This window comes from Dromiciops gliroides, chromosome 4, assembly GCF_019393635.1.
Source record: "Dromiciops gliroides isolate mDroGli1 chromosome 4, mDroGli1.pri, whole genome shotgun sequence".
NCBI classification, from domain to species: Eukaryota; Metazoa; Chordata; class Mammalia; order Microbiotheria; family Microbiotheriidae; genus Dromiciops; species Dromiciops gliroides.
This window is the reverse complement of record NC_057864.1, coordinates 215,433,113-215,576,622: the sequence shown is the minus strand read 5'-3', so window position 1 is coordinate 215,576,622 and position 143,510 is coordinate 215,433,113. Positions and strand designations below refer to the sequence as shown.

The following is a 143,510-nucleotide window of genomic DNA, read 5'->3' as shown; positions in this document are numbered from 1 at the left end:
ATTCTATTCATTTGTCTATCTAATTTTGAAACATTGCAAGATGGTTTTGATTTCATAATACAATGTTAATTCTAGGAGTATTGTGCTCCCATGTTCTGAGTTGTTTGTTTTTGTTATTTTTTTTTCTCAACTGATTATTTGATCAAACTCTTTAAAGCATTTCCCTGGCAAATTGTTTGCCATGGCAAGTGTAAATTGATTCTAGAAGTATTATTTTTGATAAGCACATTCCAAAAAAAAAAAAAAAGGGGGGGAACATTTGTAAAAGTTTTCTTTTTTTTTCAAAAAAAGTTTTCTTTGAGATTCTGTTGTGCTTTAACTTGTATTTAAATATGTTCTGATTTTTCACAAAAGTAATTGTATACTAAGTAAAAAAAGGGGTATTATTTGAAATTGTTGCATAATTATATATTGTGTTCTGAGTCAAGATGTATTCACATTTTTTGCAATCATTTATTATCCTCAATTTTTAAATCCATATGAGACTTGGATTATGGGAACTTATCATTTAAGACACTAATTACCTTTATTCTGAGTTATCAGATGCCAGTTGGCCAAGATGCCATCCAATCACAAGAGGAATACATGCAAGAGCAGACACTGAATTGTCACATGAGGGGAGACATGCATGAAGTCAAGGTATGGCCGAGGGAACGGCTTTTGACAAATGTTGAGGTTGGATTCTCTTGGTTTAATATTTTATTTTATTTTTCCCCACAATATTGTACAGATGGCTGGAAGTATTCATCCCACCCATCTCGCTCCTACACCTGGCTTCTATGCTCCCTCCTATATGCCTGATGCCATGGACATCTCAATCCCATGCATCTGATTAAGTCTGACTCAGTTTCCTCCAATATGTTCGGTGGCATGGACATATATTCCATCCACCTATTTTAGACCTGGCATACTGTATGGGCAGTACATATTGCTCAAGTGTGGGAATGCTCATATCCCATCATTTCTCTGTTCTTTTATGGTAACCCCCATAATTATCTCAGGTGTCATGATAAATACAGTGTTGAATTTGGCCTTGACACCTGTTACCAATTATATTAGATTTTTTAATTTCTCATAGTGGCATGAGGATAATTAGGCAGATGATGCAAAAAGTGATGAAACAAAGATAAAAATTATTTTTAATAATTAATATCGTAGCAATTGTCTTCTCAATTACCCTCCATAAGGGGGGGACTATAGTAATATTATAATTTTAAAGAATGGTTCAATTTTTGTTTTATTATATGTTTCATGTGTAACAACTAAGATTCTGAATTCCCTTAGACATGTTTTTGAGAACTTTCATTGTTTGATTTGATTATTGACAAAGCTATTTTAAAGTTGTGTTAAGCTCAATTTTGTAGGAAATTTTCCTGGCTGATTACCAGCATCCACACATCAACCCCTGAAAAGACTTCCATTCCACGACTACACCTAGAGGACATCTGAGAAAAGACTTTCAGAGACTTTAAATGAACAGTTTTGATTTGTTGTTTTTGTTGTTTTTTTCTCTTTCTGTTATAATATACACCATCTGTAACATGTATTCTCTGCAGAGGCCCTCCCTTTGCAAGACTAATGTCAAAGCGTCGGTTCATGAGGACAAAAAAAAAATCGCCCCTCTGGACAAAACTTTCCTTTCTTCCTTTTCTATATTGTTGTTCACATATTATTAGTTAGCAATAGTTATTATATTCTTTTTACTGTTCCGTCAAGGAAACATTTTGTTTCTTGAGGAACAACAGGGGGGACTGTAACGATTGGAATAACGCCACCTGCTGGATACTAACTGTAGAAGAGTTCTGCCCATGAAGCGAAGGTCTTTGAGGGCAAGACCAGGAGTCTTGTCTTTGGTATCAGGAAGTGACGCGGACTAGTGGGAGGAGGAAGGAAGAGACTGGCGCTCAGTCTCGCTCTCTTTCCTGAGGACGCTGGCGGAGAAGGGAGCTAGAAATGTGCTCTCCCTTTAATAGATAGGAATCTAGACCTTTCTCTCTCTCTTTACCAAATTCTTATTCTCCTTAATAAATGCTTAAAGTCTAACTCTTGCTAAAGCTTATAATTTATTGGCGACCACTCATTAGATATTTTAGACAGACTAGCTAGAATTTTAGCCCTTAACAATGGGAAGGTTGGGGATCGATCAGTAAATGAATTTGGCAGTTTCCCAGAGTCTATACAGCTCCTCCTCCTCCTTCTGTTCACCTCTGGACCCAATCTGTCCATCGATATTCTCTGTCCCAGATTTGTATACTAATGGACAAATTCTATAGAGCATCCATGCAAATGCATGTTGAAATTTTGGCAACAGACATTCTTTATCCACTTTGTCTTTCCTGTGAAGATGAAGGACAATCTCTTTTGAGAGATTATAGATATCTTCCAGGAGGATCTGCATTGTTCTGGAAGTTGATGTTATTAGCACAATGACATCAACAAACAGGATCATCTGGAGGACCTCACCAATCCCTCCTCAACCTGATTTTTTCTCCATCTGAAAAAGCATTACTGGGTTTGGCTAGAGCTGAGTTCAAATCCAGCCTCACTGAACTTGGATTCACAGCTTTGGGGAAACTCGTACTTCTTAAAGGCATAAAGGCATCTAGATGACATGGACCTGGATTCAAAAAGACCTAAGTTCGGGGCAGCTAGGTGGTGCAGTGGATAGAGCACTGGCCCTGGATTCAGAAGGATCTGAGTTCAAATACAGCCTCAGACACTTGACACTTGCTAGCTGTGTGACCCTGGGCAAGTCACTTAACCCTCATTGCCCCGCAAAAAAAAAAAAGACCTAAGTTCAAATTTGACTTCAGAAACTTATCAAGAGTGTGACCCCAGGCCAAGTCAATTAAACACTATCTGCCTCAGTTTCCTCAATTATAAAATGAGGACAACAATACCACCTCCTTCCCAGGGTTGCTGTGAGGATCAAATGAGATAAGATTTGTAAGGTACTTAGCATAGTGTGTGGCATACAGTAGGTGCTTAATAAATAGTAGAAAGAAAACTAAAATTAGAAGGTGTTTTGGGGTCACATGACCTTGGACAAATCTGAGCTGTACTTTACATCTGTAAAATGAAGATTAAAGCTATTTGCGTTATATGCTTAATAGGTTGGTGGTGAGAAAAGGCCTTTGTAAATTAAAAAGCACTTGGGTAAATTTCAGTTATTCCTATTATTATTATTATTATTATTATTATTATTATTATTATTATTATTTACCTTCACAACATCCTTGTGAAATAGCCAGGTTAATTTTATCATTGCCCTCTTAATAAATGGGTAACCGAAGAAGGAAAAAAAGAAGGAAAGGGAGAAAAATGATCTTTTCCCCTCCTGTTTTAACATCTGTTTATGTTCACAATGAAAATCAGAGCTGCTTTATTCCAGCAAATAAATACCTCTTCAGACAACTACTAAATGCCAAAATTTATTTAGAACCAACTGTATACAAAGGCCTCTGTTTGGCACTTGCTCAAAGCTATCACAAGTCCCTTTCATGAATAGTTACAGTCTAGTTTAAGAAGAGGGAAGGGAATAGGCATTTATTAAGTACTAAGTATGTGCCAGACACTCTGCTAAACACTTTATTATTATTATCTCATTTAGTCATTGTAATAACCCTGGGAGGCAGGTGCTCTTATGATCTCCATTTTACAGCTGAGGAAACTAAGGCAGTCAGAGGCTAAGTGATGTACCCAAGGTCATTCAACTATGATGTGTCTGAGGTTACAGTAGAACTTGGGTTTTCCTGACTCCAGGACTGATGCTCTATCCACTGCACCACCTAGCTGGTTATTTTAGGATATAACATAAGGTAATATTGTATGAAATGACATGACATGATGATATCATATGATATATGGTGCTGTGTGATATTACTCTATATTATACTAAATTTATATCATAATATTGTTTTATGTTTTATTGTGATGTACTATTCCATATTATGCCAACATCATATCATATATTATGTTATATGTAAGAGATTATAATATAGAATAATATCATATAGTATCTATAATTCTATGGGAGCACAAAATAAACAAATTGGAGTGGGTTTAATCAAGGAGAGTATCCCAGAAGGCAAGGTTTGCGAAGAGTTTCATAAGGCATGATAGATATGGATTGGTGAAAAGATGACAAAGCATCACAGATGTTGTGGGGTTAGAGGCAGGGAACAATGGAACAGACAGGTGCAATATGGTGGAACGTTGAACTGACAAGGAGGAAGAAAAAAAGCTCTCAATTATGGTTTAAATAAATAAATTATAAACTTTGCAGGTTGTGGACCCAGCCCCCAACATGCCTATCACTAATGCCTGTTCATCAGCATTTGGGAAGTTGTCCCTCCTCCAACATTGTTGTTCTTGTTCAGTCATTTCCATTGTGTCTGACTCTTCATGACCCCATTTGGGGTTTTCTTGGCAAAAATACTATAGTGGTTTTCCATTTCCTTCCCTGGCTCATTTTTCAGATGAGGAACTGAAGCAAACAGGGTTAAGTGACTTGTCCAAGGTCACACAGCTAGTAAGTGTCTGAAGCCAGATTTGAACTCAGGAAGATGCGTTTTCCTGATTCCAGGCCCAGCGCCTTATCCACTACACCACCTAACTGCCCCCTCCTCCTAGGCACATCACACTATCACTTAGCTCATATTGATAGATATTTAGAACATGTCATCAGAAACATGGATGGAAAGAAAACCTGGGATGTTTCCCAACATTTTCTTCTATAACTTTGGGCCGAAAAAAATTAAGTGCCTCTCCTCTCACTTATTTAATGCAGTCTTATTTTTGTATTCCTCACTGCGTATGGGTAGGCTAAGCTGAGTCATTTGATTGAATTTGAGTTCCAGAATTTAGGCAAGGGGAGAAGCAGCACGGTTATGATGTCAAACTGAGTGGAAGGGGCAGGACAGAGGGCTAAAGTACAGAGGATTTCTGGTAGTCATTAGAACCCAAATAAATGGGATGCAGAAGCTTTCCTGATGATGGAAAAATCCCTTTTCTGAGGCTTTCATTCTTGCAATTTGAGGTTCACTGAGTTCCCATAGAGGAAGAAATATGAAGGATATATGTTGTAAGAATGGGAACCAGTAAATCAATCAAATTACCCCCACCTAAAGTAAGGGATAAAAAATGCTGTGCCCTGGTACCTTAACTAGATGGAAACACAAGTCCATTGAATCAATCCAAAGGCATCCCAACTGAGTGAGAAAAGACCTTACTGGTGGTGGCAATGTTGTTGGTTTTCACTTGATTCAGTCTTGACTGACTCTTCATGACACTGATTGACACATTTTGGGTCATGGCCCAGGCAAGACCTAGAAGGACCGTGGCATAGTCCAGCTAGCTTTGATGACCATTTGTTGCAGTGGTTAGTGGGAATGACTACGGAGGGGCAGATGACCTTCAGAATCTTTGACCCCAGTGATGTGGTTAGAAATACTGCTGAAGTATCAGAAGCTACAGGTGAGCCCAAGCAACCTTGCGAAGAATGTCTTGCTACATGCAGCACTTGGCTTCTGTCCTCAAAGAGTTTACAATCCAGCAAGGGAGACAGAACTGAATGTATATGAACAAACAAGTGGACAAAGTGTGCTCCACAATAATTCCTCCCAGGAAGATCTCTCTCACATTCTTTCATTCCTTTCCATTCCCAACATTAACACCGTTGCTCAATGCAACACCAGTATTCTGTGATCAACTTGGGAGACCCTGTCTCAGCATGTCTATTCCTAGGACCTTTAGCAATTTTGCTTCTGGCTCAACTCGTTGATCTCATGTATTCATTATATAAGATCCCTCTGCTCCTTTGACTTCCATACTGGATTGCCTTTTTTTTTTCTTTTAACAAATGAATATTTATTTCAAAAACATAGCAAGCACAAAAGTACAAATATTTCTCCCTAATTCTTGGAAATCACCTCTACCACTTCATTTTGGGGTTGGGGTTGAAGAATGGATTCAGACAATGTAGTTTGTATATATCTTTGGTCCAACTGAGTTCACTTCCAAATAAGGCATTGATAATTGGATGAATGAATTTCCCATGGCAGGTACTTATGGACTGGGTCCTGCAGGTAATACTTCTCACTCTTTGGGGCATCAGTGCTACACTGACTGTAAAACCTGTCCTGGGCTCCACTCCTGGACCTCCATCTCTGATCTCCTTCTCTCAAAACAAAGTAACAACTACAGAGGCAAAGAACTGTTATGTGGGGGAAATGGGGTACAGGGTTGGGGTTCTTAGGAATTCCTCTTCAAAGAATTACACCCTCTTGCACACAAAAGCAGTTAGAATAAGATAGTTTATTTCGGGGCCAAGGAAGGGAAGGGAAGGGAAGGGAAGGGAAGGGAAGGGAAGGGAAACCAAGAGAAATCCTTGGACTTCTCTTGGGGAGAAAGGCATAGAGTGTGGCTCTGAGATACCAATCTCCTGGAGCAGGAGACGGGCAGGTACTTTTATAGAGGACTGATGGGAGGGAGGGGTGACCATTTGACTGTGGAAAGTTCCTTTAGTGAGGAAGGACCATCCCCCACTGGTGGTGGCTAGAGGAATTGGGTGAGGGGTGGCTATGGATCTCTCAAGCCAATTCTCTCTTCAGGACACAAAGGCCGCAGCCACACCTAAAGTTATCTCCCCAGGGGTAAGAGAGATCAGAATGAAAGGTGGAGGTCCGGAAGCTAGCTCAATCCAATCTGGTTCTGCTCATCTCTCTAGGGATATTTGTCCTCTGTTTTAGTTTCTCAAGGAGAAGATTCCTCGATGTGCCCCAGAGAACTTCTGGGGTGCTCTGGGCCCACAACAGAACTAAGGTCCATAGTCAGTGGCCACATGTCAGTGGTTGGGAAGACCTTTAAGGTCTCTCTCCTTCCAGTGGTACTGACTCCCTTCTGTCAGGATGGAAGACATCAAACGGAGATGATTGTCTTCTATGGATTTTGATTACTTAGGTACTTAAGACTATGGGAATAAAATCTGAAAATAAATAATTCTTAGGTACAGTACATTATCTAATATCCAATTGAAGCAAAACTTTGGGAATAGGAAATTGGGACACAAACTTTCCTTAAAATACTCTACCAGAACCTCTCTTACCTCATTTGAGAATCATATCCACCCCTAACATTTCACAGTTCCTTGCTACTTCAAGGCCCTATGGATTTATTACTGTTTGTTAAGAAAAAAATTACAAGTTTATTTTATAGTCTAGTGGGAAGACCAAACCCATATGATCAGACAGGTGTGAACACACATCTGGGCAAAGAGAGGTAAGGGCCATCTGGGTCCAGTGGCAAGATATATATCAGGACAACTGGAGATGGCCCTGGATGTTTGAAAAAACTGGGGTTAAGCAATTTGCCCAGGGTCACACAACCAGTAAGTATCTGAGGTGAGATTTGAACTCAAGTTCTCCTGACTCCCAGGCCAATGCTTTATCCATTGTGCCACTTATCTAACCTAATGCCCTTGACTGAGGTGAGCTGTATTGTCCTGTTGTCCTCAGTCTATACTATTCCTTAAGGACCACTGCAAGTCTGATCTCTTAAGCAAAGTCTTTTGTGAACACCCTAACCCATGAGGGCTCTCTCTCTGCCCTCCAACCACCGTTCAACTGATGTGGGTTTATTAACTGAGTCTTTCTTGCACAGGGATATGTCTCTTGACTCTTAGCAAAGCTGAAGGTCCTAAGAGCCCCAAAACAGGGAATATAAAATATAAAGGTATTCCACACCTCAGCAAGTCAACTAACTGCATATGCAAAGGTCAGCAGAGACAATTAATTTCCCTCTAGGGCAAAAATTGTCATTGTGCCCAATTACTCATCTGTATAAGATAAAAATCCGGGAAGTGTAACAGGCTGATCTTCATTAATAATGGTAATCACAATACTAATAGGTAACATTTATATAGGCCTTACTATGTGTCAGGCACTGTGCTAAGCACAGGGATAATTACAATTATCCCTTTCACATTCCACCTACCAATTCCCACTACCAATCTGGAAAATTTGTGCAAAATTTTTTTTAGTCCTCCTTTTGTACCAGAGAAGAAGCCTGAGTTTTTTCTTTTTCTTTTATGGGGTGTTTAAAATTCATTATTGTAAAATTTGGGTTGATATTATATAATACTATACATATATTTTATGCATTTCTGAGTTCCTATTTTTTGAGTCATCCAATGACCTTTGTTGTCTGCAACTTCCACAAAATTCCCCCAAATTCCCATTTAATTTCTTATGCCGACTCATGATATATCTTTCTTTCTTTGTTTTTTTTGGTGAGGCAATGAGGGTTAAGTGACTTGCCCAGGGTCACACAGCTAGTAAGTGTCAAGTGTCTGAGATTGGATTTGCACTCAGGTTCTCCTGACTCCAGGGCTGGTGCTTTATCCACTGCACCACCTAGCTACACCCCACCCCCAACCCATGATATATCAAAATTGTGATGGGAAAAGTCATGATGTGGAAGGGATAACTGTATTAATTTATTTGGTCCTCACAACAACCATGGGAGGTAAGTGCTATTTTTAGCCCCATTTTGCAGTTGAGAAAACAGAGGCAAACAAGTCAAAGGACACCATCAGTCTCCAGAGTGGGAGAATGTGCTCTGAACCAGTAAGAATTGTCCATCCAGAGAGGGTCAACCTCTCCCACCTCCTGCCTGAACATAATACATCTTAGGGGCCCTGAGAGAATTTTATAAGGGAAGGTTTCTGCTGAACCTATGCTAAGGGTTCTTCTTACCCTTGCTGAAAGAGCTCAGTAGCACTTCAGCTGAAGAGAGTGCAGACCCTGGGGAATCCATGTAGAAGAGCCCAGTGGTTTAGCAATCTGCCTGGTCCAGCTTAGCAGTAGCTATGCCCAGCAGCCAAGTTCCCTGCTCAATCCAGCCCAGCTCAGGGAGAAATGTGGAGGCATATTAAAAACTCCTTTTAGTTTCTCTAAAAAGAGGAAGAAATATTGCTTTTCTCTAAAAAGTCCTTTCCAAAATCATTGGAAAAAACTATTGAAAGGTGGGTGATAGGGGCAGCTAGGTGGCTCAGTGGACAGAGCACTGGCCCTGGAGTCAGGAGTACCTGAGTTCAAATCCAGCTTCAGACACTTAACACTTTCTAGCTGTGTGACCCTGGGCAAGTCACTTAGCCCCAATTGCCTCACTTAAAAAAAAAAAAAGGTGGGTGATAGATGAAGGACAAAAAGGCAAAAGACTTAAGCAAATAGATTATGGATAGTACCTAACCTTTTTTAGCAAAGGTTCTCTTCTAGAATGAAGGAGGAAAACAACAATACATGATTACACCACCACCTGGAGTTCACTGGGACCACTCCTCTCCACAGAGAAAAAACATTGATGTCTAACATGAAGGAGGTCCCTTTGTTTACTCCCAGGATGAGAGGAGAAATCAAAGAGGCAATAATATTGTTACTCAATTATTCTTGAATATTAATCTAATATGTATTTTAACATCTCTTTTCTCTGTTCAAGATTCCTATAAATGTTATCTGAAATCATGGGGCAAAGAACCACATCAGAGGTTGGGGGGGGGGGAGTTGGGGGCGGGGGGAACTCTGCCATTTTGGATATCTCTCTCTCTAGAAATGGGTTAGGTATAAATTAATAAAAATTATTTCTGATAGACTCTAGGCTAAAAATGCAGATTACAGTAATAATATTAATATTTTTTTCTTTGATAGGATCTAGCTCTGAAGCCAAGTGACCTAGTTCACTCAGCCTTGCCACAGATTAACCAGTCCAGCTGAGACACCTATGGTCTGTGAGGAGCTTGCCCAGCTGAACAATTGAGTACTTTAGCCATCACACACTGTGCCCCATAAGGAATTTCACAAGGCCTTGCTATTGCAGTATTTGTAATTTACATTGTTCACTTGTGTTCCCTACCCCTACGCTTTACTATTATTGTATTGTAAGTTTGTGGCTACTCTTTCTCCATGAACTCTGTGTATATTTGTGGGAGAATGTGTCCTAGAATGGTGGGGTGGAGGGGGGAATGTCTTATAATTATTGTTCTTGCTTTGACATTTGAGTAAATGTCTTTTCTAAGAACTAATGAAATCTATTGGCTGATTGTTAAGGGCAAACAACACATTTCTAGGGGCTTGTGAGCTACACAATTAGGGGAGTAGCCACACACAGAATTGCTTCCTATAGCAGTTATCTCTTTGCCCAGTGCTAGGGTGAATTGGGAGAGTAAGCCCAGGTAAGGTGCTACATTGTAGATGTTTGTCCAGGATCTTTGGATGCTCTCTGCTTTTAGCAGGACCAGTGCTGTGCTGAAGCCAGCTTGTATTGTTGGGTTTTTTTTTTCTTTCGGGGCAATGAAGATTAAGTGACTTGTCGGGGATCACACAGCTAGTATCAAGTGTCTGAAGCCGAGTTTGAACTCAGGTCCTCCTGAATCCAGGTCCTGTGCTTTATCCACTGCGCCACCTAGCAGCCCTTGTATTAACTTTCAAGAACCAATAGTTAAATCTTCAGTATAAATTTTTATACTTTAGAAATCAGCAAAGGCTACAAACCAGGGCTTGATTTATTGTTTTATTGATTGTCTAGACTCAAGAAAATGATGGAGAAAATGATAATAATGCAAATTAAACTTAAAAGTGTATTGTGGGTACATTTTTTTCCCTGTTGTTAAACATTTACCAGCACATCTTTGGATAGGACACCACAGGAGATATTTTTTACCCAGAACTTTCCATTTTGGATGCTTTTACTAGAGAAAAATGAGCATTTTTCTCTTTTGCTCTGGATTGCAGTTGGGTGATCTATTTTCTGATGTATTTCCTTTATAAATCAGACCAGTTCCTCTGAGATGATTCCTGCTTGATTATATGATTAAGTATTGGTATTTGTTGTATTAATGCATGCATTATAAGTATGGAAGCTGATAGGAGCAATATGGTTGTTCTAACCCTTGATTACTGATGCCTCACAACATAGCCCAGAGCCACATAGAAAATTTCTTGTGAAAAGGTTTAAGGGCAAGGACTTCAATAAGAACTGAGAGAATTTTGCAAGATATTATTGAAATGGGGCAGCTAGGTGGTGCAGTTGGTAAAACACTGCCCCTGGATTCAGGAGGACCTGATTTCAAATCTGGTTTCAGACACTTGACATTTACTAGCTGTGTGACCCTAGGCAAGTCACTTAACCCTCATTGCCCCACAAAAAAAGAAAAGAAAAGAAAAGAAAAAGAAAAAAGATATTGAAACTTTGGGAGAAGAGAAGCATTCAGTTAGTAATATGAGGTGAATGATAAAATACTATTTTCTTTAAATTACCTGAGGATGGGAGTCTCTGGTAGGATAGGAGTTCAGAAAATACTTGGAAACAGACTACCAGGCACAAAGGAGGAAAGGATAATGTATAGGATTAAGACTGTTAATCTGGAGACATAATGTCAGGACTGACCTGGAAAGGAAAACCTGCTACCAGGCTGGGAACAGCTTCAGATGCAGGTAAACCTCCACACTGAACAGTGTATGATGTCTCATCATATTGTCAGAGGCAGCTAGGTGGTGTAGTGTACAGAACACTGGACTTGGAGTCAGGAAGACCTGAGTTCAAATCCTTACTTAGACTCTTACTAGGTAGGGGACCCTAGACAAGTCATTTCATTCCTCTGTGCCTCAGTTTCTTCATCTGTAATAATAGCACTTACCTTATAGAATTATTATGAAGATAAATTTTGATAAAACCTTGAAACACTATAGAAATGTTGGAGTTATTATTGGAACCTCAGGCATACCTTAGGACTTTTCTCAGGAAAGGACCCATGTCACTTTGGGGGAGAAACATGGACCATAGGGTTCTGGAATGTGATTGAATGTATCTATGGCAGGGGCATCACCTATGTCTTGCAACTGGACTTTAATGACTTTGGAGGAGAGAGTGAGACTGATGACTTTGCCCAGCTCTGCCTCACTTAAATGCAATTCACTTTCAAGCTGACGTCACCCTCCCGATGTCATTGGTCCTCTTTAAGAATAAAAGATAAAAACCATGCAAATGTATCTACCATAGAAACAACAACAATAAAAAGGTAAACTGCTAAATAGTCTTAAAGACACAGTTTGAATCATACAAGGGAATTGTACGGAGCCAAAAGACCTCAGTCTTGGAAGTCTCATGGGAAAGTATGCTTGCAAAAACTAGAAAACCAATATGGTGGTGGTAGGACACCATGAAAAGCATATGCTATGTTCATTTAGTCTTCTACTCAGAGAAAAGGGGAACAGACTTTCTGACTCAACTAATAGAGAAACAATAAAATCTAAGAAATCAATTGAGGTAAGGTTGGAGCAAATATGCTAGAGAATGGTATATCCTTGAGAGCTAGAGGCATTCCTAAATGTTCTTAAGGATGAACAAAAATGGCCCAATTTTGATCAGCTACTTAAGAAAATTAATTAATTTACATGATTTCCACACTCAAAAGAGTGAACCAACTTGGGGAAAATTCAACTGAGTCTAATTCTAGGACATTTTCCTTCATATGGGCCACAAACAAAAACAAAAACAAACAAGCAAGAAGACGCCTCAGCTTGCCCAGATTTAAAGGCAAGAGCCTCCAAAAAACACATCTAATCCATAATTGTTGGGACTGCTTTGTAAAGGGTGTTGTGTTAGGCTCATTGGGGAGACAAATAAATTGGTCTTCCCATTCTCAAAGAGACCACAGCCTTAGTAAGAGCTAAGAAATACAAATATAGGTATTTTTATTTTAACAGCTTTTTTGTTTTGTTTTGTTTTTGCAGGGCAATGAGGGTTAAGTGATTTGCCCAAGGTCATACAGCTAGTAAGTGTCAAGTGTCTGAGGCCAGATTTGAACTCAGGTCCTGCTGAATCCAGGGCCGGTGCTTTATCCACTGTGCCACCTAGCTGCCCTTTAACAGCTTTTTTTTTTTTTTTTTTTAGTGAGGCAATTGGGGTTAAGTGACTTGCCCAGGTTCACGCAGCTAGTAAGTGTTACGTGTCTGAGGCCGGATTTGAACCCAGGTACTCCTGACTCCAGGGCCAGTGCTCTATCCACTGCACCACCTAGATGCCCCATAATATTTTTGTTTGTTTTTTGTTTTGGGAGGCAATTGGGGTTAAGTGATTTGCCCAGGGTCAGAGCTAGTATTAAGTGTCTGAGGACAGATTTGAACTCAGGTCCTCCTGACTCCAGGGCCAGTGCTCTATCCACTGTGCCACCTAGCTGCCCCCCTTTAACAGCTTTTAAAGAAGGATACATTTTACTTTCATACACAGATACTTTCCAACAAGCATGCAAGTAAAATCCCTCTACAAAGTAAATTGTCTGAAAACAGTTCAGCAAATAAGCATGATTATGCCTGATATCACATGGCTTTCCACCTTTGTTATTTACCTATTGATAATAAGAATAATAATTGCTAACATTTATAGAGTAATTTAACAGGAAGACAGCATTCTTTAACCTTAATAGCTTGACACCAACATTGATCCTTCACATATATACAATATTTGGGAATTTAAGTGCCATTGGGATGGTATTAAATACCGTAGCCTTGTGTTGTTGGTGTTGTTAGTTAATTTTTCTTGTGCTTATTATGTCTTGCCTACCTACCTTATCCCTCTTTGTATGCAACCCTCACCAACTGTATTCAGCACCTAGAACAGTTCATACACTCAATAAGTCTCTTGACTGATGAATGTCATTGCTATTTTCAAGAAACTAATTGGTTAATTCTAAACACTCTCTCTGGCTTTGAGGGCCCTCCATGATTTGGCCCCATCCTTTCATGAAAGACAATGTAGTGAAGTAGAAGAAGCAAATGGAGTAAAAAAAAAAATCAAATTTTTTTTTTAATTCAACTTTATTTTCAGTTACATATTCTCTTCTTCCCCCAATTCCCTCCCACTTATGATGTCATAGGCAGGGAGCTACCAGTTCTAGAGGAGACTTAACAATTTTTAGTGTTAAATATTTCAAATATGGAGATTAAGGCAGTTGGAGTGAGAATAACAGGCAGAGAAAAATCCATCTAAAAAAAAAAAAAGCTAAATCCAGAAAAACAGATGATTTTTTTTTCAACAGCCACTCTTAGGTTTGTATTCACGGGTTAATTGAACATTGTGTTCTCTTGCTTCTGGGTCTTGCTTGTCAAGTTTGTTACATTGATTTACTCTGCCTAGAACTCATTTTAAGAAAGATTGATTAAAAGGATTAGACTTTTCGACTAGATTGCTGCTTAAGTGAGAGGCGGTTTTATCTACGGCAAGAAGGAAAAGTCTACCTATCCAAGAGGTTTGCTTTAAGGGCAAATTAAGTGGCCTAGTGGAAAGAGCATTGGATCTGAAGTCAGAGGACCTGGATTCAAATATGGGAGCATTACTTGCTACTTGCATGGCCCAAACACAGGCACCTCTGTTTCTATATCTATAAAATGTTAAGAGAAATAAGAAAAAGGGGCAGCTAGGTGGTGCAGTGGATAAAGCATTAGCCCTGAATTCAGGAGGACCTGAGTTCAAATCTGGCCTCAGACACTTGACACACTTACTAGCTGTGGGACCCTGGGCAAGTCACTTAACCCCAATTGCCTCATTAAAAAAAAAAAAAGGAAAAAAAGAGAAATAAGAAATACTAAGGAGGGGCAGCTAGGTGGCGCAGTGGATAGAGCACTGACCCTGGAGTCAGGAGTACCTGAGTTCAAATCCGGCCTCAGACACTTAACACTTACTAGCTGCGTGACCCTGGGCAAGTCACTTAACCCAAATTGCCTCACTAAAACAAAAAAACAAAAACAAAAACAAAGAAATACTAAGGAATAAAATTTTAGTGATGTGGACCCAAATGATTATGATGAGGGTGAAGAAAGAAAACTATGATGTGGAGATAAAGAGAATGTATTGTCCAACTTAGATTTAAAAAAAAAAAGACTTGGAGAAGATGAGAGCAAGGGCAAATAATGGAAGATCAATGCAAAAAGATGGCATTTTCCTCTCAGAATAATGTCAGAAGTGCTGGTGCTTAAAATGAGCTGTATCTAGTAATGAATGCTAAGCATAACTTTTAAAAATGATTCTTTTAGCTGTGTTGGAAGCAAGAAGAAAATCAAAGAAAGGATAAGACTATGCTCAGGGCAGATGGGATGATTATAATGGAAGATAGAGAGAAAGCAGAACTACTCTTTGGGGGGGGGGCGCAATGAGGGTTAAATGACTTGCCCAGGGTCACACAGCTAGTAAGTGTCAAGTGTCTGAGGTAGATTTGAACTCAGGTCCTCCTGACTCCAGAGCTGGTGCTTTATCTACTTACTGCACCACCTAGCTGCGCCACCCCGCCTCCCCAAACTACTCTTAATGGTTTCTGTTTTCTCTCTCCAGGATAGATCTTAGTCTTCAAGAAGACCAAGAAAGATAGCAAAAGTAGTTAGCAGGGAATTGAAATTTAACCTCTCTGGGCCTCATTTTCTTAATCCGTAAAATGAGAGAGTTGGACTAGATAGCCCCTAAAATCTCTTCCAACTCTAAATCTATAATCTATGTAAATGCTAGCTATTATTAGAATCTAATTATATGATCAAGACAATAATCCAAGGCAATTCCAAAGAACCCATGATGGAAAATGCGATCTACTTCCAGAGAGAGAACTGATGAATTTTGAATAGAGATTGAAGCATATGTTTTAAACTTTATTTTTATTGTTTTATTTTGTTTGTATTTTCTTTTGCAACATGGGGAATACAGATGTCTGTTTTGCATGACCTCACATGGAGAATCATAATCAAATTGCTTGCTTTCTCAAGGAGGGGGAATGACAGTAGGGAGGGAAAAAAATTGGAATTCAAAATTTTTAAAAATTATTCTTAAAAAAATTTACATGTAATTGGGAAACATTTAGAGAAATAAATAAAAATATTTCTTGAAAAATTAATTGTAAAAAATATGTAGTAATACATCTTATTTTGCACAATCCTATTCAATTTATTTCAATAATCACTTTTCAAGCACTTATGACAGTTGCTGCCCTCAAGTGCCTTATTTTTTTTGTTTTTGTTTTTTATTTGCAGGGCAATGAGGATTAAGTGACTTGCTCAGGGTCACAAAGCTAGTAAGTGTCAAGTGTCTGATTTGAACTCAGTTCCTCCTGAATCTAGGGCTGGTGATTTATCTACTGCACCACCTAGCTGCCCCCCCCCTCCCCCGCAGTGGTTTATATTCTAGTGGGGCTACAGAATATGTGTACTCAGCTAAGAAAATACAAAATGTGTACACAGTAAATGTAAAGTTGAATGGCGATAGACATTTGTGAGGCATAATGGAAGTACTTGAATCTTCTGGATATTTTCTTCAATTTACTATACATATATGTATATATTTGTGTGTGTGTGTGTGTGTGCATTTTTTGTTTAGTCATTTCAGTTATGTCCGACTCTTTGTGACCTCATTTGGGGTTTATGTGGCAAAGATATTGTAGTAGTTTGCCATTTCTTTCTCCAGCTCATTTTATAGCTGAGGAACCTGAGGCAAGCAAGGTTAAGTGATTTGCCCAGAGTCACACAGCTAGTAAGTGTCTGAGACTGGATTTGAACTCACAAAATGAGTCTTCCTGACTCTAGGGAGGGCACTCTAGCCACTGTGCTACCCTGCTGTCCCACATATGTGCATGTGTGTGTATATACACATATATACAAGTGAATGCAAATGAACTTTATATATGTCTGTGTATATATGTATACACACATATAAATAGGAGGAGAGAGAGAGAGGAGAGGAGAGAGAGAGAGAGAGAGAGAGAGAGAGAGAGAGATGTCCATTTGAATGGATTACTAAATGTAAAACTGAAGAGATCTTGGGAGAGGAGAGATTCTCCTTGCTTCTGCCTTTGAGAAGCTTTGAGAAGAGCCATACTTGGTTCCAGGCTCTCTTCAGGAAAAGGTCCCTGGAGGAAGAGAGAGACTCTGGGAAGCCACCAATATGTAGGAACCTGCACCTATGCATATAAAGGGAATAGATTTCCAAGTTTCCTAATAAAGCAGTTTAACAGGGGTAGCTAGGTGACACTGTGGATAAAGCACTGGCCCTGGATTCAGGAGGACTGGAGTTCAAATCTGACCTCAGACACTTGATACTTACTAGCTGTGTGACCCTGGGCAGGTCACTTAACCCTCATTGCCCCACAAAAAAACCAAACCAAACCAAACCAAACCAAAATAAAGCATTAAACTGTTGTCTCATGGGCATAGAAGACAATTCAAATCCCCTCCGTATCTCTGACACACCATGTGGTGAGAACTGGCTCCTAGAAATCTTAAGAATGAACCATAGAGGCCTGGACAAAATTATGATTAAAGTCTTCAAAGGCTTTTTTTGGCCACCATTTGTTGCCACCACTTCCTCCTGCTAGTATTTGTAATTTATTTTGCTCTTCTAGATGATTATTTCAGTCCCGTGTTCTTCCTCTCACTCTGGGAGCCACATTCATTTTTGCCCCAAGAGACTGGCACTTCCCTGGAGCACCTCTCCCCCTAGAACTCTGTACTTGGGGCTCCAGAGGCAGTCTTAAGTCTAGTGCTGCTTTGAACTCCCCCTTTCTTCTAAATGAGTAGGGTTTTCTGAACTCTTCAGGAACTGTATATACTCCTCCAGAAAGCTCATGTTTAGGAATGCTCAGATGGGCTACATGTATGAAGACACATGTAATGTCCATGTACTTCTGTATCAAGGCAAACATTCAAGGCTTGACGGGGAATGCGGTGCAAACTGCACCTGCCTTCCCCCCACCACCTACTCCACTCCAAGCTCTGTGGTCCTCCAGTCCCTCAAAAAGGGGAAAGAAAGTGAAAAGACAGAAAGGAGGGGAAATGGGACTTGGGTGTAGCATCCTCCCTCTTCTTTTCAATGTAACCCAAGTGTTGTTCATCATCTGATTGAGGAGGAAGAGGAAGGATATCTTTACTAAATCTCTGTATGTTTTTCTCTTGGTGCCTGGTAGTTCTTAGCACATAATAAATGATTTAATAAATGTTTTGCCTAATTATTTGTCTGGGGAAGCTAGGTGGCACAGTGGATAGAGTGCCAGGCTTGGAGTGAGCTCACATCTGGCCTCAGATACTTACTAGCTGTGTGATCCTGGGCAAGTCACTTAACTCTGTTTGCTTCAGTTTCCTCATCTGTCAAATGAGCTGGAGAAGGAAATGGCAAACCGCTCCAGGATCTCTGCCAAGAAAATCCCAAATGGGGTCACAAAGAGTTGGACGTGACTGAAATGACTGAATAAATAATACGTGGTGAAAGAGAAAGTTGACATGTGGACATCCGGAGAGCTCTATTGGAGCTCTGAGGCAGGATTTGCACTCAGGAAGTTGTCTTCTTAAATCCAAGCCCAGTGCTCTGTGCCAGAAACTGAGCCAAACAAGGTTAAGTGACTTGCCTAGGGTCACACAGCTAGGAAGTGTCTGAGGTCAGATTTGTACTCAGGAAGCTGAGTCTTCCTGACTGTAGGCCTGGCACTCTTTCCACTGTGCCACCCAGCTGGCCACATGGCCAGTTTCTATTATTTTCCCAGGATACATTTCCCAAATAACACCCTCTACTCCTGTTCTTCTTGGAAGTTTCTCATTTGTCGTGTGTTGTATGTGGCATAATGAATAAAGATTTTACTCCAGAGCCAGGAGAACCAGGCTTCCAGTCCCATTTCTGGCATATACTGGCTGTGTGATCCTGAGCAAGTCACTTACACTCTCTCTCTGTTGCAGGCAATTCTCTTTGATCTCCAGTTACAGAGAAGGTGCTCACCTATATTGGGAGAGTATTGAGTTTCCTCATAGTTCCCTACATCAATGAAATCACACATCCAGTCCCCATTCCTACCCCTCTATGCTGAAGCCTGCCCATACCCACCACGAACCTCACCATTGCCCTCTATGTAACATTCTTTTCCAGTTCTTCAAAGACTGTCAGGTTTCATGTCTTACAGGCTCAGGGTCACTGGAAACACTAGTTGATGGGGACAAGGGTGGTTTAGGATTCTGACTCTAATTGCCTTGCCACTGACCAGGGGTGCCCCTGGCTACAGGAAGGAGTGGTCTCACTCTGCACCACAATTTCTTGTCCAATTTCAGGTTAACCCTGAAGTGAATGATCTGGGAGCCCAATCCTCTACACACTAATTGCAGGGACTCCCTCCCTGGGGTGGGGGTGGTAATATCAAGCTGGATGGCATATTACTGCCAGCTTCTCTGAGATGCCCAGGAGAGGAGCAGACTCAGACAGGTGCACCTGTCTAGAAATAGCATGCACCCGGAGGGAGGGGAATATAAAAGCCTGAGCTTCAGAACAGCTTCTTAGACTTCCCCCTCCCCTTCCTCCCACTCCCCAAGGACACAGCAGAGACATAAGGAAGGAACCCTAGGCTGTTCACTGGTAAGTACTGAATGGAGAGGAACTGCTGAAAGTCCCTACTGGTTTGAGTGATAATAATTAGGAATCCAGAGAGAATGAACTGGGGTCTGGAGTTCTTTTCTATGGAAAGGAGCCGGACAGCTCCTGGCAGACCCTCTGCAACTACACTGAGAATTCTCGCTTCGACTTGGTTTTTCCATCAGCCCCATTGCCCAGTCAGGGGCTGGGAAGTCAAGACAAGTGGAAGCTGTTTAAAGAAAGGCCAGGTTCTGAGCTGTCTGATGTTTGGGGTCTCAATTTCTAAGGGTCTTTGGCTAAGTCTGTGTTTGCAGGAGACGGAATAAGCCACAGAGTTGAGCATTCACACCCTTCTCAGCTCTGATGGGGTGGCAATCATTAGGATTCAATTCTGTTTTGAGAAGAAGGGAATGAGTGTGAATATGAAAGTGTAACTATAAGCATGTGAGTCTATTCATGAGCTCATACAAATATGTCTGTGAATGTGTGTAAAGTGATTCTGGATGAATGTGAAGATGAGATTGTGACTATATAATATATATTGTTAATATGAATATATGGATCATCTGGATTTGATGGAGGTACCTTCCTATCCAAAAGTATTTTTTATGAAATCCTGGATTAATAGGGACAAAATGTCCTTCAAATGAACTCCAAACTGGACCCAGATAGCTAGCAGATAAAAGATCCTACCTAGTGACTTCTTTTCCCTCAGGATAGTAAGTCCCTATCTTATGGCGACATCTGGGTGTCCCCATCCTTGCCAAACTCTTTTTTGGAATCCTGTAATCTTATCATGATGCCTCTGTTACATCCATTCTTGTTACAGTATTTGCTTTGGGTTTATTTTTGTATCATACTATTGAAACTGACAATCAGTGGACAAAAAGCAGTATATACCCTCAGAAAGATGGGGGTCTCCAGCATGATCGTGCTATATTTCTTCTTGGGACAAAATTAAGTTGGTATTATATTTTTTCTGTCTGTCTCTGATCTGGTTTTGGTAGGAGATTTATGCTTTCTCTGATCTGGGTTTTTGTAGGAGGACAGGTATGGAAATAAATTGTAGGAGATATTATTAGATATTACAATTTCTCTGATCTGTTTATTAATTTTGTAGGAGATTAAAGATTAATTTCTCTATAGGAGATAGGCAAAATGAACTATATATATTTTAATTTTCTACAATATAATATATTGTGCGAATAATATGTATATAATATAAACAATTTAATGGATTATTCTAATATATAACATCAACAACACAATATATTGTGCTAATTAATAAAGTATTATTTATTTAAATAATTTCTTGTTTATATGACTAATTTCTCACATTCTTTTTTTTCTTTATTATTAAAAAAAATTTTTTTTACATATAAGGTATTTTATTTTTTCCATTACATGTAAAGATAGTTCTCAACTTTTGTTTATACAAGCTTTACAATTTCAGATTTTTCTCCCTCCCTCCCCTCCCTTCCCCCTCCCCTAGACAGCAGGTAATCTGATATAGGTTATATCTATATATCTATATACATATATACATATCTATACGCACACATATATATATATCCATAATAACATTAATCCTGTTATAAGAGAAAAAAATCAGGGCAGTAATGCAAAACCTAAAAATAGAAGAAAAAAAAAACAACAGCACCCAAAACAAAAGAAATAGTATGGTTCAATCAGCATCTATACTCCACAGTTTTTTTTTTCCCCTGGATTTGGAGATCCTCTTCTATCATGAGTTCCCTGGAACTCTTCTGCACCATTGCATTGGTGAGAAGAATATAGTCCATCACAATAGGTCAACACTCAGTGTTGATGATACTGTGTACAATGTTCTTCTGGTTCTGCTCATCTCACTCATCATCAGCTCACGTAAGACCCTCCAGGTTTCTCTGAACTCCTCCTGCTCATCATTTCTTACAGCACAATAGTATTCCATTGTATTCATATACCACAACTTGTCCAGCCATTCCCCAATCGATGGGCACCCCCTCAACTTCCAATTCCTTGCTACCACGTAAAGAGCAGCTATAAATATTTTTGTACATGTGGGTCCCTTTCCCCTTTCCATGATTTCTTTGGGAAAAAGACCTAAAAGTGGAATTTCTGGGTCAAAGGGTATGCACAGCTTTATCGCCCTTTGGGCATAATTCCAAATTGCTCTCCAGAATGGTTGGATCAGTTCACAGCTCCACCAACAATGAATTAGTGTTCCAATTTTCCCACAGCTTCTCCAACATTTATTATCTTCTTTTTTTGTCATTTTAGCCAATCTGATAGGTGTCAGGTGGTACCTCAGAGTTGTTTTAATTTGCATCTCTCTAATCATTAGAGATTTAGAGCATTTTTTCATATGGGAATAGATAGCTTTGGTTTCTTCATCAGAAAACTGCCTGTTCATATCCTTTGACCATTTCTCAATTGGGGAATAACTTGGATTCTTATAAATTTGATTTAGTTCCCTATATATTTTAGAGATGAGGCCTTTATCAGAAAATTGTTTCCCTCAAAAATTGTTTCCCAGCTTTCTGCCTCCCTTCTAATTTTGGATGCATTGCTTCTGTTTGTACAGAAATTTTTTAATTTAATATAATCAAAATCATCCATTTTGCATTTTATAATATACTCTATCTCTTGTTTGGTCAAAAACTGTTTTCCTTTCCAAAGATCTGATAGGTAGACTATTCCTTTCTCTCCTAATTTACCTATGGTATCACCTCTTATGTCTAAATCGTGTATCCATTTTGACCTTATTTTAGTATAAGGTGTAAGATGTTGGTCTATGCCTAATTTCTGCCATACTATCTTCCAGTTTTCCCAGCAGTTTTTGTCAAATACTGAGTTCCTATCCCAGAAGCTGGAATCTTTGGGTTTATCAAACACTACATTACTAGTGTATGTGACTAATTTCTAAATATCATTTATCTGAATAAATATGTCATATGTTTTATAATATTAAATAACAGACATACAATATAAATATAATATTAAAGTATATGTGTTTGTAGTGGGGGAGGATAGTCGAATCAAGAATCATTTTTTAAAACTAGAATCTCCATCTCTTGAAAAGATGGTGCTTGTAAAGGACTTAGAGATAGAGAGAGGGAGAGAAAATGCAAACAAATCTACCGTGCCCATCGTTCAGTTGAATTCAACAAACATTTATGAAGTGTTAATGTGAGAGCCACATATGTGAGCGGCAGCATCAAAATGGATCCAAGCCTCCCTTCTGGGGCACCCTGGCACTGTGATCCTGGGAATGTCATTTCCCCTGTCTCCAGAATGCTAAATTGCAGAATAGTTGCTGATTGGCATTGTTTTTTGTTTGTTTTGGTTTGGTTTTTTGCAGGGCAATGAGGGTTAAGTGACTTGCCCAGGGTCACACAGCTAGTACTGATCAGCATTGTTAAAAAGAGTTTCCTCCTTCCTCCCCTAGGAGTTCCCTCTTCTAAAGAGAAGACAGTCTCAGAAAATGATCCCTGCCTTCCAATAGCTCATATTCTACTGGAGGTTAAAACCTGTACACAGATAAACATAAAGTGTTTATAAGGAAATCTTAGTAGGGGAAAGAGCAAATAGGAAGAGGGGGAGGGACATCAGGAAAGGGTGCTTAGGGGGCCCTGAGCTGTGCTTTGAAAGAGGTCAGGAAGTCAGTAAGGTAGACTGGTGGCACAGTGGATATAATGCCAGGTCCAATTTCAAATCCATGCTTAGACACTTACTAGCTGTGTGACCCTGGGCAAGTCACTTAACCCTGTTTGCCTCAGCTTCCTCATCCACAAAATGAGCTGGAGAAGGAAATGACTTTGCCAAGAAAACCCCAAAATGGGGTCATGGAGAGTTGGACATCACTGAACAACAACAGGGAATCAGTAAGGTGATGAGAAGGAAGCAGTGCATACCAGACATGGGAAACCACTTCTCTGATGCCAAGAGAAATGGAATGTTGTTTATGAGAAACAGTTAAGCAGGTCAATTTCATTTGACTGTTTAGTCCTCCTTGTTCTAGAAGGAGGAGACACAGCATATCCCTGGAGAGAAAGAGAGAAGAGGTGAGAGGGTGGAGAGGGAGGGAGACAGAGCCAGAAAGAGAGAGAGCCAGAGACAGACAGAGACAAAGAGGCAGAGATGGAGAAACAGAGAGAGAGAGAGAGAGAGAGAGAGAGAGAGAGAGAGAGAGAGAGAGAGAGAGAGAGAGAGAGAGAGAGAGAGAGAATGCATTTGTTGAGTACTTAATGTGATCCAGGCATTATGCTAAGCATTGAACATACAAAAGAAGTCCAAAATAGGCCCCAACCTCAATCAGAACAATGTTTTGACTAACTGTTACCATACCAAATACTCAAAAGCTCCAAGCTCCATGGAATTAGAAGCTTTAGAAATATAGAGACCCAGTAGAGGATATCAAAATCCCTGTTGTCCTGTCTGCTGCTAGAAGGACCTGGAGGATGCTGTCAGTGAGCCTCCAGAGGATGAACTTGCATCTTAATACCTTTATTCAGCTTCAAAAAGCAGCTTTTTCATTCAGTTGTGGGGAAAAAAAGCCTATAGAATATTAAGTAGAAAAGAATAATAAATAACTTGTCTCAGAACCATTTCTATCTGAACTCCATACAAATATAAGAAAATGAAATCATATCAATGGATAACAGTAATAATGATAATTGCTTGAGAAGTCAATGGATAACCCAGGACTACAACATCATCACAGACATAACTGTTTGCCCACAACTGCCTGAATATAACACTGACCCATAAACATTTAAGAACAATTTTTTTTTGGCAAGGCAATAGGGATTAAGTGACTTGCCCAGGGTCACACAGCTAGTGTCAAGTGTCTGAAGCCAGATTAGAACTCAGGTCCTCCTGAATCCAGGGCCAGTGCTCTATCCACTGCGCCACCTAGCTGCCCCCAAGAACAATTTTTTTAATGAGGTAATCATACTTTTCTATCTACCTGACAAGGTAGACTGAGGAAATCTTAAATAACCATTGAAATCAGGACTTTGAAAGCTATGGACCAGTCAAAACTTTCCTTTAAAGGCCTTTCATTGTCCTCCTCCCTCCCTGGATAGGAACATCCAGAATCTCCTTCAACCTTGGTCCCAAACTTTGTACCTTAGGCTGTCTTCCCATTTTACCTGAAATTGTCTTGTGTGTCTATGTTTCATCTTCTCTCCTGGTCTTTGAAAGCTTAAAGGGTTACGATTATGTTAGTTTCCATCTTTGTATCCACTTAGGAACTAGCCCAACACAGTAATAATAAAAATAACAACAATAACAACAAAAATAATAGTAGCAGCTAGCATTTATACAGCATCTACAATGTGCCTGGGATTTTGCTATACACTCTACAAATATTATCTCAGTTGATACTGCAAAGTAGGTACTATTATTATTCCCATATTACAATTAGGGAAATAGAGGCAAACTTTTTTTTAAAGTAACTTGCCCAAGGACACACAGCTAATAAGTATCTGAGGCCAGATTTTAATTTAGGTCTTTCTGACTCCAGGCCTTTATGAATTGTTTGATCTTGTATAAACCAGCTACTTAACCCCCTCTGGCCTCAGTTTTCTCATTTGTAAAATGAAGAGGTTGGATTAGATGGTCTCTCAGGTCCCTTTCGGCTATAAATCTGTGATGCATCCAAGTTCAATTTAAGAACTTATTCCCAGCAATAGGAAAAAACTCCTGGCTGATGACCCCTGGGAACTAGCCAGGGAATATTTCACTACCAAGATATCTTGGCTCCCAACACCAAATTGAAAACTTGCTGCAGTTGAGACTGAGCACAATTAGGTAGAATTCAATTTCTTGTTTTTCCCAACCTGGGATAGGTCACCCTGAGAGAACAACTTGACAGCAGCACTAGAGTAGAGTAGTAGACAGAAACTGGGGAAGAATTTCTATACATTGGGCAAACAAGTAATTTCTTCTAATTTATGGGGGCGACGATTGGGGTTAAGTGATTTGCTCAGGGTCACACAGTTAGTAAGTGTCTGAGGCTGGATTTGAACTAAAGGCTTCCTGACTCCAGGGCCAGTGCTCTATCCATTGCATCCCCTAGATGCCCCCTCTATTTACTTTTTTTGTTTGTTTGTTTGATTGGTTTTTTTCGGGGCAATGGGGGTTAAGTGACTTGCCTGGGGTCACACAGCCAGTAAGTGTCAACTGTCTGAGGCCGGATTTGAACTTAGGAACTCCTGAATCCAGGGCTGGTCCTTTATCCACTGCGCCACCTAGTCACCCCCTCTATTTAATTTTGAATGAACAGTTTGAGTAAATTTTGGTTAGGCCTCAGGAATGAGATAGTATGTTTCTTAAATGTATTCTTCATGTTAATAACTGTGGTAAAAAAAAAATGTAAGTTTTTAACAGTCGGTTAGTGAATACGAAAAGACGCCAGTTTTTAAAGGACCACCCTTTCGGGGAGAAGACCATGCTGTGTACTCCACCTCCGCCTGCTAGGCACTCCACTTCTGGGGTGCGAGCTTAAAAGGCAAGGAGAGAACGGAAGTGGGGTCTCTTTTCGGCTCTCCTTGTCCGCTGGCTGCGCTGCACACAAGGACGCTGACGGAGGTTGGACTCGGCCCGGCTCGCCGTAACAGCACATGCTTGACGCGGTTCTCCCCCTCAAAGGTGGCCTTGGGTTTTTGGTAAGTTTTATTAGGGAATATAGACTAAGCTTAGACTTTAGACTATTTGTTTTGTATTCCTACTTTCCTATCCCTCTAATCAACATCACCTTGTAATTTCCAAACAATTAAAGCTCTAACTAGAGATCAGAAGCTTCTTTCATTTACTAGTCTGGGAGATAAATAAGGGAAACAGTTAAAAGGGGAGGTTAATGCTCTAGTATCCAATTTTAAATCTCACATAACTAAGATGATCTTTTTGTACAGGTTGATTTTAGTTCCCGTCCATTTTGCATGGCCTACTGGTGCCTAGCCTGAAAATTAATCAAGGCACTAATACCCAGACTTCTGAGGGTTCTCAGAGTTTGAGTGGAGGTGAATAGAATGAGTTACCTGGATGGGAGGGATATGGCTCTATCTCAAGAGATACAAGCCTTGTGAACATATACTCCCTGGAAGAAAAGCTTGGATCAAACTAAGTGGGGTTGAGGTAAATGGAGAATTTCTCTCTCTCTCTCTCTCTCTCTCTCTCTCTCTCTCTCTCTCTCTCTCTCTCTCTCACTCCTGGAACCTCTGGAATAGAAAAGGCCATAAGTTAGGGGGAAGAGGGAGAAATTAGACCAGAAAATCTAGGAGGAAATAGAGTGGAACTGAAGTGAGGAGGCAGTATGATGTGAGAAGATACCTGGGAGAACTTTGGGAAGTTGCTTCCCTGCTCCAGTCCTCAGTTCTCTCCTCACTAAAATGAGAGGGTTGAAGTTAAGTTCTTGGATTCCTTTGTAACCCTATGTATTTTATTTTATGCATTTTATTCATCTGAGAAGGGGTCCATAGCTTTCACTGGACTGACAAAAGGGTGCATGACCCCAAAAGTTAAGAACCCATGGACTAGTATGATCTCTGAGATCCCTTCTGGCTCTATGTTGAAGATCTGATTTACGCATCTCCCTGGGATGAGTGATTGTGCAGAAAGTTCCTTGTAAACCTTGTGAAATATACATGTGAAATATTATCATGCTGGACTATATTCTTCTCACCAATGCAATGGTACAGAAGAGTTCCAGGGAATTCATGATAGAAGAGGATCTCCAAATCCAAGAAAAAAAAAAGAAAGAAAGAACTGTGGAGTATAGATGCTGATTGAACCATATTATTTCTTTTGTTTTGGGTGCTGTTGTTTTTTTTTTTCTATTTTGAGGTTTTGCATCACTGCTCTGATTCTTTCTCTTGTAACAGGATTAATGCAGAAATAGGATTAATGTTATTATGTGTATATATATATGTGTGTGTATATATATCTATATCTATATGTATATGTATAGAGATATATAGATATAACCTATATCAGATTACCTGCTGTCTAGGGGAGGGGGGAGGGAGGGGAGGGAGGGAGAAAAATCTGAAATTGTAAAGCATGTATAAACAAAAGTTGAGAACTATCTTTACATGTAACGGAAAAAATAAAATATCTCATTAAAAAAAAAAAGAAATATTATCATGCAACCCCACCTCACTGGGGAGGAGAAGATGAAGATGAGGAAGAGGAGGAGGGGAGGATGAAGAGGAAAGGAACTGGAGCCAGGGTTGATTGGTCGGTTTAAGTGGCAGCATTATTCAGGGACACTCATGAGAGAAGGAATTCTCATGGCCCAATAGAAGTGTGTTTGTTGTTGTTGTTCATTGAGTCATGCCCAACTCTTTGTGACCCCATTTGGGGTTTTCTTGGCAAAGATACCAGAGTGGTTTGCTATTTCTGTCTCCAGCAGGTTAAGACAAACAGAGGTGAAGTGACAGCTAGTAAGTTTCTGAGGCTGGATTTGAACTCAGGTCTTCCAGATGCTATCCACTGGATAGCACTAGCTGCCTCCACAAGTATGTTTACCATTCATCAATCCTAGGTCTATTGCTGATCATTTTACCTTCCTTTCCTGTCCATTCACAACTGTCTTTTGAGTCAACCTCTTATCAGGCTATGATATTAGCTCCCATTTGTATAACATTTTAACCTCTCGACAATAACTTGAAGTGGGTAGGAGAGGTGGTATCATTTCTATGTTACATAAAGAAACTGAGAGGTAAAATGATTAGCACGGTTCATAGGTTAGATTACTACACAGTTAACAAATGAGACTGCTGAGAATGGAATTCAAGTCTCCTGGATCTAATTCCACTATACCCTTCTGCTTCCTGAGCAGTAATGGCAAGTTTAGAAGAATGTATGCCACCACCCCACCACTCCCATCCCACATACTCCACCTGTTTCCAGTATGAAAGCAAATAAAATATTTATTAAATTGACTGCTCTGAATATTACAGGGAATGATAAAGACACCATCACTGACCTCTTGGAGTTTATAATCTAATTGGGGAAAACAAGGCATTTATGTGAGAAAAATTAATTTAATGAATAGTTCAGTTCAGTAAGCCAATGTTAACATCAGGAATGATTGCTGCCAAGGAAGGATAACTAATTTAAATCCCAGAGGAAGTCGGTTCTAGTTTTTTCTTTCTTTCTTTTCTTTTTTTTTTCTTTCTTTTTTCTTTTTACTATCTCTGATCCTAGATAAATCTCTCTTGGCCTCAGTTCCCTCATCTGTAAAGTGGGATCTTGTAATGCTTTGCAAAGCCTCACAGGGTGTTTTAAGATCAACTAAAAAGAACAGACAACTCTATAAGGCTTTACATGCATTAACTCACTTAAGTTTCACAATTGTCCTACGAGGAAGGTATTACTGATATTATGTTCTCCACTTTACAAATAAAGAAGCTAAAAAAAAGTTTGAAAGTTTATGGTAGGGACAGCTAGGTGGCGCAGTGGATAGAGCACTGGCCCTGAATTTAGGAGGACCTGAGTTCAAATCCTACCTCAGACACTTAACACTTACTGGCTGTGTGACCCTGGGCAAGTCACTTAACCCCAATTGCCTCAACAAAAAAAAAAAAAGAAAGAAAGTTTATGGTAGGAGGCAGCTAGGTGGTGCAGCGGATAAAGCATCAGTCCTGGATTCAAGAGGACCTGAGTTCAAATCTGACCGCAGACACTTGACACTTACTAGCTGTGTGACCCTGGGCAAGTCACTTAACCCTCATTGCCCCGCAAAAAAAAGAAAGAAAGAAAGAAAGAGAGAGAAAGAGAAGGAAAGAAAGTTTATGATAGAATGCAAACTCTTTGAGGACAAGTAGTGTGGCATAATAGAGTGAGTGTTGCCCTCAGAGTCAAGATGACCTGATTTCAATTCTACTGCAGATACCAATTAGTTGTGTGACCCTGGACAAGTCACTTAACTACTCTGAGCCCAAGTTTCCTCTTCTGTGAAATGAGGATAATAATTGCTCTTACCACCAGAATAGTCTTAAAAGATCAAATGAGATCTTGTCTGAGAAGCATTTTGCAAACTTTTAAAGTGTTCTATGTTGTTGTTGTACATTCGTGATCAACTCTTTGTGCCCCCTGGACCATACTGTCTGTGGAGTTTTCTTGGCAAAAATACTGGAGTGGTTTGCCATTTTCTTCTCCAGGGGATTAAGGCAAACAGGGTCACACAGCAAGTGAGTGTCTGAGGCCAGATTTGATTTCGGGTCTTCCTGATGCCAAGCCCAGAACTTTAACCACTGAGTTCTCTAGCTTTCTCAATGTGTCCTATACATGTGAGTTTTGATTATTTCTTTGTATACCAAGTGTCCCTCACAACTTAATAAATGCTTGTTGGATTAGTGAATTGCATTGTATCCTGCTGTCAATAACATTTATGGCAGAAGTTCTGAATCTTTTTGGTGTCATTGACCCCTTTGGCAGTCTGATGATGCCTTGGACGCCTCAGAATAATATTTTTAAGCAAATAAAGCAAAATCCATAGGGTTACAAAGGAAATGAAAAATTAGTTTAAAAAAAAGGAGGGGGGCAACTAAGTGGGTGGCACAGTGGATAGAGCACCAGCCCTGGATTCAGGAGGACCTGAGTTCAAATCCAGCCTCAGACACTTGACACTTACTAGCTGTGTGACCCTGTTCATTGCCCAAGATGTAATTTTTTTCCCATCCTAGTGCATGGATTCCTGAAATCCATCCATAGGACCCTTAGAGATCCTTGGACCCCAGGTTAAGAACCCCTGATTTAGAGCAGTGAAGTTTTACTTTCACCTCTTCCTCGTCAGTTTCTACATTGTTGTAAATAAGTGGATCCTCCATCTTTTCTCTACCATCCTGGATGTCCAAGGATCTGGGCCTGCTTGGGCCTCGAATTTAATGTGGAATTTAGCCTTTATCCTGCAGGCCATGGAGAATGAAGAAAATGAAGACCTGGTTGCATCATTTTCCAGATTCCCCCTCACAACTCTCTTCTCCCTCCCTCTGGCACCTCCACCCTACTCAGTATCTCTCCTTTTGGCTGAGCTGAGCTCGATGCTAAAAGTCACTACATCCTCACTGAACTTTGAGAGCTAATGCTGAGCTGAGGGAATATAACTAACTGCAGTCTCTTCCTTTTATGCCCTGACTCCCACTGGCCCCAGGGACACATACACCTCCAAAATAGCCACTGTGCTGGTGAGCCCCCGAACCTGATCTCCCCCTGGGATATGTCAAGCCTGAGTAACCTGAGAGGCCCATCTCATCACAAGATGTTTCCCTTACCACCTGGCCCCCACATGGAAGGAGAGCAACGGGATATTGGGGGTTGGAGTGGGGAGGGAGGAGGCATCCATTTCCCTATTCTACTTTAAGCTGCCCGCAAGACTTAACGCTCCCTAGAGACCCCAAGTTGGACCTGGCCAGGGGAATGGGGAAGACTGGAGACTGATGGGAAGAACTAAGGACTAGGATCTTTGAGGAGAAAAAGGATCAGAGCCATATCGTTATACTATTAACTGGATAGCTTGAAATTTCTAGACAAAGCTGCATGCAGACTAATATTTTAATGTAGAGTCCATGAACTTACTTTTTTTTAAGGTTGATAACTTGTGTTTCAATATAATTGGTTTTCTTTGAATCCTATGCATTTTATTTTCTGCATCGAAAAACATTATTCCTACAATAGGCTTCACAGACTACCAGAGGGGTCTGTGATACAAGAAAGGTTAAGAACCCCAAACTACACAACTTTTAGGGGCAGCTAGGTGCAGTGGATGGGTGCTGGGCCTGCTGTCAGAAAGACTCAGCTTCCTGAGTTCAAGTTTAGTCCCAGATACTTACTAGCCAGGTGACCCTGGGCAAGTCACTTAGCCCTGTTTGCCTGTTTTCTCGTCTGTCAAATGAGCTGGAGAAGGAAATGGCAAACCACTCCAGTACCCTTCCCAAGAAAATCCCAAATGTGGTCGCAAAGGATTGGACATGACTGAAAAACTGGACAACACACAATCTCTAAGGATGATTCCAGTTCTCCGATCGAAGGATCTGAGGCTTGGAGAACTGTTTCACTCTGTTCTAAGCATCCTCTAAGAGAGAGTTCCCTCTTCCTGCTATAGGATGTGATAGAGCCATGACTGTGTGGATGGAAAGAATCTCAGACAATAACCTGACTACTGTGCTGAGGGAATATCATATGGCTTAGTGAAAAGAGTCCTAGACTGAGATATTAGTGATCAGATTATAAATTGCTTTGTTACTTTGGGCAACAACAACAACAATAATAATAACGCATGTTTCCATAGCAGCCTGTTATAAGTTGGCAAAACCATAGTGTCAGGAGAGGTGTGGATTCAAACTTGTCTCACAATTTACCAGCTTTGTGACCTTGGGCAACTGAGTTAACTTCTATGAAACTCAGCTCCTCTGCAAAATGGGGATAGTAACAGCACCTACAATGGGCAGTGGATAGAGCACTGGCCCTATAGTCAGGAGGATATGCATTAAAATTCAGCCTCAGACACTTACTAGCTGTGTGACCCTGGGCAAGTCACTTAACCCTGTTTGCCTCAGTTTCCTCATCTGTAAAATGAGCTGGAGAAACAAATGGCAAACTGCTCCAGTACCTTTGCCAAGAAAACCCCAAATGGGGTCATGGATAGTTGGACACAATTGAAACTACTGAACAACAACAAGAAAGCCCTGTCTAAATCTCAATTTTTTTGATTCTATAGTTCTGTGAAATAATTTTTCCTTCTTCCTTGGGCTTTAGTGTCCTCTTCTGTGAAATATGGGAGTCCAATGAGATAATTTCTATCATTGTATGATTCTAGGGCTGGCCAGAGGCTTTGAAAGGAAGCTATTTCACCTTGAGGGTCCAGTAGACTGGCTCATAATAGTCCTAAGGGCATAACCAAGGTTTCCCTGTGTTATGAAATAAAAAGGGAAGTTATCATTTCTCAATTCTCACTGGTGTTTGGGTCCTCTATAATCCATCACCATCATGATCAGTCAGGAATATTTGTGTCCTAGATCCCAGCATTCCCCCTTTCCTCTTCTTCTTAGGTGGGTGGGGGCCCTTTGTTTTTACTAATCTAGGAAAGAAATCAGGGGAATTATTATGCATAGTAAGGAATAACAATAGTCAAGTGCTATTTCTTTTTGTTTTTGTTTTTGGCAGGGCACAAAGGGTTAAGTGTCTTGCCCAAGGTCACACAACTAGTAAGTGTCAAGTGTCTGAGGCCGGATTTGAACTCAGGTTCTCCTGAACCCAGGGCCGGTGATTTATCCACTGTGCCACCTAGCTGCCCCAGTCAAGTGCTATTAATTAGCTCAGCATACCTTTAGTTGGTTAGGTTACTACAAAATGAGAGAATTGGCTAGATGATCACCAAACTCCTTTCCAGGAGAGAATGCAGTATTGGAAAAAAAAAAAGTCTGGAAGATATAAAACCTGAGTTCGAATCTTGACGTGGCATGTCACTTTGTCTCTCAGACTGTGGTCTCATCTGCAATGTAAAAGAATTGAAATGGATGGTCTTTGAAGTCTCTTTCAGACCTAATCTTCCAACCCCCCATGACTTGGATTTGGCTTTCCAGCTTGAAACTTGTATCTTTTGGCTGTAGCATGTACAAAAGTAGATTTAGGATTGATTCCTTTGAATATGGCCCTGTGATGCCTCTTTGCGAATACAAAAGGAGAGTGAGAAATGGCTATCCTCGAACCCCTTCCTCAAACCTTGATGCATGATGGGTGTTTAGCCATTGACAATGGAGAAAAAATCAAGGACTAGAGATTCCCATTGGACTAGAGCCCAGAAGGCTTGGCAGGACAATGCCAGGGAAAAGCTTTCCAAGATAGTGGATTTTCTACATTTGTTTCCTAAATAAACAGTACTGAGGGATGGGTAGATGAATTGATGGATGGATGGATGGATGGATGAATGGCTGGCTGGCTGGCTGGCTGGCTGGCTGGATAGACTAGATAGATAGATGGTGGATGGATAATAAGGTAGATAGAGTAGATAGATAAATAGATGAAAGATACATACATACATACATACATACATACATGGATGGGTGGATGGATAGACTAGATAGATGGGTGACTGGATAGCTAGAGTAGAAAGATAAATGGATAAATGGATGAATGGATGAAGGATGGATGGATAGATAAATAGGAGATAGATTGGAGTACTGCTAGCTATTTTACTAAGCGTTAGGGATATAAATATAAGAAAATAAGATAGTCCCTGCCCTCAAGGAACTTACAAACTAATGGAGGAAAACAACACATAAAGGGGACCTGGAAAGTGAAAGGAAGAAGATCCAGATCAGAGGAAGGCTGCTGGTGAAGAGGTGGAGAAGTGTAGAGAGAGTGGAGCCAGGAATGAAGTGACCATGGCCTGGGTGATAGAGGTCTGGGCTAGGGACTCCCTGATCAGGAGAGTGGGCCTCAGGGGTGATGTAGCTCCAGGGTGAGGAGGCTGCTGGCAAGGGAATGAGGTTTGAAGAAGAGCTAAGGCTAAAACAGAGCCAGTAATACAGCCAGCTCATCCCCCTTGCAACTGGAACCACCAAGCTAGATGGGACCCCGGCAGAGGGAAGATGATATTCCAAGAGAGGGTAGCCCCCAATCCTGGGAGGGAAGGACAAAGCCACCCTAGGAGTGTGCCCTGGGGCATCATTTTCTTTCTTTTTTTGTGGGGCAATGAAGGTTAAGTGACTTGCCCAGGGTCACACAGCTAGTAAGTGTCAAGTGTCTGAGGCTGGATTTGAACTCAGGTCCTCCTGAATCCAAGGCCAGTGCTTTATCCACTGCGCCACCTAGCTTCCCCCATGGGGCATTGTTTTTTTTGTGTGTGTGAGGCAATTGGGGTTAAGTGACTTGCCCAGGGTCACACAGCTAGTAAGTATTAAGTGTCTGAGACTGGATTTGAACTCAGGTACTCCTGAATCCAGGGCCAGTGCTTTATCCACTGTGCCATCTAGCTGCCCTGGGGCATCATTTTTTTTTTTTGTGAGGCAATTGGGGTTAAGTGACTTGCCCAGGGTCATACAGCTAGTAAGTATCAAGTGTCTGAGACCGGATTTGAACTCAGGTACTCCTGAATCCAGGGCTGGTGCTTTATCCACTGAACCATCTAGCTGCCCTGGGGCATCATTTTTAATGGTTCAGTCATCACAGTTAACATTTATAGGGCATTTTAAGGTTCCCATTGAGGGAAAGCAAGGTTGGGGAAGTCTGAGGTCATATAGGTAGCAATCCTCAGATCTGGGAATTAAAACCTCCTTATTCCAAGTCCAGACTCTATTACATCATGTTACATGGTCATGGGACTATCAATTTTGGTGGCAAGCACCAGTCAGGAGCAACAGGTGCCAGCCAGCCTTGAACCTTGGATATGAGAGACAAAGTAGAGAACAGAAAAGGTCTGCTGATAGGGTCTAAAGTAGGAGAGGCATCCTAGCATGATGGAAAGTGCATTGGATTGGAAGTCCAAGTCATGGCTCTGTCAAAATCTAGCTGTGGAAACTTGGACAAGTCACTTCCTTTCTCTGTGCCTCAGTTTCCCCTAACCAATATGAGGTTAGACAAGATGATTTTCAAGGTATCTTCTAGCTCACATCTCATAGTTCTGAAGTGAAAGAAATCTTCTCTGGGTTCTTTGACCAAAAGGGACTATGAGCACATGTTTCTTTGGCCATAGATTCATATTGATGACAATCAGTACCGGCATCATTCAGAACAAAGAACAGTAATGAAATCAAAGATTCTGATCCTCCAGAGGTAATTCCCATGAAAAGGAGGCTCCTAAGGAGAGAGAGTAGGAAGAACATTGGCCTTGAAGTCAGAATACTTGGATTCAAGTCCCAGGTTTGATCACTTACTAGTTCAGTGAACAAGTTGCTTCTTTCTGAGCCATATCTGTAAAATGAGAGATTTGGACTAGTCTCTTTAAGATCGATTTTACAGGCAGCTAGGTGGTGCAGTGGATAAAACACTGGCCCTGGATTCAGGAGGACCTGAGTTCAAAGCTGACCTCAGACACTTGACATTTACTAGCTGTGTGACCTTGGGCAAGTCACTTAACCCTCCTTGCCCAACCAAAAAAAAAAGATCTATTCTAGTTCAGGATGGGGGGGGGGGCGGGGAAGGGGCATCTAGGTGGCTCAGTGGATAGATCACTGGCCCTGGAGTCAGGAGGACCTGAGGTCAAATCCAGTCTCAGACACTTGCTGCGTGACCCTGGGAAAGTCACTTAACCCTGATATATACATACAAACACACATATATATGTATGTATATAAAAAAGAAAGGAAGGAAGGAAGATCTTTCCTAGTTCAAACTTCCTGTTTGCTGCTTGATTTTCAAGAAACCCTTGAGTCTGGTCCAAAGGTAGGCACTTGGATGGAACTGACTATTTAGAAAGCCTGGCTTTTGGCAACCATTCAGGTTGGGATGCCCACCTCCAGCAGGCTAGATCCACAGTTGTTTCCAGGCCTCCAGGCAGAGTGTTCAGGGAATTGAACCAATGTCCCCTTCCTCTCTGGAAAAGAGAAAAACAAGTAATTTCTATCAGCAGATACAAATGCCCTATTGCCTTCTTAGGGAATTCACCTCCCTAACAGGGTCTAGAATCTTCAAGAATGCAGATTGGGTCAGACCTCCAGGCCCCAGGCTTTGAGAACATCACTAAGTCATGTAGGCAATGCACATATATCTGCAGGGAACATACATGTAGGAATTTTTGTTGTTGAGTCATTTTGGTCGTTTCTGACTTTTTGAAGATATTGGAACAGTTTGCAGTTTCCTTCTCCAGCTTATTTTACAGATGAGAAAACTGAGGCAAACAGGGATAAGTTCCAAAGATACTGGAGTGATCTGCCATTTCCTCCTATAGGTGAGACAACTGAGGCAAACAGGGTTAAGTGACTTGCTCAGTGTCACAGAGCTAGTACATGTCTGGTGCTGGATCTGAACTCATATCCTCCTGACTCCAGGGCTGGTGCTCTGCCCACTGCCTCATCTAGCTCCCCACACATATGAATAGACCTTGTATATATCAGGCCCAGAAAAGTCCTATAGACACAAGGAGACTGTCCGAGTTTGAGGCATGGAAAGAGATGAATACACAAAGGATCCAACCTGGGGCAAATTCATTTGAGTGGGGTCAGGAGAAGACCCCTAGCTACACCAAAGCTGCCACTGAAGAGGTTGGGCATGCCCTGGGTATATGTGGGGGATGGGTCCCCGGGGCCAGGTGGCAAGACAGGGACAGTTTGCTTCAGCTGGGTAGTCTTGAGGGTAGCCACGGGGAAAGGCAAGTCCCCAGAGATGAATAGAACCTTGCTGAGGGTGAGGGTGGTGTGCAGTAGGGTAAGTAGAAGGGAGGGCAGTAAAGCAGAGGGAGGAAGTACGCCCCACCCCTAACAGTACTGGCACCCTGTGGACAAAGTCTTGTTCTTCCTTATTTATAGCTTTACCATCCAGTAGGTTTTCCTTTGTGGGGAGAGCAATCCAATCTAACTCCAAAGGGAGTGTTGTAGGGTGAGGCTAAAGTAACCAGGCTGGGGGCAGAAGGAATCTACATATTTTTATATGAAATCAATAATGTGAAAATTACATGCAGATTACCATTTGAGGTAAATGATGTTTCAGGAGGAGGTTAGCAGTAAGGTAAGGGATTGGATCTGAGGGTAACAGACCCTAGAAGAACCCTAGCACTTTGTATGATATTGTGCAAAATAGAATTTGACCTTATTTTAAGCATGCCAGATATTAGGGGTTTATGAGCCTCATTTTCTTCATCTGTAAAATAAGAATGCAATACCTACCTTAAAGAATTCTTTGAGGAAAGTACTTCACCAACCCTAAAGTCAAATAGGAGCTTCTCTTATTAGCTCTACCTAACTTTTTGCTTTCTGAAAAGATTTGCTATAGATTTTTCTTTAAATAACCAGCTTTCCTTATGCATTTAAAAGTATAATTTGGTTTGCAAAAATCTGATTAACTAAAAATGTCTGCAAGCCTCTTACATAAAGTGAATCCCATGTGCATTGAAAAAAGCCCTCTCCCTAGCTAGCATATGGATGCCAGAAAGTCAGAATCTTCTGGGCCCTCATTGGGTACCTGATTCTTTCTCCAGTGCTCAAGATGGATGAAGACTTCTCCTCGCAGGTGAAGAAGATTGGCATGGCCATGGGGACATCCCTATCAGACAAGGACATTGACATGCTGCCTTCAGACATGAGGCACCATGGTAAGGAGTGGGAGTTACTGCAGATTAACCAGCCTCCCTAGCTGTGCTCCATGCAAAACTGCGGGGTGGGGGGAGAGTGGAGCCCAGACGAGGCATTTTTAGCTGTATACGGTAAGCAAGGTTTTTAAATTGCCTGTCTTCTTTGTGTTATTGTCCGCCTTACGCCTCTGATACATGGGACTCGGTTTATCCTGAAATATATACCACTGTGAAGTAGAGAGCAAACTCTTTTGGCATTAAAGAATTGTGCATTTATGGGGATGGGGGGAAAGGTATTCCTTTCTGTATCCCGCTAGTGTGATGGCCTAGTCCCAGCTCTGGGCCCTCATCCCATTCCCTGGCACTAAGGGACAAACAATTACACAACCCCCAAAGTAGGGGAGTGGGGAGAAACTAAAATCCCATTTTTCACACTATTGGTTGGCCAGGTCTGGCTTGTTTGTTAAACTACACATCCTGTAACCCTGGTGCCAAAAGTCTTTCTTCAGGTCATCGACAATGAGTGGCATCTGGCCTATACTTCGGTTCTTCTCCCAGGCATCATCCAGTGCCTATCCCCCTCTTCCTCTCCATGGCCTCTCTCTATACGCCACAAGGGGACCTCAACCCTAAGCTTATTCTCTGGGTCTTGTTCCTTGCCTTTCTGAGGCTTGGTGTCTCCATTGGGCTAAGCATGAGCCTGTGTAGCTCCAAAATACCATACCCCATCAACTACAGGCTGGGAGCACTAGACCTTCTCTGACGGCCACCAATCCAATTCACCCAACAACTACCCTGTCCTATCAACTCTCCCCTCTGTGGCTTGAACAAAAGCATGCCATATTAAAGGGGCTACTTGATATAGAATCCTTATTCCAACTCTTCTAGCCCTGGGTAAATCACTTAACCTCTTTGACTCTATCTCTTCATATGTAAAATGGAAAGGAAGAAAAGAAACAAACATTTATTAAGTATGCCAAGTCACACGAATTTTTTTTTTCGGTTTCCCAGTGCATGTTGTAGTCCATTAAGTGCACAATAGCATTATGTCTAAAAAAAACCCAATGTACATGCCTTAATTTAAACGTACTTTATTGTTGAAACATGCTAACCATCACCTGAGACTTTGGCCAGTCCTAATCTTTTTGTTGGTGGAGGGTCTTGCCTTGATGTTGATGGCTGCTGACTGACCAGGGTGGTGGCTGATGAAGGCTGGAGTGGCTGTGACAATTTCTTTTTTTTGTTTTGTTTTGTTTTTTTGTTGGTTTTGTTTTTGGTGAGCCAATTGGGGTTAAGTGATTTACCTAGGGTCACATAGCTAGTAAGTGTTAAGTGTCTGAGGCCAGATTTGAACTCAGGTCCTCCTGACTCCAAGGCCGATGCTCTTTCCACTGCACCACCTAGCTGCCCCTGGCAATTTCTTAAAATAAGACAATAAAGTTTGCCACATGGATTGACTCTTCCTTTCACTTGAACACTTAGAGGCCATTGTAGGGTTATTAATTGGCCTAATTTCAATTTTGATATGCTTTGGGGAATAAGGAGGCCAGAGGAGAGAGAAAGACAAGGAACTGCCAGCTGGTGAAGCAGTCAGAACACACACACACACACAATTGATTAAGTTGGCACCCCAAAACAATGACAATAGTAACATTAAAGACCACTGATCACAGATCATCACAATCGATATAATAATCATAATGGAAAAGTTTGAAATATTTGTGAGAATTACCAAAATGTGACACAGACACATGATGTGAGCATGTGCTGTTGGAAAAATGGTGATAGACTTTGCTTGATGCAGGGTTGCCACAAACCTTCAATTTGCAAAATACACAGTATCTTTGAAGTACCATAAAGTGAAGCAACAACAAAATGGAGCATGCCTGTATTATTATCCCCATTTGACAGTTGAGAAAAATGAGGTGGACAGAGTGACTTGACCAGGGTCATACATAGTAAAAGTCCAAAGCCTTGGGGCTGCTAGGTGGCACAGTGGATAAAGCACCAGCCTTGGATTCAGGAGTACCTGAGTTCAAACTCAGCCTCAGACACTTGACACTTACTAGTTGTGTGACCCTGGGCAAGTCACTTAACCCCCATTGCCTCGCAAAAACAAAAAAAAAACAAAAAAACAAAACAAAAACAAAACAAAACAAAAGTCCAAATCCATATTTGAACTGAGCCACCTAACTTTGGGGGCTCTATCTACTGCACCACCTAGCTATCCTACCACCTAGCTTCTTCTAAAGGAGATACTAATACTTGCCCTGGCTAACATATATGCGCCATTATTATTCTAGGTTCTTTCAACTACAACAGATTCTTTGAGTACATGCAGAAGTTCCAGACCTCAAGCCAGCAGGAGGAAATCATTCGGAAGTCCTTCCAGATGTTGGACAAAGACAAGAGTGGCTTCATTGAGTGGAATGAGATCAAGTAAAGGGCAGGGAGTGGCCCTGGACCCCATCCTTCCCTCCCTTTGTCTGCCTTCTCCTCCACTCTTGGGAACCCTCCCTCTCCTCCTCTAATCATAGAATCTTAGAACGTCTAAGCCAGAAGGGAGTCCAGTCATCATGCAGGACAACCTCTTCATTCTCCAGATGAGGCCCATAGAGAGGCAATGACTTGCCCAAGGTCTTGTAATCATTTAAGTGGGCAGTCAGTGTTGGAGTTGGGAGTAAAATACTTCTATAGGCTCTTTCTACTACACCCCACTGCCCCCACCAAGGCCCTGTGTTAGGCGATGCCCTTCCCTCCAAAATGCACAGCTATAGTCTCCTACCTTTAGGGGTTTATAGATTACATACACTATTGATGTGGAAGTGCATAAAAAAATTCACAGATAATGGGAAGGAAATGTGCAATTGGACAGGAACACACACTTTCTTTCCCTCTTTGTCGCTCTTGATCTGTTCTTCCTATCCACTTAACCTCCTGTCTCCTATCTGCCATTTTATTCCCAGGAGGACAGAAGAAATAGGCATTGCCCCAATCTAGGCTCTTCTCATCTGATCACTCAGCACTCCCAAGTGCTGTTGGCTGTGCCTACAGCCTCCTCTGGGAGTAAGAAAGCCAATAGACAACTTAGCTCCAAAGCCCCGAGAGCATCCCCATGCCTCTATACTGCACCTGTTCCCAAGCTTGCCCTCCTCTGAGGCCCAGGGATCTCTGCTTCGCAGGTACATCTTGTCCACAGTCCCCAGCACTGGCCCTACGGCGCCCCTGACGGATGAAGAGGCTGAGGCAATGATCCAAGCCGCCGACAAAGATGGAGATGGACGAATTGACTTTGAAGGTCAGGAGTTTGGGGACTGAAGAGAAAGAGGTGGGACAGATTGTGGGGGCAGTGGTGAATAAGAGAATGAGGAGACAAACTAATTCCCGGTTCTGCCGTGAAGGACTTGACTCCCAGCCAATCCAGTCCCTGCTCAGGCCCCAGGGTCCTCCCAGCCCAAGCCCAGCCTCTCCATCTCTTTGTGACTGGCATGTCCTCAGAGTACACTTGTGTAGCTGTCACAGAAGTGCTGAATTGGGAGATACCGTGGAGTTACTTAGACAAATCAATCCCTGGCCAAAGAAGAAATCCTATTTACAATACTCTTGACCAAAGGTCACCTAGCTGCCCTTTGAATACCTCTAGAAAAGGGGAACTTAGTTTTCCTAAGACATTCGTTCCATTGCCAGTCAGCTCTCAGTGTTGGGGAACATTTTTCCTTATGCTGATTCAAAGTCTATTCTCCTGGAACTCCAACCCCCTGGTCCTGGTTATCATCTTTAGGACTAAGCATTCATTTAAGAAACATTTACTGATCACCTACTATGTGCCAAACATGATGCTAGGCACTAGGTGGGGGTGGGGTGGGGGTGGGGGGTGATAGAAAGGTTTTTGGGGTTTTTTTTTCTTGAGTGAGGCAATTGGGGTTAAGTGACTTGCCCAGGGTCACACAGCTAGTAAGTGTCAAGTGTCTGAGGCTGGATTTGAACTCAGGTCCTCCTGACTCCAGGGCCGGTGCTCTATCTACTGCACCACCTAGCTGCCCAATAGAAAGTTTAAACAGGACATCATCCCTGCCTTTTTTCTAGTAGGGGGATATGATACACACGCAAATAACTCTAATACATAAGTTCATTAAACTTGTGAAGCCTCAGTTCTTCATGTGGGGGAAAAGTGAAGGAAATAATGCATTTATATAGCACCTTTATATAGCATGTGTCAGGAACTGTGCTAAGTGCTTTGCGAATGTTATCTCATTTGATCTTCACAACAGCCCTGTGAAATAGGTACTATTGGTATCTTCATTTTACAGTTGAGGAAATCAAGGGAGACAGAGGTTAACTGACTTGTCAAAGGTCACATAGCTACTAAGAGTCTGAGGCCAGATTTAAATTTCCATCTTCCTGAGTCCAGGACCAGCCCTCTATCCACCATGCTGTCTATCTGCCTTATATGTAAGAAAATACCAGAACTACTTTTGTGATGAATGAAAAACCCCAAGAGACAGAGTTTCTGGGTAATTAATACTCAATTGATTAATTAGGCTAGACTGCAATTAATAAATTGATGGTCAGTGGTTTCTCTTGGTAACCAAAGATGAGCCATGGAAAGCCTGAAAGTTATAAATAACCCCTGAAAGGGGTGACAAGTGAAAATCAACCCTGACTGGTGGACATTTAATGAGAAGGTGGGCTAGAAGTCTTCAGCTCCTTCTGCTGAGAACTGTGGCTTGATCATGAGACAGCCTCCTCCCGTGATCTGGAGAGGGGAATCCATCTTCAGCCAGATCACTCTAGTTGGTTTTCTCTTTCATGAGCTGAGTCACCCTAAACTCTAATGGAGGAGCTCAGGGACAGAGGCTCTTTTCCCCAGGGCAAGAACTCACCCAGACTGGATTATATTTATACTCTAAACAGAAGAAAAGCCTCCTAGTTGGTTGGGGTCCCACTCAAGATTGAAAAGCATCTTCCTTGAGGGTAGGGGTAATCTTATCAATCAGTCATATTCTTCTGAGTCTGACTTTGGCAGGTGTGTGTGGGGGGGGGTAAGTGACTTGCCCACAGTCACACAGCTTGTAAGTGTCAAGTGTCTGTGGCCGCATTTGATAAAGCACTTAGCACAGTGCTTTGTCCACTGCACCACCTAGCTGCCCCACAGAGTCTGACTTTTTTTTTTTCGGAGGCAATTGGGGTTAAGTGACTTGCCCAGGGTCACACAGCTAGTAAGTGTCAAGTGTCTGAGGTCGGATTTGAACTCAGGTCCTCCTGACTCCAGGGCCGGTGCTCTATCCACTGCGCCACCTAGCTGCCCCAGAATCTGACTTTTTAACAAGAATGGAGCCTCATTGAGGAAACTGAAGAGAAAAGCCTTGATCCCAATTTAATAATTGGTTATTAATATAACAGTAAAATAATTTCTCTCATTTTACAAGCTCACCACTACCAGCCAATGAGATCCAGCACACTTTTAAGTACTGTACAAATGTCAGTTGTTGTTGTTATTATTATTATTATAGAGTTGTAAAAGAAATGGTATCTGAAGTTTAACAGGGGAAAGTGGGATGGGATCAGGAAAGCCCTCATGAATGGCTTTAAAGGAAGGAGAGGAATGTAAATGAATTTAGAGTAGAACAATCCAGTCATGAGGATTAGGATAGAATGGTGGTCCTATAGACTGAATGAAAAGGAGTAATATGAGATAAGACAACAGGTTGTAGAGATCATTGAATTCCAGGCAAAGGAGTTTGAACCTGGAGACAATGAGGAAGTCACTCATTACTTATTTGTTTGTTTTTTGGTGAGGCAATTGGGGTTAAGTGACTTGCCCACTGTCACACAGCTAGTGTCAAGTGTCTGAGGTCAGATTTGAACTCAGGTCCTCCTGAATCCAGAGCCATTTCGCCACCTAGCTGCCCCAGTCACCCGTTACTTTTGATCAGGGAGAGATGCCAGTCAGATCTCTCTATGTGAAAAGAAGGTGTAAGGTGGTCTCAGGCAGGGGTGTCAAACCCAAATAGAAAGGGTGGGACACTAAACTGGACATAAGGATCCCTGAAGGCCTCATATTGACTTAGAAAACCACATATCAACATTATCTGTGTTCTATTGGATTCTTATTTATTTTGTAATTTCCTGATTATTTCCCAGTTGGGGGCACCAAGAGTAAAGTAAGCAGAATAATTCTTAGCCTCCATCCATACACAAATGGAGAAAATGGGAAACTTATTCTGGGATGAAGAGGCTTTCTCTTCTCTGTGGGCAGATGGTGTAAAGGAAGGAGTCCGTTGTTTTGTGTTTCATAGAAGTCTGACCTTGGTAGCTAGCATGGAGATAGGCTGAGTTTAGAGACACCTTGTAGACACTCTCAGGAGGCACCTCTTTTTTTTTTTTCCTTCTCTGATGACTTGTGGTTTAGCTGGTTTGGCTGCCCCTCTGCTGATCCCTTTGCTCTGATTGCATTCTTTGGGGTATTTTTTTTAACTCCTTTCCCCTACAAGTCTCCTTCCCCTTTAAGGATTCAAGAATCCTCACCTGTTGACACCAGTGCTTTCACCCAGCTATACAGTCTTTGAGCATCATGGAGAAAGAAATCCTGGGGACATACCTAAGCTCATTTCTTTTTTTTTTCTTTTCCTTTTTTTTTTGCAGGGTAATGAGGGTTAAGTGACTTGCCCAGGGTCACACAGCTAGCAAGTGACAAGTGTCTGAGGCCAGATGTGAACTTGGGTCCTTCTGAATCCAGGGCCGGTGCTTTATCCACTCAGCTCATTTCTTTTTTCAACAGGTTGAGTCTGGTGTGCCAGTGGATCATCTGGGTGGAGATGTCCTGTAGGCATTTAGAGGTGTGGGACTGGGGCTCAGAAGGGAATTCATGAGTGGAAATATAGATATGGGAGTGGCATGCATGGAGTTTGATGTGATAGGAATGAGGACATTTGCCAAAAGAGAAAAAGGAAAGACAGGGATAGAAAGAGAGAGAGAAGGAGAGAGAGGGAGAGGGGAGAGAGGGAAAGGAAGAGGGGGAGGAGAGGGAGAGAGAGGGAGGAGGAGAGAAACAGAGAGAGAGAGAGGGAGAGAGAGGGAGGGGAGAGAGGGGAAGGAAGAGGGGGAGGAGAGGAAGAGAGAGACAGACAGAGACAGAGAGAAGGGGAGAGAGAGAGAGAGGGAGAGAGAGGGAGAGGGGAGAGAGGGAAAGGAAGAGGGGGAGAAGAGGGAGAGAGGGAGGGAAAAGGGAGGGAGGGAGGGAGAGAGGAAGGGAGAGAGAGAAGTAGAAGATTCAGGGTTCTGGAAGAGGGTAAGGAAGCAGAGAAGACAAAGAAAGAGCCACTTAAAAGGTAAGAAGAGAACTAGGAAGCCAAGGTGTCTCTGGAGTCAAGAAAATCAAAGGTACTCAGGAAGAGAGGGGATCAAGTGGTGTAGAGGTGATGAAGAGGATGAATACCGAAAATAAGAGTGATGGATTTGGCAGGTAGGTCATCCTTGGTGACCTTAGAGAGGCTAGTTTCAGCAGTGTCAGGTCTGGAGTGGAAGGGAGGGAGGATTAAGGCAAGGCAAGAATTAGGTAGTGAAGAAGCTGAGCCCTAGGATGAAGATAATTTTCTCAAGTTTAGCAGTGGACAGGAGAAGAAAGAAGGGTCAAGGGAAGACATGTTTTGAAGACTGAACATATTGGTAGGCAGAGGTGGAAGAAGCCAGGGGCAAGGGAAAGATGGCTTGAAAGACGAAGAGGGATGACGGATGGAGAAAGGGGTCGCGGGTCAAGAAATCAGCCTTATAAGGATAACACTTATGTCAGAGTAGGAGATAGCAGGAGATACCACTAAGTAGTTCTGACCAGGGCACCGAGGGCACTGTTGTCTGATGGTTTCTATCTTCTCAGTGAAACAGGGAGCTAAGTCAGCCTCTTTGAGTGCAGTGGGTAAGAGTGCTGGGGAAGAGAGGAAAGAGCTCAGAACAATTGCTGTGGGCAGTGAGATAAAGAGCTGATAAAACAGGATTTTTAGAGCAGCCAAGAGGACCCAGCTGGGCTTATGGACCATAAATTTGAAGCGGATGAAATTAGCTCAATCTTTTGACTCTCCTCCACTGACAGATAGCTACTCAGCAGCCCTGGAGCAGGAAGAGAGAAATGAGATGGTGGAGTTTTCTTAGGGGTGAGGATTCACAGGACAACTCTTCAAGTTTTTCAATTCAATTAGATTCAACAAATACCCAATAAGCCTCTCCCTCTCTCTCTCTCTCCCCTTCTCTCTGTCTCTGTCTGTCTCTCTCTTCCTCTCCTCCCCCTCTTCCTTCCCCTCTCTCCCCTCCCTCTCTCTCCCTCTCTCTCTCTCTGTTTCTCTCCTCCTCCCTCTCTCTCCCTCTCCTCCCCCTCTTCCTTTCTCTCTCTCCCCTCTCCCTCTCTCTCCTTCTCTCTGCTACCATGTACTGCAAGCCTTCTGTTCTCCAGGCTGAACATCACTATTTCCATTCAACCCCATCCTCCTTTTGCTTCTAGTCCCCTCATTATCCCAAAATGCCCCTTCTATATGGGCTCTCTTTTATCTCTTCTGAAATATAGAACCCGAGACTACACTCTTTTTTTTTTGGGGGGGGGGGACGGGGCAATGAGGGTTAAGTGACTTGCCCAGGGTCACAAAGCTAGTAAGTGTCAAGTATCTGAGGTCAGATTTGAAATCCGATCCTCCTGAATCCAGGCTGGTACTTTATCCACTGCGCCACCTAGCTGCCCCAGAACCGGAGACTACAACTCATACTCTTGAAGTACTTTATTAGAAGATATTTGGGGTCGGTCAGCTGAGATACATATTCTTGTCCCTTCAGGACAGAATCCCCAATAGCTCTGAGGCTCCCAAGAGAGTCACCTTCTGGAGCTCCCCATTGGTCCTCTTCCTAAAATTGACCCTCCTTGTACCATTCACATTCATCAGCTGTGGTTGATGCAGAAGACAAGCTACTAGGCTGGGGAGCTGGGAGGTAGCCCTGGGCCCAGCAACAGAGATAGAGCCTCCCTGAGGATGCTCTCTCCTTGGATTTCAGGAGGGATAAACAGCTGCCCCTTGACCTGGATCAAAGCCCTTGGATTCTGTTCCCTCTATTTCTGCTAAGTCCTATTCTCTCACACTCTAGGTTTTCATGTATTTACAAGTTGTGCTGTTGGTGAGTTCATGTTAATCCTAAAAAACATTGCGCCCCAGGGCCTTAGAGATCATGTATCTGGTCTAACACCTTCACTTTTACTCTCTCTCTCTCTCTCTCTCTCTCTCTCTCTCTCTCTCTCTCTCTCTCTCTAAATACTTAGTAGGTGGCTATTTAGCGTTAGGCAGTAAGGATAACAAGGAAAAACAAATCCCTGATCTTTAGAAGCTTTCATTCTACTGGGGGAGGGGAATACATGTACACAGATAATAATAACGACAACAACAACAATAATAATAGCAATGGCAATAGCAATAATAATATAAGAAAGGGAGTAAAGGAGGCAAAGGAGAGATCAAAGCATTCTAAGTATATCTGAGGTGGTAGAGAATACTTAAAGTCCCTTCAATTCAATGAACATTTATTAAGTGCCTACTGTGTACAGGGCACTTTTAGTCTCTGCAACTAGATTTCTTAAGGCCTGGGGAGCAGAGGAGAGATAAGAGGATTATAGATTTAAAAATAGAAGGGACCTTAAGATACTTAGTCCAATCCCTTTCTCTGACAGATGAAGAAACTGAGGCCAAGAGCAGCTTAGTGACTGGCCCAAGATCACATGTATACTGAATGACAGGAGCCAGGATTTGAACCTGGGTTGACCCAGGTTCATGATATCCTGGAAATTGATACCACAAATGGACAGAAGTTTTCCAATCCTGGACATCGGTGATTGACAATCTGACTCTTATATGGGGATGTGCCCACCATCGTTTCCTAAGCAACTGGGTATTACTGCATAGGTTCCAGATCCACTGTTGACTCCAAATCCATTGCTCTTTCTCCTGCACCACACAGCAGTGACCCTCCCCATGAGGACTGACTACATGACATTCTACTATAGGAACACAGAGTCCCTTTCTGACCTCTCCCATGGATATCTCCTGTCAAGTTCCAGGATCTTTCTCTATTCCTCTCTGGTCACTTGGTCCAGTGGAGAGAGAGCTAGATTAAGACTTAGAAAACCATGAAGATCCTTGTCCCTGCCTTTGTTACCTACTCACTGTGTATCTTTGAGCCGCCCCCCAGCTTTGCTGAGCCTCGACTTCCCCAAATGTAAAACAGGCACAATGACCTTTCCCCCATCTCTCTCTCTTTCAGTGGGTTGTTGCAAAGAACAAAAAGGTGTAATGGGGCATATAACCTGAGGCATTCATTACCTTTCCCTTCCCCCTTCAGAATTCTCTGACATGGTCAAAAAAGAGAAGATTCCAAAGAAGAAATAGAGAGAAGATAGACCACCCCCCCACACCTCAGCTGCTCTTCACCCGAGTGCATCCAGCCCTACTTACCTTCAGCTTTGAGAAAGTTACTGGGTTGTACCTGCACATACAGTGGGCCAGCGAGCCTGAGATGAGGAAGACACCCACTGGTGACCAGCACCCAGGCAGGCACAACTTTTATCCTGGAAAACAGAATGTTAGCCCCTCCAGGGCAAGGATTGTTTTTTGTTTTGGCCTTTGTCTCCCTAGCATCTCCTTATACACAGTAGGCACTTAATAAATGTTTGTTTAATCAAATGGAATTGAACAAAGGAGAAAAGATTGGTAAGTGAACCAATTTAAGTATAACTATCCATACCCACAGCTGTAAGGACCCTTGGGGCTTGGCCCAAACCTGCCATCCCATTTAGGCAAAAGGCTCCTGCTCATGCCACTGGTACTTTTTGTTTTTTTTTTGCAGGGCAATGGGTGTTAAGTGACTTGCCCAGGGTCACACAGCTAGTAAGTATCAAGTGTCTGAGACCGGATTTGAACTCAGGTACTCCTGAATCCAGGGCTGGTGCTTTATCCCCTGCACTACCTACCTGCCCCGATGCCACTGGTACTTAAAAGAGGGACAAGGACTTTTTACTGCCCAGTTTCTGCTTTCTCTTTTTCACCCCTCCCTCCCAGCCTGTCCCTAAGACACAGGGAAGGAAAGCACTTAGGATCAACCAGATTTCTTAGTGCCCCAGAGGAGAGTTGGGAAGCTGTGATCAAGAGCCTGCTTTTGGCATCCAAAACTACTGGAAGCCTAGGGAGCCCATAATGGGTTCAGGAAAGATGCAGAGCCACTCCTGTGGATCCTGGCCAGGAGCCACTGGTGTAGGCCTACCTTAGACTCACTGCCCCTGAGTGAGCAGCCTGGGTGGTGCCTCTCACTGAGACACCCTTTCCCCTTTCTCTTCCCTTGGGGGTGGGGTGAAGAGTGTGTAAGGGGTAAAGGGAGGGGAGAACACCTCCCCAACCACAAATCCATCTTGCTGTTCTAGAGGTCTTCTTTTTTTTTTTTTTTACATATAAGGTATTTTATTTTTTCCGTTAAATGTAAAGATAGTTCTCAACTTTTGTTTATATAAGCTTTACAATTTCAGATTTTTCTCCCTCCCTCCCCTCCCTCCCCCTTCCCCTAGACAGCAGGTAATCTGATATAGGTTATATCTATATATCTATATACATATAGATATAGATATATATACACACACATATATATACTTAATAACATTAATCCTATTTCTGCATTAATCCTGTTACAAGAGAAAAAATCAGAGCAGTGATGCAAAACCTCAAAATAGAAAAAAAACACAACAGCACCCAAAACAAAAGAAATAATATTGTTCAATCAGCATCTATACTCCACAGTTCTTTTTTTTTTCCTTGGATTTGGAGATCCTCTTCTATCATGAGTTCCCTGGAACTCTTCTGTGCCATTGCATTGGTGAGAAGAATATATCACCTATCTGTGATGAAGGCTGCCTCAACTTCTGATCCTGCCCAGGTCCTGGTCAACTGATTAGCCTAATATGCCAAATTAGAGCCATTGTGAAGGGAAAGAGAGAAAGTTAGCAAGCAAGAGTGGTCTGCAAGGGGCCTGCCTAGGCATGCTCACAGTTCAAGGTGACCCCTGCTCCGAAAGGGCCCCCTGGGGTGGAAGATGCAGTCTCTCCAAATCACCCCTCCAGTTGGCACAGGATACCTGCCCACTCAAAGTGATTTCCCCAGTCAACAGAGTTGGGGCTCACCAAATAGGGTAGGGAGTAAGGGATTACAGTTGGATTCAGGCCCAGGACAGAGATAAATTTCAGATGATCTGGAAGAAAGACCAAATGGGTAGAAACCTCTGGTGGCCCCAGAGAAACACACATCTGGGATTGTCCAGGGAACTGGCAGGGACAGCACGAGGGGACTGTGAGCCTCAAGATGAGGCACTGACTCTAGAATTCCCCTAATGGCATCATGGAGAATGAAGAGCCCTGGAAATACCGAAAAATTCTTTGCCCTACTTACCCCCTCTGGAAACACCACCTAGAAACAGCATCTTGGGAATCTGTCCACCAAAAGGACAAAAGTTTTCCAACCCTGGACGGCTGGGATAGTCTGAATCTTCCATAGGGGGATGCCCACCGTTGTCACCTTCTGAGTAAAGGGAGTATTACTGCATAGATTGGCTATACTTCTTGGACTGGAATTAAGCATAAAGGGAAATTCCCATAGAGATTCCAGGGTGAACAATATCTTCTGGGCAGATGATGATAAAGAGCCAAGGCCCAGGGGGCTAGGGTGCCATCCTAAGTTTCACAGAGGAAGAGACTCAGGTTAGAACTTGAATGAATTTATGGCACAGCAAGCAGAAAAAAGCAAAAAGGGGAAATGCCTAGAAACCCAAATGTGAAAAAACAGCCTCATAGAGAAGAGTCTATAACAACATGGGAAGCATTCTGAAGGGTATCAGGGCCCATGGGAAGCCCCAAGCCACAGACTGGGAGATGGCTACTCTCATAGAGATGTATTCAAGGCTTCTCAAGCCTTCCTTAATAAGACGGATCCCGGGGGCAGCTAGGTGGTGCAGTGGATAAAGCACTGGCCCTGGATTCAGGAAGACCTGAATTTAAATCCAGTCTCAGACACTTGACACTTACTAGCTGTGTGACCTTGAGCAAGTCACTTAACCCTCATAGCCCCCCCCCCAAAAAAAAAAGACTGATCCCCCTTAGAACACACTTGGGAATATTCCATCTTGGCTTCAGTCCAAGTCTTGCTGAAGTTTTGTGTGTGTGTGTGTGTGTGTGTGTGTATGTGTGTGTGTGTGTTGATTTCCTGTTTAATTTGTATACTTACAGGTTTATTTTTGTTAGGGAATAGCAGTAGCTGAAAGTCAATTTAGGATTTTTTTTTGCAGGGCAATGGAGGTTAAGTGACTTGCCCAGGGTCACACAGCTAGTAAGTGTCAAGTGTCTGAGGCCGGATTTGAACTCAGGTACTCCTGAATCCAGGGCCAGTGCTTTATCCACTGCACCACCTAGCTGCCCCCCAATTTAGGATTGTTAATAATAGCACAGAGATGGCCCAGGAGGAGGAAAGGTACCCTCTCTCATTAAGGGGCTCCAGCTTTGGGCTCATGTGGACTGAGTTCATGTCCTGAAGAAGCTAGGCTCTAGGGAGGGGAGTCAAGCTCCTCCCCCCTCTGGTTTATTCTCCTGTCATCCCAGAGTTTTGGAGATCTCTTAAGCGATTAGCAGGGTTCTTTCATTAAAACAAACAAACAAAACCAAAACAAAACAAAACTCAATATACAAAGTAGATATGCTATAGTATATTTATTTACTTCTTCCACAACCGAAGAAAGAGAAAGGAACGGGGGAATAGGCATTTATTAAGGGAAAGAGGAAATATGCATTTATTAAGCATGTACCAGGCACTGTACTTTGTGGTTTTTTTATAAATATTATCTCATTTTATTCTCATAATGATTCTGGGAGGTAGGTGCTATCATTATCTACAGTTTACAACTGAGGAAACTGAGGCAAACAATGGTTCAATGACTTCCCCAGGGTTACATATCTCAACTCTCTTCCTGGCCAACGGCCCAGTTCTCTATCCACTGCGCCACCTAGTGTCGACACAAAAGATCCATAAGTGCACATTGACCAATAGTTCAAATATGGTGTCACTAAGCTGTCACACATTATACTCTTCCCGAAGATGAGGACTTCAAACGTGAAATACTGTAAGGGATGGCTGAACAGGCATTTCCCTTTCCCTTCCAATCCGCACTGTCCCAACTATTCAATCAAGGTCCATAGCTTCTGGTCAGCCAGGTGGTGGTGGTTGGTGGGTGTCATCTCTGAGAAGCTGCTTTACAGAGCACGTCCTGTTGGGAAACCAGGACCCAGATCAAGAAGCACCTGGCCTGTTGTGATCACAAGGCTGTTATCAAAGCTAGAAATATCCATCTCGAGGTGCTATTTGGTCCTGTGCTCAGGGAAAGAACCACAGAACAGAGCCTTTGAATCCAATCACAGGATCCCCCGACACACTTTCATTACCATGTGGAAATGGGCAGCCGGATTGCCAGGGGCCGAGGGAAAGCATAAATGATCCCCTTCCTTTCTTGATGTATTTCTGAGGGAGAGGTTTAAAGAATCCTGATGGGAAGAGTTGTCTCATTGTAAAATCTACTAGGGGCAGCTAGGTGGTGCAATGGATAAAGCACCGGCTCTGGATTCAGGAGGTACTGAGTTCAAAAGCGACCTCAGACACTTGACACTTACTAGCTGTAGGACCCCGGGCAAGTCGCTTAACCCTCATTGCCCTGCAAACAAACAAACAAATAAAATCTACTAAGTGAGAGGTGGCTATGTGGTGCAATGGATAGAGCACTGGCCCTGGAGTCAGGAGGACCTGAGTTCAAACCCAGCCTCAGATATTTGACATGTACTAGTTGTATGACCCTGGGGAAGTCACTTGACTCTGATTGCCTTGCAAAAATAAGTAAAGTCTACTGAATGGGAAGCTCTTGCTGCTCAATGGCTAGTCCTCTTTGGCACAACTTCCCTAAGCCTTTTCTTTTTTTGGTGAGGCAATTGGGGTTAAGTGACTTGCCCAGGGTCACACAGCTAGTGTTAAGTGTCTAAGGCCGGATTTGAACTCAGGGACTCCTGAATCCAGGGCCGGTGCTCTATCCACTGTGCCTCCTAGCTGCCCCTACCCTTTTCAGAGAGAGCAAAGGACTACTTAGGAGTGCCTCTGTTCACATATGTCCTTCAGCAAAAGACATGGGTATGTATCATTGGAAGTATTTTGATGATGGGGCCACTGGAAGAGACTAGTGCTCTAGTCAGAGCAGATGCAGGAGGGAGGGGGGGAGGCTCCTTTGATTACTGCCATTATACTCCACCTCAAGTTAAATATTGCTGTAGCCAAGAAATCAGCTGGGGTGTACTCGGTATATCTGTTCATACCACTAATTCTAGAACATTCTAGAGAGTTAAGAATCATCCTCTTGAGGGCCTTTCCCCTGTGCCTTGTACTAAAGAGTCTCAAAGAGTCTATGTAACAGATTCAGTGCCATGCCAGACTACCAAAGGATTATTTTGTGGAGGGGGACAAAATGATAATAAAATGAAATATGATCTGGAGAAATAAAAGGTCAAGAATATCAAGAAAAATAATGGAATAAAGTGGGAAGGAAGCCTAGCAGTACCAGATCTTGAACTATATAGTATTGTGAAAGTAATCATAAAAACTGTTTGGTATTGACTCAGGAAAGGTTGATCAATGGAACAGATTAAATGTACAAGATTTAAAAGCAATTGAACACAGTAACCTAGTGGTTGCTAAACCCAAGAATACTACCTTCTGGGGTAAGGACTCACTATTACAAAACCTGCTTAGAAAATTGAAAAGTAGTCGGGGGAAATTAGGTTTAGACAACATCTTATACTATATATAATAAGTTCTAAATGGATACATGATCTACATATAAAAGGATAGCTGGATATAGATAATGTCTGTATATATGTATTTTATACATACACAAATATATATATATATACATATATATATATGTTAAAAAAGAAGGAAAGGGAATTACTTTCACAACTATCTATGAGAGAAAGTTCTTGACCAAAAAAGGATAGAAACAGTTATAGAAGATAAAATGACAAATTCTGATTACACAAAATTAAAAAGGTTTTGAACAAACAAAACCAATGTGGTTAGTTTGACTTAGAAGGAAAACAATGAGCTAGGAAAATCTTTTCAGCAATTTTTTTCTGTTAAAGGTTTATTATCCTATACACAATGTATATCGTATATCAATGGAATTGATTGAATTGATTCAAATATACAAGAACAAGAACCATCTCTCAATAAATATGTGGCCAAAGGATATGATCAAGAAATTTCCAAAAGAAAGCAAGCTATCAACAACCACATGAAAACATGCTCCAAATCATTAACAATTAAATGCAAATTAAAACTTTGAGTTTATATCTCATATCCATCTAATTGTAAAAGATGAAACAAAAGAAAATGATAATTATTGGAAGGGATATGGGAGAATTACACATTAATTCACTGTTGGTGAAGCTGTGGAGGGGTCCAACTATTCTGGAAAGCAATTTGAAATTATACCCCAAGAAACATTAAATTGTGCATATCCTTCAACCCAGGATATTACTCTATGGCACACACTCCAAAGGAATCGAAGACAGAGAGAAGGGTCCCATATGCACAAAAATATCAATAGCAGCACTTTTTGTTGTATATACCTATCAACTGAGGAATGATCGAACAAATTACAGTGTATGTACCAGTAATATTCTTGACCAGGAAAAAAATGACAGAATGAAATGATACAAAGAAGCTTGGGAAGACTTCTATGAACTGATGCAGGGTCAACAGAACTGAACCGGAACAATTATACTATAGCATCTTAATATTTTTTGCATGAAGGACACCTTTGGCAGTCCCCTATGGATCTTTTCTCAGGATGTTTTTAAATGCATAAAAGAAAAAATGTATTAGAATAGTTATCAAAAAATTTTTAAGACATCAACAGACTCCAGGTTGAGAATCCCTGATTATATGCCTATTGCATTTTAAGAGAAAACAACATTTAATGACTTAATAGCAAAATCAAAGCAGCAACAATTCATGACTCCAACATAAGACTGAAGATGAAACGTGCTTCCCATTTCTTGGCAGAAGGGTGATGAACTGCAGGTGCAGAATGAGATATGCATCTTTGAACATGATTTATATGTGAATTTATTTTGCATGATTATACTTATTTTTTACAAGGGAAGGATTATTTTTGGAGGGGAAAAATTATGGGGGTAAGTGGAGAGTAGTGATAGTGGAGCAATAAAGAGTGTCAATAAAATAAAATACACAAAAAAGAGTAAAAGGAAAGTCAGAGAAGACACAGTGTATTGTTGGTACTATTGTGCTAAGTATACTATGTACTTGGAAAAACAAGCTATATTTACCAGTGATTTTTAGTTTCACACACAATCTTTTGGAGTAGCGGAGAGTGTGCCAGGCCAGGAGTCAGAAAGAATTGTCTTCCTGAGTTAAAATCTGGCATCAGACAATAGCTGTGTGACCCTGAGCAAGTCATCTAACCCTGTTTGCCTCAGTTTCCTCTTCTGTAAAATGATCTGGAGAAGGAAATGGCAAATCACTCCATTATCTCTGTCAAGAAAACCCCAAATTGGGTCATGAAGAGTTGGACACGACTGAACAACATTATGAACTATTCATCTGTTCCTTGTGTATGGAAATGTTCACTTTTGTTGATGCTTATGAAGTTCATAATAAAAAAGGAATTTTAAAATATCCAACAAAATCCACATGATGCAATTTTTAATGGCCTCTGAATGCCATGGAAAGAGTTCCAACCATCTATTCTATACAGTTCTTAGGTGATTCCACAACTGACAAGTCTTTTTGAGGGCCCACAGGCAATGGGCCTGAAGATTATAATGACTATCCAAATGCAAATATATGTAAATTTTAAAAATGGTAAGTCACAAAGTTTTCATAGTTACTGCCTTTCTAATATTTATAAAGTCTTCTCTCAACCCAAAACAATTAAGAATAAAAATTAAAAGTGTGAAGGAAAACAAAATACGCTTCTCCTCTCTAAGACAAAGTCTTACAGAGCAACGATGTTTTCCCAACAGGGATGTAGGACTTAAGATTGATTGGAAGTTTCCCACTTACCTTTGGGTGAGAAATCAAACTGTCCCAGGAGATAATTCCTCCATAGGTCCCTATAGCATTTAGGGAAACCCATACATTTCCCCAATGGCTCTCCCACCAGGGCAATCCAAATGGAAGTCTGGACAAAAAAAATCTCCAGAGTGTCCCTGAAATACATAGGCCACCCCATTTTTCTAAAATGGATCCTTTGCAATACTCTAAATCGAGGTACCCATCCTGAGCTTGTCTGGGGCTCATAAAATAGTCTTATGTACTTAGGGGTGATATATAGGCAACAGATGGCACGTGGGGGCTAAGCAGGATGAGCTGTCAATCATCCAAGGAGCCAGTGGGTATATTGAGTATGATCAGATGACTTGCTCGCCCACCTTTTGTGTGGGAGGAACTTCCTTAGCAGCTCACTTGGGGCTTCTACAGCTTACCTAACATCAGGATCAACTGGCTGTTAGGTAGGCTGCCCTCAGGTCAAGGTGAAAAACCCCTTGGAGTTTAGGGAAGTGGTACTGGGAAGACTGGCAGATGGCCCCTACCCACCTCCCCTTGTCTCTGTTTCCTAATCTTTAAAATGGCAGTAATAAAAGCAACTACCTGAACGGTTGCTGCCTGGAACAAATGAGATATATGTAAAATATTCTGCAAACCTTAGAGTACTATATGAATACTGTTATTATTATTATTATTCAGTAGGGGCTAAGTTTTTGCAGACTACAATGATACGTAGTTTCCACCCATATCTTTCATTTGCCTTTACCAAAAAGTCTGGCCCCTTTAAAGCTAACCCTTCTTTCTTGTGGCAATGAATTTCCATCATAAATCCCTCCTTTTCTGGAAAAAGATCCATATGACTCAGCTGTTTGTTCACTTCTTTGTTGGTCTGGTTAGTTGAATTCATGTAGCTGTTGTCCATGGAAGGACTTTTGATTCCACTTTTGGATCTGGAAATGAATGACTTCTGATTACATTTGACAGATACAATGATATGTACCCACTATTAGCCCTTACTGTGGCTTGGTGATGTCTCTTTTGTTTCAAAGGTATTTCTGTGAGTTTTTTACTTTGTCATGTGTATTGAGAACATCTGTTAATCCTTTTTCCCTTTTGCCAAGGTGACGGACCTTGTGTTTCATTAATATGCCACTGGTTTTTGTTAGGATGCTTTCCAAATTTGTTATGTCCATTTTATAGTTCCAAAAGTATACATTAAAACTGGTACTGTGGAGATGTTAACTACTTTAAACACATTCATTGCATTCAGCTTTGCTTTCAGGACATTGATAAGTCTTTTGACATATATATCCACAAATTTTTCCTTGATAACTTTATGCTCATTGTGTCTTGCCTGGAGAAACACAAATTATCTGTATCACCTTTGTCCATCGGTTCAATTTGCCCTCCTGATTCAAGGCCAAAGGCTTCCAACTCTATTTTCCAGTTGGCAATACACTTAAGAATTTTACACTTGAGTCCAAAGAACATTTTGATATAATTTTCAAAAGATTCCACAAGATAAAGAAACCTATTTAATGTTATTCAATGAACCCACATTTGATACATTGATAAGAACAGTCTTAGCCAAAATTGGCAGAACTGTCTCACCAGAAAGATGCCATATTTGACATCTTAACATTACTATAGTCGCAACATATGGCTATCAAATACTAATTATTCTAGTATTCTTAGATCTATTTTATATATTTACAGTACATGAATAAGTCATCAGTGTGTGACTGATTCAAAGGATTTGTGGTAATAAAAAAAAGTATAAATATTTTACAGTGGTGGGCTAGTAAATGTTTAACAACAAGCTCTCTGGGAGGGAAATGTACATATGACACACTCAAATTTAACCTGAATTATTAATATTTTATTCATCACTTTCTTAAGTTTAGACAATCAACAAAACAATAAATTAAGCCATCCTGTGCAACATTTGCTGACTTGAGGTGTAAATGCTCACAATGAAAATTTAACAATAAGCTCAAGAGGTGGTTCAAGCTGGTTTTGGTTAGCATGGCACTTTTGGGGCAGCCTGTTCAATAATTTCCAAGTGGATAGTTGTTCTTTACATCCCCTGGGACATTTCAGCATTGCTTGAGGTAGTGCAGTAGATAGAGTTTCAGGCCTAGAGTCTGGAAGGCTCATCTTTCTGAATCTAAATGTGGCCTCAAATACTAGCTGTGTGACCCTGGGCAAGTCACTTAATCCTATTTGCCTCAGTTTCCTCATCTGTAAAATGAACTAGAGAAAAAAAATGGCAAAAAACTTCAGTATCTTTGCTAAGAAAATCCCAAAGGGGGTCACAAAGAGTTGAACAACACTGAAAAACAACTGAATCACAAGAGATGGTCTGTAGAGTAAGGAAAACTTAAATTCAAATCCTCCTCCAACATTTACTGTGTGACTCTGAACAAGCCATTTAACTTCTTCCTGACAACTGCATCGTCTGTAAAATGGAGATAATAGGACCTGCCTTAAAGGGTTTCTGTGAGGATCAAATGAGAACACATGTGTTTTGAAAAACTTAAAGCACTATCTATATGATGGCTCAGCTCTTCTTATTACTGCTTCTTTTTGATCCTTAGTCAAAATAGTATGTGTCCATAGATTTGATAAATACAAATAATGAATGCTTTATATAAAGTACATGAAGACATCATTCATAGGTGTTTTACTTTTGCACTAAATAGGTGATGCCATCTGTTAAGAAAGGTGGGGTCAGGCATCCAGGTTAGTAGAGAAGCTGGAGTTTCACTCACCCATCCTTGACTCAACAGGCTTGTTGTTTATTCTATGATGGGTGTGAAAGCTTTTCATTTTGCATTTGACCCAACTCACATTTTCATTGTGTTGGGCTTGAGACCATATAGATGAAATTTTCCACATCCTCCTGATTTAAGGATTCCGTCCTGTAACAATTGGAGTGACACCACCTGCTGGAGAGTTACTGTAGGAAAGCTCCACCATGAGGAGAAGGCATCTGAGGGCAAGGCATGTGGCTTTTCCTTGGTGTCAGGAAGTGACATTTGCTTGTGGGTACTATCAAAGCTATCAGCTAATTAGCTTGGAGGTGTGTGTGTGTGTGTGTGTGTGTGTGTGTGTGTGTGTGTGTATGGGACATTCCCAGTTTCACAGGAGGCTTGTGAGATGAAGAAGGTGCGAGGCTCACTCTCTCTCTGTTTTGTGAGGACCTCGGCGGGAGTGGAGCAAGAGACAGACGCTGGCTCCCTGAGATAGATAGCTGAATCTAGGCCTCTTTCTCTCTCTTCACCAAATTCTTATTCTCTTTAATAAATGCTTAAAAGTCTAAACTTTTGCTAAAGCTTCTAATTTATTGGTGACCACTCATTAAATATTTTAGACAGTATGGCTTGATAGCAACTTTACACTCCCTCTCTGATTTCTCTTCTTTTCGAGCTTGCGGTGAGTTTTTGTTGGTATTTTTCTTGTGTTGCTGTTCTTTGTGTTGCTTTGGCTCATTCCCTCCTCCCCACCCCACCAACCTTTTGACTTTTACTTTCTATTGCCAATTAAGGGAATCCAGGCTTTCTGATGTGCTTCATTGCCCACATTAAAAGTCATGTGTATTGGGTGATGCAAGGATCTAGTTTTCTACTTAGCACCAGCCAGATATTGATTCGGTCTTCCACTCTTTCTGCAGGTTTCTCATAGCTTTCTGGTTACAGATGTCACGTGTACTAGTGTTTCTATTCTGTCAAACATTGTGAGAGAATGAATTCTTTCATGATGACATTAGCAATTCATAGCTTCTTTGAATTACTCAGTTTTGGTATGTGTGTTCTGCTATTTGCATCCATGCTATCAAACTCAAGTTTGAGGCAGGTAGGTGGTGCAGTGGGTTGAGATCTAGAGTTGGGGCAGCTAGGTGGCACAGTGGATAAAGTACTGGCCCTGGATTCAGGAGGACCTGAGTTCAAATCTAGCCTCAGACACTTGTCACTTACTAGCTGTGTGACCCTGAGCAAGTCACTTAACCCTCATTGCCCCACCAAAAAAAAAAAAAAAGGAAGAAAGAAAAAGAAGGAAAGAAAAAAGAAAAAGAAAAAAAAAGATCTAGAGTTGGGAGTCAGATACCTGACTTCAAATGTGACCTTAGACACTTACTAGCTGTGTGACCCCGGACAAGTCACTTAACTGAACCTCTGTTTCAGTTTCTTCTTCTGTAAAGTGGGGGTAATAACAGCATGTCTCTTGCAGGGTTGTTGTGAGGATGAAATGAGAAAATAATGGTAAAGTGCTTAGTATAGTGCCTGCCCCACAGGCACTATATAAATCTTACCTATTATTATTTTAAAAGGCCATTTCAAAGTCCTAATCTAACTATGCCTGTCTCCTCTGCAAAGACATTTGAGATGGGTTTTATTTTTGTCATGTTGCATTGATTTTTCTGAAGTTTGCCTTAAGTGAGCAACATTTTAAATGACCTCAGGTTCCTCAACCTTTTCTTCTTGAGATCTTATTAACTACTCCTTGATTTCAGCTCTTATTCATAAAATTTGCATCTGGGGGCTTCTTATAACTTCCAGCTGACACTTATTTGGTACTTTAAGGTTTGCAAAAAGCTTGATACTTGTCATTTCTATTTGATCTTCACCATAGCCAGATGAGGTAGGTGTTACTATCCCTATTATATAAATGGAGACATTGAAATTCAGAGTGTTAATTGCTAGACTCACACAGACTCACACTCTTTCTGACTCTAAGACCAGCACTTCATCCACTATACCAGGTTTCTGTCAATACCTTATATTTGATGCCTGCTCATTTGAATTCTTGCAGGGGAGCTTAAGTCCCTTTTGGGAAAGTAAAATGAATCAAATAGTGATGTACCCCGAGCTTCCTTCAGTTGGGGCTTGAGCCAGAGATTAAGTGAAAGGTCCTCTATAACTGTCCCTGAATCCATCCTCACATTAGTGGAGCTAGGGGTCTAGGATACTCTAACATCTGGGTTGCCCTTTAATAGATCAGGGATCTCACTGGTGTGGATGCACCCTCCAAGGGAGGGAGCCAAGAGCCTGGTCAGAATGATGACAACATCTTACATGCACTCTCCTATGCCAGAGTCTAGCCACACCAGCATTGAGGACGTTGTCCCCTGCCCTTGGCTTGGGTAAGAGGGTGTGCCTGGCTTTAGGAAATATATCCCCTCTGAATTTAAAACTGAATATACAAAAATTCCAAAACTAAGCAAGGAGGAATATTCACTTTATCAGAGGTGTCATGGCGCAGTGTATAGTCAGGAAGACTTGGATTTAATGTTTACCTCTGACATACATTAGCCGTGTAACCATGGGCAAGTCAGTGCTTCAAGTAACTTTCCCTGATTATAATTTAAAGATGGTTTGTGAAATGCTTTGGTGCAAGTTTCCACAGAAGAAAAGAATTCTCCACACTGATTAAATGCAGGTGCAAACCCCCCAAATTAATTTATATTACAGAAACACTTCAAGGTTCTACAAACTAAAATATAAAATGAGATTAAGTCAAGATGGCATCTTCTCACATTTTTTTAAATAAATAAAACAATACAATGTAGTCTTCATAGTTCTCTCCTTTCTTTCCTGCACCACCCTTGTTTATTAAATACCTACTGTTTGTATGAAACTATGGCAAAAGGAAGGCCGTCTCTACCCTTAAGAGCATTACATTCTGGTAATGGAGAATAGATGATGCTTACACTGTTCCAGGCATCTTGGGGCTCCTCTGTGAGAACTGCCTTCAGAGTCTCTAGTATATTATTTTAATTATTCTTAATAGTGGCAAATCTTCATCTATTGGGGATAGAAGAAATAGTAAAAAATTATTCAGAAGGGGCAGCTAGGTGATACAGTGGATAGAGCACCATCCCTGGATTCTGGAGGACCTGAGTTCAAATCCAGCCTCAGACACTTGACACTTACTAGCTGTGTGACCCTGGGCAAGTCACTTAACCCTCACTGCCCCACAAAAACCAAACAAATAAAAAAGTCATTCAGAGTGAAGTCTGATGAATGAAGTGGGTGATCAAGCTGATTTAATGCAATTTTGGGTCTAAAATAACCTGTGGTTATAAAGCAGTAAAAGATCTTAAATTCTGAAGGAATTTACTGGGAAGGTCCCGGAGAGCAACCTGGTCTAGTGGGAAGAGTCCTAGATTTAGAGTGCAAGGACCTGGCTTTAAATGATGCCTCTAACTATATGACCTACGGCAAGTCACTTTCCTTCCTTGGTCTTTGGTTTCCTCCCTTCTGGGTAAAGTAAATGTTCTGAATAATGGCAGTCAAATGTTCTTTTATTCACAAAGTGACCGCTCTACAGGATGATACTCATAAGTCAATCTCATTATTTTAGAGTCACATCTGGTGTTTTTATCTGTTTAACATACATGACTTAAAAACTTTAGGGAGGGGGCAGCTAGGTGGAGCATCGGAGGACCCAAGTTCAAATCCGGCCTCAGATACTTGATACTTACTAGCTGTGTGACCCTGGGCAAGTCACTTAGCCCCAATTGCCTCACCCAAAAACCAAAAAAAAAAAACAAAAAACTTTAGGGAGGGGTCTAAATAATACAAAATGTGATTTATCCAAAGAAGGAATGACTCCTCTGTAGGTGTGGCATGACAGAGTTATTTAGAACAATAACAGGTGGTATGACACAGCAGATAAAGTCAGGAAAACCTGGACTGAAGTTCTACCTTTGACACACACTATCTATGTAACCATGGGGTTTTATTCAGGTAACTCTGTTTATGATATAAAGATGGTTTGTGATATGTATTGATGGCAAAAAGTCTCCACAGCAGGAAACAGAAGCCCATCAACTGAGGAATGGTTGGACATGCTGTATATATGAATGGAATATTACTGTGAGAAATGAGAAATAAGAAATTCAAAGAAACATGGGAAGACTTGTATGAACTGATGCAAGAATTAAGTAAACAGAATCAGGAAAGTAATGTACACCATTACAAGAATGTAAGTTAACAACAACAACGCTGGACAACAACAATGCTGTGTAATTATGATGAATAATCTTGGCCCTGGGGAAGAAATGAGAAAATACACCTCCCTCTTTTTAGAAGGTAGGAGACCATGGGTATGGAATGACTACTCAAAATGTCAGTTGGTTTTGTTTAATGTCTTTTAGTTAGTTACAGGGGAAGGATCATTGATTCAGGTGTAGAGGGGGTTTCTGGTTGTGAATGAGTCCAACCATTCTGAAGAACAAAATGGAACTATGAACAAACACTGTGCATACCTTTTGACAAGACAATACCGGGGGCAGCTAGGTGGCGCAGTGGAAAAAGCGCTGGCCTTGGACTCAGGAGGACCTGAGTTCAAATCCAGCCTCAGACACTTGACACTTGACTAGCTGTGTGACCCTGGGCAAGTCACTTAACCTTCACTGCCCCACCAAAAAAAAAAAAAAAAGACAATACCATTACTAGGTCTGTATCCCAAAGAAATCAGAGAAAAGGGAAAAGGACCTATTTGTGCTAAAATATTTATAGGAGCTCTTTTTGTGGTGGCTAAGAATTAGAAATTGAGGGGATGCTCCTAAATTGAGGAATGGCTGAAAAGGCTGTTGTAAATGACTGTGATGGAATATTATCGTGCTATAAGAAATGATGAGGAGGATGGTTTCAGAAAAAGTTGAGAAGACTTAGATGAACTGAAGTATAAAGGTAAGTGAGAAGAACCAAGAGAACATTGTACATAGTAACAGCAATATCATAAAGATGATCAACTGTGAATGACTTAGCTACTCTAATCAAGATAAGGATCCAAAACAATTTCAAAAAACCCATGATGAAAAATGCTATCCACTTCCAGGAGAGAACTAATGAACTCTGAATACATATTGAGGTCTACTTTTTTAAACTTTATTTTTGTTTGTTTTCTTTTGCAACACGGCTAATATGGAAATACGTTTTGCCTGACCTCATATGTATAATTTAAATCAAAGTGCTTGCCTTCTTAAGGAGGGTGAAGGGGCAGGAGGGAAGGAAAGAATTTGGACCTCAAAAGTTTAAAAAAGAATTGTTAAAAGAAATCTTTTAAACATAATTGGGAATTATTTAATGAAATAAAAAGAATTTTTTAAAATGTCCCCTGGTAGAGAAGTAGGGGACTATGGGTATGGAATTGTGGGGACCAATTTTTAATTGGGGAGTGCTAGCTAAGCGGCTCGCCGCAATATTGGGGCAAGAAAGGAGACCAGCAGCCTCCCTCAAAACAGAACAAGATTTATTTTAACAAGAACAAACTTAAAAAAAAAAAAACACAAACAGGATCAATAGGATCAAGGGAAAGGAAATAAAAATGGGGAAAGGGAAATTATAATACCTGAAAAATACCACCACCCAGGAATCAGCTGAAAATACGCAGCAGAATGCCTGTCGATCTCCAGCTTCCACCTCAAATGCCCAATTCTCCTCCCCCAAACCTAGAAACACCCCACACAGTCCCAGCCAATGGGATGGCCACTCTGACAGTCACATGACTGCCCTCAATAAACTTCCAATCATTATAATTTTGCTTGGTCCATGTAGGCGTCATCGAGTGGTAATGACGTGAGGTGCCAGAGCCCTGGCAACGGCTACAACCAGTGGGTGGAGCACCCTACGGTTTGCGGAGCCCCAGGCCAGTGCTCTCGGAGGCATAAAAACCTCAAATAACAATTCTTTACAGAATGTTGGACAAGCTATCAGAAAGAGTTGTTTTCTTGGTTGGGTTTGCTTAACTTTTTTCTTGGTTACAAGTAAAGATTCAGTGGGAGGAGGAGGTATGTTAGAAAATGGGATTGGGGTTTTATACAAAAGGCAACAACAAAACTTTTTCTAAAAGAACCATTCACATGACCAACAAAGCTCAGCAGCAAGAGATAGAAAGAGAAATTTCATTTAAAATAACGGTAGACAATATAAAATACTTGGGAGTCTACCTGCCAAGACAAAGCCAAGAACTCTATGAACACAATTACAAAACACTTGTCACACAAAAAAATCAGATCTACGTAACTAGAAAAATATAAATTGCTCATTGATAGGCTGAGCTAACACAATAAAAATGACAATTCTACCTAAATTAATTTATGTATTCAGTGCCATACCAATCAGACTACCAAAAATTATTTTATAGAGCTAGAAAAAAATAATAACAAAATTCATCTGGAAAAACAAAAAATCAAGAATATCAAGGGAATTAATGAAAAAAAAAATGCACAGGAAGCTGGGCTAGCCATACCAAATTTGAAGCTATATTATAAAGAGGCAGTCATCAAAACTATGTGGTACTGGCTAAGAATAGAGTGGTGGATCAATGAAATAGGTTAGGCACAGGAGACACAGTTGTAAATGACTATAGTAATCTACTGTTTGATAAACCCAAAGACTCCTGCTTCTGGGATAGGAACTCAGTATTTGACAGAAACTGCTGGGAAAATTGGAAGATAGTATGATAGGAATAGACCAACATCTTACACCTTATACAAAAATAAGGTCAAAATGGGTTCAAGATTTAGACATAAAGGGTGATACCATAGATAAATTAGGAGAGGAAGGAATAATTTACCTCTCAGATCTATGGAGAAGAAAACCATTTATGTCCAAACAAGAGATAGAGAATATTATGAAAAGCAAGATGGAAGACTTTGATTACATTAAATGAAAAAGCCTTTGTACAAATAGAAGTAATGCAGCCAAAATTAGATGGGAGGCAGAAAACTGGGAAACAATTTTTACAGCCAGCATTTCTGATAAAGGCCTCATTTCTAAAATATATCAGGAACTAAATCAAATTTATAAGAATCCAAGTCATTCCCCAAATGAAAAATGGTCAAAGGATATGAACAGGCAGTTTTCTGATGAAGTCAAAGCTACCTATTGCCATATGAAAAAATGGTCTAAATCACTATTGATCAGAGAAATGCAAATTAAAACAACTCTGAAGTACCACCTCACACCTATCAGATAGGCTAATATGACAAAAAAGGAAAATAATAAATGTTGGAGAAGCTGTGGAAAAATTGGAACACTAATGCATTGTTGGTGGAGCTGTGAAGTGATCCAATCATTCTGGAGAGCAATTCGGAACTATGCCCAAAGGGCTATGGAACTGTTCATACCTTTGACCCAGTGGTACCACTGCTAGGTCTGTATCCCAAAGAGATCACAGAAGATGTAAAAGGACCCACATATACAAAAATATTTATAGCAGCTCTCTTTGTGGTGGCAAAGAATTGGAAATCAAGGGAATGTCCATCAATAGGGGAACGTCTGAACAAATTATGGTATATGAATGGAATGGAATACTATTGTGCTGTAAGAAACGATGAGCAGGAGGAGTTCAGAGAAACCTGGAAGGACTTACATGGACTGATGCTGACTGAGAGGAGCAGAACCAGGAGAACATTGTACACAGTAACAGCAACATTGTGTGATGAACAATGGGGATAGACTTGGCTCTTCTCAACAGTGAAACAATCCAAAACAGTTTCAAAGAACTCGTGATAGAAAACGTTCTCAACATCCAGAAAAAAGAACTGTGAATTATGAATACAGATTGAATCATACTGTTCACACTTTTGGACAGTTTTTTTTTCCTTCTTGTTTGAGGTTTTTCCTTTGTGCTCTCATTATTCTTTCACAAGATGACTAATGTAGAAATTTTAAAAAATAAAATAAAAAAAAATGAATCACCCAGGAGATACCTGATTGGAAAGCAAGGTGGCCTGATGGTACAGTGAGAGTGGAAGGTAAGTTAGACAATCTAGGTCCCATTGCCTCTTCTGTTCCTACTCCTGAGGCTCTGAACATTGTTGGAGAAAGATACAAAACCAGGTTGACTAGGTCCCCTACAGATCTATGTGGCTGAATGTCAACTGGTCCTTCACTGCTGAAGAACAATCCTATTCATCCCTAATATGGGCTCAACTCTGCTCCCACTACCTCTCTCTCAGTAAATGGTCTAAATACTGGGGAGATGATATTGTGAGCTCCTTTATCCCCCTTCTTCTGTACCTTAAAATCTCTCAGCATCATTATCTAGTCCTGTTCCCTTTTAATCTGGTTTGAAAGGAGGTAGGCCGTCCTTATAAAAATAAACCCCTTCCCATGAGGCCTAGATTTCTTGTCTCATCAATCATCTCTTCCTTTTCTTCTTCCATCTTTCCCTATTCACTGACTACTTCACCATTGCCTATAAACCTGCTTATCCCTGCCCCCCAAAAAAGCCTTGCCTATACCCTATCATCTCCTCAAGCTACTGACCTTTACCTCTCCTCCCTTTCACTGCTAAATTCCTAGAAAGAGTCGACCTTTTTTTGCAACTGTTTTCACACTGTTGTCTTGTTTTTCCCTGCCACCGTAACAGTTTTTTTATGGTTAATTTTTTTTGGTTTTGCTCACTTTCCCAGCATATTTCTTGACTCTGAACTTTATGTTAAAGTTGGGCTTTGCTCATGTGGGTGTGGGGAGGCATTGTCTCAAGTTTCAGCCTTTCATGCTGCTGTTTTCAGAGCTGGTTCTGAGGGTCTGTATGGGACGTGATGTGATCCTGGGAGAGGCGTGGTCTCTGCTCTCCTGGTCTGTGCTCTGGTGTCTACCCAGGAAGGGCCCCTGCTCCTTTGTAGCCACCAGCACTATGTTCCTCTTGGCACTGTGCCCAGGCCTTTGATCCCTTGTGACTGACCAGTAGCTCTCCTCTCTGCCCTGGAACTTCGATCTAGAACTGCATATGGGCAATAGAGTTATCAATCAGTACCAGTGTACTCAGTGTCCTCAAAGGGTCCTCTGCAATCTCTCCTGACCAGCGGACAGCCCTCTTTATGTCTTTGGATGGAGAGCTCCCAAAGCTGCTGCTGCTGTCCCAGCATGTGTGGACTCCAGATAGGTCTCCACCCTGGTCTCACAGACTCTCCCTGCAGACCTCTTAAATTTTCTTAAGCCAGAAAAATGTCTCACCCCAACCTTTTGTTGGCTCTGCCATTCCAAAATTTGATTTGAGATGTTATTTTAAAGTTGTTTGGAGGGAAATGTTGGGAAAGTTCAGCTGGATGGCTGCCCCTAATCTGCCATCTTCCCTCCTTGTTCTTTAATGCCCAGCAATCTACTTTTGATCCCCACCCCCCACCCCCGGCCATGCTACTGACAACCTCACTCTCAATTTGATTGCCTTTTGTCAGTCCTTATCCTCCTGAACACCCCTCCCCCCTGATTTCTCTTCTTTACCCTCTCTAGTCTGATCCCCCTTTTATGGTTTCCTTCCCTGGCTCATTCCTTTTCCCTATCCCCTAAGTATAGCTATGTCCTCAGGGTTCTGTTCTAGGTCCTCTTCTCTCTCTGCTCTCCCCCTTGGTGATCTCATCTGCTCTCACGGCTTCAATGATCCCCTTCTTATAGATTACCCCTATCCAATACATTCTCATCTTGCCCCTGAACTCCAGTCCCACATATTCAACTGACTCCTAGACAGCCTGGATGTCCCAGGGCACCTCAGACTCAACTTACCTTATTTCAAAACCTGCCTTCCCTGCTTCTTTCCTATTCCTGCTGATGCACAGGCCACAGTATCAGTCACTCGGACTGACTCTCCCTTACTGCCCTCACCACAAGTTGCCGTGTCAGGGCAATCCTACTTCCACATCTCTGCTGATGCCTCTGTCCCCTTTTTTCCAGTATTGGGACTGCATGCTCACAGGCAGACTGAGTCCAGGGGCTATATTAGTAAACAAGAAACTGAGCTTCAACAAAGAGAAGGTGGGGTGGGTAGTAAATGTGATTGAGACTAACAGAACTAGAAAGAAATGAATCAGGGGTGAAGGCAAGAATCCCACAGGACCAGAGTCAGAGCCTTCTGAGGTGTAAGATCAGTCCTGGATAGTGTGAAGAGGAGGGACGGAGCACTCTGGGGGCAGATATAGCACCTTTCTCATTCACAGGCTAAGGGAGCAGGGAGATATTAAGAGAGGTATGAAGAAGTGCAGCTCAGCTCAGCAAAGGCCAGAAGGGACAACATGGAAGCCTGCAGAAAAGTATAAAGAAGAGGCAGGCTCTGAAAGGGGTTTGGAAAGCCTTGGTCCTAGCAGTAGTCACTATGAGCTTCTTTGTTTAGTACCTGCAGCAATTCAGAAGCCTGTACTCAGCAAAGTTCTTCTGCTGGTGAGCTGGCCATCTCATGTACTTTGGTTGGGTTATTTACCTGTCCGTAAAATTATCCTTTAAAATGTTCAGATCCTTTGTGCATATGACCGGCTAATGGAGCTGGCAGTTTCCACACCTCTCAGGGTAGCTAAAGGGTGCAGCCAGGTGTCCCAATGTCAGAGACTGAATGGCTGCAAGCAGCAGGACCTGGAGAAGACTTGGGAACAGGGATCCCAACATCCCTCAGGAAAATCCCCCAACTCCCTTTAAGCCTGCTTACTCTTCTGTCCCTCCGTGCCAGGGGCAGCGAGTAGATCCTCATTCTAAAAAGGGCTGAGAGGGTGGGAAAGATAAGGCAGGGAGAAGGACACAGGAGATAACCAGCTTATGGTTCACTGTTGACAGGAAACTCAGCTCCCCAAGGTCCCATGTTATTACTTCTGAACAGATGTAGATGTCCCCATGACTGCTCTCTTAGCTTCAAGCTCTTCTCACTCCAGGACAGACAAGTAAAGGGCTGCACTGTTTTAGAAACCAGTGACTTTTTTAATGTTAAAATACAACAACAAAAGCCCTGGGATGGCTCTTGGCTTAGGGAGCCACTCACTCATGGGCACAGGGGGCAAACATTGTAAAAATAGAGTAGCGAAGGAGGAGGATGGCCCCTCTTCTCTCCCAAGCCCCGGGACAATAGTGCTTCCTCATTCACAGCCATAGACTCACAGTCACGCTGGACAGCAGGGCCACCCAGGCAGACTTGTAGCTGCAGTCTTTCTCCTGCGTGGCAAGAGGTGGGTGCTCACTTGGCACTGAGGAGCTGCTTCCTCTGTTGCTCCAGCAGTGCCTCGAGGTGGTCAGCCCGCTTCACTGCTGCCTGGGACACACAGATACACAGCCTGTCAGGCGTGGGGCCTCACAGAGGAGGTCAGCCCTGGGACAGATCAAGAGTGACAACTTACTTCATACTGTTTTCGAAGGTTGTTCACAGTCTCTTCTTTCTTCATTATAGCAATCTTGACCCTGTGAGGTGAACAAATACCAGCTTAACTAGGAGGCTTCAACTGCCCCACAGTGGGTTTAGTTGATGGCTTGGAATACTGGTGAGGAACAAACCTGGGACTTAGATCCTGAAGATCTGGATTGGATACACACTTTGGAAAGGATCCAGCTCTGTGACCTTGATTAACACTTAGCTGTTCTAGGTCTGTTTCTTCATACGTATGGGGGAGGGACGGGGGGCAGCTCTATTATTCCATGATTCTAAGCTGTCATTTTCTAGTTTTTTTCTGGAGTAGGATGAAGGGACCTGAGATGAATCACTTGTAGCTGGGTGTAAAACTTAACCTTTGTCTACAGAGTCTCCGCACAACCTACTAGGCAAATCACTATGATGCCAAATCACTAGGCAGCCTTGGGCTCACGCCACTGCTGCAGCCTGTCAACCTGCCTAGAAAACTAAAGATTGCTCCATACTGACCCACCCCCTACGGATACATGTTCTGAAAGCAACACAGGAACTTGACTAGCCTGCTAAGCAAGACACTGTTTAGCCCTCACTGAGCAATTCTACAAATGGGCATTGCTATTTATTAATAACAGCTATTTATTAATCATTAGTGCTGAGCTACTTCCCTCCACCCCAGTACAGCCTAAGAGCATAGCCTGAGGGGCCTTGCCTCTCAGATGTATATCCACAGAATAATTTACTTATTTTTGATACAGATATGCCCTCTCATAGAATCCTCTTCTAGGCCCATTGGCTTCGCCCTGCCCTGCCATACCTATGACTGGGACATGCAGTATTGATATTCCTTTGACTGCATCAGGATCACTGGTCTATGGCTATACCAAGATGGCCTAGAGAGTATGTTAAAATTTTATCTTGTTCTGGTCCCCAGACTGCCACCCTCCTTCTAGTCAGTATAGGAAGTTAATTTATAAGTAACCAAACTAAAGGGGCAATAGCAGGAAATAAGATTGCAAAGGGGAACTTGGAAGTCATGTACAAAGTGTTCCAAAGATCGAAGGAGCAGAATTTACAGAATGTACCATATATTAACCAAAAATCCCCTCCAGGTAATGTGTGTGGAATCAGGGAGAAGCATGTGGGCGCTGCAGTAAACCTCAGAGAAGTCCTAGATAGCCACAGAACCCCGAAAGGTGCTGATAACTTTGAGATGATGCGGATACGTTTTACAGACAACTTTGAGATGGTCTGGATGCTAATGAACTAAAAACGAGACCTCAGATGATGGCCCAGCCCCACACCAGCCCTCCATCCCCATTGGGTCTGTGCTGCTGAGTGCTCCCATTTCTAATCTCGGCCTCTTCCCGACCCTGTCCTCTTCCCCACACTGTCTTCACCATTCCACCTCCCTGAGCCCATGCCATCTGCCTCTGTGACCTTTTTGTGCTTGTCTTGGTATACTCTAAGCTTAAAGTGTGATTACACCCCTACTTCCTACTGCCCTCATAGGCTTTCCCAGTGAGTACCCAAAGAACCAGGTATGCTTGCACCCATTTCAAAATTTCATAAATTCAAGGTCAATTCAGAGTTTTTATATTGTAACGATTGGAATGACGCCACCTGCTGGAGACTTACTGTAGAAGAGCTCCACCCATGAGGTGAAGGTCTTTGAGGGCAAGACCATGCGTCTTTTCTGTGGCGTCAGGAAGTGACATTTGCTTGTGGGAGGAAGAAGGGGGAGCCTGGCGCTCTGACTGGGGCTCTTTCCTGTGGACTCTGGCAGAGAGCGGAGCTAGAAATGCGCTCTCCCTTTAATAGATAGATGAATGTAGGCCTTTCTCTCTCTCTTTACCAAATTCTTATTCTCCTTAATAAATGCTTAAAAGTCTAACTCTTGCTAAAGCTTATAATTTATTGGCGACCACTCATTAGATATTTTAGACAGACTAGCTAGAATTTTAGCCTTAATAATATGTTTCTTAATTTAAAACTTTGGATATGTATGGTAAAGCTGGGCACCCATATAAAAGTCAAGGGCAAAGCCCAAAGTCCTCAGTGGCCAGTGTGGACAGGATCTAAGGTAGTTGGTGGCCTATAAGTGCATCTGAGGCAATGTCCTCATTGTGATTAAGTTGTCCTAAACTACAGGGTTAACCCTAGGACAATGGATAGGTCTTTCTGGGAAGAGTCCCAGCCTAGGGGGCTTTCTGGTTTCTTTTTCCAGGCTACTCTGCTAGTAATTCTCCTACTCTGTCCCCATGGAAGGCAAACCTGGCCAAGAAGGGCAATGGACTATGGATCACCTGTAGTGTGCATCTGAACCAATGTGAAGCGAGCAGTAAAAGTGGGTTGGGAACCAGAGGGTGAAGTGAATCTGTGTGAAACAGCTGCTTTCCAGGATCCGTCCAACTTTTTCTCCTAAAGAATTTGCTATCATATTAGAATATAATAGGGGCACATGGGATAGCCCTAAATAACAGTGGCAACTAAGAATGGGAACAGAAGGTGCTCTCCCTCCATTTGCTGGCCTCCTGTCTCATTATACCCCATCCTTTCCTTCCATATATCACAAGTCAAAGCTGTTTCCTCCTCTTGCTACCTAGTACAGTGCTAAACACTGAGCAGATCCTTGAAAAATGCAGGTTGCTGTTAACCCTGAAGGAAGCCTTCCCAGACAAGAATCAACCCATTTACCAATGCAAACAGGAAAGACTGGTTGGATGGAACCACAACACTTTCACCTCTTATGCACTTCTTCCAGCTCATCTTCTTTGTCCCGACTGATCTTCTCGAGTTCTAACTGTTGACGGGCCCGTAGCTCTGATATTTCTGCTTTCAATCTCCTGTTCTCCTCTTCAGTTGCCATCAGTTGGTCTGAGAATTCCTGGCGAATCACCTCTGACAGGCTGCTCCTCTCTTCCATTAACTTGTCCTTCACCTGACAGGAAAATCTAAGAATCAGAAACAGTCTGGGGATGGGGAGGGGTGCTCAGGAAGAGCCCCCAGGGCTGGGCACCTCTGGGAAGCCCGGACTCACCATCATGATGTCCTCCACCTCCTTCTCCTTTCGTTTCACAAGACCCTGGAGCCGAGAGTTCTCGCCCTCGGCCTCCCCTAGCCGGCCCTTCAGTTCTGCACAGCGCTCCTGCAACTTCCGCTCTGACTGCTCCAGATCTGCGAGTTCTGCCTCATATTTGTCCCGTATACGCTTGATCCTGAGGGCAAGAAAGATCGAAGAATGAGGGGGTAGGACACGCTGGCAACGTCCTAGGCCCTGGCGTCTAGGCCGAGTCCGTGACTGGCTTGCTGTTGGACTTTCAATATGTCACCAAACCCCACCTCTGTCCCTGTGTGTCACTGCTAGCTCCTACACAGCATTGTAACCTCTGGAATACACTGGTCTAGGCCCACACTTGTCAGCTTTTGTGATTTCTCAGGCTGTGTGCTACAGAAGTCAGGAAATCCAGGTTTGACGCCCAACTCTTACACTGACTGTGACTCCATGAAAGAATCACATGACTTCTTGGTGCTTCGGTACCCCATCTATAAAGCCAGGGATAACAACAATCATAATAGCCACTGTGGATAGAGGGCTTTACCTGTGTATCTTCTACACCAGCCGGGCCAAACAAGAAGCCCAGGAAGACCTCCTACCCTTGGATTGCTGCGCCACCTGGCGGCTGCTTCAGTGCCCACTTCATCAGAACCCTCTGCACCAGCTTCTGGCCCTGATGCCTCTTCCGGTTTTGGAACATAACCAGCTCTGGAAAGAGTGTGTCAATACACTCCCCTACTGCTCCCCTCACCACTCCTTTAACTTCTCAAACCAGATGCCCCGGGGACACACAGTTGATTCTGTGTGCTGGCTTTTCCAACTATCCTCAGCCATCAGCACAGTGCTGGACATACAGTACCGGCTTAGGAAGTGCTTTTCTAGCCATTCCTTATCTGCTAGTATTGCAATCCCTATCTGAGAGATGAGTTTGAGAGAGGCCACAGGCCATGATGACACCCAGCTGCCCCAGAACCACCTGCTTCACAAGAGTGTGACCAAAGTGCTCTGTAAGCCTTAGAACACCATCTGAATGGGTGAAACTTGGAAGTCACCTCACAATGTCCCTCTTCTGCAGGATGACTGAGCCTCTGTGGCAGTACCACCGGTACAAAAGGGGTCCGTGTCATCACAGACAAGTTCCCTAACTGCTTTGTGCCTGTTTCTTCATTTGTAAAAGGGGAAGGCGGGATCTGGAGTATCTGAATTTGAGTCCCAGCTTCAGTACTTTGTGACTGTGTAACTATATAAACAAGTCAATAAACCACCACAAGTCTCAATTTTCTTATCTGCAAAATGGGAATGATAACAACTTGAACTACTTGCCTCAGGGCTGTTGGAAGGGGAATACTTTGTAAACTGCAGAGCAGCATGTAAATGTCAGCTATTTATTTTACTCTGCTAGACTATAGGGTCCATGAACTTGGATGGAAATTTTTCCCCCCACCAACTTTTGGCTACCTTTCTTTTTTTCTTTTCTTTTTCTTCCTTTTTTTTTTTTTTTTTTGTGAGGCAATTGGGGTTAAGTGACTTGCCCAGGGTCACACAGCTAGTAATTGTTAAGTGTCTGAGGCCAGATTTGAACTCAGGTACTCCTGACTCCAGGGCCAGTGCTCTATCCACTGCGCCACCTAGCTGCCCCTACCTTTCTAATCTTATATAATGTATCGTTCCAAATCTTTTCTTCTTTCTGTAAGCTTCTCGTGATACAATTTCATTATCTGTTCTGAGGACAAAAATCTCACACTTCACTGAAAAAACTGAGACCACTTGCTGAGAGCTCCTTCTCTTCCCTCCTTTTCACCTCATGTCACTGACATTGCCTTTCACCATTTTCTCCTTCCTTCCAGTCTATGATGAGGTCACTCCAACCACTCTACTGCTCCCTTGATCCCATCACCATTCATCTCCTGCAAACTGCCTCCACCATGATTCCCCCATCTTCAATCTCTCCTTATCTACTGGCTCTTTCTCTGATGCCTACAAACATGCCCAAGCCTACCCTATTCTTTTTTTTTTTTTTTGGTGCCCTACCCTATTCTTAAAAAAACAAACCCATAAGAGATCCTACCAGTCCCATTATAGCTGTCACTCTATAGTCCTCCTCTTCTCAGCTAAACTCAGTGCCAGCACCTTCTCTCCTCTCGCTATCTTCTTTTTTTTTTTTTTAATTTTCTTATTTATTTATTTATTTTTTAGTGAGGCAATTGGGGTTAAGTGACTTGCCCAGGGTCACACAGCTAGTAAGTGCTAAGTGTCTGAGGCGGGATTTGAACTGAGGTCCTCCTGACTCCAGGGCCCGTGCTCTATCCACTGCGCCACCTAGCTGCCCCTCTCGCTATCTTCTAAACCTTCTACAATATGGCTCTCCCAACTTTATCATTCAACTGGAACTACTCTCTCCAAAATTACCAATGACATAAATTTCCAAATCTAATGGCCTCTTCTCAGTGGTCATCGTCCCCAGACTTTTTCCTCCTGGATAGTCTATTTCTCCTCGATGGGTTTCTATGACTTTGTTCTCTCTTTGTTCTCCTACTTACCTAAGTGCTCCTTTTCAGTCTCTTTTGCTTGCTCTTCATGTCACAACCAGTAACCACAGGGGGACCCCAAAGTTCTGTGTATGTATTTATCACTTTCCAGATACATGTAAAGAGTTTTCAACATTTGTTTTCGTAAGATTTTGAGTTCCAAATTTTTCTCCCTCTCTCCCCTCCTTCCCCCCTCCCGAAGACAGAAAGCAATCCAATATAGGTTATATATGTATAATCTCTGTGTACGTATTTCAAACTACATTTTTCAGAGACCCATCAAACTCAAACAATACAGAACTTGTTATCTTTCCCCCCAAATCATCCTCCAAGTCCAGGTTTGAAACTTCATCTTTGACTCTTCTCTCTCTTGCTCACCCTATACATCCAATCAGTAGCCAAATCTTGTATTCTTCCCATCTTTCACTTCTGCATAGCCATGACCTCAGGCCCTCATCACTCATCAGCTCATGTCTGGACTCCTGCAATAGTCTCCTAATTGGTTTCCTGGTCTCATGTCTTTCCTCATTCAAATCCATCCCCCACATAGCTATCAAAGTGATTTTAATGATTAAAAAAAACCAGTTTATTAAAATCTACAATAGATTCAATTGACACTTAATTTTGGTTAGAGATGATAGAAGCTAGTGAGATAAGAAATGCTGATGTCACAAAGCAGAAATGGAATCAAAAGCAATCATGATCTTATCTAGCATAAAAAAGCCTACTTTTGGCCAAATATAATCATTCTACCACTGACACTAGCACCCTACAACTTTGAATTTTTCTAATTTTTTCCTGTTCTTTGTTTTTTAGGAAAAAACAAGTCTTCTGCATCCATCTCCTCAGATTGCTTCTTGGGCTGCTACAGAAGCTTTTTACCACCCAGAAAAGAAAGTTTTTGCCCCCAAAGTCCTTGGCACTGTCAAATGGTTCAAAATCAGAAACTGCTGATTTTATCAGTGGAAATGACATTCAAGCAGCATTGCCATCTGCTTTGTCTCTGTACCCTAAGAACCATGGGATTTTCCCATCTGATTTGCAGCCAGAAACTCCTGTCTGTGTGGTCTCCTCCACTAGAACATGAGGTTCCTGAGGGCAGGGCCTGTCTTATTGTTCTATTTGTATCCCCATCAGTTAGCAGTGCTCTGCACACAATAAGCACTCGATAAATGCGTTATTTATTATTCATTCACTTCCTCACACATCAGATGCTCCTAAAGTGTAGGTATGAGCCTCCTGCTCAATCAAGCCTCATGGCTTCCTATTACTTCCAAGACCAAATATAAAGTCCTTAGCAGTGAAAGCTCTTCACAACCCATTCTCTGCCTAGCTTTGCAATCATCTCACACGCATTCTGTGACATAAACTGGTCTAATGGCTGTTCCTTGCTGCTGTCCCCCAGGCCCTTCCAAATTCTTAAGATTCTTGGGCTTCCCCTCTTCCAAGAGGCCCCCAGCTGTTTGGGCCATCCCCTTGAAGGTTACCTTTCATTTACTCTGTATTTATCTTACATGTTCTGATGGAGAGAGAGAGAAAGAAAGAGAGAGAGAGAGAGAGAGAGGGAGATATTTAGACACAAGTATGTAAGAAAGCATGTGTGTCAGTATCATCAACATTGTGTATTGATCTACTGTGATAGACTATATATTCTTCTCACTAATGCAATGGTACAGAAGAGTTCCAGGGAACTCATGATAGAAGAGAATCTCCAGGGGCAGCTAGATGGCACAGTGAATAGAGCACCGGCCCTGGATTCAGGAGTACCTGAGTTCAAATCCGGCCTCAGACACTTAACACCTACTAGCTGTGTGACCCTGGGCAAGTCACTTAACCCCAACTGCCCCGCAAAAAAAAAAAAAGAAAAAAAGAAAAGAAAAAAAAGAAGAGGATCTCCAAATCCAGGGGGGGAAAAAAAAAACAACTGTGGAGTATAGATGCTGAATGAACCATACTATTTCTTTTGTTTTTGGTGCTGTTGTTTTTCTATTTTGAGGTTTTTCGTCATTGCTCTGATTTTTCTCTTATAACATGACTAATGCAGAAATATGTTTAATGTTATTATGTGTGTGTGTATATATACACATATATATATATATATATACACAACCTATATCAGATTACCTGCTGTCTAGAGGAGGGGGGAGGGAGGGGAGGGAGGGAGAAAAATCTGAAATTGGAAAGCTTGTATAAACAAAAGTTGAGAACTATCTTTTCATGTAACAGGAAAAAAAATAAAATACTTTATTTTTAATTTTTTTTGGTAAGACAATTGGGGTTAAGTGACTTGCCCAGGGTCACACAGCTAGTAGATATCAAGGGTCTGAAGCCAGATTTGAACTCAGGTCCTCCTGAATCCAAGGCCAGTGCTCTATCCACTGCGCCACCTAGCTGCCCCCAATAAAATACTTTATTAATAAAAAAAATAGGACAAATTAAAAAAAAGAAAAAAAAGAAAGCATGTGTGTGTGTTTGCGTTTTCTTTGTATCTCCAGTGCTTAGCAAATGCTTCCTGAAATATCTGAAGTACTTAATGCTTGATTGACTGAATTCCTCTCTCTCATTCACCCACATCCTGACTCAGTTGCCAAGTCCTGTCATTTCTATCTTCACAGTATCTTTATCTGTCCTTATCTGTCCACTCTCACAGCTGCCACTCCTGTACAGGGTCATCACCTCACGCCTGGACCCCTGCAATAGCTTTCTAGTTGTTCTCCCTGCCTCAAGTACCCCCCCACACACACACACCACACACACTTCAGCCCATCTTCCACTCAGCTGCGAGAGTGAGCTCCCTAAAGCTTAAGTCCCTTCTAAACCTGCCCCTCCCAACACAATAAACTCCAGTAGCTCCTTATTATGTTTTTTTTTTTTTTAAGTGAGGCAATTGGGGTTAAGTGACTTGCCCAGGGTCACACAGCTAGTAAGTGTTAAGTGTCTGAGGCCGGATTTGAACTCAGGTACTCCTGACTCCAGGGCCAGTGCTCTATCCACTTCACCATCCTGCTGCCCCTCCTTAGTACATTTAAGGTCAAATTTAGAGCCTTCAGTTTAAACATCCCCATCTGGCCCCTTCCTACCTTTTCACCCGTAATACGCAATATTTTTCTCCACTCACTCTGTGGAACACACCAGGGACTCAATGACTGCTCATCGGCACAAGTCAGATTTAACTCTTGTAGCATCACGTGCCCCAAGAAGCCACCCCGGGTTTCTGTCCTCTTCCTCTAGCACCAACTCTCTCACCTGTTCTCAGCTGTTTGCTCACACTCCTCCTTGGTTAGGGTCATATCAGCTTCAAGCCTCTGAATAACCAGCTCAATCTCCTTGTCCCTGACTTTTCGAACTTCATCCTTCAGCTCACGTTCCCGTTTCAGCAGCCGTGCCTCCTGGGAGAGAACAGCAGAGAGCCCGGCAGATGTCAGTGAGGCCTCTTCTATTAAACAATGGAATGCTATTAAAAAAAAATGATTACAACACCGTCCTGATTTCCTTTTCTTGGAATCGTGAGATGAGATGGGATGAGGTGAGAGATAGGAAGGAAGGGAAAGGAAAGCCAGGGAAGGTCTGTTGACCAATGGGAGTTTTCTAAAACCACCTGCCCAAATCCCCGGGGTGGAGGCAGCTGCTGAACAGAGTACTGGCTGTCACCTCTTTCTTTAAGTAGTTGGCTTCCCAGGTTTCCTTCTCCACCTCCAGCCGTTCCTTCAGGGCTTTCATATCCAACTAAAAGATAAAGCAAAGTCCCATGATGCCAGCCCTACTGACCACTCTCCACTCAGTTCAGGCCTGAGCTTTTGTCTGCTAGAGTCTCATCTAAAACAACTCGAAGAATAAGGAGAGGCCCAAAGCTTGGGGCAGAGGACCCTGCAGCTTAGCTGATCACCCTTTGGTACCACTGGGAGAAGCCAGCAGCAGCCCAGCTGCCTGAGAGAGAGAAGAAGGGCCTGCTTTCCTGAAAGTAGTACCATCTAATGAGAAGCACCCTGGGCTGGGAGTCAAGAGACTCAGGAGAGCAGAACAATGCTCTGACGTTTTAAGTGACCTTAGCATCCCTTTGGACCTCAACAGAGTCACCGCACTTGATCCGTGTTTCCATGCTGCTATTGTAGGGACAGAAGAATGCCACTGGGTAGTTTTAGGAGGAGTGGGGGGGGGGGCGGGGAATGACATGCAGACAAAAGGAAAGAAAGAGGAACCTGGTGCCGCCTCTCTTGCTCCTCTCTCCCCTTCTCATACTCCTCCCTGAGGGCCTGTGTCACCACGCAGCTACTCTCCTCAAGCTGCTGCTTCAGTTTCTCCAGCTCTGCCTGCTGCCTGAAAGGCACAGTCACAAGTGGTCAGTCAGTGCTGAAGGAGCCTCCTGTAATGCTGAGGTCCGTCCTGCCCGCCTGTCTTCCTTCCTTCTGGCTACCTGGCTGCCTGCTGGTTCAGCCGCTCCTTCTCTTCCGCCACCTCACTGTAGAGTCGGCGCCGCTGCTGATGAAGGGCCTGTTCTTCCTCCTCCAAGTGCTTCTCATATCTGCTGGGAAAGACGGATTCTCCTCAGTTACACTCATTCCTGCTTAACCGCTGAAGGAAGGAGGGTGAACTTCCCTCAATCCACTCCATTTGCGGCAGCAGAATCATTAAAACAACAGGGATTGGTTGTCCACTATCAGCTAAGTCGGCACAGTATGTGGGTGTTGGGTGTTAAGATGAGCTAATAATGAGATATGAAAAGGGGAGACCCATTATTCTTCCCCTTGGGATCTGCTTCTATTTACAGGGAACATGTGAGTAGGGTGCTCATCCAACCCTGAAGTCTGATACGAGGAAACATTCCTATTTTACAAACCCTGAGTGGGAATAGAAACTGAAGGACTGAGGATGTGTTGTAAGAGAGGATAAAAGTGATAATAGCTTAGATTTATAGTATGCCACAGTCAACAACGTTCTTTACCTGTATTAATTATCCTCTTTGATCCCTGCTAAAACCATCCATCTCTTTCTGCTCTGGGTACACACTGGCTATTTATGTGTTAGGCATCCCCCATAGACTGGTTGTGAGGTAGAGTTAAGGTGAAAGGGGCCTGATCCATTATGCTGAGCTGGTAAGGGGATATTATGAAAACTAATATAACCTCTTCTTTAGCAAAGTAAGGTCTTGGAGATTTTTATATAGGAAGGAAGCTTGGTTTACTTATAGAACAGCAATGCATTTATCTCCATACATGAGGGGTTCCCCTCTCCCAGGATGGGTGTCTAGAGGTTCGGGAGAAGACCACACCAATCCCTGGATAATAACCAGCTGGTGAGACCTCAGCAAAGTAAAGCAGTCTGGTCCTCAGTTACTATTAGTACTCTGAAAGACAGTGTTCTTAAGCCATGAACTGTCTACAATTGTAGAGGACCTCAGAGATCAGGTGTCTAAAGCCTTCATTTAACAGAAGAGGAAACAGAGGCTTGAAGAGATGAAGCGATTTATCCAAGACTGTCCATTCTCACAGCTGCCACTCTTGTACAGGGTCATCGCCTCACTCCTGGACCCCTGTGATAGCTTTCTAGTTGCTCTCCCTGCCTCAAGTACACCCCCCCCCCCAACACACACACACACTTCAGCAGGAAGTTAATGGCAAAGGCAGAAGGCAGGTCTCCTGATTCCCAGTTCAGTGCTCTTTATGCCACCAACACTCTCAACTACCTTCTTACAGAATCACTCATCAGGCCTGTGGGAAGCACAGTGTTAACCGAAGAGGGGTGAGCCAGGTCGTCACTCCGGGATTTAGATCCTAGTTCCACCTCAGACACTTTCTGTAGGGACTGGAACAAGCCACACCTCTGCTCTGTGCTTGTTTGTCTCATCTCTTCAGATGGTATGATTAGCACTCACCTCCTGGCTTCAGGCACTGACCCCAATTTCAGTCACATTATAAGTCACATAATAATCATAATGATGGTGATAATGATAGCTAACATGCATGTCTGTGTATATACACACACATATATGTGTATATATGTGTGTGTGTGTCTATATGTATAGACACACATGCACACACACACGTTGCTTACTCTGTGCTAACACGCTTCACAATTATCTCATTTGATCCTCACAATGACCCTGGGAGGCAGGTGCTATTATTGTCCCCATTTTACGGACAGGGAAACTGAGGCAAACAGGGGTTAAGTGACTTGCCCAGGATAATACAGCTAGGAAGTTATCTGGGGCAGGATTTGAACACAGGTCTTCCTGACCCCTGGGCTGGTGCTTCATCCACTGCACCACCTGCTGCCCCCTCCAGAAACCCTTCCATGTACCGTTGCCGGGCCAGCTCCCTCTCCCGCCGTCCCTGCTCCTCCTTCTCCCGCTCTAGGTGTTCCCGCAGCTCTTCGGTTTGCTGCACATAGCGCTGAGCGGCCCGCTGGTCTGACTGCAGCAACTCAGCCTCATGCAGTGTCTTTAACTTCTTGATTTCTTGCTTGTGCTTGGCAATCAGCTTCTGGATCTCTGGCTCCAAGCCTAGAGCAAGGGGTATGGAACAGTCACCCCAAACAGACCAGACAGGAAAAAGGCTCCTGCAGACGAGCTCAGGACCCAATCTTACTTCTGGGGATGGGGGAGAAACCCTTCTCTCCATCATGTTCAAGTAGAAAAAGCATGCTTGGGTATTCCCCTGGCAGGAAATGGGATCACTCCCCTCTGTCACCAGAGAGACAGAGCATTAAAGCAGATGAGACTGGGAAACATGAACTGTCTTAGCCTTAGCGTCAATGCACCTGTGTTCTTTCCCTTCAGCTACAACGCATTAAGAGAGGTTCTCAAAGCCTGGGCAAGGGTCCCACTCTCTCCAGGGCATTAAAATACTCACAGAATCTAAGTTCAAAGGGACCCTGGAGGTTTTCTAGGCCTGTGGCCATCTCCTCCACAACTCCCTTCACTTTAGTCTCTTTTTGAAGGCTGGAGAGGTCACTACTGACAAGGTAGCCTCTCCCCCTGCTGGACAGTTCCTCCTCCAGCCAGAGTCATGCTTCTGTCCTTTACAATGCAGTGGGCCAGTCCTGCCCTCTAGAGCAGCACAGAAGGATCTGTTCTCTTATGTGTAACAAAACCTTTCAAATATGTGAAAATGGCTATGACACCTCGCCTTCTTTTCTCTCTCTTATCCAGGCTAAACAGACCTGATTCTTTCAACTGTTCCTCCTAGTAGTATATGCTTTTCAGAACTTTTTCCTTTGCCCAGGATGACCTTGACATTTGCCACGGCAGAACAAAAACGCCTAGCAGGGAGTTGGTACCCATGGTGTGAGATCAGAGAGAACGCCTTGGTGTCCTTGACGAATATGTCACTGGCCCCTATGAGCCACGTCCTGAGGCACAGAAAGAGCTGTCAACAAGAGGTGACAATTCCCATGGGCTGGCCTACCTCGGACAGTGATTTCTTTGATCTTTTTGGTTTTCTCATTGATCCACTTCTCTCTTCGGATTTTTTCTGTGGCACTCATTAGTTCTTTGAGTTTCTTAATCTCCTGTGAACAAGAAAGGATGCTAAGGAACAGCCTAACGGAAGTGGAAAATGAAACCCATATCTCTCCATTGCCACCTATTTCCAGACTCCTTAAACCAGTGGAGATTTAGAAGAGTGTTTGTTTCCAGGTCCTAATAGCAGAACAAGAATAACAAGGGCTATTAATACCTGCAAAACAGCCAGAGGACTTCAAGAAGTCTACACACCAAAGCCAAATTAGAGACTACTGACTTTCCCAAGGATCATCCTCCCCACATGTGTTTCTCTTTTCTTGTACCTCACCATCAAGTGCTTAAGGACTTCTGAGCAGACATTCATGAGAGAACATTCTTGGCAATGTCAACAAAGGTGGGCATAAACTAGTCAGCCAAGTCCCCAAAAGTGGGTCTGCTAGGCAAACCCAATCTGCCACAGTGCTCCCAAGAAGGAGGCCATGAGATATCTGCTGAGATAGAATTCATCTCATTACTTTAAGAGGCAAATGCCACAAAGACACCTGAGGTACCGAGAGCTGGCTTTAAACAGGACTTATTTTCAATAGGCCAATCACCATCCTAGCCCCTTATGGTTTTAAATTTCTTCTCCACATTCTTTTAAAAAATCAGCGACTTCCCCAGAAAGCAGGAAGGGAGCAGAGAGCATGGCTCCCGTTTGGCAGAAAGAGAAACTAAAACAGAAAGGTGTTCAGATTGAGGCAAGGGCTGGGCACTCCAATCCCAAATTTCTCTTTCCCCCATCCACTGCCTCACTACACTAAGCTCTGCATTCTCCTGCCTCTTCCCTAAAGCAGTGTTCTTTCATGGCCACATCCTTGTCACCTTCTTTAACCTCCTTCCCAAGGTGAACAATGGAGCAGGAAAACTGGCATGGGAAAAATACGGGCCAGCTTTGTGGAGCTTGAGGTCTCCATGTTCTCCACAGCTCTCTAACAGAGGGGAAACAAAAGGAGGCCTTCCAGGTCCCATCCTTAATTACAAAGCTTTAGAATTCAGGAGTTCTTAACCTGGAATCTGTAAACCTGTTTAAATAGAAATTGTATATATATATAAAAAATATATATTTTAAAAACTGCATTTTGATATACTTGGTTTCCTTTGTAATCCTGTGTATTTTGTTATGCATTTAAAAACATTCTTCTCAGAAGGGGTCCACAGACTTCATCAGACTGCCAAAGGAATCCATGACAAAAAAAAAAAGTTAAGAACCTTTGCTTTAATTGGAGTTGGGTAAAAAGCAACAGAGATGAAGTGGGATAGTGGGCCCTAATAGCTACTCCAATGGAGAGTCACATCAGGAAAACGGAGAACAGTACATGAAATACCTTAAGAAAGCTACTGAGTACATCAGTATAACATCTGCATACATCTACATAAATTCCACAACTACTATTCATCTTAGATTGAAATTAAATTATTATAGTCTCTTGAAATTTGTCTTTCTTAATTTCTTCTCCTGATTTCTTCTCATCTAACTCAAATCATTTCCCAAAACAACAACAAAAAAGATGGGTTTATTAGTATGCAAATGAGTCATGAGCTCTCTCGATTCACCCATCATCACATTAGGATGTAAAAAAGTTCCATCATTCCTCAGGTAATATTTATGAAACCCTTGCTCTCAGTTGACTCTGGCTGGGATACACATCTCCCAGGGCAGGGAGGGCTTCAGGATTTCCTAGGCCCCACCCTCTGAGGCTCAGCCCTTGCCCCTTCAATCCCTCCAAGAATCCTGGCTGAGATGTGACAGTAGAAAGGCCTGAAGATACATCACACCTAAGGGGAGAGAGGAAGAGAGGAAGAGAGGAAGAGAGGACCAGGGAAAGGAGGGCTAAAGGAGTCTGCGAAATGAAAGCCCTTCCAGAAGAGAAGCAGCCGGGCAAAGGCAGGGCCAATGAGAAAAGGAGAAGTCAGTGTGGGCAAGCCTGCTGCCTAACCCACGGGGAGCCAAAGAACCCAGCCCCTTGAATCTCTCACCAGCTCGTGCTGCTCCTGCACTTGGGTGATTCTCTTTGTGTATTTCTGGTCCACTCGCTGCAGCTCAGCTACCACTGCCTCGCACTTCTCACTCAGGACCTTCTTGTCATCAAGCAGCTGAGATGTGAGGAGGGGACCAGGTGAAGCCGCTGGGTGAAGCTGCTAACTCAGGCCCTAAAGGTACTGAGGACATACTCCCCTAACTTCAGGATTAACTCACAGTGTTGTAGAAGAGCAACCCCAGCAGAGGAGACTAGAGGTAAATTTCACAAATAGAAAGGCCTCCTGTCTCTGGGGGGAAGCTCCCTGAGAAGAGCCCTTCCTACAACCCAAGAGAATCTTCAGGTACCCCAGGTTGGGAATAGGGGTTCTATCCCTGAGATGGGGAAGGCCTCAGGGAGGGCTGCACAAACTGGGACCTGAGAAGCAGGAAGAATGGATGCATCAGTCCAGATACTGCCTGTGGTAGATGAGTTCAGGCCTCCATGTAATGGGGTGTGAGCCTGGCAAGAGCTGGGGAGATGGGCATCAGCTCTCCTGTGCATCCTCAGCATGTGAGGTCTCAGAGCCAATGTTTTCTCTTCCATTCCCTACTTCCCCTTAAGCTGGCTTCCCCTGTTGTTTCCTGTCATGTCCTCTCTCCTCTTCTCCACAATCACTAGTATTTGTGGGATATTTCAAGCCTAAAAGTATTACATGGCTAAGCCAGAAACTTCCGCTGAGCCTTATTCTGCTAGCATTCTTAAAGGAATATTCAGCAGAATCCTTAATAAGGCTTATAGGCAGGCAGGGCCACTGTCCCAGGTGCACATTCAGAGTATATATCTCAGAGTTAAAAACTTCTAGTTCCTACAGTTTCTGGACTTGGCCAGCTCTTTCCCAATCACCGGCACCTGGGTGTATCTCACCTACCCCATCATTTGACTGCCCCTGGGCTCCTGACCTGTGGAATGCATATGAGTCAGGAACAAGGAAAGAGGATATGAAACATATACCATCATTACAAGTAAAACCAAAACCAAAAAAATCTTAGTTCCATTTCCAATAGACATTTCATTAACATTTCATATCCCCGCCTTGGTTTTCTATTTACTCCAATCTATCCTCCATACACCTGCCAAAGTGATTTTCCTTAAGCCCAGGTGCTTATTCAAACTTGGATCATTTCCCCTCAAAAAATTTTACTGGCTATTTCCTTCAGCATAAAATATAACTTTTTTTTTTTGCATGTAAAGCTTCCTACAACATGGTCCCAACCTGCTTTTCAGTCTTATAAAATATTATTCTCTTTTCAGAATCCCATAGTTAGTTACGCAGGCCTTCTCGTTGTTCTTCATATTTAGCGCTTCATTTCTTTCCTCCGTGCCTTTGCACAGGCTGTCCTGCGGGCCTGCCATGTATTCCTCTCTCCCCTCTGCCTCTGAGAATCTTTGGCTTCCTTCAGGGCTCAGCTCAAGCGCCACTTTCTGAGGCCCTTCCTGACCCACCCACCTGCTCATGCCTTTCCTCCAATCGCTGTGTATTTGTATGTACCCAGCAGAATGTAAGCTCCTTGAGGGAAGGGACTGTTTTGTCTTTGTATCCCCAGTGCCTGGCACATAGTGGGCACTTAATAAATGCTTGTTGATTGACTGAATGAAGCAAGAACAAGGCTCACCCTCCCATTTTGCAGGCCAGAAAACGAAACTTGGGGAAAGTGACTAGCCCTTGAATCAGCACAAAACAAATGGCAAAGCCACGGGGCAAAACAGTCTCTCAAGTTTCCCTGCCCCAAACTCCCCATTAGGCACCGCTCCTCGCCAAGAGCACCCAGGGTTACCTGGTCGATGAAGGCCAGGTGTCTCTGGATGGCGGCTTCATACTGCTCCCTCTGCAGCCTGAGCTGGTGGCTGAGCTCCTTCTCGGTCTCCCTCACGTTCTGCACAGTAAGCTCTCGCTGCTGAGCCTGTCAATGGGGTTTCAGGGGAAGAGGAGGGGAGGGGAGGGGGGGCTGGCTGGTACCTGGGTTCAAATTAAAGGAGCAGAGGCCAGGATCAGAGGAGATGGGGCCGACTGTGGGGAAACTAGAGAGATCTAATTCTACTGGAGCTCATAGTGGGAGGAAGCAAAAGAAAACCAAGAAATACTGAAGGGGAAAAAAAAGCTGTCCTGAAACACACCCAGATTTGATTGATTACCTGCTTATGAGAAGCAAGTAGTGAACATGTTGAGTGAGAAAGGCAGGCCTCTGAGACACATTACTCCTAACCTTCCTCTAATAAAGGGCAGAGGATGCAAAATCTTCTCAAGAAGCAGCATTAAGTCACACACCTGGTCAACCAGCCCAGGGATTGAGTTAGACCTCTGGTTAGGCCTCCCCAGGCAGACAGGTCCACAGAGGTGATAGAAGCGGGTTTACATGAGAACAACCAATCAATGAACAAACAGTTCTTAAGCACCTGTGTGACTGGCACTGTGTTCAGTGCTGGAGAGATATGGGAGAAGACTTCCTGAGAATAAGGCCCATTCTATTTTGGAGCAGGCTACCGAGAGAGAGGGGGTGGAATCTCTAGTATTCTCTTGGAACAGGACAGAGTCTGAGCTGTCTGAGGCTAGTTAAGTATAGGCCTGATTTCTTCTGCTTTAACCTACTTGCAGAGGGGACACATCCCCCTCTTCACATTTCCTCAGAACACAGAACACCTCGTGATGTGGAGGGAACCACAGGGAAAACCTTAGCACAGTGCCACACCAAGCTCCCCAAACTGGTTCCAGAAGACCTTAAGAATGTTGGCCATTTCTACCTCGGGTCACCCACCAATGCTGTCTGCAACAGCGTCATAGCCTGCTTCTTCTCCTCCACTTCCAGCTTCAGCCTCATCATAGAGCTGGTGACTTCAGTAGCTACAGCTGACGCCTGCTCCAGGTGAGCCAGCTCTTCTTCGGTCAAGATCCCCTGGAGGAAACAGTAAAAGTTAGACCCACCAGCACTGTCTTCTACCTGGCTCTAATGGAAACTGATTATTTCTCATGGAAACTTCTCCTCAGATCCAACTGAGCATGAAACCTACCTTTCCCCGTTCCTTTCCTTGTCATATCACCCCGTCCCCCCCACAAAAAGATGACTTTCTAAATCAGAGGTAACAAAATTAAGCAAAGTTCAGAATGCTGTAGAGAAAGGCTCAGATGTAAGGATGGTGTGTGTGTGTGTGTAAATATATGTATGTATATATGTGCCATCTAGTATATGTGTACATACATATCATACATGCATACATAGATACATATACATATATATATACACACACACATATGTACATATATAGCACCCCAAATTAATTCAACTCTTGATTATTCACTTTAGAGAGCCAGGGAGACAGTGGCAGCATTTAAAGTATGTAATAAGTCTATCACTCTCACTACACTTGGCATGGGTTAATATTAAGATGACTGCATCTTCTGAGCAAACATCAACTGAATTACTCCAGCAATTCTATCTTTTAACACATTGCCCTATGAGCCCAATGCTCTGCCCCTGCCGCATGGGGAAAGCATCCTACTTAGTGACAATCTTCCACCGGACCCAGCCCTGACTCCAGAGAAGAAGCAACGAACTCCATGCATTCCTTTGTCTGGGCTTTGGTCAAAGGAGGTTCTGGTGGTCACAGAGGCTCACCTCCCGAGGAGGGGCTGAGGCTACAGAGTGGGGTCGTTCCTGTTCTGATTTCTCCATCTCATCTAAGAAGCTCATGATACTCTGAAGTTTGGCCTCAGAAAGCAATGCGCCATCTTCTGGGACTCCATGTGGTGGATTCAGTTTCCCAAATTTTTCTAGGTTGTCAGCTGTTAAGGAGTTAGAGCCAATTTCCTGTAGAGAAGAAAAGAGGAAAAGGATAGAAATTAGAGTGGAACTGGTACAGGGTAAGTGAAGCAAAAGAAGTATTGTTTGGTTTTTTTCATAGATCACACCAGAATAGTGGAGAGCTCCCAAGAAAAGGCATCAGCCTGCTGCTCTGTAAAGTAATCTGCATTTTTTTGTACTTGCTTTTGATGAAGGAGAAGGGTAGGGAGGCAGTAGTGGTCTAGCACAAAGGTTCTTAAACCGTGGGTCTCAACCCCATATGGGATCAAGTAACTGAATGCGGGGGTCTAGAAACATTTAGCAACAGTAAAAGTTCTTGGGTGAAAGGGATTGAGAGTGGAAAAAGTTTAAGAAGCCCTGGTCTAGAATACTAGAGATTTGCTTTTGGAAGGTCAAATTACCCAGAGCACCTCCCCAAGCATCTAGGACCTAATAGAAAAGAAAACCCCTCTCTCCCTCTCTCTGTCTGATTCCATGTGAATAGATTCAAATACTGCCATAGAATAGCTGCCCCCATTAATGTGAAATGAATGGACAAGGAAGGAAACAAAGCTGATCTCAACACCGGCATTATGTCCTTGTATTTCAAACTGAAAAGGTTTTGGACTGTATGTCTGTCATCTAAGGACCAGCCTGGTTAGGTCTGGAGAGGCTCATCATTAGAAGACTGACCATCTCCTAAGATGTAGAGGGCTACAGGGACATCATGCAGAAAGCAACCCCTTCACTTCTTCAGAGATGATCAGCTAGTCGCTTGTCCTTCATTCTCGAAGAGGATCATGACTTGCAGTGAATTGAATTTAAGTGAGGGAGGGCCATGCAAAGTCACCAACCTCACTCCTCCAGAGCCATCTGGGTCCAGTGGCAAGATGCATATCAGGATGACTAGAGATGATTCTGGATGTTTTCAAAACAATTGGGGTGGGGCAGCTAGGTGGCGAAGTGGATAGAGCACCGGCCCTGGATTCAGGAGGACCTGAGTTCAAATCCGGCCTCAGACACTTAACACTTACTAGCTGTGTGACCCTGGGCAAGTCACTTAGCCCCAATTGCCTCACCAAAAAACCAAAAAAATCCAATTGGGGGTAGGTGACTTGCACAGAGTCACACAGCTAGTGACCTGAGGTGAAATTTGAACTCAGGTCCTCCCAACTTCAGGGCCAATGCTCTATCCACTGCACCACTTAGTGGTCACCCACCTAATGGCCTAATTAGGTTGGTCCTTGGATGACAGACATACAGTCCTTCAGGCTTTCCAGTCTGAAAGGGCCCCATAAAGCTCGTGTGCTCTTGGTGCTATCTTTGGGAACCTGTGCTGTTGCAGGTATGGGGAGACTTTAGTGAGTTTCTTAACAGAGAGCTGATCCAGTGGGAAGGAGGGGGAGAAAAGAACATTATTCCCTACTGGCCTAGAGTTTACAGATGCTAGGGCTGACAGAAGTGATTTCATAGACATTAGGGAAACAGGCCTAAGAGTCATCACTGTGCTTTCTTGGACCATCACCATCCAGTTGTCTGCTGGGTCAGATGCGCCCCCAGCCAAAGATAAAAGATCAGTGACAGTTTTATGCTAATTCCTTTCATCTCCTCCCACAGTCTGCCCTTCTGGCCTGGTTCTCTTTAGCTCTTGGTGCTATGAAGGGGAGGACTGGAGTGGAATACATATTGTTTTCAGGTAACCCCCCTGGTTTCCTCTAGTTACCCCATCAATCCAGGAATATTTTTCCTTTTTATATGCCTTGGGTTGGGTCAGCTGCTCGGGTTCCTCTTCTAACAGCTTCAGGGTTTCCAGCAGCTCGTTCAGAGTCACCTTGGCCTGGGGTGTGCTGCCGGCTGTGACCACTGTATCCAGGCTCTCACAAACAACCTCTTGGGAGGCTATGTCCTAGAGTCCAGCAGGGGTAGGATGGAGAAAAGGGAGAAAGAAAACAAGTACCGGGTTAACCAGCCCAGAGCATACCAAAAGCACTTAAGCTAGGTAGAGCCAGAGAAGAGAGAACTTTGGATGGGCAGAGCTGACTTCTGGAACAGCTCAGTCTAAAGATTAGGTTTATGCCTTCACTAATTTTCTTAACAACTTCTACATCGAGAAGAGGCAGGGGAGTGAAGTGAAAAGAATATTAGACTAAGGGTTAGAAGACCTGGCTTTGCCACTTCACAATCATGGAATCTCGGACAAGTGCCTTAAACTCTAAGCCTTGGTTTCTACATATGTAAAATGTGGATCTTTCTCTCATGTCTCACCTCACAGGGCTGTTGCAAGGCCACGTGTGACAGAGCTTTAAAAAGTGCCGCATCAACACACACCATCATCATCATGGCTGCCACTTTGCCATAGAGAAGACCAGACCTGGCCCACAGGAGTGGCTGTGCAACCCTGGCTTCTGCTCTCTGGCTATATATCAACACCCACTCCAGACTATGGGCATCTTATTACTGCAGCAGCAGAAGGAGGCAGAGGAGAGGGTAAAGGAGGAAGGTAAAGCTTGGGCAGGAGGAGCCTTATGGCACATGATAATCAGTGAGGGGAGAGAAGGATTGCCCAAGAGAAGACACCTGTGGCTTATCTTCTGGAGATTTACTAGGATCCGGGGAAGAGTTGGGGACTGGGTGGAAGTATTCCTCTGGATCTGTGGCATGGAAGTTGGCACCTGTAAAATAAGAAAGAACTTCATTAAATGTTTAAAATGAATGTCCTACCAACATTGAGCTTCAGAGGCCTCTTCGATTTCCTGCCTGTCAGTGTAGAAGGCTTTGTCAAAGAAGCCATAGAGAGGGGGCAAGGCATACACAGATGCCAGTGGATGGGCATCAGATGTGAGAGAGACACATTATCATGAGATATTATAATCTAGTGTAAGAGATTATGCCTTTGCAGATGTCAGGGCTTAAATGAGCCGTAAGTCAGGGAAAAGAGAGCTTTAGGGTAGGGCCCCTAAGGCTTCTGACCTCAATATGCCATTTGAGTTGTTTCTCTACTAGCTGTGGGGAATGTCTGAGGAACCCACCTGTGTTGTTAGCTTTGATGGTGCTGTTTGCCAGGCTCCCATTCTTTGGGGAGGCTGCCTGCACGGACCTTTTTCTGGATGTCTTCCTGGTCTCCTTCAGCTGCCCCAGTGCAGGGTCTTCTGCCTTTTGGGCCATTCGTTTCTGCTGGAGTTCCTGCCATGGTAGGGCATATGTGAGCAACTCCCAAATCAGGGAAAAAGAATCCCTCCATTTCCTGTAAGTAGCACTACACTGAGGTACCCTGTTGTGTGTTTGGGAAGGAAAATGGAAGGGGAAGAGTCACCTTTTATAATTACAGTGAATTGGAGAAGTCATCACTGAGGTGAGAACAATTTCCCAAGGGATCATAATCCTGACTTAAATGGCCCACACATTCTCTCTTGGTTGGAGGTACAGGCCTGAAAAAAAGATGTGGCCGTTTGGCTGCAACATATCACTTCTTGCCAACCTGTCCTCAAATAAGGGAAATAAGAGACTGCTCTCCTAACCTTTCCCTTCCTGTGGACCCTAGCCATGTCTGGCCATGGTGAGTGGATTTTCACATGCTGCGACTATGATACTGAATGGCATCCCACAAGAACAGCCTGGACCAGCCTGGTTAAAAACAGATTAGAGCACAGAGTTTCCCCTTTTGGACTCTGGTCCATCCTGTAGCTAAGCTACCTGAATAGCAGCTTGTCTGGCCTGCCGAGCTTTCTCTTCCCGGATTTTCTTTCTCTCTAAATCTTTCCGTGGCTCCAAGTCGAGGACATTCCCTTCTGACTGTTTTTGTTGTCTTTCCTATAGAACAAATAGAACAGAAAATGAATTTACTCATTCTTGGGGCAAAGTCTCTTAAGAATAAATTAAGTTCCTAAGAAACATAGCAGATAATGCATTGATGTTGGGGGGAGGGGGTCACCTTAAAACCCACGCCCCAATCCTACTATTCTTTTGATTTACAAAAGATACAGGGAACTTAAAACCACAGAGGATCTTTACAATGTCAGAGGGCCTGAAATGCCTTATACTTCTAAGAGGGTCTGTGATCTCTGGATTTCAAAAATCCATTAGGCCAAAAAACAAACAAACAAAAACGTGTGTCACCTAAAACCAGTCCCTTAGACATCCCTCTCATAAAAATACTAAGGGCCAGGGGGCAGCTAGGTGGCACAGTGGATAGAGCACCAGCTCTGGATTCAGGAGTACCTGAGTTCAAATGTGACCTCAGACCCTTGACACTTACTAGCTGTGTGACCCTGGACAAGTCACTTAACCCCAACTGCCTCACCAAAAAAACCAAAACAAAACAAAACAAACAAAAAAAAATACTAAGGGCCAGGACCTAGGTGACTATTGTTGTCCTACACCAAATGACTGGGGCAAAGCAGCCTTGCCCCACACACCCAGATCTTGTCACCCAGTTGAAACAATGCTTGTCTTGTTCCTTCAGCAAGAATCAGAACCCGGCAGGTATGAGGGGGTGGCAGAGTAAGTTGTGACTATGTGTGGTGGTTCAAGTACATGGTGCTTCTGAGTTTCAGCTTCTGCCACCCCCAAAACCTGCCACTTTAAAGAAATGCAGCTTATGCTACTGATATGTGGGGCCCTGACACATCCTCTGGGATTATAAATTATTTGGGTGTGGGCTCACATCCATGACCTTTCACGCTGACCTTTCTCTTGGATGTTAGCAGGTGTTCTAGAAGGGCTGCACCAGCTCGATGTCTTTGGGCATGGTGTCGGTACCAGCGCTGGATGGTGATAGCAGCTAAATTTACCTGATGGATAAACCTGTAAGAAGGAAAAGAAAGTCTGGATCCAATGCAATGCTCATTGGCTGCCCCATTACAGTGATGCAAAAAGCTTTCAATGCTACAATCACCTCTCAAATTTCTCCAAGTATATGAAATATGCCAATGTGTCACAAGTCTAAAAGCATGTCCTATATGTGATTCATGTGGTCACAACTGTCTATACTTGATAGTATAGTGCAAATTATACATAAATATGGAGAAAATGCACACAAAGTCATTATCAGAACTTGGTAGGGTTGGTGAGGAAAGGCTTCTTATAGGAGGAGAAATGCCATGTCTTGAGCACTCTCTTCATGATTTCTTTTCCTTCCTACTCATTTCCAAGGATCTAGATACAAGTCAATAGCAGTAAAGACACAGGAGATTACTGAATAAAGGAAGACCACCAAAACCTTTGATCACCCATAACCTGTGGGCCACAGACAGACAGCATTATCAAAAAGGCTCTAGCCTATCTCCTTCTGTCCATGCTTCCTGCTGCTTGTCCTCCCAATTTCCAAGAGACACACTTCCTTTACCCCTTTCCCTCCACTCCTATAATTTCCCACTGTGCTTTAGACTCATCTGCTACCCTTCCAGTCCCAAGAATCCTTTCCCTAGCTATTTCTCAAAGGGCTTGGCTCACCTTTCTGCTTCTTCTTCTGTTACCTCCTTCCTTTTAAGCAGTCCTGCTGTGCTGCTGGTATTGTTCCGAGACACATTATTATTACTAGATAAATTCTTCTGAGACTTCATGAAGCTGCTGCTCTCACTGTCTTCATTGGTGGTTGCCTTGATGATATTGCTAAAAGAAAAAAAGTACCAAGTTTTTTCACAGGGCTCCCTTTGCACTAAGCAAACTCACTGTAGCTCACACCTGCCTGCAGGCTAATAACTGCAGAAGGAGGCAACTATGACTGGCTGATTTGCTGAGCTTTTTCTGTTTTGTTTTGTGGGGCAATGAGGGTTAAGTGACTTGCCCAGGGTCACACAGCTAGTGTCAAGTATCTGAGGCCATATTTGAACTCAGGTCCTTCTCAATCCAGGGCTGGTGCTTTATCCACTGCGCCACCTAGCTGCCCTTGCTGAGTTTTTTAAATGGCCGAGGTAAGGAGTTAAGAGAATGAATAAGTGCAAGACTAGTAGCTGGAGAAAAACGAAGTGTTTTTTCATGTTAAACTTTTTTTATTATAAACTTAATCATCAACAAACATTTAAATATAAAAACAAGATAGGAATATATATGATACTGTGAACTTGTTATTTTAAAAACAATAAATTAATAAAATATGATAAAAATTGCTCTATTTATATTCTTTTCTGTCCTTGTTTTTGTTTTCTTTTGCATATTTAAAATTTTTCATTTGATATTGTTTTATATCTATCACTACCCACTAACTTTTCTCCTTTCCCCCCAAAAAGAACCCACCTCAACACCTCAGAGACCTCAAAGGTCTCTCCTCCTATCCTGTGATTGTAGGTAACCTCTAGACCATTAGTTTCATGCCTCCTTGTCTCTAGTGGTAAGAAGACAATGCCTACCAATAGCAGGTTTTGTAACATCTGAGGTAAGTTTCAAGGACAAAATGGTCTCAGCCTACTAGAGTCTGTTCATACTTTTTTACCTGCCAGTCATAATGATGAAACTACATTCAAAACAGCAGGGTAGGGGGGCAGCTAGGTGGCGCAGTGGATAAAGCACCGGCCCTGGATTCAGGAGTACCTGAGTTCAAATCCAGCCTCAGACACTTGACACTTACTAGCTGTGTGACCCTAGGCAAATCACTTAACCCCCATTGACCCGCAAAAAACAAAAACAAAAACAAAAACAAAAAAACCCAGCAGGGTAGATGAGATATATAAGGGAAAAAATTGTTGATCATTCTCATTAAAAGTCCTGCTATCAATATCTAAGCCTGCCAAATAGCAATGTGGCTTTGTAACTCTAAAAGCCTCTAAAAAAGAAACTAGGATAAACAAGTAGTACACCTCTTTTCAACAACAATGATCAATGTCATATAACCCTTGTGAGTCATAACACAAAACACCACTTTAGACTTCAGGCTGTAATGTGGTGGCTTATACTCACACTCCACTGGGGCAAAAGCTCCTGAAGAACCCAGGCAGAAAATGGAAGCTAGAGATCGTAGCTGTGGTCTCTGTGGCACCGGTCAACACCTGGTCAACCTGTGGGGGTTTTGCTCACAGGACTTACTACTGCTGCTATAGGTAGCTGCTACTATGGTTGGAGAAGGGACTAATCTTGGAATAGGCTTCTCTTCTCCTGAAAGATTTCTCCTCTCCCATTCTCGGTGCAATAGGGAAGTTAGGGAACCTATACTTGTCTAAAGCATCTTTACTGACCCTTTTATCAATACAAGGCCCTCATTTAGACCTTGACTGGTTACCAGTGCCTAAGAGTAGATCAGGGGCTGCTGATCAATCAATTATACTGAACTGTATCATGTATAAACTCAGTGACCAGAGTGGTACAGAAGAACATTCGCAGACCCTGAATGGGGAAAGAGAGGAAAGAGGGGCTTCTCAGAGCAACAAGTATGTTTGAGAGGTGGTAAAGGGGATGGATGGGTAAGGCACCCTACTGAAGAGAAAAATCTTACTACTCATTTGCAGGAGGGGTGGGAGGAAGGGACAAGGAAGGAATTGATGTTTTTTGTCCTTCATTATAGAAGAGGATCATGACAGATATCATGACTTGCACTGAATTGAATTTAAGTGAAGGAGGACTGTGCAAAAGTCACTAACCTCACTGTCTCCTCCAGAGCCATCTGGGTCCAGTAGAAAAATATACATCAGGACTACTGGAGATGGCCCTGGATGTTTAAGGCAATTGGGGTTAAGTGACTGGCACAAGATCACACAGCTAGTAAGTGTCTGGGGTGAGATTTGAACTCAGGTCCTCATGACTCCAGGACCAGTGCTTTATCCACTGTGTTACCGAGATTCCCCACAAGGGAGGAGTAAGAATAGAGGGAAGAAGAGAGAAGAGAATGCTGAACATGAACAAGACTTCTTTATCCTCACAGAATGTCAGTTTTAAAAGAGACCTAAGAGGTCATTTAGTCCAATGTGTACCTGACTAAGAATCTTTTCTACAAAATCCCCTAGAAGTCATAATCCAGCCTTAATTTGAAGGCCTTTGATGGAGGGGATCCACCCCCTCCTGGGCTAGCTCATTCTACTTTGGGATAACTCCAATTGTAGGAAGATTTTTCTTACATCACATCTAAATCTGCCCCTCTGCCCCAGCGTTCCTATTCTTCTTTCTGCGGCCAAGCAGAACAAGACTCATCCTTCTTCCCCATGCCAGTGCTTCAAATGTTTGAAGACAATTCCTTCCAACTGATCCTTGTAGAGCATGATCTCCAGACCTTTCACTATCCTGCTTGCCCTTTTTTTGGATGCTCTCCAGCTTGTCGATGTCATTCTCAAAATGTGGTGCTCAGAACTGAATGTAACACTGCAAGCAGGGACAAAGCAGGGCAATACCACAGCCTTCTATGTTCTGGACACTTAATGCAGCTTCAGTTTGTATTAGTGACTCATCTTCAACTTGCAATCCACTAAAACTCCTAAATCTTAAAGCAATCCTACTCTGGACTTGTGAGGATGATTTTTTTTAAGCCAAGTATAGGACTTTATACATTTACCTTTATTAAATTTCATCTAAATAGACTTGGACTATTGTTTAAGTATGTTGATATTGGCCCAAATAAAAAGAACAGCCCTTCTTCCTATTTTCTATGGCCATTTCTGTCTTCAGCTCTAGAAAGAAGTGGTTTGGATCTCAGTGGTTCTAACTAGAAAATATCTGTATTTATGTTACTCAGTGATCACTTGCTAACATGATGGCTGACTCTCTCAAAGTGGCAATCTTTTGGGAGCAAAATTATCCAACTGGTTCTTCTGCTACTACCAGACTATACTTTCCCTGGGCCTGAGCTCAATTGCTGACACAGGCATTTCTTTTCTTTCTTGGGCATAACTTTCCTTGCTCTTCAAGAAATGGTCAAGGATAAAAAGAAAGCCTACTTGAGAGATGAAGCAGCCTGGTTGGAGCTCTTAGGCGGAGGAACTTTGTCTATAGTGTTGTAGTTGTTATGTACCATGGTGGTAACACAGTTGCCCACGGCTCCCTTGTTGCTCCTTAACAAAAAAGAGAAAGAGAAACATATTAGATCTTGCTGGTCATTGACTATTCTCTATCCGTCAACACCACAAACCAGGGGTTTTAACTATTTTTGTGTTATGGACTCCCCTTCTCAGAATGTTTTTAAATACATAAAATAGACAGGATTACAAAGGAAACCAATTATAATGAAATATAGTTATCAAAATATATGCATTTTTAAAAAGTTCATGGACATCGGGTTAAGAACCCCTGCCATAGACATCTCTACTGTGAGCAAAATTTCATACTAGTTACTGTGGGAGAAGAGGAGACTATGCAAAAAGAATTATCTTGTGCCTCTCCTTAGCTGATGTCCTAAGGGTCCAGGGTCTGAGACCGGCTCATTGGAAAGCCTTGCCTTTTGCTACTGCACTTTTAAATGCCCATGAAAGCATCTAGCACAGGCTCATCTTATATAGAGAATTCTACTTTGTAGAAAATACTATTAAAGGGAGGTTCTAGTACAGCAGACTCTATTCTACCCTTTAGGAATTTACAGTCTAGTTGAAAAGCTAAAATATGGACATATAAAGACTTTAAAATAATTATTAAGCAACATATGAATAAGTGACTATAGCACAAATGCTGTACCTCAATACTGTGAAGAGATCACAGTGCAGAGAGGTAAAGTCTCCCCAATCCTAGAACCATAAGATCTCAGAGGTGGAAAGAGGTGGAAGCCCTTCCATAGCATCCCTGAAAAATGATCACCCATCTTGTACTTAAAATCACCAGTGACAGGGGTACTAGCTTCCATAAGGAACAAGAATAAAATATAAGCCAATCTCAGGGAAAAAATTCAGAAAAAACCATAAAGGAACTTGAAAAGAAAAAAAATTTCAGAACCAGGTCAATTTATGAGTAAATTCTATCAAACATTCAGAGAACACTTAGTTTCAATATTGTATAAACTGCTTGCAGAAATAGGAAAAAAGACAAATATGGTCCTGATAAATAATCAGAGAGAGAAATTAGAGAAAGAGATTTATAGATTAAGGGATCTTAACCTGGAATCTGTGTACTTAAAAAAAATAATTTGATAATTGTATTTCAATATAATTGGTTTCTAACTATATTTCAATTAAATTGGTTTCTTCTGTAATCCTATCTATTTTATTTAATGCATTTTAAAACATTGGGAAAGGGTCCATAAACTTTCAAGAACCCTTGTAATAAACCAGTATCTCTAATGAATATTGATGCAAAATTTTGTATAAAATATTGGAAAATAGACTATAATCACGTATTAAAAAGATCATATCTATGACTAGGTTGAATTGATACCAGGAATGCAGAGTTGGTTCAATAGCAGGATAACTATAAGCATAATATACCATGTTAATAATATACTATAAGCTATAATAATAACTATAAGCATAATACAGCATATAATTTTATCAACTGATGTAGAAGAGGTTTGGGAAAAATGCAATAGCTCTAAATGTTAAAATCATTAAAAAGCTTAGGAGCAGACTCTTGTTTAATATATGGTAAAGACTATCTTTCTAAAACAAAGAATTAGCATTATCTGTAATGAAGAAACAGTAGAGAACTTTTCAGTAACATCAGTAGACGAAGCAAGAATTTCTATTAATACCATGATTATTTGATATAGGTCTAGAAATTGCACTGAGACAAGAAAAATAAATTGAGGAAATAAGCAGAGGCACAGAGGGGAAAAATATTGTTCTTTGCTGATAACAAGATAGTTTATAGTGAACCCTAAAAAGTCAACTAAAAACCTGAAATAACTTTAGTAAAGTGGCAATATATAAAAAAAAACTATAAAAATCATCAGCATTTCTACATATTGCCAATGAAATGCAGCAGGAAGAGAGAAAAAGAAAAACCTTTCAAAATAATGAAAGAAAGTATATGATATCTAGAAACAGAACTACTAAGACAAGAATCACATGAATACAATGAAAAAACACTCTTTACCAAAAAAAAGACAAATAATTGAAGGCATTAACATGACACTAAACATGAATTCTTCATGGTTAGGCTGTACCAATCTAATAAAAAGACATACTACCTAAATAAACTTACAGATTTGGTGCCTCAGTAATCAAATTACCAAAGGGCTACTTTATAGAAATTGAAAAAAAGATAATAACAGAGTTCATCTGGAGGAACAAAAGGCCTAGAATCTCAAGGAAAACAATGAAAAAAATGGGAAGAGGACCTAGGTACCAAACCTCAAATTATACTACAAAGCAGTAATCAAAATTATTTGTATTTGATACCAGTTTAAAACAGAAAAATTGTCCAGTTGAAGAGGTTAACTACATAAGATCAAGAAACAATTGAGCATAACAGCAAAGTGAAAAACTCACTATTTAACAGAAAATGCTGGGAAAGGGAGCAGAGACAGTGGAAGAGCAGGAAATACAGTGAACTCCTCATAAAAACTCCTCTAGGCAGATCTAGAAACACACCAAACTGAATCCTCATGGGGAAATCCAAGAAAAAGTCACAATGAGTCATTTTTCCAGTCCAATTTGGCATGTGGAAACAGAGAAGTCTAGAGACAGGGTCTGACCACAAGCCTACCATGGAGAGCACTCCAGCTCTGGAAGAATGATTCCAGGCCTCATACCAGAGCACCACGACTTCATACAAGGTACAGGAACAATTGCCAACTTGCAGCTTTATCACTCACTCCCCATTTCTGGGTCACAGATTGGGTGGTATTCTGGGGTATGGAGCAGTCGCAGGCCATGTACAAGAGGAATGAGTTCGAAAGTAAACTGCATCAGGGTGGCTCAAACCCTGAGCAGAGCAGGGTCTCAGTTACAAATTCTAGCCCAATCTAAAGCCTACAGAGAAATAACCAGGGCACAGACCCTAAAGCAAAGGGAAGTCTGTAGTTGTGTCACTGTGAATCTGCAGAGCTTCCCTGTTGCCATTTAGTGGGTAAGGTCAGAAGCAGTCTACTATTGCTCTGACCCAAACATGCAAAACTTTTGAACAAACAAAATCATTAATTAGAATTAGAAGGGAAATCATTAACTGGTGAGGGCAGGGGAAGAAGGAAGCATTGCAGCAACTTTCTCTGGTAAAGGTCTGATATCCAAATTATAAAGGGAATAGATTCAAATATATAAAAAGAAGAGCTTCTCCATTCCTTAAAGCATAAGAGCTGGTAGTTCCTAAAAGAAGTTAAGCTATCAACAACCATATGAAAATCCAAATCACTAATAAAAGAAATGCAAATTAAAATAACTCGAAGATTCTACTTTGTATCCATCAGATTAGCAAAGATGACCAAAACAGAAATGGCGGTTATTGGAGAAACTGTGGGAAGAGAGGCACACAAATGCATGATAGAGCAGCGGAGCTGTGAACTGATCCAATCATTCTGGAAAGCAATTTGAAACTATGCCCCCAAAGTCACTAAAGTGTACCTCATTTTTGATCTAGTAATACTGGCTGGTCATATACTACAAAGTCAAGGAAAGGACTCATTTACACAAAACTACTGATAGCAGCATTTTGTTGTTGTTGCAGCAAAGCATTGGAAACAAAGGAGAAGTTCATCAGATGGAGAACGGCTGAACATATTTTGGTATCTGCATATAACAATATTATCATACCTGAGAAATGACAAAAGGATCATATTTAAAGAATTCTAGGAAAACTTGTATGAAATGATGAAGGGTGAAGTGAGTAGAAAAAAACAATTTATATAATGTAAAGGAAAACAACTAAGATAGATTTAGGAACTTTGATTAATGCAGTGATTAATCATAATTCCAAATGGTTCCCATCTGTTGGCTAGGAAGTGATGGACTAGAGGTTCAGAATGAAACATACATTTTTAGACACAGTCAATGTATAGATTTGTTTTGCTTCAATACATGGGTATTTGCATGTTGTCTCTCTCCCCCATTCACTGGTGAGCTCCTCAGGGGCAGGGGACTGTTTTGTACTTTTCTTTGTATTCCCACTGTATTTCTGTTGTATCTAGGACAAAGTAGGTGTTTAATATGTGTTTATTGATTAACTGACTGAAGTTATTTGAGAAGCTAAGTCCATGAGCCTGGAAAATTGTACTTGTTCCTATGTAATGTCTATAAAGTCCCACACCTCAGGCTTGAGCCTTAGGGAATGAGAAAGATGCCTTCATTCCCCTAAAGAAAAGGCTGACTTAAGAGAGACAGAGAACTTTCTAAAACCCCATCTAGTACCTAAGCTATGCTAGGGAGATGGCAATACTTATTTCCTGAATACAACACAACATATCCTCGATTCAGCTATTCTCTCCTGGGTGAGAGAAAACCATTCTTTTTCATGATTTGCCCCTACCTGTTGTTGGCAGTAAAGTTAGGTGCCAAGGATATCGTGCCTTCTTTTTTCCTCAGACCAACTGAGGAGTCAAGTGTACTGGTGCTTCGAGCACTGGATGGGATGGTGAACACTCTGGGCTGATCATCCTGTTATGGAACACAGAGGCAACCTAAGTAAGAAGATAGGATTTAGATCACTAGCCTCAACTCTACCTCAATTATTTGTATAATATTTGGTCACATTGTCTCTTCTGGGCTTAGGCTTCTCATCTACAAAATGGAAGGGGACATAATTGGCCCTCATGTGATGGAAAGAGTAGCCAAACAAGCTAAAAAGTTCTTTCTGATAAGAAAGACTTGATAAAAATTGTCTGATGTGTATTTACTTTCCCTTTTCTAGAGGTAGAGATGCTACACATAGCAAGTTACAGTCTCCCCCTTCTTAGGGAAGGGGAGGGTAGAACCGGAGGAACTAACAATTCTATTTCATCTCTGACTCAAACTCCCAAGGATTCCCTTACCAGAATGTTCCATGTGGTTCTCTTCTCAGGTGAAGTTTTGCACAGACCTGCCAGCTTCTTTCTCCCCGTGGTGCTGCTGTCAAAGAAGGTTAGGAAATCTGTGGGCTGGTCAGTGCTGGGTTTAGAAAAGGAAAAAGGGATAAAAATGAACATATCCAGATTTCAGACACAAAATGAAATCTAACAAGTAGAGGCCAGGTCACTAGCTAGAAACACAGCCCTATGTACACATAGTCTAAGGAGCCGTTTCCTAGCTCTGACCTAACAACCCAAGCCTGGAGGCCTTAACATATGATATCCATAGGGCAATGATTTGGGGCTTCAACGGTAGTTCCCACTGTTGACTCAGGACTTCAAGATCAGCCCCAAACTTTGGCATGAAACTGGGGATTCCCATGAAATTTGTTTTCTGGTTTTGTTTTGGTTTTTAGTGGATGGGAAGGACAGGGAAGATAGTGATAGGTTGCTAAGAAAAAGAAAGAAAAGAAGATTGTTGGAGCTTTTAAAAAAATGCAAAAGAGAAGAGAAACCTAGAAGGGAACAGACAAGCACAACCTCTTTCAAAGTGAGATGCTGGGAAGACCAAGATGGCAGAGTTGCAGCACGTATGCACGCGCGCACGCACACACACACACACACATACACACATACACACACAGCACCAGATTCAATCCTGACTGGGAAAATTTTTTAAAAATCACAGTGAGTTATTTTTTCAGCCCAAGTTGGCACAAGAAGACTGTAAGGTCTATAGATGCTAGAAATGGGGTCTATCTAGGAGCATACTGCATGGAACCTTCCAGCTGAAGGACTGAACAAAGGCCTGCCTTTGGCATGAATGAGTCCCAGAACTACAAAAGGAGCCTGACCTTGGTCAGGGAGCAAAAACTGATGCCAACTTGTGTGTGTGTGTGTGTGTGTGTGTGTGTGTGTGTGTGTGTCTCCCCCCATGACCTCCATCACAATGCAAGATCACAGATCCAGTGTGTGACTAAGAAGGAAATCTGTGCCTATGAATGGTAATCTAGAGGAAGAGGAGGTTGAGGGTGTTAATATGAATATATGGATCATCTGGATTTGATGGATGTGCCTTCTTAACCAAAAGTATTTTTTATGAAATCCTGTATTAATAGGAACAAAATGTCCTTCAACTCAACTCCAAAACTGAACCCAGATAGCTAGCAGATAAAAGACCACACCTAGTGACTTCTTTTCCCACAGGATAGTAAGTCCCTATATTATGGACATTTTGGTATCCTCACCCTTGCCAAACCCTTTTTTGGAATCCTGTAATCTTATGATGCCTCCATTACATCCATTCTTGTTATAGTATTTGCTTTTGGGTTGATCTGTAACTGACAATGCCCTGTAACCCACCGGCAAAGAAACCTTAAAAACCCTTAGAAAGGGGTGGCTAGGTGGCGCAGTGGATAAAGCACCGGCCCTGGATTCAGGAGTACCTGAGTTCAAATCCGGCCTCAGACACTTGACATTTACTAGCTGTGTGACTCTGGGCAAGTCACTTAACCCCCATTGCCCCGCAAAAAAACCCCAAAAAACAAAAAAAAAACCCTTAGAAGAAGAGGGTCTCTGAGCTCTCTTCTTAGGAGGGTAGTCTCCACACAATCATGTGTTATATTTCTTCTTAGGACAAAATATTAAACTGATATTATGGTGTTTTTTTCTGTCTGTCACTAATCTGGTTTGTCTTGTAGGAGATATTAAATTCTCTGATTTGGTCCTTAACCATGTTCTCTGATCTGGTTATTATATTTGTAGGAGGACAGGTATGAGAACAAATTGTAGGAGATATTATAAGATATAATTTCTCTAATCTGTTTATTAATTTGTAGGAGAGATTAAAGATTATTTCTCTGATCTGTTTGTAGGAGACAGGCAGATACAAAAACTATATTTTAATCTTCAACAAGGGCAATAGGTTATATTTTGATTGGGGAGCAAGTATAGAAGGAGGAAGAAGCTATGTGGCTGTAATCCAAGGTGTAGAAAACACTCTTACTTCTACCTCACACCACAATCTGAAGACTGTAACCAAATAACCAGGGCGGGAATCCCAGACCAAAGGGAAGCCTGCAGTTCTGTCGCTCTGAACATGCAGAACTCTCTAGCTGTCAGATAGTGGCTAAGTCCAGCAGCAGTCTACTGGATCTTTAACCAGGGGGCAAATTCATGGTTATATTGTTCAGACCCAAGTGCAGATAAAGAGTTTGCAGAGGGAAGACAGACCAAAGTATTAAGCAAAACAAACTCTACTGAGGTTGGATCTTGAAGAGGGGCTGACAAGAGTTTTGTTTTTCTTTCTTTTCAGTGAGGAGGGGGGAGTAGTATAGAAAGAAGTTAGATTTCCATTCACTGAAAAAAAATTAATTTTAAAAAGGTACATGTTAAAATTATGATATACTTGAGATTTTAACATAAAAAAATATCCTAAGAACTTCAGGTCCCTTTTCACTTAGTCAAGTCCTGTCATATCAGTTATGAAGTAAGGAATGTTGACTAAGAGGTTAAGTGTTCCTGCCCTATTCTCCTTCCTAGACTGTCAAAGATTCTGGGATTTTATCATTCTGCAATTATCTCAATGATTTTGCAATCCAGGAAAGCAACATAGTTGGGGTCCAATAGCATAAAATATTATGAAAATATGCTCCCTTAGCCCTCTCTCCCCTATTAATAAGGATCTATTGTGAGAAAGCAGAGTGACGAATACCTCAAGCACATATGAAAACCTCATAGCAAGTGAATTCTCTGCCTTCAACCCTTTGGTGGTATTTCTCCTGGTTTGGAAAGCAGAATCAGTCAACAGAGTTAGGAATTAAGGTCCCAGGAGTGTTAAGGGATACTGATCATTTGTTGGCCCTTCATTGCTGATAAACTGATAAACTCTCCTTCCATTCCAACCACCAAGGGAGGAAGACCATCATTCCAAACATAAATATAGATTGGATATTTTCTTGAGATCTCAAAGTTGCTTGCCACAGGCTTTTAATACAGATATTCAGGATGTGACCAGGTGAGCAGTTATATAATTGAGGAAAATATTCTGGCAACCCGCCTCACTGTCCAGAGAGCAAAAATCACAAGATAACATTTGGCCAAATGTTTCCTGGGTTAGTAAAGAGAATGGACCCTTGGTGAGGGGGGACCTGCTTCCAAGTGGCTTCACATAGAACTTTATGATTACAGAGCATTTCCCCATACATTAGCTCATCTGATTGTTATAACAACCCTGTGTCATGGCACAAACAAGACTACATTTTTGTTTATCAGGCAGATGGTTCAAATTTATTTTTTAGAGCTGTGTAGTCAGGGAATTCATTCTCTTTTCACAGCAAAGGATCTCAAAGTGACAGTGAATATAATGACAAATCTCTACAATTACAGATACAAAAGAGCTACACCGAGGAGAGAAAGAAAGCTTTAGTGAGGTCAGAAACATGGAGAGGGAGAGGAGGGGTCCTCGAGGACACACTTGGCGCTTACCCTGGGGGACTAGAGTACTGGAAACTGGCATTGACCAGGAGAGGGGTTTGGGACACATTATATAATTCAGCTACCCAGATGAGAAAAAAGCACTTGCATGACTTCATTGCTTGGCAGTGAATGGGGGTGAGGAAGATAGTCATGTCTGAAAGACAGGGTCCAAACTCTTAAAAGGCAACATTTATGGTAAGGTAAAGAAGAGAAAGGTGGTGGCCTTGGGCACCTGGAAAACAAAACAAAATAGTTCTGCTGCCTTTGCAAGTTTGCATGTAATAACATATTTTTATTTCTGCAGCCCCTTCTCATTTATAATATAAGTAAAACTTTTTGTGCATTAAGTTAAAACTATGATCGACATAAAGAACACAAAGAAATACAACAGATGAGAAAGCAGGAAAGGAAAATTTGAAGTATTAACACAGAATTCTTTTTCTTACTATACTTGTAAGGAAGGTAATATAAGTACTCTTTATATCCATTTTAAATTCCAGAAAAATGGGGCTTAGAGCAGTTAAGTAACTTACTCAACGCCACAGAAACTTAAACCCAGCTCTGTCCCTCTACAACACTAGCAGAGTGGCCTTGTCCATTCTGACCTGACCTGACCTGATTGGTTTGGTTTCGCTATCATATCATTCCTAAGGACTATTTTTTCCAGAGTCTGAAATCTCTTGAACGACTAGTCCCGCATGTGTCTGCCTTCTTCTGGGGCAAGAGGCAGCTCCTTCCCTCTCTCCCTGACAAAAACTCCAATCCTTGGCCCCTAGCCCAGAACTTAATTCTCTATAGATCCCACCATTCCTCACACAAAAGAATTCCCTTGGCTTTTATAAACAATGCATTCCTGAAAAGGGGTGACAGGAAGAAGAAAAGACCCCTTTCCAAACTGAAGAGAAGCTTTAAGAAAAGAACACAAGAAGGGTTCATCAGTCAATCTCCAGTTCATTTGGATGAATAGGCAAGCTTTTCCTAACCAAAAAAAGAAGAATTTTAACTGGCTTCCTTTCCCAATTCTTCTCTCAGAAATTAGAATATGAAAAGAATGGGACTGTTACTGCCTTCTGGAATCCTTTTTCCACAGCAGAACTGCCAGCTCGAAAAGCAAGAGGACCAAAGGTCAGCACAGGTAAGGGCAACTTATGAAGAGGAACCCACCCAACACAGTCAAGGAGAAAGCCCAGAATAACTCAGAACACATAAACATCACAGATTACGGTCACCATTTCTTTTTCCCCACAAGCCGACAATTGCCTACAACCATCCCTAGAAGGGAAAGGAAAGAACATCAGGAGTGGAAGACTCTCAAAGCAGAATGACCCTTGACTATCACATTCTTCCACTGCTTCCGCTTTCACTCCCATTCTCTTCCATTGTTAGCAAGGAAGAAAATAAATGCCTTAGTCTCCCAAACATCTGTTGCTCTTTTTCACCTTTCAGAATGAAGACAAGTCAGCCCTGCTGCCCTCTCCCTCACAGAGGGACAAAAGCCAGAGACAACAGTCTGAAGGGACAGTATTTCCTCATCTATAAAATTGCAATGAGAGCCCCGACATTATTTCAGGCTATACCACTGAAGCAAGTGCCCTTTCCTTTCTAATGTTTGATGGAATTTCCTGGAAAGATGGGGAAAGCTATTCTAATAAAATTAGGGCTGGATTGGGGGAAAAAAAACCAAGAGGATTACCTGAGGGTACCATTCAACTGCTGGTTGACCTGGGTTGTGCTATTGGATCTTCGAAGGTTATTGATAGCTCTGGAATTCCCTGGTCCTGTACTCTCCTGAAAAAAAAAAAAAATCAAGCAAGCCACAAATATTTACTGAGCATCTATTATGTACCAAGGACTACAGTAGATTCTGGAGGGATACAACCATATACCCCTGAGTGGAAGGAGCTTATAATCAAATTGGAAAACATACATGAAAAAATTAGGTAACAACACAGGATATGTACAAATATAATTAAGTGCTAAATCATGTTGTACAAACTATAAATGCTAAAGAAATTCACAGAATGGGAGAGGTCAATGTATGTTAGAACAGTTTTCATGAAATTCTTCAAGAAGAAATTGAGTTGGGCCTTAAAGGGCAGGTGGAATTTTTGGAACGAAGAGCGGAACAATATATCAGGTTTGCGGAATAACATGAGCACTAGCAAAGAAGAAAGTATAAGCATGACACGTTTCTGGAACAGGGATTCAAACTGACTAGAACAGAGGACATGCTGGAGAAGAACAGGAATTGAAGTTGGTTAGGCAGGGTAGGTTCAGATGACAAAGGACCTAGAAGTCAGACAGAAGAGGCAACAGGTATACAAAAGTTTGGAGCAGGGGAGTGACATGATGAAAATAGTAGCCAAGGAAGATTAGTCACACAGCATCACAAAAGATGAATTAGAGGAGGGGAAAACTGGAGTGGTGAATGAAGGGGAGGTCAACCAGTAAATTATGGCAATAATTGAGGAATAAAAGTCTTAATTAAAGTGGTGCCAGCAGGATTTGAGAGGATGGGGTGAATACTAGGGACAATTCTTAGGAAGAATAAGTAGCACTTGGTAGTTTGGGGATAAAAGATATGAAGGAAGGATATGAGTCAAAGGTGACTCTAAATTTTTGAGCCCAGATAACCAGTCCTATGGTGGTGTCACTGACAGAGAATCTGTTGAGAAAAGCCTTTTGGAAGGTCAGGGAGGGGGACAAGGATGAGTTCTGTTTCAGACTAACTGACTTTGAAAGTCTTTTACTTAGAAATGTCCAACAGGCAGCTAGAGATATGGAACTAAGGAAGTGAAAATTGCAAGGTTAACAGGTCAGAACTTGATATAAAAATTGGGAGTCACTAGCATAGAGGTAATGGTTGAAGTGGTAACAATGGATGGAGTACAATAACAACTTAAGACTACCTTATTGATTTTTACAATTATTACTGTCCTCTCAGTTGAGAACTTTACCAAGAAAAATCAAAACTACTGAATTCTATCATCTCTCTTTCTCATACTCCTCAACATAATTCCCAACAATTCCCTCCTTTATTCCAGTCTCTGATTAAAAAGTGACCCTTATCCTTACAAAGAACAACCCCTCTATACATACCTTTGATCTTATCCCTTCCTATATTCTCCAGCAGATTGCCCTACCATGAGCTTTTTTTCTTTTACTCTTCAATCTCTACCCCCTCCACCACACCCTCCATTTTCTAGGTCCTTCCCTGCTATCTACAAACACAACAGTCTCCTCTATCCTCACAAAACTACCATCCCTTCAAGCCATCTCCTCCCTTTCTCAGCCAAAGTCTTTGAAAAGGGACAGCTAGGTGGCGCAATGGATAGAGCACTGGCCCTGGAGTCAGGAGGACCTGAGTTCAAATCCAGCCTCAGACACTTGACACTTTATACTAGCTGTGTGACCCTGGGCAAGTCACTTAATCCCAATTGCCTCACCAAAAAAAACAAAAAAAAAATGCAAAGTCCTTGAAAAAAGTGTCTATACTTGTCCTTATTTCTTCTCCTGTTTTTAAAACCTTGTTAATGTGGTTTCTAATCTCATCAGTCAACTGAAACTTCTCTCTAAGGTTACTAATGATCTCCTAATCTCCTAATCTCCTAATTGCCAACTTTGATGCCCTTTTTGCTTTCTTCCTCTTTCTTGACCACCCTGCAGCATCTAGCATTGTTGACTATGCTCTCCTTTCTGGACTTTCAAGACATTGCTTTTCCTTGGTTCTCCCACCCATCTGACCACTCCTACCTTCTCCTGCTGGAGCATCATCCATATCTTGCTCCCTAACTGTGGGTGTCCCACAAGGCTTTGTCCTGGGCCACATTACACACCCATTTGGTGATCTCATCAGCTCCCACGGGTTCAACGATCATCTTTATGCTAACTACTCGTCTATCTATACATTCAGCTCTGGTATCTCTCTCCCATCTCCAAATGTCTTTTGAACATTATGGACTAGGTATCTTCCAGATACTGCTAGTTCAACACATCCAAGACAGAACTGTTATCTTTCCCCAAAACACACTCCATTTCCAAAGTCCATGTTTTTGTTCAGGACCCCACTATTCTTTCAGTCACTCAGCTTCAAGACATCAGTATCATTTTTCAACCCCTCACTCTCACCCTACAAATCCAATCGGATGACAAATTGGGTTTTTCTGTATCCATATCTCTTGGACCTGCTGCCTTCTCTCTATTCATTCAGCCATTCCTCTTCCCTACTCCCAGGCCCTCTGCACCTCTCACCTGGACTACTGTAATCAACTCTTAATTGGTTTTCCTCGTTCAAGTTTCTTCACACTTCAATCCCATCCTCCACACAGCTGCCAAAATGCAGATCATTCCACGTCAACTGCCCCTGCCCCCAACACACTCCAATGGCTCCCTGATCTCTACAATCAAATATAAACTCCTTTTTGGGGACACTGAAAGCTCTTCACAACCTGACCCCAAGATACCCTTCCAGCCTTATTACACACTGCCCTCTTCCATGGCCCAGCCAAAGGGTCTTCCTGCTGTTCTTTGGTCTCTGTGCCTCTGCCCCAGCTGTCCTCCATGGCTACAATGTCCTCCCTTCTCACCTGCACCTCTTGAAATCCCTGGTTTCCTCCAAAAATTAACCACCTTCTGTATGTGGTCTTTCCCCATTTCCCCCGTGACTACTATCTTTGCCACAACTGTATCTCTTTTGTATATAGCTTTATAAGTGTATGCTTTCTTACCATTAGATGAGGAGGGCAGGGACAGTTTGATTTTTGTTTATGTATCTTCAGCATCCAGCATGTAGTTGGTCCTTAATAAATTCTAGTCATTGATCGCCATTTTACAGACTAGTAAACTGAGACTAAGATAGAACAAATAACTTTTTCCAAGTTATACCAGGTTACAAACCAAGTTGTAAATTTATTTAAAACTTTTGACACCAAATAAAGTACTCTTTCCTGACTCTCAAATGATTATTATCATGATTCTAAGAGATTGAAGTGTTCCATGATTTGAAGCCAAGAGAATACTGGTAGGGGTTTTTTAAATAGACTTTTGAAGCATGGAATTGTTTGAAAAACAATTTATGTACTTGGGAAATTTCCCAAGTGCAATCCATCCTTCTCCCCTAGTCAATTCTGGATCCAGCTCATTGTTCAAGTGTACTGACATCAGATGTCTGACTCAATGGGACTAAGTGAATGATGGTCAGCCCATCCAACTGTCCTGACAACATAAATTCTTTTTTTTTGGGGGGGGGGGCAGGGCAATGAGGGTTAAGTGACTTGCCCAGGGTCACACAGCTAGTATATGTCAAGTGTCTGAGGCAACATTTGAACTCAGGTCCTCCTGAATTCAGGCCAGTGCTTTATCCACTGCGCCACCTAGCTGCCCCCAACATAAATTCTTTTTTTTTTTTTAAAGTGAGGCAATTGGGGTTAAGTGACTTGCCCAGGGTCACACAGCTAGTCAGTGTTAAGTGTCTGAGGCCGGATTTGAACTCAGGTACTCCTGACTCCAGGGCTGGTGCTCTATCCACTGCGCCACCTAGCTGCCCCTCAACATAAATTCTTTATCCACTTAGTTTTTCCTGTGTGGATTGAAAGGCTAACCTATTTTGAATGGCAGAGGCACTCGCATTACAGAGGAAGCCCTTTAGTATTCTAGACTTTAATTCATTTAGAGGAATGTCCTGGGCAAACAAGAGTATTTGGAGAATGTAACAATCTATTGAGAATCCCTCTTCCATTTGGACTTGGCAAAAGATTTCCTCCATGTCGCTGACTGGCATTGACCATAAGTCTCCCAGACTTGCCTGATACTGAAACTTGGAAGACTACTAGACAAAAGTACCTTTGTAACTGCAGCTATAAAGGAATCTTATACAATTAAGATTATACAGGTGGCCTAAAGGGCAATGGAGAGGTATATACTAGATTTTAATAGGTTATAGCATATTACCAATGATGGCTTGCACAAGAGAAGAGGAGTGATGATACTAATAGCTCACAATTATATGTAGTATTTTAAGATCTGCCAAGCATCTTCTTAAACAACAACCCTGTACAAGTATCGGATCCATTTTGTATATAAGAAAACCAAGGCTCTGAAGGACTGAGCCCCATACCCCATTATTATGAGGCCTTCCCTTTGAGACTGCTTTCCATTTGTACTGTGTATCTCTTGAATGCGCTGTGTCCTCTGTTATGACAGGCATTATGTTTTTCTTTGTCAACTAAAGTCAACTATGGGGCAAGAGTTGAACCCAGGATTACTGAGACCAAAGGCAGAACTCTTTCCATATCATTCTCCCAAGTAGAGCCAGAAAAGACAATCCAGGCATGTAGCAGGAGCAAGGGAGGAATAGCCAGACAGAAAGCTATAGTGCTGCACTAATACCCACCAGTTATGATTAAGGAAGACTTTTAGCAAGATGCTAAATGACACACTGGATAGCAATGGTAATGGATAAGGTATGAATGGTACATGGATAGAGGGCATGTTCACATTGATGAGACCTCAGATCCATCAAAATATCATAAACCAACAAAGTTCCATGCTAGGCCCTCTTGTGTCTCTGTCTGTCTGTCTGTCTGTCTCTCCATTTTTTACCTTGGGTCACCTCATCCATTCCCACAGGTATCTCTTAAGAGCTGCGTTCAAATCAATATACCCATCCTAGTTATTCCTCACAAGTCCAGTTCACGTTCTCAACTACCTCCTAGACATTTCCATCTTGATGTCCTGCTAGTCCTTCAAACTTAATGTATCTAAAGCCATGCCCTCAAATCTGTCCCTAACTTTTCTATTTAATTAAATGCTACTAACATTCTCTCAGTGTCCCAGGCCAATAATGTAACAACCATATTTGAATCTTCTATCTCCCAAACCCCACACAGCTAATCAGGTATCAAATCCTGTCATTTCTACCTCCAGAATCATTCTCACATCCATCCACTCCTCTCACCATCGCTCTGTTTTAGGTTCTTGTCTCTTCTCAACCAGACCATTTAAAAGCTTTCTAACTGGCCTTTTTATCTCCAATCTACATCCCCTCTCCAAGCCATCCTCCCCTTCACTATTTAGGAATAATCATCTCAATACTATGATCACATCACTCTTTTGCCCACAACCATTCGGTGGTTCCCCATTAAAATAGTATAAACATCCAGTCTTACAATTCAATGTTCCCAATTACCTAGCTCAGCTCAGCTCCCATTACTCCTTTTCATGTTATTCTACATTCCAGTCAAAGTGGATTCCTCTCCCCCCTCCCCATTATTGTTATTGTGTACTTTAAATTCAAGTGCAGCCCTTTTTCTTTTAGAAGATATCTTTCCTAAGTCATGGGTCCGAGTTTGAATCTTGCCTCAGATATTTACTGTGTGACTTGGGGAAAATCACCTAACATTTCTTAGGGTCAGTTTTTTTATCTATAAAACCAGGATAATAATAGCACCCACTTCACAGAATAGTTGGAAGGTCCAAATGAAATAACGTATGGAAAGCACTGGGCAAACCTTAAAGTGCTACATAATTGCTAGCTATTGTTATTATTGTTTTTGTTGTTGTTTGTGGGACAATGAGGGTTAAGTGACTTGCCCGGGGTCACACAGCTAGTAAGTGTCGAGTGTCTAAGGCTGGATTTGAACTCAGGTCTTCCTGAATCCAGGGCCAGTGCTTTATCCACTTTGCCACCTAGCAGCTCCTATTGTTATTATTGTTATTAGGATTATTAGGAGAAACTTTTGTATTAACTGTGGTTTACTGTCTTCCTTTTGGTTTATGTGTTGAGTTAATAGTTTTCTTTCAAGCACTGCAGTTGTGGCTCCAGTCAAGGGCCTTCTCAACAAATTTATTCGTATCTGAGCTGAGCAGATTGAACATACATACTAAGATAACTGCCAGTTCCCAATGTCATTGACCGCGTATAATCTTTAGTTTAATTATGACAACCATTCTATCACAAATTCCCTCAGACAACAAGTACCTACATTTGAGACCACTAAGGATGAGAGACCCATCCTGAGTACAGAAAGCATGGTCCACACCAGGCTCAGGCCAATTAGCACTTGTAAATCTTTAAGGACAACTGAAGATCAGAGGACTCACTGATTTGGGGTAGAGGGAGAGCAATGATAAATAAGATGTGGTCCTTACCATGAAGGAACTTACAAGAACAAGGAAAACATAAAACAGAATACCTAAGATTTACCTTGAACTGCTATGATAATTCATAGGAAGGAGAAGACTCTTCTGGCTAGAGGAACCAGGGAAGACATTATGAAAGAGGTGGCATTTAAATTAAACCTTGAAAGACAGGCACAATTTGAAGAGAGATGAGGGGTGGGCAGGCACTGGGGATGGATGGTATGAGCAAAGAGGTAGGAAAACTCAGGACGTTTTGGGGAGAGAGTAGAATAGATTGGCTAGAAAATGTCTTAGAAGCATGAATTTTATTTAGCATTAAGTATTGGTATTTAGTATTAAGGAAAGTCATTGAAGGGTTTGGAGCAGTAAAGTAACATTCAAGGTTAGAACCCAGAGAAAATTAAAACTCCTTACAATTTACAGATCTGAGAGGATTGGCTCAGTTGTTCAGAGGAGGCTGCTAATAATGCCAAGTTTATAGGCTCAATCCCAACATAGGGCAGCTGAATTTGGTACAGACTCTTCAATGACCACTGAATGCACACCTAAGCTCAGTTAACCACTCTGTAAATATATACCCTTTGGGGTGAGGGGGAACAAATGAGAATGGATGATTCAGCACTGTCCACAGCTCTAATGGAAAATGAAATAATAGACATTAATGCAAAGCTGAGGCAGATCTCGATGAATTTAAGACATCATTTGTAAGCTGACTGTTTTGCATGCATTGATATGTATTAACATTGGACCAATTTATTTGCCACAAGGGAGTGAAAGCAATTATGATGCTAGGGGTGGGGGTGGGGTGGAGAGTGGGGGTGAGGTCCACTTCACCTCATCTGAGTTACCCTTATTCCCCTAAACAACCAAATGAAAGTCAATATATGCCTGGTTTTGAAAAAGCTCTCTAGCCAGCTTCATGCTGGAATGAGTAAAGGAAGTATCCTGTAAGACATTCTAGAGCTTTGGACACTCACCAGGGCATTCCTCCTAGGCTTGTTCTCAGTTACAACAGAGATAGAACGGGCAATGGGCTTTGCAGGGGATGCACTATTAGGACGTCTGGAAACAAGCAGGGGAAGACCTGTCAAGCTCAGTTCCATTCCTTCTAGGTTGTCTTCTGGGTAGCAGGCAGGGCTACTGGAGGCCCGGGCACTTTTCATTGTGATTGGAGCAGACCTAAAACAAGAAAATAGATAGAAGGAATCACCATGGAAAGATCAACTCTTCCTCCCCTTCTTCCTCCACCACTAATCTGGGAACATGTTAACACCAGGCTATGACTTAAACAGCCCAGCCTATATTCTACAGGCACAAACTTCTAGAGTGGATTTGTATTTCCTGTGAGCCAAAATGAAGCCATTTAGTTTCCTATTTCAAGAAGTGTTTTTACAAAGTGCTTACTATGTGTCTGGCACTGTTAAGTCCTTCAATCCTAACACTTAGACAGGGATAGGACTCCTTGCCTTTTATGAGACAACAATTTTGTTTCCATTTGCCCGTCTTGGCTTCGTGTTTCAAGGCATCAGAAATTACCGCTATCATCAGACAAAAGCATATAGAGTCTTTGAGTTGTTTCCTGCTGTGCAATAAAATTTAACAAGGATATAGGCAACATCAGGTCCAGACTAGGGTTCTCTCTTTAGTTTTCTCAAAGACATTTGTGATTTGCTGGGCTCCTGGATGGTAACATAAACACAACCCTCACTATGGAAACCACCACACCAGCTTCTTTATACTGCAGGGAAGCCAGAGATCATATTGAGGCTCAACAGGTGACAGAGGAGGGAAGAGGGGGAGGAGAGGGAGGAAAAGAAACTACCACCAAAAATACCAAAAATTGCTTTTCAAAAAGCTTAAAATTCTTAGGAAAAAGATCCCTTTGCCCGCTGTTGCTTTCTTTTCCTGATGCCTCCGTAGGGTGTGGAGATCTGTTATACCCACAATAAGTCAAAGTCAAGTATTAAGTGTCTGCTATGTGCCGGGCCCTGTGTGGGAGACAATCAGGCTATAATAACAATAGCTAACATTTATATAGAGATTAGGAATTGCAGAGCACTTTACACAAGTTTTCTCATCTTAATTAACAGAAAAAAAAAAACAACAGAAAATAACAGAGCCTGGAAATCTTCCACCCTTAAGCTCAAAAGAGAGGAGAGCTGTTTAGGTCAAGAGGACACAGACCAAGGCCAGAGCACTGGAATGAAATTAATTGTTGATCTGTCGCCTGCCCATCACTCAGGCACCTACTGAGACCAAAGACGAGGGTTACCTTTTCATTTTCATTTTGCTTTTCTTTCTTTCATGCTGTTGGTTCCACTCACCACCTCCACCCCCCACCCCCTCCAAGACCTTTAGTTTGCCCAACTTGGGGCTATTTCACATCCTTTTATCTAAGAGCTTTAAAAAAATACACTCCCCCCCAAAAGGGGGGCGTTATCAGCTATGCACACCACGCCCTCGCTTGGGAGACGGGGGTCTCATCCTTCCTTTTCTCCCCCAGCACCTCTGGACCCCGAGTAGCCCTTTACCTGCTCAGCTCCGTGGTGGTGCAGGAGCCCGGGGCCGGGGAGGAGAAGGAAGGACACCCTTCCCCCTCCTCGGGTCTGGAGGGGTACGGGCCGGCGGAGGGTGCCCGGCCCCCCACGTCCCTCTTCTTCGCCTGGACCCCGGAGGAGCCCGTCCGCGGTCAGGCTCCACAGCCCCAGGCCGGGCCCGGGGGGCGCCCTCGAAGGGAGGTCGAGTCTGGCCGGCTTGGGGCCCAGTCTTCCCGCTGAGGTGTCCCCTCGCGCCCGTCCCGAGCCGCCGCTCCCCGCCGAGGAGCCCCCCGGGAACAATGAAGAGGGGCGGGCGAGGGGTAACGGGGGCGACAGGCTAGCGGAGGAGGTGGGAGGAAGAGGAGTGAGTAGCGCTGGCAGATAGCAACCCGCCTGGCGCCACCCACAGCTTCAGGCCCCCGGAGCCCGCCTTCTCTCTCCTCCCTGCCTTCCGATTGGCTGAGGCCGGGGCCCGGCTCTGGAGATCTCAGGAATTCACTGGACGGCTCTGCCGTCCATTGGACAACCAAGGGGGCGGGAGGGGCACTCAGAGGGGGAGGTTCTGTGATTGGTTGAGGCGGAGGAGGCGTGACCCCGGGTTGGAGGGGGCGGGGCGTGGAGAGGGTCACTGTTGGAAGAGGTAGGAACCAAAGCTGGAGAGAGGGTGGTGACCTATGGGGCCAAGGGGTCAGGGGGAAAATTGGGGAGAAAAAAAGAAAAAGGATGAAGACGGGAGGCCCGAGGCAGATGTGTGGAGAGGGAAGTTAAGAAAGAAAGATCAGAGACTGATACCTTAAGAGAAGGGAGACCTTAAGAGGGCAGGAATCTGGGAAAGGGGATGATGGAGGCAAAGTCTTTAAAGGGGAGGCTGTGGGGACCCAAGAGGTCCAACTTAAACAACTGGCTTCAGGAGGACCGGGCAGGCTTGCTGTGCTGCCTTTGTTCTGGGTAAGAAAATCCTTTGAAGCCTTCCCCATCAGTGGGCCTGGGGGACTGATGGGCATTCTGAATCTTCACTCAAACCAAACTGGGGAGCTGGGTTTTTTTTGTTTTTTTTTTTTAATTCAACATTGCCATATCTGGGTATTTTAAGTTAGATTTTTAGTTAGTGGCCAGAGGTACTGAATTAAAAGACAAAAGTACAGAAGTACCATCAATACCACTAAAGGAAGGGTTATTAACTTTTTTTTTTTTTGGTCAGGCAAATCTGGTGAAACCTATGGACCCCTTTTCAGAATGTTTTTAAATGCATATAATAAAATACATGGGATTACAAAAGGAACCAATTATATTCCAAGTTAGCAAAACCCTTTGAAATCTGCTCTCCTCAAATTTAGGGTACAAATATATGATCTGGTTTTCCTCTCCTTTTGAACCACTAATTTTTACTTTAAAGTTTCCCGTCATGTTCACCCATTGTAACAAACAACCCACACATCAACAGTCTGATGGCATATGAAATACTCCATACCCATAGTCCCCCACTAATGCAAAAAAAGAGATGTTTTTCCTCTTTGGAACCAAGCTTGGTTAATCTATCAAAGTATTGCTTTGTTTTTGTTCTTCCCACCTGTAGTAATTGTACATGTTGTTTTCCTGATTCAGCTTACCAAAATAAGCATGAGTTTATGTTTTTCTACACTTCTCTCTCTCTCTCTCTCTCTCTCTCTCTCTCTCTCTCTCTCTCTCTATATATATATATATATATATATATATATAATATTTTTTTTCTTATTACTAAGTATTTTCCAGTCCTTAGCACAGTGCCTGGCACATAGTAGGTGTTTATTGAGCAGCACAGTCATAATCTCTTACATTCATGAGCCACAATTTAGCTATTCCACAATGGGTAGGCACCTACTTTGTTTTTCTTTTTTTGCTACTACAGAAAAAAAATACAGCCATTGATATTTTGGTGAATATGAGCATCACACATTTTGGGCGGGGGCAGGGCAATGGGGGGGTTAAGTGACTTGCCCAGGGTCACACAGCTAGTAAGTGTCAAGTGTCTGAGGCTGGATTTGAACTCAGGTCCTCCTGAATCCAGGGCTGGTGCTTTATCCACTGTGCCACCTAGCTGCCCCTACACAGTCTTAATAATAATTTGCAAAGTACCATACATATCTTATTTATCTTCACAACAGATCTCCATTTTACAATTGAGGGCTCTGAAGCTCAGGAAGTTCATGACTTGCCTATCTTTATACAGTTAGAGGATGAAGCTGATACATTATCTTCTTAATGTTAGAACAGTAGAACCAAGGACTACTACACATTAAGAAAAAAGTTTCAACGCTATGTAAATATCCAATAGTGTTTATTAAGAAAGTGTAAACAACCAGCACCCTTCACAAGTTCCACGGAGACGGGATGTTCCCTATACCCTTCCTCCAGGGCTCTCCCCACCCTCAAAGTTCTAAACAACAATTTATGGCAAGAATAAATATGGCCAAAAAGTAGAGACACACAGAAAAGAAGACCAACACATGAATTTTAAGAGGTGTCAGAAAACAGGAGGCTAGACCACAAGATGTAACCTTGACCCACAGTCCACTCCTTCGATTGGACACTTTCTTGTGAAATCTCCATTTCTCTATTACTCCATTATTGAGGAAGGTAACAGTATGGTTTTCAAATAGTATGATTACCACGGAGCAAGGAAGATTTTCAGCAGAATGGCAAGGCATTTAAAAAGGAATTTTCAGAACACACACACACACACACACACACACACACACACACACACCCAGGGTAAAAACAAAAGGATTACTTGGAGTTTCTAAATCATAGCGGGCAAAACTGCCATGAGCCCTCTTGCTCTAGAGGTATTGACCCAGCAGCTGGCTAGTGGCCCTGCCTGGCTAGGGCTTTGGTAGTTTTTAGGGCCAAGAAGCAGAAGGCCAGTGTTTCTGGAAGCACCTTTACAACCTGCTCTCAAGCACCATAGGGATCCAAACCCGAACGAGCAGGCCAAAGCCAGAGGAGAGGCATGGAAGGAAAGGAGGGCAGAAGGGTGGACTACATGCCTTCAAATGTCAATCACTGCCTTCCAAAAGAAGGGAAGAATCACCCACCCTGCCCTCCACCCAATTTCAAATGATCTAGCAATTATAGCAGCTCAGGCCAAAGTCCTGTGGCCTATTAAAATTCTCAACCTGTGGGTTGGAGATTTCTATGTTCTCTTACTAATGAGCCTAAAGGCATACCCAAAGGCCATTTGGAACTAAATACAACTCCTCTAGCCCACCTATTCAGGGATCTTTAGCCCTCAGTGTGACTCAGAGTTGAGCTGTCAGTGTTAAAGATAGAAAGGAAGCATCCACAGGATCTAACAGAATGGATTCCCAGGAGGGAAATTAACCAAAGGATTCTCTCCCCGGGTTCTGTGGGTTTCTATGATTATATAAAAATGATTCTTTCCTCTCCAAACCTTCTTGATCATTAAGGAGTGAAGACAAGGCAGCTCTTGCAAGGACTGAAGGCCTCTTTTTCTGCTTAATGAGCTCAACTGAAACAGTATGCAAGTGAATGCCCAAATTGCTAAGAGTGTACCCACAGATGGAGCCAGAAAGGGTCTGGCTGAATGTTTAGCTCCACACTTAAATTGGTTAAGGGGTCTGGAGAGCCACTAACCATGAACCTGCCTGGGTGTAAGCTCTGGGGAGAGCTCACAAACTCTGTGTCTGGAAGATGGGGATAGCTCAAGAAAGCCAAGTTTCCTAATCACAACAACCTTACCAAATTCCTCTTTCCTGGTCAGGAAGGCCCGGTGATGTGGTTTAGGATCCAACCTCTCTCCTAAGGCCACAAAGTATTGTTAAAAAGAGTCCTTGACTGCTAGTGAGGGGCCACAGTTTCTGTGTCACTCACATTCCTGCAGGGGCCCACAATAATCCTGAACAACCTAACTAGTGGCCCAATTCTTTCCAAGTTCCATGGAAAAATCACACAGATATATAAGGCATGTATGACTGAAACATAAAACTAGCTCTACTAGAGGGAAACAAACATTCATGGTGGAAAGAAGGGATCAAATCTGCTCACTTTTCATATAATGTTTGAGGAAGGTTCAACATTGATCAGAAACCTCCAGGTTTTAGTTCTTTCAAATTCTGGGGAAGTAATAAGTGGGACATTCCTTATACAGCTAAAATAATTTCCCTTTTCCTGTTGCTGATCAAAAAACCCAAGATGAACCCTGGTGCCTTCTGTTTCTAACTTGGGTATTCCAGTGGCCCGCTTAGTTAGTATAGGGTTGCCATCACTAGGAGTTGGTTTGGGGGTGGTGAGACATCCCCCAGAGGAGGTATGCAGACACAGCAGACAGGGATGAAAAGAAACACAAGAGTGGAAATGACACTTTAGGGGCCCCCAGAAGGGCCCATGAGCACATGAGTGATCATAAAAGGGAAGAAGGAAAGGCAGACAAATGTGCGGAGTCCTTCTCAAGACAAGGAAGACAAGGGGCAGCGTCCCAGTCTCGAGCACTGGCCACTCATGCGTTTAAGAAGGCGAAGGCAGAGAGCGCTGGCCCCGGAGGCTGCTGGGAGGCGGCTTCTCTGGATGAGATCCATGGAGTCTCAGAAGCTGATGTGAGCTGGAGCAGCTCTTCTTTACCAGCCTCGGTCATGACCACGCCCGTGTGAGCCACCAACTCCATGCCGTCAAACAAAGAGGATGTGCCAGTGGTGGGGCTCAAGAGGCTGCTTTCAGGGACAGCGTCTGGTTTCCATTTGCCATGTGTTGTGTTAGTGCCTGATGAGTCTTGGCTAGACCCAGGCCCCTGCTCACCTGAAACTGCCAATCTGGTCTCGACCTCTTCGGCACTTCTTCCATCAGGAGCCACATCTCCCTGTGCTGAGACAGGATTCATCTCCTGGTGTGATGAGGATGCTGGGGCTGTTCCCCCAGGCAGGGAAGAGGATGAACTCACTGGCTGGAGGAATGACTCTCCTCCAGAAAATGGTGCAACATCTGTCAGCAGGTCAGCAGGGCAGGGAGAGGGGCGAGACACACCACTGCCGGCCTCAGACAGGGGTCTTCTAGGGGTGGGATGGTTTCGGCACAAGGCTTCAAAGTGCCTCAAGATCTGGAACCGGGGAGAATGGAATGAGCAGGTTAATCACGGTCTACCTCTATCTGGTTGTTTCTATTTGCCACATTCATCATGGCTGCCCTGGGTGCTTTGATTAGAGGGCTGGGTTAGCAGATCTAACAATAATGATAATAAATGCCTTTTCATTCATTCCTTTAAACAACAGAAGCAAGAACAGATCCCTCTGACAGATGCATGTGAGGGCACGTTGGTTTCTTTGCATGGTATGAAGAACCACAAAGATGTTGCCTCCACAGTGACCCTGGGTCAAGGAGCTATCCTGTACCCAAGCCCAACAGCCTTCTTGTGCCTAAACTGGGGAGCTACCCACCTTGGTTGCCTTGTTGGTCACAGGGCCAGGGCTGCCCTCGCTAAGCTGCTGCAGCTTCGGCTGGATGATGAGGAAGATATGGTCCTGGGAAAGCAGATCTGAGCACATGAGGGAGAAGATGGCACACATGGCTCTCTGAGGAGAAGATGAAGGAAGGTCAGCCGCACACTTTCCAGCCTTCTCAAAGGTGCTGCTAAACATGCCTCAGTCCCATGGGGCAAGAGAGGAGAGCGGGTACCTGGAGCCTCTCACCTTGTCACCTCCTCTGGGGGCAAAGGCCGCTCCCAGCATCAGCCTTGTTTCATGCTGGTCTAGCTCCCTTCCTGGCTTTTCTGCTCTCCCCTAAGCATGAGGGGAGGGCCCAGGATAATCCTCCTCCTCCTCCTCTTCCTTCTCCATGCTCAATCCTTCCTGTCCTAATCTCATCTGTCCGTTTAATGCCTTAGTTTCCAGGGTTTGCCAAATGGAAGGTTCTAGAAGGGGTCACTCAGCAATCCCCAACTCCCAGTGTTCTCTCCAACTGCTCAATTTTTTTGGTGGCAGGAGAATGACAGAGCTAAGGACAAACTGGAAGGCAGTACAAAGACTCTCTGCTTTTACCATGCTGAATTATAGCCATCAAAGCTATCAGCACTCTGATTGGGAAAGAAGGAGCTGGATGAGGTCTGGCGACAGGTCAGGGTCAAAGACACATGGGAAGGAGCATGTAGGTGGCCAACATTGACAACTAGGTGGCACAGTGGATAGAGCACTGGGCCTGGAATCAGGAAGACCTGAGTTCAAATCCAGCCTCCAACACACAATAGTGGAGTGACCCTAGATAAGTCACATAACTGTCTGCTTCAGTTTCCTCAACTGTCCCGATGGGGATCCTAATAGAATCTACTTCACAGGGTGGTTGCAAGCATCAGATGAGATATTTGTGAAGCACTTAGCGCGACACCTGGCACACAGTAACATGTCCTTATTCCTTTCCTTGTGTCCCCTGCCTTCCCCTCCCCGCCTATCCCTCTCACCATCTGAACACATTCACTGGGCCTTCCAAGTTCCCGGTTCAGCAGTTCCAGTACTGCTTCACAGTTGAGCAGCCCACACCTACAGAAGAATTAAATGGTAGAGCTGAAAATGATCTAGGAAAGGGGGCTCAGGGGTACAAGGAGGTGGGGAAGCAGAGCAAAAAGGGGACCAAGGGAAAGGTATCTTGGGCCTGCTGGAAGGTAGCCCAGGGAGGCAATGTGGCTAAGGGTCTGACACTGGGCTAGAAAAAACTTTAAAACTCCCTGGGCATGAGACATTGTCAAGGGAAGGAAAGCAGCAGAGTCAACACAGGCAGATAAGGGGATGGCAGTGGAGAGTGACTCTACATCCAGAGTACTCATTCCAGAAGGATGATGGAGCTCAGCCCAGGCTCAGGCTCTAAATGGTCTCAGGCTCCCCAAAGGACAGGCTCACGTCCCTGTTTCCTCTCCACCTCCCTCTAAGACTCGGACAGGCCCCAGCTCACAACAACAGAAGCAGGGCAAGCAACAGCAGTGAGTGGACAGAAGGTACGAGTGGCTCACTCTTTGATGAAATGCTGCACCTCCTCTCGAGTCAGAAAGACCCTCGGCCCCTGGGTCACGGCGCTCACTAGGCTCATCTCCTGTAGACAGTCACTCAGTGGCACAGCCTCTACCCTGTCAGACAGCACAGCTTCATGTCAACTTTTCCCCAGAAAAGGAAAAAGGTAGAGATGAAAAGGCTGAGACCTTTAGAGTGGCTGGAGTCGCTAGGAGGGAAAGGTAGAAGAGTGCCAACCTGGAGCCCAGCTTAAACTTTGACCTTTATTTCCTAATCCAACTGGGGATACATGGGATGTGACCTTAGCAAAATAAGATCAAGGGAATGGAACAGAGGAGAAGAATGAAGTCAGACAAACATACAGCCAATGAACTGATGTGCTTCAATATAATTCTTTCTAGGAGTGTGGGCTGTAGACAGGCAGGGATAGTCACTGGAAAGTAATAGTAATGGATATGAAGGGAAGTCTAGGAAGATTTAGAAGGGAATTGCCTTTTCTTTCTCCTTTCTATTATCTGCCTTTAATGGACAAATCTGGGAGAGGTGAAACTAGATACAACATCCACTTTTAGGTCCCAGAAGGATTCTAATGTCAGTGAAGGAAAAGTTGGTTGGAAAGAAAAGGTATGGACTAAATAAATTTCTTGGTTTTTTGGATTCTTTTAAATGTGGGGAGACATTCTTTTTATTGTTTATGTTACTGTTCTTTTCTTCCTAAAGATACACACACACACACACACACACACACCCTCTTTGCTCCCTTTGTAACAAATTAGCATAGTCAAACAAAACAAAACATCTTGCCCATGTCTGAAAACATATGCTTCATTGAATTCCTACAGTTGGCCACCCCTCTGCTGGGAAAAGGGTACCTCTGCAGGTGGATTTCTAGAGAAACAACTCAAATAGCAGTAGCTTAGGCCATGGATCCCTGCCCAAGAATAAGAGAAAGACCTGAAAAAGACTGTCCTGGTGGGCCTTCTGTTGCAGTAGCTCAGCCTGTCAACCTCCCTGATCCTCGTCGATGGCTTACCTTTCTGTTACGTCACCCATCTCCCGGCTGGCTCCCGAGTGGCTGTCGCTGTCGGATTTACTGCCAGAGTTGGAGGCTCTGCTGAGTTCCCCATTGTCCTGAGATGAGTTCTGGGAGCTGGGGTCACTGTCCATCTCCTCCCAGCCGCCCCCCGCCTGCCCAGGCTGGTGCCTCACTGCAGAAATGGGGATGCCAGATAAGCCCCACAAAGAGCCTCAGTCCTTCCCAAGTCACCCGCTCCTCAGCTCTATGGGGACTCCATCCATCGGAGACTCCACGGGAGTAGCCATAAAGGGCAGAGCCCCTGAGGAGAAGGCTCTGTGTTCATCTGCTGGATTCAAGTCAATTCAATACAACAAAGATTGATTAAAGTATCTGTTGTGTACAAGACACTGTGCCAGGTACCGAGTACGGCAGCCGGCTCTGCTCAAAGGCCTAAAGATGCCGTGTTTCTCTTTTGCCAAAGTAGACCAAAGAGGAAGTGGGGATCCCAAGAAGAGAGGGCAGAAGGGCACCTCCAAGGCTTGGCACTGAAGTCTAGGTCCCCACTGATGCTCCTGCTAATGCTGCCACTGACGTACCTGGCAAGCCACTGGCCTTCCCATGGCAGTCTTCTCATTTCTACAAACGGGGTTAACGACAGTAACCTTTACAGAAAGCAGCCAACAGAAAGGACTAGGAAGACTTCTGCAAATACATTCTATTAGAGCTAAGTGATGAAAATAGCTGAGATGCACAAGATGAGGCAGAACATAGGCGAAATCAGGCCAAGAACCTTGGAGATAATGGGATTCCCCAGAGCTCCTCACTTGCTAACCTATGAGATGAGCCACAGTCAGAAGATTCTACTTCCTCCCCTTCTACCTCTTCTTTATTCTTCCCCAAACTGTGCAGCTATTTCTTTAGCCCCTTCCCTCACCCCATAGAGTTTTCTATGCTTTAGCTAGGAAAGGTGATGTGCTATCTCAGTGCCTGTGGGCTTCTGGTTCCAGGAGGGAAGAAAAGCCTACCAATCACAAGCACTAGGAGCCCAACGTAGATTCTCTCCCTTGGGGTTTGGTTCTCCCCACACCTGATCACTGATGGGTGGCAAGAAAATCCAAAAGGAAGAAAGCAGACACCTCGGTAGGATCGTACCTCGGACATTCTGGGTGGGCCCAGGTGGTGGTTTTCTAGGAACAAAGTGACCTTGGCCAGCAGAAGGTGCTACTACAGGCTGGTAGGCATCCTCCCTCAGCACCTGGCTCTGGGCAGTGGGACTCTCACGCCCAGGGCGCACAGCATTAGCCACCACCTCAGCGGCCTTCTGGATGGTGGTGAGAAGGGCTTCACCAGCAAAGCCTGTGCCAGAGGAGAGAAGAGATTATTACGGCCTGTTCTAAGTGTCCAATTTATAGTTTTGACTTGAGAGAGGGGGAAGGAAGGGAAGGAATGTCTGCCTCTAGGACTCTGTGTGGTCTGTTCCCTGCTTCTGGAGCTCAGAGAACAAAGGCTTACATCACTAGATTCTGAGCCTCAGCAAGGTACCGTTCGAATTTAGGAGGGAACAGAAGCCACACAAGACAATTCCAGCAGTATACCCTTTCCAGTCAATTCTACCTATCCCCTGACTCCACAGCCTGGCACACCCAGGTTTCAACCACATCCAACCACAAGGACAGCATCTGGGTACTCCCATACCTATGCTTGTGTTCCCTCCAAATCCCTATCCTAAGGCCAAGGAGCAGCAACTAAATTTCCCAAAGAGAGAGACACAGACAGACAGACAGACAGACAGACACACACACACACACACACACACACACACAGTAGGATTAATGAATGCAGCAAGGAGGTCAACCAGGAAAAAACCCTAGCCTGGGAATGGGGACACTAACTTCTACCTATTCTGCCTCAAATTAAAGTTGTCACACTTAAGCATGCTAAGCTTCTGTTTCCTCATCTATAAGGACAAAGCAAGATCTTATATATGAAAATACCTTGAAAAGTTAAAGACATTATGCAAATCTAAAGTATTGATATTATTGGTAAAACATAGACAGGGGAAAGAAACAAAGAACAGGAAAAGAGGGGACAGAGAAAGAAGGGAAAACGTTTTCTGTGACTCTTTAGAATTCCCCGGGTGACTGATCCCCTGCAAGTCACAGAACCTCTTGGTCTCAGCTGCCTGGGAGGGGAGGGCAGACGATCCCTAGTGGCCCTTCCAGTGAACAACAGAAGCTGAGATTTATATAGACTTTGTTTGCTAATTGCTTTGCATATAAGGTCTCCTTTAATCCCACAGAATCCTACCATTACTACCTCCCGCTTTGATGATAAGGAAACAAAGGCTCAGAGTGTTTTTGTGGCTTGCCTGTGGTCATTCCACTACTAAGTTTCTAAGGAAGGATTTGGATCCAGGCCTTCCTGACTCTAGTCCAACACTCAATCCACTATACCACAGCTATCTCTCAACATTCGAAGATCATACAAAAAAATCAAAACAAAACCAAAAAACCACCACACACACACACACACACACACACACACAGCAACAGAAATATGAATCTGATGAGGGGAAGGGGAGAACTGAGGACCACTTTGTCTTTATTGACTTACTACTGACTTTGATTACTTGATTGACTCACTAGAAGTCAAGCCTCAGGTTTCTTCCCCTCTGGCTGGTCTAGGACCAAGCTCTCAACTTTCTTGAACTTAGGTCGAGGCCACAGTGCTCATAACCTGAGCTTGACTAAATCCTCATTCTCAGCTTTTAGTTCCATGAACCCTACTTCAGGAAAACCAAGAAACCCCAGCCTTTTTTTTTTTTTAATTCAACTCTGATATAGCACTTAAAGTTTTGCAGGGTCTTCCCAACCTTACTTCCTTTGAACAGCTTTCCAGAAGCCCCTCCAGCAGCCTGGACCATGCCAGCTTCAGATGGACAGAGCAGTAAGAGAAGGCCCTGTTCTAAGAAGACTATAAATGGGGTCACACTGCAAATACTCACCAGAGCTCCCTCTGTCCTTGGTATAGCCAAAGCCTTGGAGGGTGCTATAGGAACTGGACTGGGATCCCATACCTGGGGAGAAAGAAAAATTCCAAAATGCCCTGAGCTGGAAGTGAGGCTGGTCTCCCTAAGAAGCCATTCCACATTCCTTGGGCAGAGAAGCTCTAGGGGGAAGGGAACAAAGAGAGAAGACCAGTTTTTCTCCATTTTGACTCGGCAAGTACTGACTTAAAAGGGCTCATTGATCAAAGAGACTGGAAATTCACTCAGAGAAAGGAAGAGGAGCAAGCAGTGCCTACTTTACCTGTTGAAGGAAGGGACCTAGGAGACTGGGTAGAAGGCAGTGGCAACAAGGTATCAGAAAACAAAGCACTCGCCAAGTCCTAGAAGAGGGATGGAAAGTCCATCAGTGTCTGTGGCTGCCCTTCATCCAGCCCTCTTCACCCAGCAGTCCTGGGACGGCTCTGCTCTGTGCTCTAGGTCTCCCTGCCCCAGCGAGATGCTACAGGGGCCTGAGAAAACAAACATGGAAACTCTCTCCCTGGGTCCCAGGAGGGTCCATAGCAGCAAGCAGAACCTCAACACACTCTCATTCTTTGGGTGAGCAAGAAAAGGAAAACAGGAGACCAATTCCCAGGCATGAGCCCTGCACTGATTCTCTCCAAACTCAGAGTACTCAATGGGTTAGGCCATCATTCATTGTAGCCTAATCCTGAGGGAGGCCTCCTTGTTCAATATTGCTTAGACTTAACCCTAGCTTTAGGACTCACCTGGAGGTCAGCTAATTGGTGCAGTAGATAAAACACTGGCCCTGGATTCAGGGGGACCTGAGTTCAAATCCAGCCTTAGACACTTGACACTTACTAGCTGTGTGACCCTAGGCAAGTCACTTAACCCTCATTGCCCCGCCCCCCCCCCCCCCAAATAATCACCTGGGCAGCCACTCGGACCTTCTGATACAAGCTGTTTCCATGAAGAGGATCTGGAAGACCACCAAATACTGCAAAAATAAAGAGGACAGGGAGAACAAACCAACCAACCACCTGAGGCTCTGAACTCAGATCCCAATGATTTCTTCCTTTCAGTCCACTTAGAAATGGCTCTCCATACATGTGTGCTAGAGTCCTCCAAACAGCCCTACTTCCCACATGCCCAGATGTCACTGCCTCCTGTCCCTGTGTTCCCTTCACTAGGACTTCTTCCTCCCCTTAAGCACTTGCATGTCTCTCTGGGGCAGCCTCCAGGGAGATTTTCCTCCAAGCCTCCATATCTCGCCCTGAAATGCCACCTTTCCAGTAACATCATGGAGAAGAGATCAAGAGGGACTGTATTAGCACTGATGAAAGACAGATGTAAGAGAGATGAAAGGACAGACTGTAACGATTGGAATAACGCCACCTGCTGGATACTTACTGTAGAGGAGTTCTGCCCATGAAGGGAAGGTCTTTGAGGGCAAGACCAGGAGTCAGGAAGTGACGTGGGCTAGTGGGAGGAGGAAGGAAGAGACTGGCGCTCAGGCTCGGGCTCTTTCCTCTGGACTCTGGTGGAGAGCGGAGCGAGAAATGCGCTCTCCCTTTAATAGATAGGAATCTAGACCTTTCTCTCTCTCTTTACCAAATTCTTATTCTCCTTAATAAATGCTTAAAAGTCTAACTCTTGCTAAAGCTTATAATTTATTGGCGACCACTCATTAAATATTTTAGACAGACTAGCTAGAATTTTAGCCCTTAACAGATGGCTGACCACGAAGAGGAAAGCTAACCCTCAGTCTTCTGATCTGCTGGTTGGGTAAGAAATTTCCCCTCCCTCTCCCTTTAACTGCTAAGTACTGGCGCACTGGCTGTGTTTTCCTTTAAATTTTTTCGAATGGACCTTTTAAACTCCCTAATTACCCTATTTTTGATTTTAGTCTGTTTAACCAGACAAATGGGAGATAAGATCATGTTAATGCTTTGTTTTTGTGGATTTTCTATTTTTCTTTTTATTTTTGTTAAAAGAGCCAGCAACTTACTCACACAAGGAAATATCTCTCCCTCTCCCAACCATGCTTTTTCAGAGAAACCTGAAGAGATTCCTGCAGCTTTTCCCAGTTCTAACACTAATTGTTGCTTTAATTTTGCATGCCTGGAGGCAATGACCCACCCTCTAGAAGCTTTTAATCCCCTAGCACCTGGAGGCCAAGTGGGGGAAGAGGAATCCAGGCCTGAGTTCAAAATCAAGTCTGATTCTAATTGCTCTGGTCCCTCCCCTCCTCTCCAAACCCCACCCTCTACTCCTCCCATGGCCAAGCCCATTGCTTCCCTGGCCCGGGAAGTCCAAAGATCTAATGCGCATGCTCAACTTTCTCTAACTGCATTTGCAGCTTCAGGCTCACCCCTTCCCCAGCCTGGCTGTGCTTCTGAGACAACTTTAGAAAACCCTTTAAATTCCAGATATGCTCGTTTTGTTCATAATTTTGCTAACCTGCTTTTGTCTTTAATTAGTAATCTTATAAAGCATTTGTATGGTGAAAAGGCTGACAGACAATATAGAGGGGTTAAAGAAGAAAAACTTAAGCCGAATAAGAATGACAATCATCAACATAGTTCAAGACTCCGATTCTTTTGCCATGGAAGGGTATATATTTTACAGAAATGTAGAAGTAAGCAGCAAGGTATTGATATGAGTATTGGGGATTTTAGATATCGGAATCAAAAGTGTTCTGAATTCACTCAGAGTAATAGTATCAGTTCAGAGGTTACATAGGATTTCTATGCTATTATATGTACATTTTGAAATTAATGGTATAGGTTTATTTTCGTAGAGGTTTTCATGCATTTGAGATTGTGTTTTATACTTAGTTTCTAAAACTAAGAGAATATTTGTAAAAGCTTTTTATAGTCATGTGGTCCAGTTTATATTTTATAATACTCTTATTGATATTAAGTTCATATTCATTTAGATTTCCCTAGTTTGAATTTCATTGTCTTTTATTGTTCCACATGTATCTTCTTCTATTCATTCATCTATCTAATTTTGAAACATGGTTTTGATTTCATAATACAATGTTAATTCTAGGAGTATTGTGCTCCCATATTCTGAGTTGTTTGTTTTTGTTATTTTTTCTCAACTGATTATTTGATCAAACTCTTTAAAGCATTTCCCTAGCAAATTGTTTGCCATGGCAAGTGTAAATTGATTCTAGAAGTATTATTTTTGATAAGCATATTCCAAAAAAAAAAAAAAAAAGAGGGGAACATTTGTAAAAGTTTTCTTTTTTCAAAAAAAAAAGTTCTTTGAGATTCTGTTGTGCTTTAACTTGTATTTAAGTATGTTCTGATTTTTCACAAAAGTAATTGTATACTAAGTAAAAAAAAAGATTATTTGAAATTGTTGCATAACTATATATTGTGTTCTGAGTCAAGATGTATTCACATTTTTTGCAATCATTTATTATCCTCAATTTTTAAATCCATATGAGACTTGGATTATGGGAACTTATCATTTAAGACATTAATTGCCTTTATTCTGAGTTATCAGATGCCAGTTGGCCAAGATGCCATCCAATCACAAGAGGAATACATGCAAGAGCAGACACTGAACTGTCACATGAGGGGAGACATGCATGAAGTCAAGGTATGGCCGAGGGAACGGCTTTTGACAAATGTTGAGGTTGGATTCTCTTGGTTTAATATTTTATTCTCTTTTTCCCCACAATATTGTACAGATGGCTGGAAGTATTCATCCCACCCATCTCACTTCTACACCTGGCTTCTATGCTCCCTCCTATATGCCTGATGCCATGGACATCTCAATCCCATGCATCTGATTAAGTCTGACTCAGTTTCCTCCAATATGTTCGGTGGCATGGACATATATTCCATCCACCTATTTTAGACCTGGCATACTGCATGGACAGTACATATTGCTCAAGTGTGGGAATGCTCATATCCCATCATTTCTCTGTTCTTTTATGGTAACCCCCATAATTATCTCAGGTGTCATGATAAATAACAGTGTTGAATTTGGCCTTGACACCTGTTACCAATTATATTAGATTTTCTAATTTCTCATAATGGCATGAGGATAATTAGGCAGATGATGCAAAAAGTGATGAAACAAAGATAAAAATTATTTTTAATAATTAATATCGCAGCAATTGTCTTCTCAATTACCCTCCATAAGGGGGGGACTATAGTAATATTATAATTTTAAAGAATGGTTCAATTTTTTTATTATATGTTTCATGTGTAACAACCAAGATTCTGAATTCCCTTAGACATGTTTTTGAGAACTTTCATTGTTGGATTTGATTATTGACAAAGCTATTTTAAAGTTGTGTTAAGCTCAATTTTGTAGGAAATTTCCTGGCTGATTACCAGTATCCACACATCAACCCCTGAAAAGACTTCCATTCCACGACTACACCTAGAGGACATCTGAGAAAAGACTTTCAGAGACTTTAAATGAACAGTTTTGATTTGTTGTTTTTGTTGTGTTTTTTCTCTTTCTGTTATAATATACACCATCTGTAACATTTCCTCTGGACTCTGGTGGAGAGCGGAGCGAGAAATGCGCTCTCCCTTTAATAGATAGGAATCTAGACCTTTCTCTCTCTCTTTACCAAATTCTTATTCTCCTTAATAAATGCTTAAAAGTCTAACTCTTGCTAAAGCTTATAATTTATTGGCGACCACTCATTAAATATTTTAGACAGACTAGCTAGAATTTTAGCCCTTAACAAGACTCTGGGTCTGGAAAGGTTACAAAAGTTTGTATTTAATTACTCAAAGAATTCACAAACTTTTCTTTTCTGGGGATTTTCAGGAACAGAGACTTAACTCTTTATGCCTGGTTGAACTGAAGTCCTGCTCAAAGGCACAGACTTTTTGAAGGGCCTTACCCTTCCACTCCTGCACTCCCGGTGCAGCTGGGTAGGGGGGTCAGCAGCAATGATGCCCATCCCCGGGACATACTCTCTAAGACATTACACCGATTAAGAGCCTTTAAAATGGCTCCAGGGAGATGCTTTCCTATAGCTTCTGTCAATGCTTTTCATTCCCTCTTCCAGGAAGACAAACAGAAGTTTAATTAGCTCTGAGTATGGGCAACCAACGTGAAAAGACTGATAGAACCAAGATCAGAAGTCACGGGTTTAAGGCCCAATTCCACAACCACCTGTTTTTTTGCCCAAAACAAGTTCTCCCTTTCCTCAGCTTTTGGGTGGGCTTCCCCTTAATCAGTAACAGTCCTTGAATACCCTTTCAAAGGCCAGGAGAGTCATTCAATTTTCCCCATCAACTGGCTCTGAGGAACAGAGGAATAGATAGGGCCCAAGCCAGGCTGAGGACCTGGGGCCTGTGTCCCATGATGGAGTTCAGATCTTCTCCATCATGAAACCAAACTTTTATAGTCTTCCCTACCACCCCAGGACCTAGCTTTCTGTGAAATTGCAATGTTATTTCCTAATTAATATTAGGAGAGGGCCAAACTCCAAACAAAAAGTGATAGGAAAAGGAAACTGAATATTCTAACTGAACCCTCCCCTCTTTTCTCTATAATTCCCTAAAAGGCACTAGTGCTAAAATTCCCAGGTACCTGCTGCTTCCTGGATGAAGGAAGAATTGCGTTTGAGTGCAAGCAAAAAGGATGCAGAGCCATGGCTACACATGTAGAGCAAAATTTTCAGCACCTGGGAAGAGAGAAGACACCAAGTGAAAGACCACTTGGCTGCAAGGCAGATATGATGACACATACCCAGGGCCCGGGAAAGCCCCCTGTGCTGCCCTATCATACACAAATATCCTGGTACTATATCCACACCACTGTCCTCTTCTCCTTGGGCCATTCTGGAAACTGAGGCCTGTCTAAATTCTGGCCTGGCTTGTCTGACAGGACCAGGGCCTTGGGAACCAGCAGAGGGTCCCAACCCTTCCTCTCTCCTGCTTACCTTGAGTTTAACATGGCAGGAGTTGCTCTGTAAGCGGTTCAGGAGGTACTCCAACAGACACTGGCTGCTTCCCACTGACTCATGGGAAATTTCTGGGAGGCAATTGTGTTAGGGAAAGGACAGACTCCAGATTGAACTGAAGGAAGGGGGAAAACTGCCCCTTCTGACTACAAACTCCTACTTTTTTCTATAATCATTTCTTTTCTTTTTTTTTTTTGCGGGGCAATGGGGATTAAGTGACTTGCCCAGGGTCACACAGCTAGTAAGTGTCAAGTGTCTGAGGCCGGATTTGAACTCAGGTACTCCTGAATCCATGGCCGGTGCTTTATTCACTGTGCCACCTAGCCGCCCCCTATAATCATTTCTTTTGAGGAAAACTATGATAATTTAGGCTTAGCCATAGAAACAGCCAACAGTCTTCTTCTGTCTTCCCAGTCCCATTACCCAACCACCTCAGTGTGCCTCATAAGTAATCCAATAATCCCTGGCAGGCAATCCCATCAAAAGCCATAGCTCTTTCATGGCCTGTCCCAAAACCTGCTTTTCTTGCCTTCTTGGGAAAAGGATACTAGCAATCTCTTCAAACAGGTAGCCAGGGCATGGGACATCATCATCAGACGTTCCTTTCATCAGAATTGGGAGCTAGATGAGAACAAAAGAATCCCCCTCCATTGGTAATCTTTTCACACAGGGACATCCCTATATCTACATATGTTCTTTGGGTATAGTACCTTCCATGAATGGAGGGTCTTGTCACCCAAAGAATGTGGCCTGGATACCAGCTCTGACAGGCTAGTATTTCTAATGGGACATTTAGCTCCAAATTTATGTTCATCTCTTTTTTCAATAAGCTAGTAAAAAAGGTTTGTTGGCAATGCCACTGATGGCTCATAAGGCTGGAAGAGCTGAATGCTAAATAAGGAAAAGAAATCCCAGCATGCAGTTCTCCAGGCAAACAGGAGGACTCCTCTGCTTGGATGGAGGTGGCCCATAAGTCATAGCTGCCCTGGCAATTAAAGAGACTTAACTTTAAGGTACCATCATTTAGCTAAAATAAATTAGAATAACAAAGTCTAATATTGGCTGCGCTGTAGGGAAACAGTTGTGATCATTTTTTATTTACTTTATACAAGTTTATATACATTTCTGTGGCACCCAATATAAATGATTTCAATTTTTTCTGGAGAAAATGAGGCAATATGTAACAAAAAGATACAAAAGGCTTTTATCCTTTGCCCTTTGACCTGGTAAACCTATTTTGAAGAACAGATTCCAAGGAAATCATCCAAAAGGGGAAAAAAAAAGAAATCTGCTTGAAAATGTCCAGAGTGGTACTATTTCCAAGAGTAGAAAGAACCTAAATTGTCCAAGAATAGTGTAATGGTAGAACATATGAATGGGCTGCAACATTATTTTGATTTAAAAATTACATGGTGATGAAGTATGCCAGCTCATGGAAATGTTCATATGAAATGTTAAGTGAAAAAAGAAACACTAGTGAGGATGGACATACTAACTACTACTATGTAAAGGCAAGTGTGTATATTATCAAAGATTTTCAGAGAATTTGGAATAAACTAAGTAATCTAGGGTTGAGTCATTATCAGTTCTTTTTTCCCCCAATATAAAATAAGGGATGCCTTAGAAAGACAACAGGGAAGACAGAAACTTGCTGGTTCACTCAGACCCTCACTCTATATTATATTAGGATAGATCCCAGTCTATTTCAGCAAAATTGTCCAGATGGAACAAAAGCTTGGACAAGCCCATTCCCAAGTTTAGTGTCTTAATTCTTTCAACACCTTCCTGACATACAACCCAAATCAATTCTGACGGTTAGTATCACCATAAAAGGCAATAACATCACCAGGCAGTAGGGAATGAATAATGCCTTTCTGCCAACAGAAAGGATGGAAAGGGTTGGCCACTGGACAATGACGCAGAGCTGTAATCCTCCTACAGAAATCATCAGTGTTGTTTCCTTTTAGAAATTATGATGACATTCTGAACAGGAGGGCAATATAGACTTCATTCAAAAAAACCGTAAAAGACAAGAGAACTCCTTGATAATTTCTTGAACTATGCTGTCTGGGCTCTTTTTTTGATCATGGCTTTTAGGTAGTCCAATAATTCTTTTTTTTTTTAATTTATTTTTTATTTTTTAGTGAGGCAATTGGGGTTAAGTGACTTGCCCAGGGTTACACAGCTAGTAAGTGTTAAGTGTCTGAGGCCGGATTTGAACTAAAGTCCTCCTGACTCCAGGGCCGGTGCTCTATCCACTGCGCCATCTAGCTGCCCCTAGTCCAATAATTCTTAACTGCCTAGATCTATTTTTCAGGTCAGTTGTTTTTCCAATGAGGTATTTTACATTTTTTCTATTTTTACATTCTTTTGATTCTGTTTGACTGATTTCATATGTCTCATAGAGTCATTAGCTTCCATCTGCCCAATTCTGATTTTTTAAGGAATTATTTTCTTCAGTCTGTTTTTGCACCTCCTTTTCCATTTGGGCAAATGTAATTTTTTTTTTGGGGGTGAGGCAATTGGGGTTAAGTGACTTGCCCAGGAGCACACGGCTAGTAAATGTCAAGTGTCTGAGGCCGGATTTGAACTCAGGTCCTCCTGACTCCAGGGCCAGTGCTCTATCCACTGCGCCACCTAGCTGGGTTTTTTTAAGGACTTGTTTTCCTCAGTCAATTTTTGTCCTTTTCCCAAGCTACTGACTCTCTCTTGCATAACTGTAACTACTTTCCCCATTTTTTTCTTCTACCTCTCTTATCTGATTCATAAAATCCTTTTTGAGCTCTTCCAAGAAGACTTTTTGGTCCTGAGATCAATTTATCTTCCCCTGTGAGACTTCACAAGTAGGCATTTTGATAGTGTAGTCCTCTTCTGAGTTTGTGTTTTGGTCTTCCTTGTCATCATGGTTGTTTTCTATGGTGAGGGTTCTTTTCTGTTCCTTACTCATATTTTAGCCTATTTTGTAACTTTTAAAGTTGAGCTCTGCTCCTGGGGCTCCTATCCCAAGCTTCCCTTGCTGGAGGCCAGGGGCCTGATTACTGGCTTTCTGCTTTGAGGTCTCAGTAGCTCAAAGCTTCCTCACTGCACTGGGGTGGCCTGGCCTAGTTGCTCCTGTTGTATAGCAGACACCCCAGCCGGAAGACTGCCTCCTGCGTTGGGGCTGGGAGTCTCACAACTGGCCTGCTGTGCCACTGTCCTGCTGTGGCTAAGAGCCTCCGGCTAGCTTGCCCAGACATCCTCTGTGCTGTACTCTCCTTTTACCCAAGTGAGATAGACCTTTCCTTAAGTTCTTCTAAGTTATCTTAAGCCAGAAGATTGATTCACCCCATCTTTTTATAAGTTCTATAGTTCCAGAATCCATTTAGATGCTTGATTTAATGTTTCTGAAATTTGGGAGAACTCAGGCAACTTCCTGGCTTTTCTCTGCCATCTTGGCTCTACTCTATATATGCTGTCTTTTACCTTCCAAATGTGAAGCAATTCTGTTCTTTGAAGACACAGAGAATGTATACTTCCCTTTCTAAGAGAACTCGTTATATATTTGGGTGGGGAGGTGGGGAGAAGGAGGTTGGAAGAATTCCATTAGTGATTTCATTGCTCAAGACACAAGAACTCAAAGGATCTTTTAAGTAATTGTAGTAAAGCCTGGTTGGTGGCCACAGGAGACAAGGACTAAAAAGGAAAGAAGAATTAGATCCCATTGTCTGGTGGGGAAAGTGAAGAGGAGCTGTACTAGAAAATTATAGACCTCTGCTTCTACTTTATAATGTTATGTTCCTGTCATCCCTTCTTTATCAATGGCCATACAATTTAGGAATGGGAAGGGAGTGGCAAAAGTAGGTAGCACCACCTAGGGAAGTAAAAATTAAGGAGAGGATGAGGAAAACTGATCACTTTGGGGAGGTTTCTGATAGCTTTCTTCCTTCTCTCAAGCAATGGGTTCTTAATAGCCCAAGGTCCACAAACTTTAAAAAAATATTGGTAACATTTTTTGGTGTTCTGATAACTATATTTCAACACAATCAGTAAGGCAGTAAACCTTAATATACTGTAAAGGGGTATGTGTGTCAAATTCTGCTTAGGAAAGGTTCTTAATCTTTGGAGTCCTGGTAACCTGGCTTCTTTCAAATCCTAGTTAAAATCCTACCTTCTGCAAGAAGCCTTTCTGAGTCCCCTTTAATGACAAGTGCCTTCCCTCTGAGATGACCTCCAATTGATTCTGTATATAACTTGTTTGCACATAGTTCTTCCTATGTTGTCTCTTCCTCATTAGATTTTAAGCTTCTTGATGGCAGGAGTTACCTTTGGCCTTCCCTTAGCAAAATGCCTGACACACAGCAGGCATTTAATTAAATGTTTGTTGACTTGGTAAGGCCTATCAGTCCTTTTCTCGGAGTAATGTCTATTTTAAATGCATAACCTTTTCTGTGTGTGTTTGGTGAAGCCTATGGACCCCTTTCTTAGAATAATGACTTTAAATACATAAAATCGAATTATAAAGGAAACAAATTATACTGAAATACAGTTGTCAGAATATTTTAGAAAACAAAAAAAGTTCGGGGATCCCAGGCTATTAAGAAGCCCTGGCTTGAGAAAAGGGGTCTTGGTTGAGGAGAGAAGAGGAGATACTTGGGGAGGTCACACAAAAGAGGAGGAAGGAATTGCAGGTTCTAGGCCTGGATAAGGAGTCTGTGAGGAGACATTGACTAGGAGGGAGGGAACCACACTTCCTGGAGAGCTGTGGGCATGGTCGAGAGGAGCTGACCTTGGTCAGGAGAAGAGGTCCCTGCCATTAGAGCATTGCTTGGGTGTTGGGGGGGACGGGGCTAGGAAAGGAGGAAAGGGACGCTGGGGATCACAGGATCAAAGAGCTGGCGCTGGAGGGCATTCTGGGCACCTTGTAGTCCAACCCTCCCACTTTACAGAGGAGGATAACTGAGGCCCAGATGTTCTCGGCACGTGCAAGTGCAGCCGGAGTCGGGGTGGGAAGGAGAGAAGACCTCAGACCTCTGGAGGAGAGGCATGGGCCTGCGGACGTGGCTGGGGAAGGTAGGAGAGGTGGGAGACAGAGGCCGAGGGAGGCCCGGGCCCTGTCAGGAGTTCTCTCTCAGAAGAGGTCAGGCGAGCTGTGCCTGGACAAACGGCTCCGGTCGGAGACAAAGACAGCGCAGAGGCCGCAGCCCAGGACTCTTGGGTATTGGGTGGACTCATAGGCCTTGTCAACGGGGTTCGGGTCCAGACTGGTACTCACTCGGTGTAAGAAGCTCAGCCGGTCCCGGAGCTGCGGAGCGGCCATGATCCCCGGACACCCTCACCAGCCGGCACCGACTTCCACCAATCACCGGGCTGGAGCGGGCACTATGGACCAATCACTAGGAGTAGGGCGGAGTTCCGAGGACGTCCTTAATAAACAAATTGATCTCGGACCAATCCGAAGTCGGAGAACGGAAATAGACGAGGCATACGAACCAATGGCAATACTCTGAGAGAATCGAGTGAATCCGTCAGGGAAGCGGTGATGGTGATGGCGGGGAGAGGAGGGGGAAAATATCATCAAACCAATGAAAGGGCTTGCCTAAAGTTAAAGACAGGCATTCCACCCTATCAACAGTGAATAGAAGCCGGAAGTAGGCGGACCCAAGATGGCAGCATCTTGGTGGGACACAACAAGCTTCTCATGTCGGGGACCGGAGCTGTGTGGAGCCGAGTGCGAAACCGGATACAGGGCTTTCCGGAGAGGCTGGCGACCTGTGGGGTCGAGGTAAGAGGGACCTTTCTGGGAATCCCAGGCTGGAACGCGGAGGCCCTTCCCTCGGTGACCGGGGAGGCAGCGTTTCAGGGCACCTGGCTGACCTGTCTCCGCTCTCTTTACCCTCTTCCAGGCCGCGGCGTATGGGAAATGTGTCCAGGCTGCCACCGGCCCCGGCGGGGACCTGAGGAAGAACCTCTGTGCCAAGGAGTTTGAGGCTCTGCGGAATTGCTTCGTGGCGGTTGTAAGTGCGGCCGCCTGGCCTTGTTACGGCTTCCCCTTCCCTTTTCCCCGTTTCCGTTCCCGGCTCCAGCAGGCTCCGCCATCCGTCTGGGTGCGGGGCCTGAGGGAGGCAGGGTGGAGACGGTACAGTATTAGCTATTGAAAGGGCATCAGAAGGGGTCATTTATTCCAGTCCCCTGTAGGAAGCACGAATCTCCTCTAAAGCGCCCCCTACAAGTTCTACACTCATGAAGACCTCTTACTTATGGAGAAAACCTTTCCAAAGGGGATAGAACTCTCGAGAACCATGTTGGGGTGGGGGGAGGTGTAGGGTTCTGCACTCTGGAGCTCCACTCTTGCTCATGGAGACCCTTTTCTGGATTATCTCAGTTCCCTCCCCCTGACTCCCTTCCAGACCAGCTCCAATACCCACGGGAGAATCATCCTTCTTTTTGAACTCCTATGGCACTTAGTCTAGTCTGCACTGTAGTTATTTCCCCTTTCAGTAACGTCTTATTAATAGATTGTTAAGCGGAGACCTTTTTAAAATTTTTTTGCTATCTTTATCCTTTACAGCTGCTATTCAGGCATGTTTGGAAGGAAGGACTAAATTTCTTCCTATATTCTAGGAGATTAGTGTAAAGGATCATAGAACTACAGATCTGGAGCTACAAGGGACCTGAACGACCTTTCAGTCCAACCCTCTTATTTTACAAGTGACTGAAACCTAAAGAGGTTGTGACTTGTCAGTTACCCTAGTAGTGAACAGTCAGAGGAAGGATGTGAACGTCTGTATTACACTGTTGCCAAGGGACCAGCAACCTTACCAGTATAAATGACTAGAAGCCTATACAGCCAAATGAATCTGTATTCCACAAAAAGGCTGCTGGAGGGGCAGCTAGGTGGCGCAGTGGATAGAGCACCGGCCCTGGATTCAGGAGGACCTGAGTTCAAATCCGGCCTCGGAGGCTTAATAATTACTAGCTGTGTGACCCTGGGCAAGTCACTTAACCCCAATTGCCTCACCCAAAAAAAAAAAAAAGGCTGCTGGAGCAATGGGCCCTTAAAAAATCCTAGACTTGGGGCAGCTAGATGGCACAGTGGATAGAGCACCGGCCCTGGAGTCAGGAGTACCTGAGTTCAAATCTGGCCTCAGACACTTAACACTTACTAGCTGTGTGACCCTAGGCAAGTCATTTAACCCCAATTGCCTCACTAAAAAAAAAAATAATAATAAATCCTAGACTAGGATTTAGTAAAAGGAATGTGATTCCTTACTGCTAAGTAATCACTCTGCTGTTCATCTCTAGAGTGAGTTTTTGGATGACACAATTTCCAGAATGAATAAACAATTGTCAGCATAGCCGTATAATAGAGGGAAAGGGTCCTGTCCGGTCCCCATCCCCCCCCCCCCATTTACTCTACTTAAGAAATGCTTAAAACAGGAACGACTCATAAGTGCAGATTGACAGCCACTTAAACTATGAAACAGTAACCTGTAGTTCTTGTTAGATTCTCCCAGGAAATTGATACTTAAAAAATCAAAAAGTAAGACATTTTGCAGGATTGCAGAATAGTAATGTTACCTTTTCCAAGTTATTCTTTTCACATCTTTGTGTTACTGTATAAACACAGTAGTGAAGCCTGCATGTTAGATTTTTTAATAAAATGGAATGTCCAGTTTTGACCTTTTAAAAGGTTGTGGATAGGGGCAGCTAGGTGGCGCAGTTGATAGAGCACTGGTCCTGAAGTCAGGAGTACCTGAGTTCAAATGCGGCCTCAGACACTTAACACTTACTAGCTGTGTGACCCTGGGCAAGTCACTTAACCCCAATTGCCTCACTAAAAAAAAAAAAAAAAGTTGTGGATATACTGTATCATACCCAGGGAATATTTATTTATTTAAATACTTAAATACCAGTAAAGAGTTAATGTGGTTAAAAAAAAATCACTACCCTGTGGCCAGCTTCAAGTTGAGTCTCTACAAATTTTAGGTGTTCTCTAGTAACATATATAGATCATTTCTATCCTGAAAATGAAGCCTTTATTGTTCTTCCAGTGTAAGACCTGAGTGGACATAAGATGTCTAAAGGGTTATATTATCATTGTACCTGAAAGGTCTTTTACAAAGTGATTTTTGGCAGTTTTAGTCTTAAGTGATTAAACTAGAAAGAATTCTTTTAAACTATAATAGATCTCAATTGAACATAAGGGATACTTTCTTGAACACTCAGATGATCAAAGTATGAATGCTCTACTGAGAGTTTATGCAGTTTACATCCTTGTAATTAAAAAGCAAAATTGAGATCCTGATATCCTCTGCCTTTACGAGAGACCAACACAGCCTGTACTGCTGAAGAGCTTAGTTTTTAATCTATCCTTCATTGGTTGGTTTTTCATTAGAGAGAACACTCAGGCTTTATATTTCCCTTTCCTGAAAACAGTTTCACTATTTTGGTTTAGCAATTCTTTGTGGTGGTAGATAAAAAGGGGGGGGGGGAGGAAGAGGAGGAATGTCATTCTGTCTAGTTACTTAGCACTGGAAAAAGGCTTGGTGAGAAAGGAAAGGTAAAATCCTCAGCTAAAATAAGGTCTCTGTTTTCTGTGCTCAAACAAAAATTGGCTCTTGCACCTGGCTACCGATAAAGCTTCACTTCAGTATTTATTTCACTTTATTCTTGGTAACTGTATATTGAAAAAACTCAGTTCAGAGATGAATTATTTTACCTATTTACATCAACTGGAAAAGCTTAACATTAAATATGCCATCCTTCTTGATCGAATGACATTACTGTACCACTCTAAATAGTATTGTGCTTTAATTTTCTCCTAGTGTTAATCACTGCTCCATCCATATTGTAACAGGTTCCCCTTATGACCAGAGGCAGATAACTAGGTAGATATAAATGGTTGGGGTTAGGAGGTATAGGCTGTGGGTGGATATGCTATAGAACAAAACTGATGAGAATATGAGAGAACAAACTCAGGCCCTTGACTTGGGCACGGTCATCGGACTAGGGGTTATAGGCAAACTTGATAAACAGATCCATTATCTCGTTATTGTGGCAGGGTAGGTAAATTCTGCCTCTTCCCAACAATGCTTGATTTCCTATATTTTCACGACAGAATGTTATATTTGATATAAAAGCAATCTATTGACACCAAATACTTTATCATTTCAGGCCAAGAAGACCTTGAACTGAGGCATTAGGATGGGCTTTCAATCACTGGGATTTACCTTCAGCTTGCCCATTAGCATGAAGTCAGATTTTAACTACAGCACCAAGGTGTTGAACACCTGAAGCTCTTAGAAGTGAAACAAAACTGATTTTTTGTTTGTTTTATGAATGTGCGTGTACTCATACACACTTGCACATACTCATACACTAATATACACACACACACACAAAAGCCTAACAAAATTAGCCAGGATGGCGGTAGGAGTTATTTTGCAAACTTTGTGTAAATAAAGATTTTGGTTAAGAGTGGTATCTAATTTAATTAAAAATATAGTCCGAGTTTAAATTTAACTGTATAAGTATATATTGTGGCTTGACTTTTCTGAGACTGAGTGCCATGCCCATAGAAAATTTGACAACCCTTGGGAAATGGTTCTAGTGAGTTTCCCCAGTCCTATGTAAGGACTTGGAAAAACAAGAGAAAAGTAATAGCCTAGCCCTATAAAACAAGCTCGACTTTTTGTGTTTTAAAATTTTTTATTATGAATTTAAATGTCACACATGAATATTTCAACATACAGATGAGGATTGTATGTGAAATGGA

The 143,510-nt window shown here is 42.7% G+C and overlaps 4 protein-coding genes across 8 annotated transcripts; 2 read left to right on the top strand and 2 right to left on the bottom strand.

The window, feature by feature from the left end:
* The first annotated feature begins 37,558 nt into the window (after nucleotides 1-37,558).
* PVALEF (parvalbumin like EF-hand containing) lies at nucleotides 37,559-48,268 on the top strand. The gene is made up of 4 exons (XM_044000150.1): nucleotides 37,559-37,675; nucleotides 39,958-40,093; nucleotides 40,837-40,952; nucleotides 48,026-48,268. The coding sequence occupies exons 1-4, from the start codon at nucleotides 37,570-37,572 to the stop codon at nucleotides 48,070-48,072; spliced, it is 405 nt and encodes a 134-aa protein (XP_043856085.1). The 5' UTR covers nucleotides 37,559-37,569; the 3' UTR covers nucleotides 48,073-48,268.
* A 21,157-nt stretch (nucleotides 48,269-69,425) lies between these two features.
* Nucleotides 69,426-117,191, bottom strand: CEP131 (centrosomal protein 131). 4 transcript variants are annotated; one of them, XM_043963662.1, is made up of 26 exons: nucleotides 116,793-117,191; nucleotides 115,239-115,440; nucleotides 107,816-107,910; nucleotides 102,631-102,745; nucleotides 102,129-102,256; nucleotides 97,682-97,795; nucleotides 94,275-94,433; nucleotides 93,509-93,626; nucleotides 92,517-92,633; nucleotides 91,853-92,006; nucleotides 91,401-91,495; nucleotides 90,547-90,729; nucleotides 88,659-88,850; nucleotides 87,801-87,938; nucleotides 86,823-86,948; nucleotides 85,004-85,120; nucleotides 82,929-83,031; nucleotides 81,823-82,024; nucleotides 79,940-80,047; nucleotides 79,725-79,842; nucleotides 79,177-79,251; nucleotides 78,772-78,914; nucleotides 72,980-73,157; nucleotides 72,684-72,880; nucleotides 69,935-69,995; nucleotides 69,427-69,849 (listed from the first exon to the last, which is right to left on the bottom strand). In XM_043963662.1, the coding sequence occupies exons 2-26, from the start codon at nucleotides 115,422-115,424 to the stop codon at nucleotides 69,775-69,777; spliced, it is 3,297 nt and encodes a 1,098-aa protein (XP_043819597.1). In that variant the 5' UTR covers nucleotides 115,425-115,440; nucleotides 116,793-117,191; the 3' UTR covers nucleotides 69,427-69,774. The 4 variants fall into 4 exon arrangements, with proteins under 4 accessions (XP_043819598.1, XP_043819597.1, XP_043819599.1 ...); XM_043963663.1 differs by lacking the exon at nucleotides 79,177-79,251 and having other exon boundaries at nucleotides 69,426-69,849; XM_043963664.1 differs by lacking the exon at nucleotides 85,004-85,120.
* Nucleotides 117,192-119,098: 1,907 nt separating this feature from the next.
* TEPSIN (TEPSIN adaptor related protein complex 4 accessory protein) lies at nucleotides 119,099-139,129 on the bottom strand. 2 transcript variants are annotated; one of them, XM_043963395.1, is made up of 13 exons: nucleotides 139,008-139,129; nucleotides 134,305-134,377; nucleotides 133,736-133,827; nucleotides 133,384-133,477; nucleotides 128,739-128,806; nucleotides 128,111-128,189; nucleotides 127,807-127,878; nucleotides 125,955-126,158; nucleotides 124,818-124,992; nucleotides 123,787-123,900; nucleotides 123,241-123,319; nucleotides 122,225-122,359; nucleotides 119,099-121,887 (listed from the first exon to the last, which is right to left on the bottom strand). In XM_043963395.1, exons 1-13 carry the CDS (start codon nucleotides 139,050-139,052, stop codon nucleotides 121,294-121,296), a joined length of 1,824 nt encoding a protein of 607 aa, XP_043819330.1. In that variant the 5' UTR covers nucleotides 139,053-139,129; the 3' UTR covers nucleotides 119,099-121,293. The 2 variants fall into 2 exon arrangements, with proteins under 2 accessions (XP_043819330.1, XP_043819331.1); XM_043963396.1 differs by lacking the exons at nucleotides 133,736-133,827; nucleotides 134,305-134,377 and having other exon boundaries at nucleotides 139,008-139,096.
* A 252-nt stretch (nucleotides 139,130-139,381) lies between these two features.
* On the top strand, nucleotides 139,382-143,212 carry NDUFAF8 (NADH:ubiquinone oxidoreductase complex assembly factor 8). The gene is made up of 3 exons (XM_043999796.1): nucleotides 139,382-139,517; nucleotides 139,639-139,749; nucleotides 142,910-143,212. The coding sequence occupies exons 1-3, from the start codon at nucleotides 139,434-139,436 to the stop codon at nucleotides 142,928-142,930; spliced, it is 216 nt and encodes a 71-aa protein (XP_043855731.1). The 5' UTR covers nucleotides 139,382-139,433; the 3' UTR covers nucleotides 142,931-143,212.
* Nucleotides 143,213-143,510: the final 298 nt, after the last annotated feature.

Coding starts and splice junctions, on each gene's coding strand:
- PVALEF (XM_044000150.1), top strand. CDS start 37,570: ATGGATGAAGACTTCTCCTCGCAGGTGAAGAAGATTGGCATGGCCATG. Junction 37,676..39,957: donor TTCAGACATGAGGCACCATG/GTAAGGAGTGGG, acceptor TTATTATTCTAG/GTTCTTTCAACTACAACAGA. Junction 40,094..40,836: donor ATTGAGTGGAATGAGATCAA/GTAAAGGGCAGG, acceptor TCTGCTTCGCAG/GTACATCTTGTCCACAGTCC.
- CEP131 (XM_043963662.1), bottom strand. CDS start 115,424: ATGAAAAGTGCCCGGGCCTCCAGTAGCCCTGCCTGCTACCCAGAAGAC. Junction 92,007..92,516: donor CCAGACAAGCTGCTATTCAG/GTAGCTTAGCTA, acceptor CTACCATGGCAG/GAACTCCAGCAGAAACGAAT. Junction 82,025..82,928: donor CAAAGAAATCACTGTCCGAG/GTAGGCCAGCCC, acceptor CCCTTGCTCTAG/GCTTGGAGCCAGAGATCCAG.
- TEPSIN (XM_043963395.1), bottom strand. CDS start 139,052: ATGGCCGCTCCGCAGCTCCGGGACCGGCTGAGCTTCTTACACCGA. Junction 133,478..133,735: donor CCTGCCATGTTAAACTCAAG/GTAAGCAGGAGA, acceptor CTCTCTTCCCAG/GTGCTGAAAATTTTGCTCTA. Junction 126,159..127,806: donor CAAGGACAGAGGGAGCTCTG/GTGAGTATTTGC, acceptor CCTCTGGCACAG/GCTTTGCTGGTGAAGCCCTT.
- NDUFAF8 (XM_043999796.1), top strand. CDS start 139,434: ATGTCGGGGACCGGAGCTGTGTGGAGCCGAGTGCGAAACCGGATACAG. Junction 139,518..139,638: donor TGGCGACCTGTGGGGTCGAG/GTAAGAGGGACC, acceptor ACCCTCTTCCAG/GCCGCGGCGTATGGGAAATG. Junction 139,750..142,909: donor GGAATTGCTTCGTGGCGGTT/GTAAGTGCGGCC, acceptor TTATCATTTCAG/GCCAAGAAGACCTTGAACTG.